General features: G+C 40.2%; 1 protein-coding gene across 1 annotated transcript; it reads left to right on the top strand.

Moving 5' to 3' along the window:
- Window positions 1-13160: 13160 nt before the first annotated feature.
- On the top strand, window positions 13161-95798 carry LOC126162531 (probable tRNA (guanine(26)-N(2))-dimethyltransferase). The gene is made up of 9 exons (XM_049919103.1): window positions 13161-13628; window positions 13703-13790; window positions 28578-28765; window positions 29078-29306; window positions 44883-45031; window positions 60749-60911; window positions 63929-64143; window positions 87278-87577; window positions 95568-95798. The coding sequence occupies exons 1-9, from the start codon at window positions 13402-13404 to the stop codon at window positions 95680-95682; spliced, it is 1674 nt and encodes a 557-aa protein (XP_049775060.1). The 5' UTR covers window positions 13161-13401; the 3' UTR covers window positions 95683-95798.
- Window positions 95799-144179: the final 48381 nt, after the last annotated feature.

The following is a 144179-nucleotide window of genomic DNA, read 5'->3' on the forward strand; positions in this document are numbered from 1 at the left end:
GATGACTTTGATATCATTTTAAGTAGAACAGAGACATGTATTTTGATAAAATAACATTGATAACATAGACTTAGGTTCTCAGTCCTGTGTTTATGAAGTCTCTGCAGTACTAATAAACGTCTCAGAAAACTTTTATTTACTATGAGAACACAATGACAGCATGAATTTGCTTAATAAATTTACAGGTTAAGTAATTAAAACTACAGACACACAAAACATAGTTTTGTAACCAATTATCGGTCCTAATTACCTGTATTGTATGCATAGCCACAGAAGTTAATAGCACTTACCTTAATTCTCCAGAAGATGCTGGTTTAGACACCACACTGGTCTGTCTTAGTATTCATAAAAGTGTAGAATAAAAACTGGAAAATGTCTTAATAAGGCAGTCTGACTACTAACAGCAAATGCTTTTTAATAATGATTATTACTCACTGTATCAGCTAAAAACGATTGGGTGATAGGTCATGATGACAACACTACCAATGACTTGATCTTCTGATAATACCTTCTAAATGTGAGTGGTCTTGCAATCCAATTACACCATTTTGTATGTGCACTGCCGCTGCCTCCTCTGACCATTTCTCCAGTGATGGAGAAAGGAGGGCGTGAGGACCTCTACGGGAAGCCAACAAATGAAATAGCATAACTGTGCCATGTGCGTGTTTACAACAGAATAAAGTCAACACTGCACCCCCACAGTATCCTTGTATATGCATGTCCGTTTTAGCATTGGCTTTGGCATTTACAAGGAACCCCTTAAGCACGAGATGACAAGTTCAGTCTTAGTAAGACTCACTTGAAAGTTTTGTGTTAACTATTAGAAGAGGAAAAATATTAGCTGCTAATGAGTCACCATGTGCGCCAGGTGGGCGACAGAAAATGAGTATGCGAGAGGTGCAGGAATCAACCTTCTATCGGATGTATGTATTATACTTCAGAAAATGGATATTGTCAATGCTCTCGAAATGTTTAAAATAAGCCATTAACTTGCATCATGAACACCAGATACAAATGGCATGTCACAGTGATCACACAAGTTCGCACCATCGAGATAGATGTGCAGGACGTTCAGCTAGGCAACCACTCTTAAAAAATGCATTTAGAATCATATTGCCGTAATGGGGTCATGAGAAGTGATGGAATGTAATTGCATGCAACCAAATTCAAAACAGTTTGTTGTGTAGCTTATCATGAAACCGGCTATCTTTTAAGGTGTAGCTGCAGATAGTGCCATAATATGTCTTATAGGCATGGAAAGTACAAACATCCAGAGGCTGAATTTGCCCATTGATTTCTGGTGATGCGAACTGCGCTGTCACACACTTTCCAGGAGGGAGAGTTTACTCTAAAGGAGTAGACCAGGAATCAAGTAAAAGCAAGTTATATTCACCAGCTATTGGCCAAGTCAGTGCTAATATCGTAGTTGCAGTTCTCTTACGCCCATTTTCCCACCCTTGCTTCTTGTGACGTAAATATTCCCATATTCTCCACACGAGAAACGATCAGAGGGGGAAGAGCACCTCAACTTCTTGCAGCACAATAAATGAGCTTCCAGCCAATTTACCATCCATATTAACAGTCGACATAATTGTAGATGAGTGCGTTAAGGCATTGATGAGCTGATCTTGATACAACACTCCTGGCACTTTCAGTTTCCAGGGTTCCTTTCATATGCATTTCCTCTTCAAATTCCTATTGGTTGGGGCTCAAAACATATTACTTACTAAACAGTGGGATACGTTTGTTTATATCATATACAAATTTTCGGGCCGTTTACACAGTTTGTTGTGCATCATCAAGCTGATGCTTTGTTTGATATTTCCTTATCTAACGTTTTTCAATTCTGTAGCTTTGTTTGAATTTATGCAACCATTCACTGCTTCCCTTTAAATCACCGTAATCTATGTCGCACGAAATTTAATATGTGTAACATAGTAGGGCACTATCATGCATATCCTGTAAATTGTATCAAGCTTCCTTGAAAAGCGCAAAGACCAGTTTTTGTAAGAAGTGAGCCTTGTGCTCTGTGCTCCCTTGGACCTTCAATATCTGTACTTTTTCTGATACACCACACAGTCATATTGTTGTGCACTAATTCGAAATCTGTTCGCAATTGTGTTTTACTATGTTGTGGATGATCTTCCATGTATGTCATTATGTTTGGTACCCACCTGTTGACAACGATTGTCCTTCAGTACCTTTCACTGGAGAAGGGATTTGTGGCTCCCTGTTTGAGAAGGATGATGAACTACATGGCTCGACACCTGTTTCAATATCACTTTCACTTGTAATGCATGTATCGGCATCTTTGTACTCCTCATGTACATTGTAAATACAGTTGAGTGCATATGACACCACGCATTCCACTGACACATCTTGCAGAAACGCTAATATTTCACCTGTCACTTCTTTCTCACTCTGTGAAATTACTTAGGTTCCTTGTTGATGAAATGTCAACGTCAGCAACTGTCGTACATACACTGCAGTGATTGCTTTGTTCATCGTTACAGTTGCTCTGCCTTATGTCTACACCATTAGCACTGTAACACTTTTTTGAGTTACTAATCGATTAAGCAGTTAGCTGCCTCCATAGCCTCATGCTGTGCTTACCATTGGATATCTCCAGTCCTGCCCCCTGTTGCCACTAGCATCAAATATTGTGGTTGCATGGTAGACAATATGTGAGACATTGCAGTAAACATCACTGACGTTTTGAGACTTTGCACTCAAGCCATTCCTTGTTAGTGTTGACATTTGGAATAATAATAATAGTTGTGTGTTGGAACTCTGTATAAAAGTTGGATGGTACACAAAATAGCAGCCACACTTGATTATGAAAGCAATAGGAGCGTGAGTACATTTGCAAATTTACATATCGAATATGGAAACACAGGGAGAAAATGGAAACAACATAAAAAAACGCAAAAAATGGAAAATGTCACAAATCGATAGAACCCGGTTCCAGCATGGTCATAAATATTTTCCGTATATGTATTTAGAGTATATCCAAAAATTTTTGTTATGTAAGCAGTAGATCAAAGTGTCTAGATATTTCTTCGATACTTTCCTAGAAAGCTACAAGGAAGAAACAACTATTAGAATCACAGAACCATCTCCCTCCAAATTTACAGTAGTCTTTGCTAAAGGTTGAGAGAGAGAGAGAAAGAGAGAGCTTTTAGACCCCTTGGGAATGAAATAAATGGATTTTGTTATTTGTACAAGGGGGAAGAAAGGTAGAGACATGACGCCATACACAAATAGCGATAAAAAGAAATCATTATACAGTTGAGGTGATTGATAGAGAGGGGCTGTAAGGACTAGATATAAAAGAGGGTATGAGTCCACATATGCTTTAGTGGTGGAAAGGCGTTACTATCTAGAAAGACATGGTGGCAAGAAAAAACTATCATACTTCCACTAGTTTTGTGTGTGCTTGAGCAAATGGTAATGTTATTTTATTCTAAATGCTGTAGTATGCTCCACCCCAATACGTGTGAGTTATGAGTCATATGAATTTGGAATCGTAAAAATATTGGATGCAGTGTAAAGTGAAATGATTCCAGAGATGAAAAAGAAACCGAAACACAGTGATTGCATATCATTGTTACTATAGATGAAATGAGAAGATTGCTGATAGATGATAAACTGAGCTCTATGCACAACATGGATACCATATATTTTACCTACATGACTTAGATTAGTATCTAATACTTTTGCTCATCTTTTGTCTAATTTTTAGAACTATTTCTCCTAATTTAACCATTTTTTTCAACTGTTCTCTCCAGCAGTATCAGTTATGAGGAATTAACTGCTGTTGATACCTACAAAATTCAATGTTTTGGAGGAGAGGAAGTGCAAGAGAAAGATGAGCAAATTTATAATCAGAACAGATATTACTTCATATCTCATACCCAGGTCCATTAAAGTAGGTAATGTCTCTCACACCCAGGGTCACTGACAGCACTAGCGGTCCTCCTGCGACCTCCTCTCTACATCCTCTGTTGACATTTCACCATCATATGTTGTTGTTGTGGTCTTCAGTCCTGAGACTGGTTTGATGCAGCTCTCCATGCTACTCTATCCTGTATAAGTTTCTTGATCTCCCAGTACCTACTGCAGCCTACATCCTTCTCAATCTGCTTAGTGTATTCATCTCTTGTTCTCCCTCTTCGATTTTTACCCTCCACACTGCCATCCAGTACTAAATTGGTGATCCCTTGATGCCTCAGAACATGTCCTACCAGCCGATCCCTTCTTCAAGTCAAGCTGTGCCACAAACTCCTTTTCTCCCCAATTCTGTTCAATACCTCCTTATTAGTTATGTGATCTACCCATCTAATCTTCAGCATTCTTCTGTAGCACCACATTTCGAAAGCTTCTATTCTCTTCTTGTCTAAGCTATTTATCGTCCATGTTTCACTTCCATACATGGCTACACTCCATACAAATACTTTCAGAAACGACTTCCTGACATTTAAATCTATACTCGATATTAACAAATTTCCCTTCTTCAGAAACGCTTTCCTTGCTATTGCCAGTTTACCTTTTATATCCTCTCTACTTCGACCATCATCAGTTATTTTGCTCCCCAAATAGCAAAACTCCTTTACTACTTTAAGTGTCTCATTTCCTAATCTAATTCCCTCATATGTTATTATTACTATTATTTAAGTAAGCAATAGCTCTCTTGTCTTGAAGTGGCTAGCGTGCCTTTAAAGAGCATTTCCTCCATTAGCATGTATTTGTGAAATGTCATGCATACAGGAAAAAATCACACCAACCCTAACCACGGTCTTTGGCTATCTGTGCACAAGAGCTCACACATAAAATGAGTGTAATTACAGCCACACTTAATGGATATAACGGAAAGTCTTACGATTTGGAATGCATTTTGCTTGTCATTGCTGTACCCATGCCCTGGGGGCTATCTGCATCACAGGACACATGCACAAAATTGTGTAATTGGATTGTAAGTCCAATCATGTATAGAAGGTATGAGCAGAAGATAATGTGACTGGAAATGTTGTCATCAAGACCTTTAGCCAATGGCCTTTTTTTGTTTCAGGAGTGAATAATCATCATTAATTGCTGTTGGTACTCATATTGTCATCTTAAGATGCCTCCCAACATTTTGTCCCATAGAGCTAGCATTACTAAAACAAACTAATGTGGGGCCTAAACCTGTACACTGTCTCTGGGTGGATGACTGTCTATTCATCATAAGCAAATCAGCATGTGATACAGTACCTTCTCAGAGAGTCTTTTTTTCGCCAGTGTTGATAGTGTTATGAATATCGAAAATTAGAGTAGCACTGTATCTGAGAATGCAAAAGAACAAGTATACATCTCTAGAGATTCTTTCAGAAATGACTTCCTGACACTTAAATCTATACTCGATGTTAACAAATTTCTCTTCTTCAGAAACGCTTTTCTTGCCATTGCCAGTCTACATTTTATATCCTCTCTACTTCAACCATCATCAGTTATTTTTCTCCCCAAATAGCAAAACTCCTTTACTACTTTAAGTGTCTCATATTCTAATCTTATTTCCTCAGCATCACCCGACTTAATTCGACTACATTCCATTATCCTCATTTTGCTTGATGTTCATCTTATATCCTCCTTTCAAGACACTATCCATTCCGTTCAACTGCTCTTCCAAGTCTTTGCTGTCACTTTCTGGTTATGACACCTAAAACCAGAATACACAAATATGACATTTTAGGTGGATTTGTACATCTTGTGGAAGGCTGTAACCATACCTCGATACTCTACTTAAAAAAGACAATCAGAACTTATATTGACTTATAAAACCATGCTTCGTATCCGTACATTTTCAACATGGAAGTTGATTACAACATCAATGATATTGACAGTCGTAATTGTGAACTAACTCTTCGTGGAATAGTATGTCGTTCTGCTGGGTAATTTCCTACTTGTAATCAAATTAGTACACCGTGCGTATACAGTACAAGAGTACTGTTTTAATGTAACATTTGCTAATGGCAGAAAGATGTGGCTGTCTATTCATCTAACTGTTTTGTCAACCGGTGTCAGATACATGCTACAGGAAAGCGACTGGATACACATTCCTTATTCGTGGTTAGTAAGGCTGCCAAATCCACAACCCTTCTCAGATGTTTTGTTAGTGTTAGTTAGTTCCATGTTTCATGAATCGTTTGCAAGATAAATCATAATGATATGCAAAAAAAAAAATCTAAGAGAATACTCTGATTCACACCGTCAAATGCCTTAGACAGGTCACAGAAAATAACAATCAGTGTTACTTTATTATTTATGCTTGTAAAATTTTATGAATAAATATGTAAATGGCATTCTCAATAGAGGAGTTCTTCTGAAATCCATCTGTCACTTGCTAGGATATCAATGATGCTCAGGTGAGATACTATTTTAGTACCCATCATCTTCTCAAAAAATTTGAAAAATGATGTCAGCAGTGAATCAGGTCAGTAGTTATTGACATTTTGCCTGTTACCTTTATTAAATAGGGGTTTGACAATGGCATATTTCAATCTCTCTGAAAAAATGCCCTGAGTGAGTGATACATTAAATATTTGAGATAAAGCTGGATTATTATTAGATTTAGCAGCTGTGATGTTTCCCTTGTACTGTTTATCCCTACACTTTTTGCTATATCCAAGAAATCATTATTAAATATAATTGCTACCTGTGACTGATCATTTATTGCCCTTCCATTCAGTTCAATAGTGATATTATGACTGTAGCTGGTTCTCCTGTTTCTCATTTCACTACATTCCATATGATCTTAAGCCTTCATCAAAATTATTGATTTCCAACATTATATGCATGTTCATTGAGTTTTAATAACTTTTCTTAGTGAGTTTAAGTAGTTTTTGTAACGTACAACCACTGCTGGATCTCACTTGTTCTTGTCAACAGGTAAATTTCCCTTTTTCTTTTCACAATATATTTTAATCCCTCTAGTGCCCCATAGGGTTTTGCATGGCTGTGTGGTAACCTTCCTGATTAGCTTTTCGGAAAGTTATTTTCAAATAATGACATGAATGTATCACGGAATAGAAAAAAATTTATGTTAGCATTTGATAAATTATGAATTTAATCGCAGGTCATCTCTTGTCAATCATTCCTAAATGCTGCAGTCATTAACTATTCTAAAAGAATTTTACTGAGGAGTATCTACTATCTAAGCCACTACATTATTTATTCCAACTGTGCATATGACCAGAGAGAGCGCTTCTTAATGGGCAAAAATTTATTTTCTTGTTTTGGACTTCACCAAAGAAAAACTTTCTCATTTAGGGGCTGCTGTCTTTATCCACTGACACTGGAAAGTTAATTAATGAGGTCAAATTGTAGCCACATCATTTTTCTCATTAAATGCCTTTAGAAAATCTAAAGTGAATACACCACAGACTATTAACTGCTTGTTGCTGCCTGAGAAATACCGTAGTAAGGAATATAGATCCCTCATAAAAAGTTCATAATTTCCTAGTGGGGATCTGTACGTGTTTACAATTTAAAGTGAGCTATTTTTAGTGTTAATTCACAAGCATACACTTCTATGAGGTGATCACTACAGAATTTACTTGTCACAATGTTTTTGAACTCGTTTTCTGTCTGAATGTGTGTAACAATGCCTCATTTCGCCATATTAGTTCTGCATGAGTATGGTGCTATAGTGTAATCTTTTATTTGTAACTAATCTAACTCTGTGCATTATGTGGTGCCCAGATAGGCATAAGACATCAATCTTTTTAGAGCTCTCTAAATTTTCTAAACAGGCAAGAAGCTCTTGTACCTTATTACTCAATCCTCTAATATTTTAATCATATGAAGAAACTTATTTTTCTGTGCATTATTAAGGTGATAATTATTGAACTATATGGAATAAAATCGCCATAACTTCTGAACAATTTGCAGAGGACACTCTAACTGCACAGTTGGCTACAGGGCATGATGGAAATCAGTATGCACTGTTTGTATTTGTTTTGCAATGAAGGCCACTTACATTTGTATGGGTTCATCGATAAGCAAAACTGGCGCACGTAGAAGACTCAGAATCCGCATTTCAAGATCGAGAAAACTCTTCACCTCCATTGGGTGACTGTGTGACATGCAATGTCCAGTCATGGAATAATTGGTGCGATACTGCTTGATGACATGGTGACTACCAAGAGCACGTGAGGGTTTTGGAAGATGACTTCATCCACATTGCCCAAAGTGACCCTGATTTCGACAAGATGTGGTTCATACCAGATGGAGCTCGACCCCATCGAAGTAGGACCGTTTTTGATCTCCTGGAGGAGCGCTTTGGAGACCGCGTTCTGGCTCTGTGGTACCCAGAGGCCTAAGGCATGATTCTCGATTGGGCTCCATTTTCTCCAGATCTGAACACATGTGATTCCTTTTTATGGGGCTATATAAAGACAAGGTGTTCAGCAATAACCCCAAAACCATTGATGAGCTGAAAGTAGCCAATGGGCGGGTTGTCGACAGTACCGATATTCCTATACTACAGTGGGTCATGCAGAATTTCGCTTTTTCTCTGTACCACATCATAGCCAATGATGGCAGGCATATTGAACGTGTCATAACCCGAATCCGAATATCTGTAGAGACGTTTACTTGTTGAAGAACGTATGTGCATGCTGTAGTTTGTAACTAATTTACGTTTTTTTTTTTCAGTTCGATAACTGTCATCCTGTGTCTTGCCTTGTCTGATGGTAGCCCCCAAGGTATCTGCTGCAAGAAGCTCAGCCAACCTATCTTTCCTATTCAAGTGTAGACCATATCTAGTATATCCCCATATCCCAGTCGCAGCAACAGATGCTGCACTTATGTGAGGTTTCATTTCAGTCAGTAGCAGCCTGCTCAACTCAGCATTCACATGGCTCTCAGAAGAGGTAACAGAGGGCTGGTCGTCGTGCCTTAGGACCTCAACAAAACTCATGCTTGTATGTGTAGCTGCTACTCCTGTCTCATCTAGGTCCCCACTAATGTTGTAATTCCAGTCCTTGTGTTAGGAATATGAAAAAATCTAGTGACAGTAATACTGATCACACAAAGGTGAATCCTGGGTGTCTTGCTGGTAATGATGTAAAACAAATTATGCCTTCCTGATAAGTAAAGGAGGCACTGTTTGTTGAGGTGACATAGACCATTACCTATTAAAACTTTGATATATATTATCAAAACTACTTATTTTTACAGGTGGTTTTAATGTTTTAACTTACATTTTCTGTTATGTATTTTATTATTGACTCATATTTAAAGCTTACACAATTGTACATATAATAAGGCATTAATGTTAACTCATTGTAACTGGTTCTTTATATGTGTTTTGTCTCTGAAGATGGCAACACAGTGAACAAAATCGCGATTTGCTATAAAATTTATATGAAACTTGAAAAAGTGATTTAGGTTTTACAATATGTGGACAGAGAAAAGTTCAACATTGTGTGTGAAGAAATATCTAAATAATTGATGAAGCAATTATCATTAATGTCCCTTTTTACAGTGGAAAAGTCAGCACTACTGAAGGAGAGAACTACAAGGCTAATTCACACTGGTGATCATGTCACATCACATCATGGCACTATCACACCTGGGTGTATTCTTATTGTGCATCATGTGTTATGTCACATCAACTTTCTTATCCCAGTGCTGAATGGTGACAGTGAGTATACAAGCTACAGTTTGTGTTACAAAGAGTCAGAGTCTCATTTCAGAAGTGAGGAACTAATAGTTACAAAGTAATTTAATGACTACAGCAAACTTTATAATGAATTTTCATGATGAATCTTGCGTGGCAGAGTACTGAGCAAAAATGTATATATATAAAAACATCAAACAATATTTATAAGGGAATAAGTAGAGCTGCTTACTTTATCCATTATAGTTTTGCTTGCATAACTAGTAATGTTTTAAACAACTGTATTTTTCTCCTTTTCACTTGAGATATTACTTAACGAAAATTGTTTCACCAATTTATGTTATTATGTGTTCTGTTATTGTAAAACCTAAATAAGGTTTCACTTTTGACTTTCATATATCTGACGCACTTGTGGAAGAACAGGCAATGGGGAAAAATCGAAATTATCATGAAACATTTGAAATTTGCCACAAAAACAAAGCACAATAATAAAATTAAGATTAATATAGTTAGTTACAAGTTCCATACATCATTTGAACGATTCTTTTATCGAAATGATGTGGAATGAGTTAGCTTACAGGGTATTTACACGTGATTAGTGTTAACATTAATGAACAAATAATTATTTTTAGTTCTTGCAACAGTTTTTTATGGCTACCAGTTCTTAAGTAGAAATTCATCAGTGAAATTGAAGGAGTTACCCAGAAGATAAAAATGTTTAATTAGATTTAAAACTTGCCCCTCCTGTCAGATATTTTATGTTATTAGGCAAATGATAAAAAAATTTTTGCTGGACATTGGACTCCTTTCTGAACCACTGACAGCTTTAACAATATGTAGTCAAGATCATTTTTCCCTATAGTGTTGCAGGTATGTACATCAATATTATTCTCAAATTATGGTAGAGTATTAATGACGAATTTCAATAGCGAACATATGTATTGTGATGGTACACTTAAAATATCTAACTTTTTGAAGATGTACCTACAAGATGTCCACTGGTAAAAGCCAAATATTACGCTTACTGTTCGCTTTTGTGCAATCGGTACTTTCTTTCTAAATCATGAGTCATCCCAGAAACTTATTCCTTATAATATTATTGGGTGAAAATGTGCAAAATATGTTGTTTCCAAATTAGCAGCTGTACAATGAGCAAAAGTAGCTGAACTTAATTGCCGAAAAGCTCAGTAATATGATTCTTCCAGTTAGAGTTTTCATCACAAAAATGAACACCAAAAATTTGAAACATTCCACTCTGTTTACTGTCTCCTGCTCATGTGTTCCATCAATTGCTGATATGACTCTGTTTGTTGTACAGAACTGCATGTAATGTGTTTTTTCAAAATTTAGGGAGAGTCAATATTCAGAAAGTCACTTCATAATTATTTGGAAAATATCATTTACCTACTCTTCTGCTGCTTTCTCTCTAATGGGATTTATTACAACACTAGTATCATCTGCAGAAAGTACCATGTTTGCTTTTTGAATATTAAATAGAAGGCCATTCACGTAAACAAGAAACAGGAGTGGCCCCAAAATTGAGCCCTGTGGGCCCTAGTCACCAAAATTTTATACTTTTTCCGACATTATCTTAATTTTTCAGCACAACTTTTTGCATTCTGTTTGTTAAGTATGATTCAAACCAGCTGTGTGTTAAGCCCATAATCCCATAAAACTTGAATATTTCTAAGAGTGTATCACAATCTACAGAATCGAAGGCCTGAGAGAGATCACAAAAAGTACCAACTGGCAATATACTATTATTTAAGGGTTATGATACTTGATGATGTATATAAATACCATTCTCATTCGAGCAACCATTTGGGAATCCAAGCTGTGATATGCTAAGTAAACTGATTCCACTTAAGTATGCGACTACTCTTGAGTATATTACTTTTTCGAATATTTTGGAAAAAGGTGTCAGTAAGGAAACTGGACCATAATTGTTTAATTTTGTCACCTTTCTTATGAAGTGTTTTAATCAAGTCTGTAAAAATTCTCTGTGCCAGTGATGCACTGTATATATCACTAAGGACATAACACAATAAGTCCGAAACATTTTTCATAATCCTTTTTGAAATTCCATCAATCCCATATGAGCTTTTGTTTTTTAGATTTTTGATAATTGTATTAATTTCAGTGGAGGATGTTGGAGCTACTTCTAGTTCCATAAAGATTTGTGGAAGGCATGCAATGAGCTCATTTATCTTTTACTTCAACACTTTTTATGTACTGATGAAGCAAGTTAATTTTACTTTCGTTGAAACTGTTACAAGTATTATCCTCTTGTGGCTCCCCCAGTTAGACGTGCAGTCTAATGCACTGCTTTCCAGGTGGGAAGGCGTGCCGATCCCTGACATGAATCCCCCCAGCAGATTAGTGTCGAGATCCTGTGTTCTGGACCAGTCCATGGATGGTTTTTAAGGCGGCTTTCCATCTGCCTCAGCAAATGTTAGCTAGTTACCCTTATTCCACCTCAGTTACACTACGTCGCTGCTGTGCAAACACTTTCTCCACGTATGCATATACCATAATTACTCTACCACACAACCATTGGGGTTACACTCATCTGGTGTGAGACATTCCTTAGGAGGGGGGGAGGGGTGGCCTCTGGGGGCTAAACCACACAATAATACTGGGTTCGTTGTGGGGCGGCGGTGGGGTGAGTGGTCTGCTTTAACCTGTTGTGGGGTTGTGTACTGGTGCGGGCTATGGTGGGTTCAAAGCCTCCCTGTCGTTTCCAGGTCCCCTGTTCCATACAATACAATACAATTATCTTCTTGTACTACTGTCAATTATTTCAGTAATCTCTGTCTGTAACCTGACTCTAATCTAAACAATGTTCTCTTTCATTCCAGTAATCACAGGGATTGTGTCTAGTGTGGTTGTCACCCCACCCCTCTGCACTTATGGCAATGTGCTATTTCCTTCATCCTCCTATTCAGATGCAGGCCATGATTAGTGTAACTTCATCTACCAGTCTCAGCAACTGATACTAGACAGGTATGATACTTTGTTTCAGACAAAAGCGATTTGCTCAGCTTTTTATTACACAGCTAACAGCCGTGTTAACTTTGGAAGATACAAAAGCACAAACTCTAGACAATAAATTGAAAGAGCGTGGCGAAAAAAGGTTAACTTCCGATGTTAACAGACATGGATACCGTCAGAACTTTCTTCCAGAGAAGCTTTGGTGTAATGTGGCAGCCTGTTGACGGCCTGTGTGAATGCTGCCAATTGAAATACATTGTAGAATGTTTAGACGTGACATGACACGATGGCCAGTGTAAACTGGCGTTAATTGTATTTGACGTTATTTCGTACTTAGAAAGAATCGAAACAAAGTGAATGAGGTAAACGAGAGATATGTAGCTCCTCATAAATGTTGTTTGATATATGTTTCTTGACATTTTCCTGGCCATAAGAACATTCTGTTATCTTTCGGGAGTGTGTCGGCTGGTAGCGATTGAACCATCTTTGAGGTAAGCCGGTGAAAGAAGTGAAACTACTTTGCGCATTACTGAAGACAATACACAAAAATCATTTTTCCGTACCTATAGATTGTATTCGTCTTGAAGAGAAAACACAAAAATCGTTTCATCGTTTTTGTAATTGTCTTCGTTTTGCGTTTTACATCTTTGGGTGTTGGTTGGTCGTGAACATCTTTGAATTTGTTTACAGTGGGATGGACATGTGGCATTGTTGTTGTTTTGATGTCAAGCATTTCGATCAGATAGACTTTTATGACACAAAGACTCCCGGTATTTATACAACTGCGTCGATTAGTAGCGTCAACCCTGAAGCGTAATACACTCGATGTGAGAACGATTATGGCTAGTACATGTGTAGAACCGAACACGGAAGCAAAAGAAAATATTGTAACTATAGAAGAAGGGCAGGCAAAAGTTATTATTGAGTCAACAAACAACGTATTTTATAATCCGGTTCAGCAGTTTAATAGGGATATAAGGTATCACATTGTAGTCTTTGTCGTGTAATGTGACAGTGTCGCCGTAAGTACTATTTTTAAATTTTTATTTTCAGTACTGCTGTTCTAACCTTACTTGCAAATGAAAGGGTGGAAAAGCAGGGTCCACAAGAAAGTCAGCCACAAGCGGGAATCAGATACGAGGTTGGTAATACCTACCTGATTTGAAGGTGTAAATATGTGCATTCATCCAGTTACAAATCATTCATTGTTATTTGAGAAATATTCGTGGATATAGACCATGTCGAGCAATAATTAATGTACGGAACGGGTAATAGAAATTGTTATCGTATGTTGTTTATTTCAATATGTTTTATTTTTGTCTTATATTCAGTTCATCATTAACTCATGTTATTGACGGATCATGAAATAACTGTTCAGTTGTCAGTCATTCTGTAGTCTTGTGAATTTTATTTTTTCTTCTGGCAATTAATGGCACTTTCGCAACTGTCAGTAGCCTACTTTCTGTGTGTGAAAAGTTCAAATGTTAATCCTTAATCATTGCAGTACATTCATAAAAATGGCGTTTGCTCAAGAGTAACGTTTTGGATTAAAGTTGCTTTCAGTAAGCAGAGATTTTGTCTTTTACACTAAATTACTTTAGATTCAGTTTTTGTTCCATAGACCCAAAAAATGAGATCATCCTCATGAGTGTGTTAACAAACCCATATCGAAGATTAATGCAGAAACTTTCCAGTACACAACAAAAACTTTCAGCCTTATGTTGATTAATAAATTTGTGACTGAGACTATTTTTGTAATGACTTACAACAATAAGACACAAATGATTGTTAGGATACAGATCAGGATATCTGTATGCTGACAACCATACCAGCATCATTTCTGTTGTGTATTGGAAAGTTTCTATACGTGTTATGTTCAGAAACAAAGGTGGGATGTGTTAGGGGGACTTAAATCATATAAATGATGTTGTGATAATTCAAGATAGAGTAGAAGCACATATTGTACAAGGCGGTTGACATTGTCATGTCTTTGGCTGTATTTTATTTTAATATCAAGGTCACGACTTCTTAAAGCAGGTACTAACGTATTCTTAACTTATATAAGAAATAAAAATCAGTTTAATAAAATGATAAAATATGAATATCTGTTGTGAGAATAATTATAATTCAATAATAGGCTCTAGTAAGAATTAAACATGCAGCATTAACAGGTTATTCGATTACATATAATATTTTAATGAACAGGAAAAGGCAAAGTTATTGGTCATGGCCTGTGAGCAGGCATAGACCTTGATGTGTTCATAAAGTGATCAAATAAATTATGAATAATGAGCCGTAGGTGTAAAACAAATCATAGGGTCAGAGATAGAAATATGCTCAGTGAAACACTTGGAAGGTCAATAGTGGAGCCTTCAGTTATTTCTGTAGCAGAATCTTACAAAAATGTGTCTCACAGAATCCAGAGAAATTATGGTCATATGCAAAGGTTGTTGCTGGCACCTAAGTTAGTGTGCAGACATTCATAGACAACACAGGACCTGGGATTCAGGGTAGCAAAGCAGAAGCTGAAGCACTTTATACCATTTCTAAATGTTTGTTTACAAAGGGAAATACCGGACTTCTGCCCCAGTTTCATTCGCATATTTCTGCAAAGGTGAGTGACATAGCTGTTAGTGTCAGTAGGGTTGAGAAACAGCTGAAAATGAATAAGTCTTAAAGGCCTAATGGAAATTCTTTCCATGTTCTGTATAGAATTTATGATTTAACTATAATACACCATACATGGACCAAACATGTATTTGTGCCCAGCATTTGGAAGAAAGCTCAGATCTCACTTGTCTACATGAATAATAGCAGAAGTGATGGACGAAACTAGCATCCAGTATCATTGACATCCATCTGTTGCGTAATCTTAGAACATGTTTTGAGCTCAAACATAATTCTTCTAGATAAGCTTAAGTATTGTGGTATGAATAGGACAGTGCACAAATGGTTTAATTCATACTTAACTGGAAGAATGCAGAAGGCTGAAATTAACAGTACAGATAGTCTACAAAAACCAGCAGAGTCCTCTAACTGGGGAGGTATCAAGAATGGTGTTCAGTCTTGGGTCCCTTATTGTTCTTAATGTATATTAACGACTTGCCCCTCTACAGTCATGAATATGCGAAGTTAGTTCTTTTTGCTGATGATACAAGTATAGTAATCACACCCAGGAAGCAAGAATCAGCTGAGAAAATTAAAAAAAAAGTCTTTCAGAAAATTATTAAGTGGTTCCCTGCAAATGGACTCTCACTAAATTTTGAGAAAACACAGTTTATACAATTCTGTACAGTAAATGGCATAACACCATTGATAAATACAGACTGTGAATGAAAGTCTGTTGCTAAGGTAGAATACTCCAAGTTTCTGGGTGTGTGCATTGATGAGAAATTGAATTGAAAGAAACACATTGATGATCTGCTGAAAATGTTAGGTTCAGCTACATATGCTATTAGGGTTATTGCAAATTTTGGTGATAAACACATCAGTAAATTAGCCTACTATGCCTATTTTCATTCACTGCTTTCATATGGCATTGTATTTTGGGACAATTCATCATTAAAGGAGAAAGTATTCATTGCACAAATGCACGTAATCAGAATAATAGCTGGAGCCCACCCAAGATCACCTTGCAGACATTTATTTAAGGAACTCAGGATATTCACAGTATATATATATATATATATATATATATATATATATATATATATATATATATTATTACGAAGATCATTTTTCCCTACATAGATTGGGATCTGTAAAATATTTTCACATATATATATATAAAGAGACTTACCAAACAAAAGCGCTGGCAGGTCGATAGACACACAAACATACACACAAAATTCTAGCTTTCGCAACCAACGGTTGCCTCGTCAGGAAAGAAGGAAGGAGAGGGAAAGACAAAAGGATTTGGGTTTTAAGGGAGAGGGTAAGGAGTCATTCCAATCCCGGGAGCGGAAAGACTTACCTTAGGGGGAAAAAAGGACAGGTATACACTCGCACACACACACATATCCATCCGCATATACACAGACACAAGCAGACATTTGTAAACGCAAAGAGTTTGGGCTAAAAGGTTACTGGTTCCCTATGAGAACTGAAGCAAATACACAAAATAAGATTTTTATTGAGGCAACACAAAAACCTTTGGTAAAAATTGCTAGTTTCCTAAAACATTTTGAAGTTAATTATATTTGTTAGAAAACCTGAAATCAGATTTAATTCACGATAAATGTAGATAATATATAGGGCTACTTCTCCTTAAGGAAAAAGTAGATGTAACACATTTATTACGAAGATCATTTTTCCCTACATAGATTGGGATCTGTAAAATATTTTCACATTCAGGGGAGAAAGTTTGTGATTGAAATTTTGTGAAAAGATCTCACCACAATCGAAAATGCCTTTGTTTTTATGACAGACACTCCATCTTGCTTGCCATATCCATGACATCTATCCCCTTTTCATCATAATACAAAATGAACTGCCCTTCTTTGGACTTTTTCAGTGCCCTTTGTCAAACCTATCTGGTAAGTATCCCATACTGCACAGCAGTACTCTAGCAGAAGATGGACAAGGTTAGTGTAGGCAGACTCCTTAGTAGTCCAATTGCATCTTCTAAGTGTTCTGCCAAAAAACACAGTCTTGTTTTGCTTTTCCTATCACATTATATATGTAATCATTCCAACGTAAGTTGTTCGTGATTGTAATTTTTAGTTTTTAGTTGAACTGGTAGCCTTGGTAGATTTTTGTGATTTGTTGTGGAACCAAAATGTAACAGATTTCGTTCAGTAGTCTTGTGGATGGCCGCACACTTTTCCATATTCCACTCTCTGCACCACAGAGATACTGTGACACCCATCATAGAATATTGCTCAGCTGTGTGAGATCTATGCAAAAATTGTTCTAACTTATTGAATGTATACATACAAGGATTACATGAATGGGGGACATGTTCGTTTGACTCATCCATCTATTCACAAACAATGATAGATGCAGAACCACACATTTATGAAATTTTCCTTCGGTAATGGCAGGATGTGACTACTGTTTTAAATAGGAAGCACTATTCTAATGGTCTGTGAAATTGTATGTATTTGGTTACCCGTCAGCTTTTGATTTTTTAGGTAATTGTGAGATGACAACTGAATGTTACAGGCACTTTTTTGTGTTCCTCAGAAATGTTTACATTTAGCAAAAAGTGAAAGGTGAGATTTCTTGTATCAGAAAATCACCTGTATGATGTAGATTTTGATGTAGTATATTCTTTTAAGGAAAGCAGAAAGATGACCCTGTTGGAAATTATTCCTTATAAAATTCTCTGATAAATAAATACTATGATCTCCTTATGAGCTTTAAATGAGTAACATAAATGTATTTTTTCAGTTTATTTCTTTTGGTACTCTAATATTAAATCTACTTTTTGGGGTAAGCAGCAAAATAGTTTTTTATGCTGGTATGTAATATTCCTTTTTAATTTTCTGTATTTGAGTACCACAGTATTTAAACATTGAAGCAAATGCTGATCAACTACAGACTTTAGTGTGTCCCTACACATAAATATTCCAAACATTTGGTTATGAGAAGTGGTGTAAACTCAGGGCAGCCAGATTTTTATGCATTAAATAATGCTATTCCTTGCTTTGTGTAGTTTTGAAATATCTACTTATAAATTGGACACCAAAAAAGTTTATTTGTGTGAGGTCAATATTACACACAACCTACATCATCACACAGTGTCCAGAACACATTAGCGGTAGCATCAATTTCATCATTCAGATACCCGAGTCTGTTGTAACACTCAAAATAACTTAACTACCACAATACCAAAGGAGAAAAACAGTCACTGTCCTCATGAGGCACAGTGCTACCTATGGATTAGTTACAAATTCTGGATAATGATCGATAAAATTACTGATCCAACAACTTTCATTGAGACATATCTCCAAACCCATTCAAAAAGTTATTTACTTCAATATTAACTACTGAGTACAATTTTTTTTCTGCAACATAGTACAAGGTGCACAACTTTGCTTCCGCCGTTTTTCCCCAACATTTGAGGCTTTAATGAGACAAATTGGTTTCACATGTATCATTCAAAGTATTTTCCATTGCTGGCCACTACTTTCTCCCATCTTTCGGGCAGTGTAAAAATCCCGCATTGAAAAAATTGTTCATCTTTTGAAGCGATCCATGAATCGATCCAATTTGTGACTTCTTCATGAGATCGGAAGTGTTGGTTAGCCAGGCCATGCACCATTGATCTAAACAGGGGATAGTCAGAGGGAGCAATGTCTGGAGAATGTGGTGGGTGGGGTAGGACTTCCCATTTTACGTTTCCAAGTACGTTTTGACCTCTTTTGCAATGTGGGGTCAAGTGTGGTCATGCAGCAAAATCACTTTATCGTGCCTCTCACTGTATTGTGGCTGTTTGTCTTTTAAAGCTCTGCTGAAATGCATTAATTGCATTCAATGACAAGCACCTGTGATTGTTTCACTTGGTTTTAACACGTCATAGTATACGACGCCGAGCTGGTCCCACCAAACACAGAGCATGATTTTGGAGCCATGAATATTCGGTTTGGCCTTCGACGTGGAAGCATGACCGGGATATGCCCATAATTTTTTGTGTTTAGGGTTATCGTAATGAACCCATTTTTCGTCCCCGATCACAATGCGATGCAGAAATCCCTTCCGTTTTTGCCTCTGAAGCAACTGTTCACAAACACACAAACACTGTTCAACGTCTCTTGGTTTCAGCTCACATGGGACCCAAGTTCCTTCTTTCTGAATCATGCCCATAGCCTTGAGATGTTTTGAAATGACTTGTGTCACTCCCACTAATCGTGCCACTTCTTCTTGAGTTTGATGCAAGTCTTCACTTAGCAATGTCTCCAATTCTGCATCTTCGAAAACATTCTCTCTTCTACCACTATGCCAGTCTATGACGTTAAAATCACAGTTCTTGAAGCGTTGAAACCACTTACGACATGTTCTTTCACTAATAGTGTCCTTGCCATACGTAATTGAGAGTATTCGATGAGACTCAGCCACTGTTTTCTCCATATTGAAACAAAACAGTAACACCTCCCACAAATGACGAGAATTAGGCTCGTAAACTGACATTTTCAATCAAGGACAACTTTATGATGCAGACAGAAATCGACTAATGTTTGAATGAGGTTATGTTGACAAAGGTCCAAGCTAACTGCCTGACGTCTGCAATCTGTTTCTTTCGACCGCTACTTACCGTTGTCGTTACCTATTGGCAAACGGCGGAAGAAAAGTTGTACACCTTGTGTTTCATTACACAAATCAAATGTTACTGTTGTAATGTTTTTGTCTCTTCTCTCCCAATCTTGGAGAAACTGAAAATGATATTAATCAGACTTCAACTACTGAAAACATCAAGATGTACCAATTTTACTCTAAAGGCAATGCTTTCCTGTTGCTAATTAGGTTACCATAGTCTTCTGATTAATACACTCAGTCAACTCCAGACCCAAAATTCTACTGCCCTAAAAAGAAAACCATTATGATCCTGAGAATGAAGTACCTGAAAGCAAAGGAACGGCATTATACAAGGGCTGTTCAATAAAGAATGATCATAATTTTTTTTATGGTCATAATTTCTTACGCTAAAATTTAATCGTATGATATTCTGTTAGCTTAAATGTGCAACAAACACAGCGTGGTAGTTTCATTGTTGGGACTCCTGGTTCCCACCTGTGAGAGGCAGGCAAGGTCACCCATGTTCAGTATTGCATACTGCTACAATGGAGGTAGCAGGCGAGGAACAATATGTGGCTTTGAAATTCTGCTTTTGTCTCAACAGATCTTCAGCTGAGGCCTATACAGTGTTACAGGAGGCTTATGGAGAGTCTGTTCTTCCCTACAGCACAGCTCGAAGGTGCTTTAAATTATTTAAAGAGGGGAGACAATCAATTTCAAAGGAAGGTGGACCCGGTGCTCCAGTTACTGCTCTTATGGAAGAAAACATGAACACTGCAGCTGTCATTGTGTGAGAGGATCGGCGAATTACCTTAAGATGACTTCCCACTTTCTGAAATACTGAACATTTCAATGGGTGCCACCCAAACGTTAGTGACAGAAAAATTACACATGACATTTGTTTCTGCACAATGAATTCCAAAACTGTTGATTCCCGAACAAAAGGTCATTCACATAATAGGTCTGCATGCTGTTAAAGTTGACGTTAGAGGAAGATCCTGAGTTTCTTTCAAATGTAATCACTGCTGATAAAACTTGGCTACATCATTTTGACTCTGAAAGCAGACAGCAAAGCTCAGGGTGAAAATCTCCTTCATCACCAACCCCCCAAAAAGCTAAACTGGTTTGTTCTGCTGGGAAAGTTATGGTCATCTCAAGTCCATATCAGGTGCAAAAGACCACATTTCCGTGAAGCAGGCTGGATGCTGCACCACGATAATGCGTGACCTCATATTGCCAATGTTGTTGCTGAATATCTTGCAAAAATCAACGTGAAGTGCATCCCTCACCCTCCCTGTGGTTTGGATTTAGCCCCATGTCACTTTTTTCTACTCCCTAACATGAAGAAACGCCTTCATGGGAGGCATTAGCAATCATCAGAAGCAGTGGTGAAAGCTGTGGAGATGATTTTGAAAGAACTCTCAAACAATGGTTTCCAGCATGTATTTGAAGACTGGCAGAAACTCTGGGACAAGTGTATTGCATACATGGGAGACTGCTTTGAGAAGGATCATCAAAATTATGAGGATGAGTAAAGGTTGTTGTTGTTGTTGTTGTGGTCTTCAATCCTGAGACTGGTTTGATGCAGCTCTCCATGCTACTCTATCCTGTGCAAGCTTCTTCATCTCCCAGTACCTACTGCAACCTACATCCTTCTGAATCTGCTTAGTGTATTGATCTCTTGGTCTCCCTCTACGATTTTTACCCTCCACGCTGCCCTCCAATGCTAAAATTGTGATCCCTCGACGCCTCAGAACATGTCCTACCAACCGATCCCTTCTTCTAGTCAAGTTGTGCCACAAACTTCTCTTCTCCCCAATCCTATTCAATACCTCCTCATTAGTTACGTGATCTACCCACCTTATCTTCAGCATTCTTCTGTAGCACCACATTTCGAAAGCTTCTATTCTCTTCTTGTCCAAACTAGTTATCGTCCATGTCTCACTTCCATACATGGCTACACTCCATACAAATACTTTCAGAAACGACTTCCTGACACCTAAATCTATATTCGATGTTAACAAATTTCTCTTCTTGAGAAACGCTTTCCTTGCCATTGCCAGTCTACATTTTATATCCTCTCTACTTCGACCATCATCGGTTATTTTACTCCCTAAATAGCAAAACTCCTTTACTACTTTAAGTGTCTCATTTCCTAATCTAATTCCCTCAGCATCACCTGACTTAATTTGACTACATTCCATTATCCTCGTTTTGCTTTTGTTGATGTTCATCTTATATCCTCCTTTCAAGACACTGTCCATTCCGTTCAACTGCTCTTCCAAGTCCTTTGCTGTCTCTGACAGAATTACAATGTCATCGGCAAACCTCAAAGTTTTTACTTCTTCTCCATGAATTTTAATACCTACTCCGAATTTTTCTTTTGTTTCCTTTACTGCTTGCTCAATATACAGATTGAATAACATCGGGGAGAGGCTACAACCCTGTCTCACTCCTTTCCCAACCACTGCTTCCCTTTCATGCCCCTCGACTCTTATAACTGCCATCTGGTTTCTGTACAAATTGTAAATAGCCTTTCGCTCCCTATATTTTACCCCTGCCACCTTCAGAATTTGAAAGAGAGTATTCCAGTCAATATTGTCAAAAGCTTTCTCTAAGTCTACAAATGCTAGAAACGTAGGTTTGCCTTTTCTTAATCTTTCTTCCAAGATAAGTCGTAAGGTCAGTATTGCCTCACGTGTTCCAACATTTCTACGGAATCCAAACTGATCTTCCCCGAGGTCGGCTTCTACCAGTTTTTCCATTCGTCTGTAAAGAATTCGCGTTAGTATTTTGCAGCTGTGACTTATTAAACTGATTGTTCGGTAATTTTCACATCTGTCAACACCTGCTTTCTTTGGGATTGGAATTATTATATTCTTCTTGAAGTCTGAGGGTATTTCGCCTGTCTCATACATCGTGCTCACCAGATGGTAGAGTTTTGTCATGACTGGCTCTCCCGAGGCCATCAGTAGTTCTAATGGAATGTTGTCTACTCCCGGGGCCTTGTTTTGACTCAGGTCTTTCAGTGCTCTGTCAAACTCTGCACGCAGTATCTTATCTCCCATTTCATCTTCATCTACATCCTCTTCCATTTCCATAATATTGTCCTCAAGTACATCGCCCTTGTATAAACCCTCTATATACTCCTTCCACCTTTCTGCTTTCCCTTCTTTGCTTAAAACTGGGTTGCCATCTGAGCTCTTGATATTCATACAAGTGGTTCTCTTCTCTCCAAAGGTCTCTTTAATTTTCCTGTAGGCAGTATCTATCTTACCCCTAGTGAGACAAGCCTCTACATCCTTACATTTGTCCTCTAGCCATCCCTGCTTAGCCATTTTGCACTTCCTGTCGATCTCATTTTTGAGACGTTTGTATTCCTTTTTGCCTACTTCATTTACTGCATTTTTATATTTTCTCCTTTCATCAATTAAATTCAATATTTCTTCTGTTACCCAAGGATTTCTACTAGCCCTCGTCTTTTTACCTACTTGATCCTCTGCTGCCTTCACTACTTCATCCCTCAGAGTTACCCATTCTTCTTCTACTGTATTTCTTTCCCCCATTCCTGTCAATTGTTCCCTAATGCTCTCCCTGAAACTCTCTACAACCTCTGGTTCTTTCAGTTTATCCAGGTCCCATCTCCTTAAATTCCCACCTTTTTGCAGTTTCTTCAGTTTCAATCTGCAGTTCATAACCAATAGATTGTGGTCAGAATCTACATCTGCCTCAGGAAATGTCTTACAATTTAAAACCTGGTTCCTAAATCTCTGTCTTACCATTATATAATCTATCTGAAACCTGTCAGTATCTCCAGGCTTCTTCCATGTATACAGCCTCCTTTCATGATTCTTGAACCAAGTGTTAGCTATGATCAAGTTATGCTCTGTGCAAAATTCTACAACGCGGCTTCCACTTTCATTCCTTCCCCCCAATCCATATTCACCTACTATGTTTCCTTCTCTCCCTTTTCCTACTGACGAATTCCAGTCACCCATGACTATTAAATTTTCATCTCCCTTCACTACCTGAATAATTTCTTTTATCTCGTCATACATTTCATCTATTTCTTCATCATCTGCAGAGCTAGTTGGCATATAAACTTGTACTACTGTAGTAGGCATGGGCTTTGTGTCTATCTTGGCAACAATAATGCGTTCACTATGCTGTTTGTAGTAGCTTACCCGCACTCCTATTTTTTTATTCATTATTAAACCTACTCCTGCATTACCCCTATTTGATTTTGTATTTATAACCCTGTAATCACCTGACCAAAAGTCTTGTTCCTCCTGCCACCGGACTTCACTAATTCCCACTATATCTAACTTTAACCTATCCATCTCCCTTTTTAAATTTTCTAACCTACCTGCCCGATTAAGGGATCTGACATTCCACGCTCCGATCCGTAGAACGCCAGTTTTCTTTCTCCTGATAACGACGTCCTCCTGAGTAGTCCCCGCCCGGAGATCCGAATGGGGGACTATTTTACCTCCGGAATATTTTACCCAAGAGGACGCCATCATCATTTAATCATACAGTAGAGCTGCATGTCCTCGGGAAAAATTACGGCTGTAGTTTCCCCTTGCTTTCAGCCGTTCGCAGTACCAGCACAGCAAGGCCGTTTTGGTTAATGTTACAAGGCCAGATCAGTCAATCATCCAGACTGTTGCCCCTGCAAGGTATGTTGTAAAAAAAAAAAAGATCATAATTTATTTAACACCCTTGTACCTTGTCGTGCCAGAAAACCTGAGAGATCACACTTTGTAATAGTGCTTGATTGTAGGCTACGGCCATTCATAGTCTTCCTACCAGTCTGCTTTGATGGCTTGGGCTTCCATTATCATGTATAATATGTACTTTAGCATTATTCATCATTTCTCCATTCAGATAAGCTCTGATTAACTTCTACAACATCACAATAAAATTTTCATATTAATTCACAGTATATAAAAATATCACAATCCACAAAATTTAAAAAGTAATATTTTCCTAATTATTCAGCCTTGCATCATCTGAATGTTAAGTTGTGTGATACCTTTTTTGCATGATGCATTATTTTCTTCTTGGCTTGTCACATGTTGTTGTTGTTGTTGTGGTCTTCAGTCCAGAGACTGGTTTGATGCAGCTCTCCATGCTACTCTATCCTGTGCAAGCTTCTTCATCTCCCAGTACCTACTGCAACCTACATCCTTCTGAATCTGCTTAGTGTATTCATCTCTTGGTCTCCCTCTACGATTTCTACCCTCCACGCTGCCCTCCAATACTAAATTGGTGATCCCTTGATGCCTCAGAACATGTCCTACCAACCGATCCCTTCTTCTGGTCAAGTTGTGCCACAAACTTCTCTTCTCCCCAATCCTATTCAATACCGCCTCATTAGTTATGTGATCTACCCATCTAATCTTCAGCATTCTTCTGTAGCACCACATTTCAAAAGCTTCTATTCTCTTCTTGTCCAAACTATTTACCGTCCATGTTTCACTTCCATACATGGCTACACTCCATACATATACTTTCAGAAATGACTTCCTGACACTTAAATCTATACTCGATGTTAACAAATTTCTCTTCTTCAGAAACGCTTTCCTTGCCATTGCCAGTCTACATTTTATATCCTCTCTACTTCGACCATCATCAGTTATTTTTCTCCCCAAATAGCAAAACTCCTTTACTACTTTAAGTGTCTCATTTCCTAATCTAATACCCTCAACATCACCCGACCTAATTCAACTACATTCCATTATCCTCGTTTTGCTTTTGTTGATGTTCATCATATATCCTCCCTTCAAGACACTGTCCATTCCATTCAACTGCTCTTCCAAGTCCTTTGCTGTCTCTGACAGAATTACAATGTCATTGGCGAACCTCAAAGTTTTTGAAACTTCCTGGCAGATTAAAACTGTGTGCCCGACCGAGACTCGAACTCGGGACCTTTGCCTTTCGCGGGCAAGTGCTCTACCAACTGAGCTACCGAAGCACGACTCACGCCCGGTACTCACAGCTTTACTTCTGCCAGTACCTCGTCTCCTCAAAGTTTTTATTTCTTCTCCATGGATTTTAATACCTACTCCGAATTTTTCTTTTGTTTCCTTGACTGCTTGCTCAATATACAGATTGAATAACATCGGATAGAGGGTACAACCCTGTCTCACTTCCTTCCCAACCACTGCTTCCCTTTCATGTCCCTCGACTCTTATAATTGCCATCTGCTTTCTGTACAAATTGTAAATAGCCTTTCGCTCCCTATATTTTACCCCTGCCACCTTTAGAATTTGAAAGAGAGTATTCCAGTCAATATTGTCAAAAGCTTTCTCTAAGTCTACAAATGCTAGAAACGTAGGTTTGCCTTTCCTTAATCTTTCTTCCAAGATAAGTCGTAAGGTCAGTATTGCCTCACGTGTTCCAGTATTTCTACGGAATCAAAACTGATCTTCCCCGAGGTCGGCTTCTACTAGTTTTTCCATTCATCTGTAAAGAATTCGTGTTAGTATTTTACAGCTGTGGCTTATTAAACTGATTGTTTGGTAATTTTCACATCTGTCAACACCTGCTTTCTTTGGGATTGGAATTATTATATTCTTCTTGAAGTCTGAGGGTATTTCGCCTGTCTCATACATCTTGCTCACCAGATGGTAGCGTTTTGTCAGGACTGGCTCTCCCAAGGCCGTCAGTAGTTCCAATGGAATGTTGTCTACTCCGGGGGCCTTGTTTCGACTCAGGTCTTTCAGTGCTCTGTCAAACTCTTCACGCAGTATCGTATCTCCCATTTCATCTTCATCTACATCCTTTTCCATTTCCATAATATTGTCCTCAAGTACATCGCCCTTGTATAGACCCTCTATATACTCCTTCCACCTTTCTGCTTTCCCTTCTTTGCTTAGAACTGGGTTTCCATCAAAGCTCTTGATATTCATGCAAGTCGTTCTCCTTTCTCCAAAGGTCTCTTTAATTTTCCTGTATGCAGTATCTATCTTACCCCTAGTGAGATAAGCCTCTACATCCTTACATTTGTCCTCTAGTCATCCCTTATGCTCTCCCTGAAACTCTGTACAACCTCTGGTTCTTTCAGTTTATCCAGGTCCCATCTCCTTAAATTCCCACCTTTTTGCAGTTTCTTCAGTTTTAATCTACAGGTCATAACCAATAGATTGTGGCCAGAGTCCACATCTGCCCCTGGAAATGTCATACAATTTAAAACCTGGTTCCTAAATCTCTGTCTTACCATTATATAATCTGTCTGATACCTTTTAATATCTCCAGGGTTCTTCCATGTACGCAACCTTCTATCATGATTCTTAAACCAAGTGTTAGCTATGATTAAGTTGTGCTCTGTGCAAAATTCTACCAGGTGGCTTCCTCTTTCATTTCTTAGCCCCAATCCATATTCACGTACTACGTTTCCTTCTCTCCCTTTTCCTACACTCGAATTCCAGTCACCCATGACTATTAAATTTTCGTCTCCCTTCAGTATCTGAATAATTTTTCTTTTATTTCATCATACATTTCTTCAATTTCTTCATCATCTGCAGAGCTAGTTGGCATATAAACTTGTACTACTGTAGTAGGTGTGGGCTTCGTGTCTATCTTGGCCACAATAATGCGTTCACTATGCTGTTTGTAGTAGCTTACCCGCATTCCTACTTTCCTATTCATTATTAAAGCTACTCCTGCATTACCCCTATTTGACTTTGTGTTTATAACCCTGTAGTCATCTGACCAGAAGTCTTGTTCCTCCTGCCACCGAACTTCACTAATTCCCACTATATCTAACTTAAACCTATCCATTTCCCTTTTTAAATTTTCTAACCTACCTGCCCGATTAAGGGATCTGCCATTCCTGTCACATATGTCACTTTAAAGACGTATCGCAACTCTTTGAATGACGTGGGTGGGTCTAGAGGGTCAAGTAATTTAAATGAAAGTACTACAGATATGACACATCGTACTATAGATAAGCAAAACACTAGATGAGTATGTATTCATGATGAACAAAATATAGAGAACATAGTGAAGGCATGCAATATTAGAGAGTTCTGGAACATTTGTAAAAGGGAAGGAGGTCTGTGGGAGTAGTCATTGATCAAAGTGGGATCATCAGAAAACTGCTTCATTTATGGTTCTGTGTCACCTTTTCCATTAGAAAGATTCTGAAGTTGAATGACAAAGTGAAATTTCCAATTTTCTTTGAGTGTAAAGGAACTTAGGATCTTGACTGATGCAGTTTGTTTGGTATTAGATATGGAACTGAGATAGTAGAGACAACTAAGGTACATCTGGGTGAAGATCATCTGAGAAAGTTTCCTGATGCTGTGTTTTTGCTGGCTTTAAAGATTCTAAACATTCATATTTGAGGGAAGCAGGACATGTGGCTAAGCAAGTCGAAAAGATTCACCAGATTGAGTTAGCAGCACAAGCATGGGTGGTATCTGGAAAACAGGAGTCAGACAGGGATATTTGCAATGTTGATGTATCCAAGGAGAAAGTTAGTTGATGTTTTAAGACAGTTGCTGCAGTCTTTGTATAGCTTGACAGATAATAGCATCCATCTGTATATGGGATTCAGACACTGAGAACATAAAAAACAATGAGCAAATTACATTTTGTGTTTGCATTATTTTATAGATATATTTGAATGATACATAGGTTTATAATCTTATGATGCAAGAGTTAATAACTGTTTTACTGGTTTCAGAATGGTATAAGAGTCTTGGAAGCACTTTCTGCAACTGGTCTGCGAAGCATTCGCTATGCTAAAGAAGTTCCAGGGGTAAAAGAGGTCGTGGCCAATGATATTAGTGAGAAAGCTGTCAAAAGCATTCGGACAAATGTAGCTCATAATGGAGTAGAGGAACTGGTGACTACAACACAGTCTGATGCAGGGTAAGGATAATTTTCTTTTCTATTTTTCTTCCTTACTCCTCTGAGGACTATATTACAAGAGTGATGGGTAGTCCTGTGAATTAAAATTTGCTATTCATTTTGCTGCAGTTATTTTCTGAACTTCAACAAAGCATAATTTGTTTACTGTCATTTTATGTATTTGTTGTTTTTCTTTTATTATAATATATAGTAAATATAATATTAGTACTTAATACATCATTTATTTCAGTGCAAGTTTTTTTGACACTTTGCAATAATTATTATTAAGAGTTAGGGCCAACAGTAATATTTTCAGTCTTCCTCTTTTTTCAGCATGCTGATGTACCAACACAAGCATCCAAAAGACAGATTTGATGCTATTGACCTTGATCCATATGGGTGCCCCTCTCAGTTCTTAGATTCAGCTGTACAGTCAGTAGCTGATGGTGGCCTTCTGCTTGTCACTAGCACTGACATGGCTGTTCTTGCCGGAAACACACCAGAGACTTGTTATGTGAAATATGGTGCTGTATCTCTCAGGATACGAGCATGTCATGAAATGGTTAGTGTCAATAGCACATAAAAATGTTGCATGTATTTTTATCTTGTGTATCAGTTTCATCGTGTTTCTTATTTAGTAATGTTTCTGTGTGTATTTTTAAAGAACTCTGTTTCTTTTTCAGTATCACTTTTTAATTTTTTTTAGTGATTCATGTTAAATTGTTGTGAGAGTAAACTCTGAAGTTCAGGTAGCCGTGTCACAATACTTACTTGTTCAGTCTCATTGTTAATACCAGGATACTCCTGACAATAACTTGTACTGCAATGCATTCAAATTGAGAATAGTGGAGACTGTACTGCAATGCATTCAACTTGAGAATAATGGAGACTTGCTTATTTCCTGGCCTGTACTGGTTGTTGTTTCTGATGTTTAGTGTCTCATGCATTTTGTTTTAGAGGGACTGTTGATTATCCTTTAATGTATATGGTATGCAGGGAGCTATTTAACACAAGGACTCATACACATTATAAATATGCTAATATTTCTGAGCTTTTCGATGATGCACACAACTGTCAGAAGGTCTGATATTGTACAACAACTGGCTTTTTAACAATGAGAGATTCTGTACTTTACATCACTGGCTCAAGGAATTATTGTGGTGGTATCTGGTTTGCTGCCAATCAAAGCATCTTAACCTGTATGCATACCTTGTTTGTTTTTTACTTTTGTAAAGGCCTTCATGCCTTCCTAAGTGGAAGTCATTTGGACCACTGTAGGAACAGATTTATTATAATGACTGATCTTACCTATGAAGAGTTGCAGTTCTTGTAAGTTTTTTGGGGCTAGTAGGTAGTGTACTGCTTTTACGCACTCAAATGTGTGCTTAAGTAATCCTTTGTTCTGGAAGTCGATACTTAGTATGTAGTGTAGGTACTGATGCTCCAGTTGAAGAACCAACTTGCACTATAGCTGCTAATGTCAAGTTTTTTGAATAGCAGTCTTAAAGGACACAAATGGTGCCTGTATCCTCAAACTAGTTGGCACATTGAGAATACCACGAGTTAATTTCTCCAGATACCTTTGTATTGTTACCACAAACATCAAACTTTAAATCTGTACATGTCAGATACTATATTTCCGTCTAATATTATCAATTATATATATATATAGACACACACACAAAAGTGCTGGCAGGTCGATAGACACACAAACATACACACATACATTTTAGATATATTTTTCCCACGTGGAATGTTTCCCTCTCTCTCTCTCTCTCTCTCTCTCTCTCTCTCTCTATATATATATATATATATATATATATATATATATATATATATATATATATATATATATATATATATTAGAGGGAAACATTCCACGTGGGAAAAATATATTTAAAAAGAAAGATGATGAGACTTACCAAACAAAAGCGCTGGCAGGTCGATAGACACACAAACAAACACAAACATACACACAAAATCTAGCTTTCGCAACCAACGGTTGCCTCGTCAGGAAAGAGGGAAGGAGAAGGAAAGACAAAAGGATATGGGTTTTAAGGGAGAGGGTAAGGAGTCATTCCAATCCCGGGAGCGGAAAGACTTACCTTAGGGGGAAAAAAGGACAGGTATACACTCGCACACACACACATATCCATCCACACATACAAGACACAAGCAGACATTTGTAAAGGCAAAGAGTATATGTATATATATATATAAAGATGATGAGACTTACCAAACAAAAGCGCTGGCAGGTCGATAGACACACAAACACACACAAACATACACACAAAATTCTAGCTTTCGCAACCAACGGTTGCCTCGTCAGGAAAGAGGGAAGGAGAAGGAAAGACAAAAGGATATGGGTTTTAAGGGAGAGGGTAAGGAGTCATTCCAATCCCGGGAGCGGAAAGACTTACCTTAGGGGGGAAAAAGGACAGGTATACACTCGCACACACACACACATATCCATCCGCATATACACAGACACAAGCAGACATTTGTAAAGGCAAAGAGTTTGGGCAGAGATGTCAGTCGAGGCGGAAGTATAGAGGCAAAGATGATGTTGAAAGACAGGTGAGGTATGAGCGGCGGCAAATTGAAATTAGAAATTAGCGGAGGTTGAGGCCTGGCGGATAGCGAGAAGAGAGGATATGCTGAAGGGCAAGTTCCCATCTCTGGAGTTCTGACAGGTTGGTGTTAGTGGGAAGTAGCCAGATAACCCGGACGGTGTAACACTGTGCCAAGATGTGCTGGCCGTGCACCAAGGCATGTTTAGCCACAGGGTGATCCTCATTACCAACAAACACTGTCTGCCTGTGTCCATTCATGCGAATGGACAGTTTGTTGCTGGTCATTCCCACATAGAACGCTTCACAGTGTAGGCAGGTCAGTTGGTAAATCACGTGGGTGCTTTCACACGTGGCTCTGCCTTTGATCGTGTACACCTTCCGGGTTACAGGACTGGAATAGGTGGTGGTGGGAGGGTGCATGGGACAGGTTTTACACCGGGGGCGGTTACAGTGGTAGGAGCCAGAGGGTAGGGAAGGTGGTTTGGGTATTTCATAGGGATGAGCTAGAGGTTACGAAGGTTAGGTGGATGGTGGAAAGACACTCTTGGTGGAGTGGGGAGGATTTCATGAAGGATGGATCTCATTTCAGGGCAGGATTTGAGGAAGTCGTATCCCTGCTGGAGAGCCACATTCAGAATCTGATCCAGTCCCGGAAAGTATCCTGTCACAAGTGGGGCAGTTTTGGGGTTCTTCTGTGGAAGGTTCCGGGTTTGAGGAGATGAGGAAGTGGCTCTGGTTATTTGCTTTTGTACCAGGTCGGGAGGGTAGTTACGGGATGCAAAAGCGGTTTTCAGGTTGTTGGTGTAATGGTTCAAGGATTCCGGACTGGAGCAGATTCGTTTGCCACGAAGACCTAGGCTGTAGGGAAGGGACCGTTTGATGTGGAATGGGTGGCAGCTGTCATAATGGAGGTACTGTTGCTTGTTGGTGGGTTTGATGTGGACGGATGTGTGAAGCTGGCCATTGGACAGGTGGAGGTCAACGTCAAGGAAAGTGGCATGGTATTTAGAGTAGGACCAGGTGAATCTGATGGAACCAAAGGAGTTGAGGTTGGAGAGGAAATTCCGGAGTTCTTCTTCACTGTGAGTCCAGATCATGAAAATGTCATCAATAAATCTGTACCAAACTTTGGGTTGGCAGGCCTGGGTAACCAAGAAGGCTTCCTCTAAGCGACCCATGAATAGGTTGGCGTACGAGGGGGCCATCCTGGTACCCATGGCTGTTCCCTTTAATTGTTGGTATGTCTGGTTTTCAAAAGTGAAGAAGTTGTGGGTCAGGATGAAGCTGGCTAAGGTAATGAGGAAAGAGGTTTTAGGTAGGGCGGCAGGTGATCGGCGTGAAAGGAAGTGCTCCATCGCAGCGAGGCCCTGGACATGCGGAATATTTGTGTATAAGGAAGTGGCATCAATGGTTACAAGGATGGTTTCCGGGGGTAACAGACTGGGTAGGGATTCCAGGCGTTCGAGAAAGTGGTTGGTGTCTTTGATGAAGGATGGGAGACTGCATGTAATGGGTTGAAGGTGTTGATCTACGTAGGCAGAGATGCGTTCTGTGGGGGCTTGGTAACCAGCTACAATGGGACGGCCGGGATGATTGGGTTTGTGAATTTTGGGAAGAAGGTAGAAGGTAGGGGTGCGGGGTGTTGGTGGGGTCAGGAGGTTGATGGAGTCAGGTGAAAGGTTTTGTAGGGGGCCTAAGGTTCTGAGGATTCCTTGAAGCTCCGCCTGGACATCAGGAATGGGATTACCTTGGCAAACTCTGTAAGTAGTGTTGTCTGAAAGCTGACGCAGTCCCTCAGCCACATACTCCCGACGATCAAGTACCACAGTCGTGGAACCCTTGTCCGCCGGAAGAATGACGATGGATTGGTCAGCCTTCAGATCACGGATGGCCTGGGCTTCAGCAGTGGTGATGTTGGGAGTAGGTTTAAGGTTTTTTAAGAAGGATTGAGAGGCAAGGCTGGAAGTCAGAAATTCCTGGAAGGTTAGGAGAGGGTGATTTTGAGGAAGAGGAGGTGGGTCCCGCTGTGACGAAGGACGGAACTGTTCCAGGCATGGTTCAATTTGGATAGTGTCTTGGGGAGTTGGATCTTAGGAGTAGGATTAGGATCATTTTTCCTCGTGGCAAAGTGATATTTCCAGCAGAGAGTACGGGTGTAGGACAGTAAATCTTTGACGAGGGCTGTTTGGTTAAATCTGGGAGTGGGGCTGAAGGTGAGGCCTTTGGATAGGACAGAGGTTTCGGATTGGGAGAGAGGTTTGGAGGAAAGGTTAACTACTGAATTGGGGTGTTGTGGTTCCAGATTGTGTTGATTAGAATTTTGAGGTTTTGGAGGGAGTGGAGCTGGAAGTGGGAGATTGAGTAGATGGGAGAGACTGGGTTTGTGTGCAATGAGAGGAGGTTGAGGTTTGCTGGAAAGGTTGTGAAGGGTGAGTGAGTTGCCTTTCCGGAGGTGGGAAACCAGGAGATTGGATAGTTTTTTAAGGTGGAGGGTGGCATGCTGTTCTAATTTGCGGTTGGCCTGTAGGAGGATGCTCTGAACAACCGGTGTGGATGTGGGAGAGGAAAGATTGAGGACTTTTATTAAGGATAGGAGTTGATGGGTGTGTTGATTGGCTGAGTGGATGTGTAGGTGAAGGATTAGGTGGGTGAGGGCAATGGATTGTTCGGTTTGGAACTGGTATAGGGACTGATGGAAAGACGGGTTGCAGCCAGAGATGGGAACTTTAAGTGTGAGGCCTTTGGGGGTGATGCCAAATGTCAGACAAGCCTGAGAAAATAAAATATCGGAGTGTAATCTGGCTAGGGCAAAGGCATGTTTGCGGAGGAAATGTAAATAAAACTTAATGGGGTCGTTGTGGAGGTGTTGTGAGGGTGACATGGTACTGGAAGGTGGAAAGTGGAACACGAGGCTGAAATGAAAATGAAAATAAATATAAAAATATATGGGGAGAGATAAAGGTAAAACTAGAAAGCAAATGGAGGTCTGGTGTGAAAAAAGCGAAAAAGGGTTGGTTAGAGCTGGGCTATGTTGATCCTGTGGTGAACTTGTGTAGGTAGATAATGATGTGCATCCCTATGAAATCCCCAAACCACCTTCCCTACCTTCTGGCTCCTACCCCTGTAACCGCCCCCGGTGTAAAACCTGTCCCATGCACCCTCCCACCACCACCTATTCCAGTCGTGTAACACGGAAGGTGTACACGATCAAAGGCAGAGCCACGTGTGAAAGCACCCACGTGATTTACCAACTGACCTGCCTACACTGTGAAGCGTTCTATGTGGGAATGACCAGCAACAAACTGTCCATTCGCATGAATGGACACAGGCAGACAGTGTTTGTTGGTAATGAGGATCACCCTGTGGCTAAACATGCCTTGGTGCACGGCCAGCACATCTTGGCACAGTGTTACACCGTCCGGGTTATCTGGATACTTCCCACTAACACCAACCTGTCAGAACTCCGGAGATGGGAACTTGCCCTTCAGCATATCCTCTCTTCTCGCTATCCGCCAGGCCTCAACCTCCGCTAATTTCTAATTTCAATTTGCCGCCGCTCATACCTCACCTGTCTTTCAACATCATCTTTGCCTCTATACTTCCGCCTCGACTGACATCTCTGCCCAAACTCTTTGCCTTTACAAATGTCTGCTTGTGTCTGTGTATATGCGGATGGATATGTGTGTGTGTGTGCGAGTGTATACCTGTCCTTTTTTCCCCCTAAGGTAAGTCTTTCCGCTCCCGGGATTGGAATGACTCCTTACCCTCTCCCTTAAAACCCATATCCTTTTGTCTTTCCTTCTCCTTCCCTCTTTCCTGACGAGGCAACCGTTGGTTGCGAAAGCTAGAATTTTGTGTGTATGTTTGTGTGTGTTTGTGTGTCTATCGACCTGCCAGCGCTTTTGTTTGGTAAGTCTCATCATCTTTCTTTTTAAATATATTTTTCCCACTGGAATGTTTCCCTCTATTATATATATATATATATACTTAAAAACAAAGATGATGTGACTTACCAAATGAAAGTGCTGGCAGGTCGACAGACACACAAACGAACACAAACATACACACAAAATTCAAGCTTTCGCAACAAACTGTTGCCTCATCAGGAAAGAGGGAAGGAGAGGGAAAGACGAAAGGATGTGGGTTTTAAGGGAGAGGGTAAGGAGTCATTCCAGTCCCGGGAGCGGAAAGACTTACCTTAGGGGGAAAAAAGGACGGGTATACACTCGCACACACAGACATATCAATCCACACATATACAGACACAAGCAGACATATTTAAAGACAAAGAGTTTGGGCAGAGATGTCAGTCGAGGCAGAAGTGCAGAGGCAAAGATGTTGTTGAATGACAGGTGAGGTATGAGTGGCGGCAACTTGAAATTAGCGGAGATTGAGGCCTGGTGGATAACGGGAAGAGAGGATATATTGAAGAGCAAGTTCCCATCTCCGGAGTTCGGATAGGTTGGTGTTAGTAGGAAGTATCCAGATAACCCGGACGGTGTAACACTGCGCCAAGATGTGCTGGTCGTGCACCAAGGCATGTTTAGCCACAGGGTGATCCTCATTACCAACAAACACTGTCTGCCTGTGTCCATTCATGCGAATGGACAGTTTGTTGCTGGTCATTCCCACATAGAATGCATCACAGTGTAGGCAGGTCAGTTGGTAGATTACGTGGGTGCTTTCACACGTGGCTCTGCCTTTGATCGTGTACACCTTCCGGGTTACAGGACTGGAGTAGGTGGTGGTGGGAGGGTGCATGGGACAGGTTTTACACCGGGGGCGGTTACAAGGGTAGGAGCCAGAGGGTAGGGAAGGTGGTTTGGGGATTTCATAGGGATGAACTAAGAGGTTACGCAACAGTTTGTTGCGAATGCTTGAATTTTGTGTGTATGTTTGTGTTCGTTTGTGTGTCTGTCGATCTGCCAGCACTTTCATTTGGTAAGTCACATCATCTTTGTTTTTAAGTATATTTTTCCTTCGTGGAATGTTTCCTTCTATTATAACCATATATATATATATATATATATAGTTATAATAGAAGGAAACATTCCACGAAGGAAAAATATATTTAAAAACAAAGATGATGTGACTTACCAAATGAAAGTGCTGGCAGGTCGACAGACACACAAACAAACACAAACATACACACAAAATCCAAGCTTTCGCAACCAACGGTTGCCTCGTCAGGAAAGAGGGAAGGAGAAGGAAAGACAAAAGGATATGGGTTTTAAGGGAGAGGGTAAGGAGTCATTCCAATCCCGGGAGCGGAAAGACTTACCTTAGGGGGAAAAAAGGACAGGTATACACTCGCACACACACACATATCCATCCACACATACACAGACACAAGCAGACATTTGTAAAGGCAAAGAGTTTGGACAGAGATGTCAGTCGGGACGGAAGTACAGAGACAAAGATGATGTTGAAAGACAGGTGAGGTATGAGCGGCGGCAGATTGAAATTAGAAATTAGCGGAGATTGAGGCCTGGCGGATAGCGAGAAGAGAGGATATGCTGAAGGGCAAGTTCCCATCTCCGGAGTTCTGACAGGTTGGTGTTAGTGGGAAGTATCCAGATAACCCGGACGGTGTAACACTGTGCCAAGATGTGCTGGCCGTGCACCAAGGCATGTTTAGCCACAGGGTGATCCTCATTACCAACAAACACTGTCTGCCTGTGTCCATTCATGCGAATGGACAGTTTGTTGCTGGTCATTCCCACATAGAATGCATCACAGTGTAGGCAGGTCAGTTGGTAGATCACGTGGGTGCTTTCACACGTGGCTCTGCCTTTGATTGTGTACACCTTCCGGCTTACAGGACTGGAGTAGGTGGTGGTGGGAGGGTGCATGGGACAGGTTTTACACCGGGGGCGGTTACAAGGGTAGGAGCCAGAGGGTAGGGAAGGCGGTTTGGGGATTTCATAGGGATGAACCAAGAGGTTACGAAGGTTAGGTGGACGGCGGAAAGACACTCTTGGTGGAGTGGGGAGGATTTCATGAAGGATGGATCTCATTTCAGGGCAGGATTTGAGGAAGTTGTATCCCTGCTGGAGAGCCACATTCAGAATCTGATCCAGTCCCGGAAAGTATCCTGTCACAAGTGGGGCACTTTTGTGGTTCTTCTGTGGGAGGTTCTGGGTTTGAGAGGATGAGGAAGTGGCTCTGGTTATTTGCTTCTGTACCAGGTCGGGAGGGTAGTTGCGGGATGCGAAAGCTGTTGTCAGGTTGTTGGTGTAATGCGTCAGGGATTCCGGACTGGAGCAGATTCGTTTGCCACGAAGACCTAGGCTGTAGGGAAGGGACCGTTTGATGTGGAATGGGTGGCAGCTGTCGTAATGGAGGTACTGTTGCTTGTTGGTGGGTTTGATGTGGACGGACGTGTGAAGCTGCCCATTGGACAGGTGAAGGTCAACATCAAGGAAAGTGGCATGGGATTTGGAGTAGGACCAGGTGAATCTGATGGAACCAAAGGAGTTGAGGTTGGAGAGGAAATTCTGGAGTTCTTCTTCACTGTGAGTCCAGATCATGAAGATGTCATCAATAAATCTGTACCAAACTTTGGGTTGGCAGGCCTGGGTAACCAAGAAGGCTTCCTCTAAGCGACCCATGAATAGGTTGGCGTACGAGGGGGCCATCCTGGTACCCATGGCTGTTCCCTTTAATTGTTGGTATGTCTGGTTTTCAAAAGTGAAGAAGTTGTGGGTCAGGATGAAGCTGGCTAAGGTAATGAGGAAAGAGGTTTTAGGTAGGGTGGCAGGTGATCGGCGTGAAAGGAAGTGCTCCATCGCAGCGAGGCCCTGGACGTGCGGGATATTTGTGTATAAGGAAGTGGCATCAATGGTTACAAGGATGGTTTCTGGGGGTAACGGACTGGGTAAGGATTCCAGGGGTTCGAGAAAGTGGTTGGTGTCTTTGATGAAGGATGGGAGACTGCATGTAATGGGTTGAAGGTGTTGATCCACGTAGGCAGAGATACGTTCTGTGGGGGCTTGGTAACCAGCTACAATGGGGCGGCCGGGATGATTGGGTTTGTGAATTTTAGGGAGAAGGTAGAAGGTAGGGGTGCGGGGTGTCGGTGGGGTCAGGAGGTTGATGGAGTCAGGTGAAAGGTTTTGTAGGGGGCCTAAGGTTCTGAGGATTCCTTGAACCCTTCTTTCCATCAGTCCCTATACCAGTTCCAAACTGAACAATCCATTGCCCTCACCCACCTAATCCTTCACCTACACATCAACTCAGCCAATGAACACACCCGTCAACTCCTATCCTTAATAAAAGTCCTCAATCTTTCCTCTCCCACGTCCACACCGGCTATTCAGAGCATCCTCCTACAGGCCAACCGCCAATTAGAACAGCATGCCACCCTTCACCTCAAAAAACTATCCAATCTCCTGGTTTCCCACCTCCGGAAAGGCAACTCACTCACCCTTCACAACCTTTCCAGCAAACCTCAACCACCTCTCATTGCACACAAACCCAGTCTCTCCCATCTACTCAATCTCCCACTTCCAGCTCCACTCCCTCCAAAACCTCAAAATTCCGATCAACACAATCTGGCATCACAACACCCTAATTCAGTAGTTAACCTTTCCTCCAAACCTCTCTCCCAATCCGAAACCTCTGTCCTATCCAAAGGCCTCACCTTCAGCCCCACTCCCAGATTCAACCAAACAGCCCTCGTCAAAGATTTACTGTCCTACACTCGTACTCTCTGCTGGAAGTATCACTTTGCCACGAAGAAAAATGATCCTAATCCGACTCCCCGAGACACTATCCAAATTGAACCCTGCCTGGAACAGTTCCGTCCTCCGTCACAGCGGGACCCACCTCCTCTTCCTCAAAATCACCCTCTCCAAACCTTCCAGGAATTTCTGACTTCCAGCCTTGCCTCTCAATCCTTCTTAAAAAACCTTAATCCTACTCCCAACATCACCACTGCTGAAGCCCAGGCTATCCGTGATCTGAAGGCTGACCGGTCCATCGTCATTCTTCCGGCGGACAAGGGTTCCACGACCGTGGTACTTGATCGTCGGGAGTACGTGGCTGAGGGACTGCGTCAGCTTTCAGACAACACCACATACAAAGTTTGCCAAGGTAATCCCATTCCTGATGTCCAGGCAGAGCTTCAAGGAATCCTCAGAACCTTAGGCCCCCTACAAAACCTTTCACCTGACTCCATCAACCTCCTGACCCCACCGACACCCCGCACCCCTACCTTCTACCTTCTCCCTAAAATTCACAAACCCAATCATCCCGGCCGCCCCATTGTAGCTGGTTACCAAGCCCCCACAGAACGTATCTCTGCCTACGTGGATCAACACCTTCAACCCATTACATGCAGTCTCCCATCCTTCATCAAAGACACCAACCACTTTCTCGAACGCCTGGAATCCTTACCCAGTCCGTTACCCCCAGAAACCATCCTTGTAACCATTGATGCCACTTCCTTATACACAAATATCCCGCACGTCCAGGGCCTCGCTGCGATGGAGCACTTCCTTTCACGCCGATCACCTGCCACCCTACCTAAAACCTCTTTCCTCATTACCTTAGCCAGCTTCATCCTGACCCACAACTTCTTCACTTTTGAAAACCAGACATACCAACAATTAAAGGGAACAGCCATGGGTACCAGGATGGCCCCCTCGTACGCCAACCTATTCATGGGTCGCTTAGAGGAAGCCTTCTTGGTTACCCAGGCCTGCCAACCCAAAGTTTGGTACAGATTTATTGATGACATCTTCATGATCTGGACTCACAGTGAAGAAGAACTCCAGAATTTCCTCTCCAACCTCAACTCCTTTGGTTCCATCAGATTCACCTGGTCCTACTCCAAATCCCATGCCACTTTCCTTGATGTTGACCTTCACCTGTCCAATGGGCAGCTTCACACGTCCGTCCACATCAAACCCACCAACAAGCAACAGTACCTCCATTACGACAGCTGCCACCCATTCCACATCAAACGGTCCCTTCCCTACAGCCTAGGTCTTCGTGGCAAACGAATCTGCTCCAGTCCGGAATCCCTGAGGCATTACACCAACAACCTGACAACAGCTTTTGCATCCCGCAACTACCCTCCCGACCTGGTACAGAAGCAAATAACCAGAGCCACTTCCTCATCCTCTCAAACCCAGAACCTCCCACAGAAGAACCACAAAAGTGCCCCACTTGTGACAGGATACTTTCCGGGACTGGATCAGATTCTGAATGTGGCTCTCCAGCAGGGATACAACTTCCTCAAATCCTGCCCTGAAATGAGATCCATCCTTTATGAAATCCTCCCCACTCCACCAAGAGTGTCTTTCCGCCGTCCACCTAACCTTCGTAACCTCTTGGTTCATCCCTATGAAATCCCCAAACCGCCTTCCCTACCCTCTGGCTCCTACCCTTGTAACCGCCCCCGGTGTAAAACCTGTCCCATGCACCCTCCCACCACCACCTACTCCAGTCCTGTAAGCCGGAAGGTGTACACAATCAAAGGCAGAGCCACGTGTGAAAGCACCCACGTGATCTACCAACTGACCTGCCTACACTGTGATGCATTCTATGTGGGAATGACCAGCAACAAACTGTCCATTCGCATGAATGGACACAGGCAGACAGTGTTTGTTGGTAATGAGGATCACCCTGTGGCTAAACATGCCTTGGTGCACGGCCAGCACATCTTGGCACAGTGTTACACCGTCCGGGTTATCTGGATACTTCCCACTAACACCAACCTGTCAGAACTCCGGAGATGGGAACTTGCCCTTCAGCATATCCTCTCTTCTCGCTATCCGCCAGGCCTCAATCTCCGCTAATTTCTAATTTCAATCTGCCGCCGCTCATACCTCACCTGTCTTTCAACATCATCTTTGCCTCTGTACTTCCGTCCCGACTGACATCTCTGTCCAAACTCTTTGCCTTTACAAATGTCTGCTTGTGTCTGTGTATGTGTGGATGGATATGTGTGTGTGTGCGAGTGTATACCTGTCCTTTTTTCCCCCTAAGGTAAGTCTTTCCGCTCCCGGGATTGGAATGACTCCTTACCCTCTCCCTTAAAACCCATATCCTTTTGTCTTTCCTTCTCCTTCCCTCTTTCCTGACGAGGCAACCGTTGGTTGCGAAAGCTTGGATTTTGTGTGTATGTTTGTGTTTGTTTGTGTGTCTGTCGACACACAAAATTCAAGCTTTCGCAACAAACTGTTGCCTCATCAGGAAAGAGGGAAGGAGAGGGAAAGACGAAAGGATGTGGGTTTTAAGGGAGAGGGTAAGGAGTCATTCCAGTCCCGGGAGCGGAAAGACTTACCTTAGGGGGAAAAAAGGACGGGTACACACTCGCACACACACACATATCCATCCACACATATACAGACACAAGCAGACATATTTAATATGTTTAATATATTGATCTTTAAATATGTCTGCTTGTGTCTGTATATGTGTGGATGGATATGTGTGTGTGTGTGTGTGCGAGGGTGTACCCGTCCTTTTTTCCCCCTAAGGTAAGTCTTTCCGCTCCCGGGACTGGAATGACTCCTTACCCTCTCCCTTAAAACCCACATCCTTTCGTCTTTCCCTCTCCTTCCCTCTTTCCTGATGAGGCAACAGTTTGTTGCGAAAGCTTGAATTTTGTGTGTATGTTTGTGTTCATTTGTGTGTCTGTCGACCTGCCAGCACTTTCATTTGGTAAGTCACATCATCTTTGTCTTTAGATATATTTTTCCTTCGTGGAATGTTTCCTTCTATTATAACTATATATATATATATATATATATATATATATATAGGGAAACATTCCACTCTCTGTAAATGTGATAACACTCCAGACAAGGCATCTGCAACTGATTTTGACATTGTGTATACTCAGTACCAAGACTAAGTTATCTGTGCACCGTTCAATCTTTCGACCAACTTTGTTGTATGGGAGCAAAAGCTGGGTAGATTCAGGTTATCTTATCAACAAGGTTGAGGTTACGGAAATGAAAGTAGCTAGGATGATTGCAGGTACTAGTAGACGGGAACAATGGCAGGAGGGTGTCCACAATGAGGAAATCAAAGAAAAACTGGGAATGAACTCTATAGATGTAGCAGTCAGGGCGAACAGGCTTAGATGGTGGGGTCATGTTACACGCATGGGAGAAGCAAGGTTACCCTGACTCATGGATTCAGCAGTAGAGGGTAGGAGGAGTCGGGGCAGACCGAGGAGAAGGTACCTGGACTCGATTAAGAATGATTTTGAAGTAATAGGTTTAACATCAGAAGAGGCACCAATGTTAGCACTGAATAGGGGATCGTGGAGGAACTGTATAAGGGGGGGCTATGCTCCAGACTGAACGCTGAAAGGCATAATCAGTCTTAAATGATGATGATGATCATGTATACTGAGTAGCACTTTTTTACAACATATAAAATGGCTAAATACTGACTTACGGAGAACTGATTGAGTTTGAGTGACTGCAAACTACACACTCTTTGTTGTTGGTGACTACTGATTCTGGACAACTAATACCACCTTATTTTGCAGTGGCTGCATGTTTACTGTGAAAGACAATGACCGATGAAGAAAATTTTGATTTTCATAAATTTGTGAAATTTTTGTCAGGTGCTCATTGCACCACAGAGGCTACTTTATGAGACAGCCTGGGCAATGTGAGGATTTCGCTGAGACTTAAGTCCAAAACTCTTAATGCCATAATGCACTTGCGACCAGGTGCCATGTACACTAATGCATCATGTATGAATGATTCCATGAAAGCCATGCAGTTGAAGTTACACTGTCAAATGAAGCCTGCAAGGACCAAATAGGAATGACCTTTTTTTTGTAACATTAACTGAATCTTGGTAAGATGGCTGATAGTTGAGTTTGATGACTAATGTACATACTCAAAAACTGTAGATGTATGCAAATAATTTTTTAAATTAATATTTCAGCCTGAGGTCTCACAAATGGTATCACTGCCAGTTTCAAATTATTGCCAAGTCATGATTAGACAATCTCAATAAAAATAAAGAAGAAAGGGGTATTTCCTATCCCCTGTCCTCATTTATTGTTTAAACAGTCATCTGATAGTGATGTGAGTATAAACCAAAACTGGTAATAGTACAATGTATGTGACAAGGTTGAAAGACATAATCTTAATAAAAACAGTAATGTCTTACGGTGAGCAGCACTACTTACCTAGCAATACAGCATACAGTGACAGAGGTAGAATTCCAAACTCTCCTTCAGTTTGTTGAAATTCACTAATGGAGGAACAGGTGGAACTGATGCCACCTTTTACTGCTTCAGGGAATTCAAAAGGAGCTCATACTGCTTTTACTATTGCAGCATCAACTTTTGTTAACTCACATAAAAAACTTTGGATCCATAATGAAGTAGTTGAAAATGTACTAGTGTTGAAGCCTTGTTGCCATTTAAGTATCCCATGAGGTACTTCATTACTGAATTTGTTATGTGACTGATAGAAGAGAGCTGTGCTCAAAGAACAAGTTCACTTAATGCAAGATTGTCAAGAGTGAACAAATGTACCAAATATTTCAAAAGTCAATGAATAACATAAACAGTGAACTTCTGTGCAGCTCATTTTATTCTGCTTCGGAGATAGAGGCTTTGCCCATTGAAGTTGCCAGTAGTGGTTCCCCTGCTGTATGTTGCAAAATAGCCAAATGTCTTGCCCCATTTCCTCGATACCATCTGGTGAGAGCTTGGATGATTCCCTTTTCCTACGCCTTTGATTCAGGATACTAAAGCTACAATGTTATTGGTGCTATAATGATAGAAACGACATTGTGTTTCAACAAGGCCTCACCAGACCAGTTTATGTATATAATGAGCATAATGGCTATTTAATATATTGTGGGACACACACTAATTTACTTTCACATCTGACACACTCTTTTAGTTATTAAATAATGGAAACTCCAGGTAGGAATATCAACAATGTACGAAAAGATAGATTGCTACTTACCATAAAGAAGACATGTCAAGTTGCAGACATGCACGATTAAAAGACATTCACATTTATCAAGTATGACATACTAAATTATGCTTGGTAATGGAAAGTCCTGGTGGAACGTAGTTAATTTATGAGTAACATTCATCAACACCCCCCCCCCCCCCCCCCCACACACACACACACAGAGAGAGAGAAGTGTGAAAGTGTGACTGAATAGAGTGCAGGGTGAGTGGGCTTATGTCAGGTGGAGTGGGCGAGGGAAGAAGGCAGCCTGGAGGGACAAGCAGATGCATAGGATAGAAATGAGGGAGGTAAACACAGCAGGTGCATCAGATAAGAATGCAAGATAATGAGTTTTTTTATCTCTTCAGTGAAGTATGCACTGTTTTGAAACTTTGTTATTGATGAAAACTGTGTACTCTTTCATGACTTGCACCTGGAACCTTGCCTTTCATGGGCAGTGCATTTCCCATATGAGTTACTCAGGCACATGAGGATTTTATGCATAAGCTTTGAATATTATGCGGTGGAAATTTGTAGTGGTGCTTAAATAAGTATGTGTAAACATTCTGTTTTTACTTTCCTTTAGTAGTATGATTAAAGAAGAAAAATTATTTTTTATAGGCACTGAGGATACTACTGCAGTGTATTGAAGCCCACGCAAATCGTTATGGACGATACATTGTTCCTCTGCTCTCACTTAGTGTTGATTTCTATATCAGAGTATTTGTCAGGGTATTCACTGGTCCTGTTCACTGCAAACGAACAACAAGGTAAGTGTTAGTTATAGTGTTTACTGAAGCTGAAATGATAAATTTTATGTTCTGTTTCTCCAAACACGGTAAAACTGTGATTTCCATGTGTGTAATGTATGTCTCCCCCCCCCCCCCCCCCCCCCCCCAGGGCTTGCGTGCCTCAATGATACAGATAGCCGTACTGTAGGTGCAACCACAACGGAGGGGTATCTGTTGAGAGGCCAGACAAATGTGTGGTTCCTGAAAAGGGGCAGCAGCCTTTTCAGTAGTTGCAGGGGCAACAGTCTGGATGATTGACTGATCTGGCCTTGTAACACTAACCAAAATGGCCTTGTTGTTCTGGTACTGCGAACGGCTGAAAGCAAGGGGAAACTACAGCCGTAATTTTTCCTGAGGGCACGCAGCTTTACTGTATGATTAAGTGATGATGGTGTCCTCTTGAGTAAAATATTCCGGAGGTAAAATAGTCCCCCATTCGGATCTCCGGACAGGGACTACTCAAGAGGACGTTGTTATCAGGAGAAAGAAAACTGGTGTTCTACGGATCGGAGTGTGGAATGTCAGATCCCTTAATCGGGCAGGTAGGTTAGAAAATTTAAAAAGGGAAATGGATAGGTTAAAGTTAGATATAGTGGGAATTAGTGAAGTTCGGTGGCAGGAGGAACAAGACTTCTGGTCAGGTGAATACAGGGTTATAAATACAAAATCAAATAGGTGTAGTGCAGGAGTAGGTTTAATAATGAATAAAAAAATAGGTGTACGGGTAAGCTACTACAAACAGCATAGTGAACGCATTATTGTGGCCAAGATAGACACGAAGCTCACACCTACTACAGTAGTACAAGTTTATATGCCAACTAGCTCTGCAGTAGACGAAGAAATTGATGAAATAAAAGAAATTATTCAGGTAGTGAAGGGAGACGAAAATTTAATAGTCATGGGTGACTGGAATTCGTCAGTAGGAAAAGGGAGAGAAGGAAACATAGTAGGTGAATATGGATTGGGGGGTAAGAAACGAAAGAGGAATCCGCCTGATAGAATTTTGCGCAGAGCATAACTTAATCATAGCTAATACTTGGTTTAAGAATCATCAAAGAAGGTTGTATACAGAACCCTGGAGATACTAAAAGGTATCAGATAGATTATATAATGGTAAGACAGAGATTTAGGAACCAGGTTTTAAATTGTAAGACATTTCCAGGGGCAGATGTGGACTCTGACCACAATCTATTGGTTAAGAACTGTAGATTTAAACTGAAGAAACTGCAAAAAGGTGGGAATTTAAGGAGATGGGACCTGGATGAACTGAAAGAACCAGAGATTGTACAGAGTTTCAGGGAGAGCATAAGGGAACAGTTGACAGGAATGGGGGAAAGAAATACAGTAGAAGAAGAATGGGTAGCTTTGAGGGATGAAATAGTGAAGGCAGCAGAGGATAAAAGAGGTAAAAAGACGAGGGCTAGTAGAAACCCTTGGGTAACAGAAGAAATATTGAATTTAATTGATGAAAGGAGAAAATATAAAAATGCACTAAATGAAGCAGGCAAAAAGGAATACAAATGTCTCAGAAATGATATCGACAGGAAGTGCAAAATGGCTAAGCAGGGATGGCTAGAGGACAAATGTAATGATGTAGAGGCTTATCTCACTAAGGGTAAGATAGATACTGCCTACAGGAAAATTAAAGAGACCTTTGGAGAAACGAGAACGACTTGCATGAATATCAACAGCTTTGATGGAAACCCAGTTCAAAGCAAAGAAGGGAAAGCAGAAAGGTGGAAGGAGTATATAGAGGGCCTATACAAGGGTGATGTACTTGAGGACAATATTATGGAAATGGAAGAGGATATAGATGAAGATGAAATGGGAGATATGATATTGTGTGAAGAGTTTGACAGAGCACTGAAAGACCTGAGTCGAAACAAGGCCCCCCGGAGTAGACAACATTCCATTAGAACTACTGACAACCTTGGGGGAACCAGTCCTGACAAAACTCTACCATCTGGTGAGCAAGATGTATGAGACAGGCGAAATACCCTCAGACTTCAAGAAGAATATAATAATCCCAATCCCAAAGAAAGCAGGTGTTGACAAATGTGAAAATTACTGAACAATCAGTTTAATAAGCCACAGCTGTAAAATACTAACGCGAATTCTTTACAGACGAATGGAAAAACTTATAGAAACCGACCTCGGGGAAGATCAGTTTGGATTCCGTAGACATGTTGGAACATGTGAGGCAATACTGACCCTATGACTTATCTTAGAAGAAAGATTAAGGAAAGGCAAACCTACGTTTCTAGCATTTGTAGACTTAGTGAAAGCTTTTGACAATATTGACTGCAATACTCTCTTTCAAATTCTGAAGGTGGCAGGGATAAAATACAGAGAGCGAAAGGCTATTTACAATTTGTACAGAAAGCAGATGCCAGTTATAAGAGTCAAGGGACATGAAAGGGAAGTAGTCGTTGGGAAGGGAGTGAGACAGGCTTGTAGCCTATCCCCGATGTTATTCAATCTGTATATTGAGCAAGCAATAAAGGAAACAAAAGAAAAGTTCGGAGGAGGTGTTAAAATCCATGGGGAAGAAATAAAAACTTTGAGGTTCGCCGATGACATTGTAATTCTGTCAGAGACTGCAAAGGACTTGGAAGAGCAGTTGAACGGAATCGATAGTGTCTTGAAAGGAGGGTATAAGATGAACATCAACAAAAGCAAAACGAGGATAATGAAATGTAGTCGAATTAAGTCGGGTGATGCTGAGGGAATTAGATTAGGAAATGACACACTTAAAGCAGTAAAGGAGTTTTGCTATTTGGGGAGCAAAATAACTGATGATGGTCGAAGTAGAGAGGATATAAAATGTAGACTGGCAATGGCAAGGAAAGCGTTTCTTAAGAAGAGAAATTTGTTAACATCGAGTATTGATTTAAGTGTCTGGAAGTCGTTTCTCAAAGTATTTGTATGGAGTGTAGCCATGTATGGAAGTGAAATGTGGACGATAAATAGCTTAGACAAGAAGAGAAAAGAAGCTTTTGAAATGTGGTGCTACAGAAGAATGCTGAATATTAGATGGGTTGATCACACAACTAATGAGGCGGTATTGAATAGAATTGGGGAGAAGAGGAGTTTGTGGCACAGCTTGACTAGAAGAAGGGATCGGTTGGTAGGACATGTTGTGAGACATCGAGGGATCACCAATTTAGTATTGGAGGACAGCGTGGAGGGTAAAAATCGTAGAGGGAGACCAAGAGATGAATACACTAAGCAGATTCAGAAGGATGTAGGTTGTAGTAGGTACTGGGAGATGAAGAAGCTTGCACAGGATAGAGTAGCATGGAGAGCTGCATCAAACCAGTCTCAGGACTGAAGACCACAACAACAACAACAACAACAATGTATGTCTGTGTGGCTTAATAAAATACCTTGAAATAGTGACACATTTCTTTCTTTGTTTAACTAGCAAAGTATTCTGAGTGCCCTGTAATATGTGTCTTGAATTTACAGTAAATGTATGAAAATAAAATCTCGAAACAATCTTTCACATCTGTTTTTTTAGATAGTAAAAATTTTGATAGCCATTTTTCCCTGCTTATTAAATATTATGAATTTAATTTCGGTTTTCCTGAAACTCTGGAATGTTTGCAAACCATTCTTCAAGCTGAAGCTTGCTGAACCTTGTTTATTTTTGGTTGTTCCTTTTCTTCCCTTTAAATACCACTGCATTCTTTCTCCCAATTGTAGTTAATGGGTGTATGAAACCACATGCATTTTAACAATACATACAACCATTTTACTTATCTAAATTAATGCACTTAATATACATGACATGAGGTCTATCAGTTTCATTCTGTAGATTCCCTCACAGAACTCTGTAAGGTACTTTTGTGTTTAAATAAACTAATTTGCAGAAAATACAGAAAATGTATTCATTCATAAAAAAATACGATACTGAAGCTAATAAGGAAATTTAATGCAGTAGTGAAAGCATATGGCATATATTCTAGCATATCTCCCCTGCCCCCTCCTCACACTGTACTTATGAAGCACATCATACCAGACGAAAGTCTGTTTCATGGATATTGTTTCTTTGGGTAATATATGATAGCTGATGAGATATGTACAGTGGTTTGTGGGTATTCTCTAGATTCAATAAATAATGTAAGGAGTAAAATTAATGTCTAATGCTATAGTTAGTTGAGGCATTAAGCATTCAACAAAAACACACACACACACACACACACACACACACTCACTCACTCACTATCACACACACACACACACACACACACACACACACACAATTTCAGTCTTGTCACTGGCATATCCTACCCTACTGGAGGAAGAACTACTTGTGAAAGCAGTCATGTCATATACCAACTGTGCTGTAACTTCTGCACAGCCTTTCTGTGAGCATGGTCTCCAGCAAACCGTTCACCTGAAATGAACGGACTGCGCCAAATAGTGGCCTTGACTAGCTAATGGCAGAACATGTTGCCGAGTATAGCATGCTGCTCTGTAATGGGTGCTTCACAACCTGTGCTGTACTGGTTCAAAATATCCTTGAATTCCACAGTCTCCCTGGCCTCTGTCTATTTCAAGAGCCAGCCTTACACCCAGATCCATCCCTATTCTTGTGCCCTTGTTCTCAGTGCTTCCTTGAAGAAAGTTCATGAAATTTCTGTATGCAGTATCCTGCTACTAGTGCATGTGAGTCTGAGTGTGCCAAGAGTAATGTCACTGTGCATGTGTACTTAAATCAACCGGCAAGTTTATCAGCACGAGCTGCCCACTAGAGGCTACCTGTAGGAAGTGTGCATACAGCACAGTTGCCACTCCACCATCTACTGGCAACTGGCACCTGTATGTACGCAGAGCAGTGCTTACTCACTCTGACAATGTTCTTTTACTTTATACTGCTCACATCAGTTGCACCTTCTGTACGATTCTTTTGTCTTGTTTTGTGTGGAGTCATGAGAGGCTTATTTCTGTTATTTTTCTGAGGTTTATGAATAAAGATTTTGGCGTGTGAGACTCAAATATGTACAAAGTCGTTAATTTCTTTCATGGATTCCACATAAGGTGTACCAATTACTGTGTCAGCGTGCCACTTTACAAGAACTGGCAGCTCTTATTTTGATCACATGTGCAGTTTAGTGTCCAGCTACCATCGAATGTATGTCATAATGGTGCGAGTTGAATTCTACTGATGCTGCAAGAAACCAAACCAGTCGTACTGGCCCTGCGCAGCCGAACTTCACACCTGTAACCATAAGTGTCAGTTAGTTACTGATGGCCATAATGACTCTTATGCAGACTTTATGGTGCACAGGGCAATTATATGTTTAATGCCAGACAAGGAGGTGTGCCAGAAGTCTTTACTCTCTGTAACCCCCCCCCCTCCAGTGCACCAATATGTTGACAGTTCTGAGCGACCAGTTACTTTCACCTCAAAATCTGTCACTCAGCCCAGCAGTATTACTGTCAGGGGAAAAAAGAGGCTCCTACTGTCGTTTATGCTCTCCAGAAATTTCATGCTTTTTGTATGGCTCCAAGTTTTTCCTTATTACTGACCATAAACTGTTGGTTTCACCCTCACACTTCCATTGACATTGGCTGAGGTCACAATTTGTATGCTTTTGAGGTTTTTATTGAAGGGTTGCCTTGCATTGTAGTTTCTGACAATGGACCCCAGTTTGTTTCTCATACCTTCCGATTGTTTTTTTTTCCCAACCATGACATTGATACTGTTATAGCTCCGCCATTCCACCCACTATCAAATGATGAGGCAGAACATCTAGTTTGTATATTCAAGTCCCAAATGAAAAAGTTTATTGTGGATTCTTCGCCAGACGATGCCCTTCTCCATTTTCTGAGCACCTATATAGCTTCATGCCTATAGGGGAGTGGAGTTTGACTGAGTTACTTCAAGGCCAGCAACCATGCATGTTCTTCCATCATCAGCAGCCTGCACTGCATCTGTCACAGTTGGGTTCGTCCAGACGCTTTGTGCCAGGATCCCCGGTGAGCGCAAGGGTTTAGTCACAGGCCCAAGTGGATGCCAGCTGTTGTTGTCTGCCACCAGAGACACCACCTTTGTGATGTCTATACGGCCAACGGGCTGGTGGCATGTCACTTTGATCAGTTACAGCCCTGCTTGCCACTAGAAGCTACTGGTTTATGGGTGTGACCCCCAATGCTGCAGCCCGTCTCACCACTCTCCACCTCAAGCCCATTATTGCCTGCTGTGGAGGCATCCCCGCACCATTGGCAGTGCCCTGGTGTTCCATCTGCTGGGCACAGGTCCATCCTCAGCCTCGGTACCATTGCTGTAGCCTGCTGTTTTGGCCTGGCCGCCTTCTCTGGTCCCCTCACCATAATCGCTTCAGCCATTGTCGCCATTGGGTCCATTCACGCTCCTCCACACATGGCCCTGTCTGCTGATGCCAACGCAGAAATGGTGATGGCACCCACCTCCTGATGCTTTTGTCAGGTTCAGCACAGGCCTACCACCCTTGGGCGTGCCCACATCTCTGCGTGTTCTGACCCTATGCTGCTGTACCCACCCAGAATATTGTCCTACCCCCAGTGTTGGCACTGGCTGCTGCCACTCGGGATCTGATGGATGTATCTCTCATTGGGCTGCTGGCGTCTTTCCATCACCTGGGCACCCTCTTTGCATGAGGGATTGGTGTGCTGTATCATGTTATTAGTGCATTTAAGTGTGAGTGCACTAAGTGTAGTGTCATGGAGCATATTTACTGAAATCAACCGCCAATGTATTAGCATTACGCAGCCACTAGAGGCCATCTGTGCTGTGGGAAGCTAGCACACAGCACGGTCTCCGCCATGCCATCTACTGGTGACTCACTCCTATATAAGCGCAGAGTAGTGATGACTCACTCTGACTATGTTCTTTTAGTTTGTACTACACATATCAGATGTCCTATATGGCGCTTGTGTTGCACATTCCATATGATTCTTTTCTCTTTTTATGTGTGGAGTCATGAGAGGCTTATTTCTGTTATTGTTGAGATGTTTATGAGTAAAGCTATATTTGTGTTACTTGGATTGGTTTCATGTTTTACTTGGTTACTAGAGTATGAACTGGTTATCAGGAACTGCTCTATATATTTTACACCATACTGTTCTTTTGTTAGCCCTCACTTTTTCCATATTTATCAATCAAACACCTGACGACAGTTGCCGTTCACACAAAAAATATACTCCACCATCCCCTTCACCAAGATGACATATAGAACAAAACTATAGAGCATTTTTGCTACCCAGCTCTAACCTTATAATGTCACAACAGTGGCTCTACTGTACGAAAAATAGTGCACTTCTTATGGTCCGTGATGTAACTACACAAATAATAGATAGTAAAACATAAAATTTCACAGCTGGAATTGTCACAATTAATAAAATATTCGAGGCTATTATGCCGTAGCCAAAGGGATCTCACTTTAAAACGCAATGTTTCTTCTGCTGAGGACATTTTCAGTAGGGATTGTAGTTTTATTGAATGTCCAATTCACACCCTGGCCCACTACTGACTGTCAGTAGCAAGCCAGTGTGTGGGTCAGACATTCAACAAAGTTACAATCCCCCTTGAAAATGTCCTCCATAGATGGGGACGAAATGTCAGGCTTTAAAATGAAATCCCTTTGACCACGGCATAATAGCGCAGTATATTTTATTAATTGTGAAGTAATAGATATTCATATACGTGCAGTAAATGCCCAAAATGGCAGTAATTCACAGACAGACTCAAAAGAGAAGTAAAGGAAAAGTAACGTAAGTCAGTGGTGAAGTTCACATGTTAATTAAGTTGCATGAATACCCTGAGAGTATGAGCGATGACAGCAGACTTCTCTAAATGGTATTACATATGCTGGTTGGGAGTAGTCCCAGAATGGATTTTAGCATAATGCAGAATAGTCACAGTCTCATGACATTTCACATAGGCCTACATGTTACTCATATGCTAATCTGCCACTGACTCTTGCAGAGATGGGGCATGGCAGTAGCTAAATGCTGACTCCACCACATGATGTTATGCAATTTCATGCAGGTCACAGGAATTTTACTAGTGTGAGTGACAGGGAGCTGTTAATGTGTTAATAGTGGTGCACATACTGATGATTTTGGGTGGGTTTGGCCTTATAAAGACCCTATGTATGAATACTTCATTATTTTTGAAACTGCATAATGGTATGAAAAACTGATAGGTTATATTTTGCTAATTTCGATGACCTTTATTTTGTGATAGTGATTTGGCTTGCAAAATCTGTGGGTTATTAATAAAATGTAAAAGTTCATGAACTCTTTTTTTATGCATGCACTAGAATAACACATTTATGAGTACAGCCACCACATTGGAATTTATGAGGTATTGTAAAATTTCTTAATTAACTGCTTAATTACTTACTGGGGGGGTGACATTCAGTTCATAAAAATTAGGGCAAGGAAAGTAGTGGTAAAAGCTGGCATCTAACTAGTGCAGTGGGTAAATTTTCAATGAAAAATCAAGGTATTTCCAAACTTTAACATTAATTATCTGATAAGTTAATTGGTTTCAGGAAAATCAAAACATGTTACTCTGAAGTCTGGGTGCCAGTCTTTGTAATGAATAGTGTCAGTATGTCCAAAATAACATATTAACTCACTCACAATCTGCTGTTACATACTCAAGTGATAAATGTAGCTCTTAATATTTTCTTAATTAACCTGGTTACCTGTAAAAGTAGATACATTAATGGTATCAACACATTGAAAAGAATAGTCTGAATAATAAATCTTATTGATAAGAAGTCTGATTAACATTTTGCCAGAACCTGTCACTTATTACATATGCAATACGTAGATACTTGAGTGAAAAGTGAAGAATGAATGAAGAAAAAATGTTAATTATTCGTAGGAATACAATCATAGTAGGTGGAGTAGTTCCAGCATGCTATGTTGTATCCTCCCACTCTAGCCCTCTATTTCTGTCACTATATACTCCTCTCTGCAGCATCCTCTTCCTGTGTCTCAATTTTAATGGGTGCTTCACAGCTGGTGACAGTTAGGCCCTTCCTCCCCCATCATCGGTTGCTGTGAATTATGTAAATGGGAATTTGATCTCATAGTCCTCTACACCTCAGTCTCATCTAATCACTGCTCCACACCAAACTCCACTCCTGTATATGACTGTAACTTCACTCACATCGGCCTCTGCACAGTATCAGGGTGAACACGCCGCAAAACGACAAAGAAATCTGGGAAAACCCAGAAATTTCTTTGTATGGGAAGAAATCAGAAAAAAACATGGGATTTTTTTAAAATTGTTTTTTTTTTCTTTTTTTTCCCTTAATTTGACTGGTAAGAAATGATACATTAAGACAGAATTTTCCTGTACCTTGGTATTGCAGAATAATACTGCAGCAATAAAGCATGAATGAGCAAATAACAAGAAAATGCACAGTTTACAACAACAAAACACAGTGCCCATGGAAGTGTCTGCTGACAGTCAAATGTGCAAAAGGCTCTAGGATGAAGACTATGCGACACTTGAGCTGTATAAGCAGTAGCAGCAAGCAACAACATGCTACCTGGAAAAATTTTTGTGTTGTGTCCAAGCTGCGAGATTCACGTGTGTGCAGAGCAGTCTGAGTTTTAGTGTGGGAGGCCAGGGGGGGGGGATCTCCATATGGCCTGTGTTTATGTTTCAGGATTTTGCTGTTTTCATTTACAAAATGGATTTCTGTGGCTGAGAGGTATCAAGTGAATTAAAATAGATTCACATAATTACTGAAGACCAAAATATGTTATTAGTTACATCTTGAAGAAGAATGAAATTATTTTTGTCAGTTTGCTAAAGGAATTTGGCTTTTATTGATCTTTTCAACAGAGGCAGTCAGTTTATTTGAAACAATGTGGTTCATTTCACACTATTGGCTAGATTCAACTGTTCACTGAATTTCAAGTGCACATTTTCATCTTCTGGCATGTTTGGCCTTACACAATAATAAAGAACCAAACACTAGATAATACAGTACATGTTACTCTAAGAAAATTGGCATCCGAGAAACACACTGAAAAGCTTAATACCAAATAGGGTCCTGCTTCAGTGTGAATCTGGACACGAATGTGCTCTTCCAGCCTAATTGTGCATTTCAGTACGGTTTCCAAAATTCTGATGTCCTTGGATTATTCTCTGATGATCTGTTTCTTCTTCTCTTAGTGCTATATAATTATGAACAAAAGTAAATGTTCACCTGCAGATGACTAAGCAGGCAGATGTGGTCAATAGCTTTGTATAAAATGTTTTGTTTCAAATTTATTGAAAGCTTTAGCTGAATTTTACAGATCTGTCTTCTGTGAAACAATGTTTTTTGATCACAAGGCATGTCTCCTCTTGGCTTGATGCTGTTTCTTAATTTCTGTTGTTTATGCCTTAAATTTACAGAATGCCATTCTTTGGTAAAATATAGACTTACAGCTTACCATGTTTTATTATTATAACTCCCCAGAAGCCTTTACATTTACTCCTGGAGTCTAATAAAAACTGCCAGCTGTACAGTTTTTTTTTGGTACCCTGATAGTCATGTTAATTTCTTATACTGTTTGAAAAAATAATCAAAAGCATTTTGTCCTTAGTTGTGATGTATACAAAGAACTGTTTTTCTTTCATTTTTGCAAGAAATTCCTTTGTACTGGCTATTTGCAGTGCTATGTGGATGTAAACGTATTTGGAAATGCTACATAACAGTATTGCAGAGTAGAATAAAAAAAACTATGTTAAAGGCACCACATATCAGAATATTAGGGTACTTTGTGTTGTAGAGTCTGCTGTTGAAATAAATATTATGCAGTTTGAAAAAGTAGTCTAAAGCTTATTGTCCTTAATTCTCATGTATACAAACAACTGCTTTTTTATTAATTTTTTTGCAAGAAATCTTTATTCTTTCTTACTAGCATTTTGTAGCTTTGTGTGGGTGTGAACCTCATTGGAAATACTGCATATTAATATTTCTGAGTATGAATTAAAAAAAAAAATCTGTTTTAACCCGCGAAAACTTGCATCTTTAAAAGTTACACAATTGCTTGCGCATGGACCGTTTTGCTCACGCTCAACAAGCAGTCTAAAATGTACCTAAAATGTGTAAATTAGTATGTTTTTTATATCTAAAAACAAAGATGATGTGACTTACCAAACGAAAGCGCTGGCAGGTCGAAAGACACACAAACAAACAGAAACACACACACAAAATTCAAGCTTTCGCTTTTTGTGTAGTAGGTGAAGGATTAGGTGGGTGAGGGCAATGGATTGTTCACTTTGGAATTGGTATAGGGACTGATGGAAAGAAGGGTTGCAGCCAGAGATGGGAACTTTAAGTGTGAGGCCTTTGGGGGTAATGCCAAATGTCAGACAAGACTGAGAAAATAAAATATGGGAGCGTAACCTGGCTAGGGCGAAGGCATGTTTGTGGAGGGAATGTAAATAAAACTTAACGGGGTCATTGTGGGGGTGTTGTGAGGGTGACATGGTATTAGAAGGTGGAAAGTGTAACATGAGGCTGAAATGAAAATGAAATAAAATTATATGGGGAGAGATAAAGGTGAACTAGAAAGCAACTGGAGATCTGGTTTTTCACACTGACTGCCCCAAACATGTTTCAAATATCTGACCTTATCAGATGTTTCTTTACCAGGTTTTGATACTGTCACTATGATATTTGGGACTTCAAAAATAGATTCTTAAATTCTCAGTCCAAACTCCCCATTAGTTTATTTTAAAACTATAAAAAGGTGGATGGTTTGTTTGTGTGTGTGTGTGTGTGTGTGTGTGTGTGTGTGTGTGTGTGTGTGTGAGAGAGAGAGAGAGAGGGGAAATTCTCAGTCCAAACTCCCCATTAGTTTATTTTAAAACTATAAAAAGGTGGATGGTTTGTGTGTGTGTGTGTGTGTGTGTGTGTGTGTGTGTGTGTGTGTGTGTGAGAGAGGGGTGGGGGACACTTTGACTCTCATATATTGAAAATACTCTTGACACCACATTGTATTCTGCATATTTTTCAAAAATGGTATTTCAGAAACCAGCTTTATATTAAAAATGGAAGTATGTAGCTCGAAAGCTGCTTTAATTTATGTTTTTAGAAAAGTTTTCATTTCTCAAAATTAATTAATGGTGGTTGGGTACTTTACAAAATTTCAAATGATCACAAAATTTGATCATACGATTTTCAAGAACGTTACTTACATATCAACTTTTGTATAAGAAACATTTTTATATATAATTGTTTTGAAGATACTCCCTCCTAATCCACTATGACAAAATACCTTCTGGTGTGTGTTTTACTCCTTAAAAGCGAAATTGGATGCAAACAGAAAAATACATTTTGCATTAATTTGCTCCCTCTGTACACCAGCCAAGTGTTATCAAGATCATTTATTGACACTTGAGAATGTTCTCTTGTAAGTGATATTCCAGTTCCTGTGGCCTAGCATGTCCTCATTTATATGTGCAATTGCTGCTCTGATGTGAGCTCACATTACCTGCAGGTACTGAATCAAGCTTTGGTAGACAGTATCTTTCACAAAGCCCCAAAGAGAAAAAATTAATGGTATTATGTGTCTATAAGTCCATTTTTGTTTAAGATGGTTGAGGGGCTTAAGCTGTTAAGTATAAAATGTAAAATTGAAAACACATCCAGCCATCTATATTTTGATTGTGCTTGCTTTCAGTTGATGGATGAAGGAATCATGCTGTTGAAACTAGAAGTCTACAGATACCAGTTACTTAATGCTGGCCACTATTTCAACCGCACATGAGGTGGGATTCTCCTACATGTTGGTCAGGGGACCTGAAGATGGCATAATGAAACACCGAAACTGGCCGCATAAATAAAAATTACATTCAGAATATAGATGGATGAAGGTGCTTTCAGTTTAATCTTATGTTTTTATTTTTTATTTTTAATGGGATTATGTGTAGAGGCCTTGGGAGCAAGGAAAGGGATTCTCTTCTACCTATCTAGTAACTTGGAAATGTGTCGTCCACAACCCTCCTGATGATCAAGGCCTGGTAAGAAGGGGCACCAACCTGCTGGAGCATGATGTCAGTTTGCAATTCTTCGATCTGTGGAAATGTAAACTGTTGCACCATGTCCAGATAACAGTTGAGGTTATTGAGGTCTCTGCAAAGAAAAATGGTCCCACCACACAGCCGTGAAGCAGACAACACCACACATTTACTTCTCGACTGCCATATACAATTTCTGTTCTAAAGTGAGGTCTCATAGCCCCAGATCCTCACATTGTATCAGTTTATCTTCCTGAATACATGAAAGCAAGCTTCATCCATGGATATCACCTTCTTCAGATAGTCTGGGTCATCGTTGACATAACACGGAATCAAACTGCAAATGATTTGTGCTTTGGCCTATCATCAGATTGAAGCACATACAGTATCTGAATCTTGTAGGCTTGAAGCTTAAGTCTCTTATGTAGCACCCTGTGCATCATGGTTGGTGGTAACTGCAGCTATCGAGACACTTGAAGGATTGATGTGATTGATCTCAAGATAAGTGTCTGTTCCAGATCTGCGTAACTCATGATTGGCTGCCTGGAACTTGTTCTATTTATGGCACTTGCAGATTACATGAACCTTATGCATCATTGTCTGACAGGTGGATGTGAGGTCATCATGTGTTTCTGTAAAGTGTCCAGAAGTTCCACTAGATCTGGTTGTCAGATTTGGTTTCTATCTATTCCACACGCTGTTTCATTTGCTAGGAAACAGCAGTTTCACCAGTAAATAACCTAATAGGGAGACAAAGAGAGAGAGAGAGAGATCAAAGTTCTAAAGGTCATTTTGAAATTCCCTGTATTAGGTGCACACTACATTTGTTCCTTGCCCTGCAAGATCTTGCTATGTGACCTGTTGTATGCATGCTTGGAGACTGTCACACACAAAGGGTGTTTCACATTTCCTATTGTATGCATGAAGGGTCTATAGAGGGACTTAGTGGATAAAGTTTCGATAAGGAATGCATGTCTGGAAATATACCATTTGGATGTAAAGAAAGTTTGAAGAGCAGGTCACTTTCAAATTACCCGCTTCATGATACACATACAGTGGAGAGAATGAGCTCTAACCTGTGTACTCTACATAAGACTGTGGTATGGGCAATGTTTTGGGTACTTGTCAGCTTGTCTTCTATGTGACAAAGCATGTCCCCTTCAAAGTCAAGAGTGTGGCACATCCATGGAGCACTACAGTCAACCTTCCTAGTTGTGAAAGTACCAGTTTCTAACAGCCATTGTTGTTGGCTGGTGAAAATGGGTTTTGAAGTCACAATTACAGTAGGTTCTTACAACTAAGTTCTCTGCCCAGTTTGTGTGTGTGTACCATGAGGTGGGAGATTTGTGAGTGTTCCACTCTTCAAACTTATTTCATGTCCAAATGGTACATTTCAGAACAAGGGTCCCTTATCAAAACATTATCTACTAGGTCCCCTCTACATAGATTGTCCATAAAGTAATAAGATGGGCCGCTGGGTAGCACTCCAGTCACCAGCAGCATGCTCTGTAGCAGGGTTTTTCATGGTAGGCACTCCAAGCCAAGCAATGCAATGGGCGACAGTTGTGCCCAAGCTCTGACACATTGAGTAGTGCATGGTGCAAAAGCTGTTACTGATATTTTGTCATGGCAGAAGTTCCTCATGACAGTGGGCAAAGGTTCCACTGTGACAATGGTCCAGCCTACACCAACTGCATTGTGACTACCTACCAGGCCCAGATAGGTGTTGCAACCTTGGCATGAGACCACCAGACTTTTTTCTGTTCCAAAGCTCAAGAGAAGCCTTTTCGCCGATGTTACCATCATGCAATGGGTTACCACAGAGTCTCAGAAAGAGGTTACAGCAAATGACTTCCAGGGAGCCTTTGCAGCTTAAGGATCGCATTGGTGCCCAAGGGGAGGTGTGTCTTTTTTTTTTTATATGTGTGTGTTGTGTGTGTAATGTCTCCCTCAGATGATGATTATGTTTGGTTTGTGGGGCGCTCAACTACGTGGTTATCAGCGCCCGTACAATTACCCAATCTTTACTCAGTCCAATTTCGCCACTTTCCTGGATGATGATGAAATGATGAGGACAACACAAACACCCAGTCATCTCGAGGCAGGTGAAAATCCCTGACCCCGCCGGGAATCGAACCCGGGACCCCGTGCTCGGGAAGCGAGAACGCTACCGCGAGACCACGAGCGGCGGACAATGTCTCCCTCAGACAGACAGTTCACCATCAATAGCATCACAGGATTTGAACCGTCTTACCCCTAGATCGAGCACCACCACACAAACATACATTAGTGACCTGGTCATGGATGCGGATGCCCCCAGGAGAGTATTTTGAAGAATTTTAACAATATGTACTGATTGAATCAATAAATTATTTTTGCCAGACCCAGTTTCATTCCTTTGTGGACAAACCTCATACAGTATGTAGAAGCTTGTAATAGGAATTCTGAAACACTCAGTATATATAGATTTGCAGCTTGCAACACCTCGTGATATATGTGACAGAATATATTAGAATTGTAACAATATCAGTTAGCATTCCCACATTCAGTGAATTGATGGACAGCGATGTAAATGATTTCCATTAAAGCTGTATTATGCTGTAATTAATTGTACTCTAAGAGATATGTTTAAAAACTTACTTCGTTTATGTTCAATTTTTCAAATGTTTCAGCAAGCTGGCAATGGTATTCACTTGCGTAGGATGTGAGTCAGTCACTCTGCAGCCCTTGGGTCTTGTTCATCAACATCCAGACAAGCCACACATTGACAAGTTCTCTCTTCCAAGTGCACCTTCTGTTGGTGTAACATGTGAACACTGTGGCCATAAACATCGTGTACGTTGAGCTAACTACTTTCTTTCCTTTTAAAAGTAGCTCCTTAGACTGTACATAATAAAGTAACATTTTGAGACTAGTAGTTATATTTGTTACCAACTTAGTTGTAGTGGTTTTAAGTGAGTTATGTTAATGCAAATACTCTGTACCATTTATGGTCATAAAGGTGATATGCATTTTCATGTTTTGTTGTACACTGACTAATCCATTAGATTTTGGGTCTGCTGGTGAGAAACCTTCATTTCTTCAATAATATTTGAACTGTATATCTTTAGATTAATGTACCAGTTGAAGAAATGGATTTTGTGTGACTGTATGCCCCAAATCTAATGTCACATAAAGGAGCTATCTGTACTACTGTGGGTCTTTTGCAACTTTATCCATTGTATTGCCAGAAAAGATATCTGTAAAGGGATGTCTTGTGGATTGATTTATGAAAATTTTACATTAATTTACACTTGAATAGTACCACCATCAAGTATTGTCAGTGTGCAGAAATAATTGATGAGCAGTAGACTTTTTAATGAAAGAGAGAAATTTTTAAAATATGTCTGTAGAAGTACAGAGGACACATTGAACAGTAAAGTGGCACATTGAAAAGAATGTGATTGTTAGTTCTCTAAAGGATTTTATAAACACAACTAGTAATCAAACTTGCAAAGCTTGCACAGGCAAAAGACTTGCTCTCCCAGCAGGGTGCCCAAATTGGAAAGGGTAGTGATCTCAGTATGAGTGGATACTGGGGACATAGAAGAGACATGATGTGGGAAGAGGGAGGTGTAGCAGAATATGAAGTTACAAGGATCATGAGGAACATTGTAGGTATGATCTGGGAAATTGAGTGCCACCTGTGATGCAGCAGGATGAAGCAGCTGGGTAGGGCACCACCATGATAATTGCAAAGAGAATAATAGAGTTGGAAGGTGAAGGGTGTAGAGTGAGAGAAAGGGTTATATGAATGACATGGGTGATTTAAGATGATGCTGTAAAATTGAAAGATTATGGGAATATGAGTGAGGCGTAAATGGAAAACATGATTAGGGGTGATTTTAATCATAGAGGAGGCCATGGGAATGAAGAATATGTTGTAAGGTCACTATCCAATTGGACAATCTACAATACTGATATTTCTGGGAAAATGTGTGTGTGTGTGTGTGTGTGTGTGTGTGTGTGTGTGTGTGTGGCCTGGCTACAATTTGGTTTTGGTCATTCATCATAGTGATTTTTGGTTTTTGGTCATATGTAAAATACAGTGCAGTGATTTCAGTGACATGGGTGGCTGCTGTCGCAGGTGGTCCTACTTCTGGCATGATCAATGAATGCTGAGCTGTATGCAGCTGATGGAGATTCATTAGAAGATAGAGCCAAAGCACATCGTGCTTGATGGCATCCTAGGTGAGATAAGAAATACTTGTGACAGAGCTGAAATATTAGGTGGTTGTGCAGTAGGTCGTGCACCTGGGATATTTTTAAAGTATGGGGAGAAACATATCTATCACCAGCAGCATCCTGTGCCTATCTACAGCTTATTGCCTTCAGTATATGAGGAGTAGTTGTCTTCATCAATTTGTTGTTTGTGTTCCAATATCACATTATTATTCTTATTTTACTGTTTACAAGAGTTAATATCATATATCACTTTATCATCCTCTTTCCAGATTCAGTGGTTGTGTATTTTCTCTATTATTAACTTTCAACATTACTTATTGATTATTTCCTCCCTTTTATCAAATGTGAAATTCTTTCATTGTATCTATTTAACTTTTATTTAGCAGTCTGTTGTCCTTCCATCTGACATCAGGTAGTATCACATACAGTGATTGTATCAGTATCTGCTACAACTATAGTTCTGATTGTTGTGTAGTAAAATATCCTACACTAACTATTGTGACATTTAGCTGGTTGCAGCTCCCTTCTTTGTTTCCTTCTGTTCTAGTAAACGTAATTGTTTGTGCTGCATTTCAGGTGAATGTATTGATTCGCTCTTGTGTGAAAACTTTATAGTCCCATCTTTGTTTGGAACACAACAATTTCATACGATCTTTATGCTATTTCCCAAGTTTTCATTCTATTTGCTGATAAAATTCTATACAGATACTGCAAATTTTAAACAAGCAAGATGGTTCATTAATATTTTTGTGTGTGTTTTTTAGGCCAGACCTTTTCTGCAGCCAAGTTAACAGCTGAATTTCATTCTCTCTTTATCAAAGCGTGTGCTAGTGCATTGTGTCTGATGGCATCTGTGGATGGTACTTAACTTAGCTTCCTTTCTCCCAAAAAAAAAAAAAAAATGCTTTATCCTCATATAGATGCAAATGAAAGGCATGTTTTCATTTACAACTAGAAAAGATGTCAGAGGGGGGGGGGGGGGATTTTTTTGTGTGTCGGGGGGGGGGGGGGGGGCAATTGACGGAAGAGTTACAAAACAATTCATTTATGCTTGTGACACATTCGGCAGATTTGATCAGAGAAGGTAGTGAGGCCACCACGTATCTTGAAACAGCATGGTAGAGAATATGAGTGATGAGCCAATGTGCAGTTTGATATTCTTCATATATGTAGAACTTTGAAACCACCTGCTATATAGAACAAAATCTTCCACATTCACCAGAGCATCATAGACATTTGACCTACATTGCAGTCATTATCATTGTAGACATATCAATGCTATATCCACATCCACTGAGAATTCTAGTCTTGATTTTCTAAGAAAAGAAAAGTACTAACCTCCTCCTTATTACTTTAATTTCATTTTTTATCACTAGGAAACATTTTTAGAAAAAAAATCCATGAAATTAATGCACAAATACAAGGTTTTTAACAAACAAACCTTTTATTCTGAAAATGATTTAAATTTATGGCAACATCAATTGAAGTGCAATAATATGACACAAATCATTGATAAACCATTTGAAAACTGTACTAGGCAACTAATATTAAACCCGTGCTTCACTCTACTGTTTTCATTGGATAATGTCTTTAGTCATCACTTATTGTTTGTCATTGTATACCAACAGATTGGGGGTCCTGTTTGGAGTGCCAACATACATGACATGGACTTCGTATCAAAGCTAGAGACCATTGTACAAGAACGTGAATTTGGTACCAAAAAGCGAATGCAGGGTATGTTGGCTCTAGTGAGTGAAGAATTACCGGATGTTCCATTGTATTATACAGTAGACAAATTGTGTTCTACTATTCGCTCAGAAACAATGTCTCTTCTTCATTTCAGGTTTGTGTTAGCAGCATTAATCTGTAAGACTTGTGCTCGTATAAAATCTAGTTTAATCTGTTATGACTAAAATTATATTATGGGTTCTAACTGCCTGAAAATCTACTAACAATAAACGAGTATTAACAACAGGAAAAAAGGAGGTGCCCTAAACAAACTGAAGGTTATCTTAATAGATTGTTACAATTTACATACAGAACTGTGCCATAGGCGCCTGACTTAGCAGTATGGTATGATGTTATTTGAGTTGGTTTCTTAATATTGTACATACAAATCAGTAAAAGTTTTAAGCCCTAGAATTGGAAGATAATGAATGCTGAGAAATGTGAAAAAATATGCTGTTGAAACTGGAGATACTCTTAAAGTTCATCCAGTTTGTGCCACCAAAATTATGTGGCACATCACAATATCATTTAGTGATCACAGTTACTGCCACATCTTCCTGTAAAGAGTGGGGATCATACACCTTAATGTAGTTGCGGCCCATTAGTCAGTTATACTACAACTATTTAATGTTTTGTGAGGCTACATGTTACTCACAAGGGAACCTCCCCATCGCACCCCCCTCAGATTTAGTTATAAATTGGCACAGTGGATAGGCCTTGAAAAACTGAACACAGATCAATCGAGAAAACAGGAAGAAGTTGTGTGGAACTATGAAAAAAATAGCATAATATACAAACTGAGTAGTCCATGTGCAAGATAGGCAACATCAAGGATGAAGTGAGCTCAGGAGCGTTGTGGTCCTGTAGTTAGCGTGAGCATCTGCGGTTCAAGAGGTCCTTGGTTCAAGTCTACCCTCGAGAGTGAAGAGTTTATTTTTTTTATTTTCAGACAATTGTTATCTGTCCGTCCGTACGATGCGAGGTAACTGTGCTTTAGTATGGGGACGCTACACCTAAACAAACATCGAAACACATGACGTCAGTCGACAACAGCGCACGGAAGAGGAGTATTCCTGCTAATGAGGCTCCCTGGCTGGCAATTGACTGTTCGCTACTTTGGACGGGAGTGCATTAAATACGTGAGATGTATTCCGTGGGCAATATGAATCCAGGAAATATAGCTCGCGACTTCAATGACAAGGTCAATGAATATTTTCCGAACTGTAAGTTTGCGGTGCGGTCGCAAAACATAGACACTAAACTTATTACAGTGGACAGAGACGTCAATGAACGAACAGACAGATAATAACTTCGCGAAAATCAAGGAAGAAAAATTTTCACATGAGGGAAGATTTGAACCAAGGACCTCTCGTTCCACAGTTGCTCATGCTGACCACGGCGCTCCTAAGCTCACGTTATCCTTGATGTTGCTTATCTTGCACGTGGACTACTCAGTTTGTATATTTTGCTTTTTTTTTTCATAGTTCCGCACAACTTCTTCCTGTTTTCTCGAATGATCTGTGTTCAGTTTTTCAAGGCCTATCCACTGTGCCAACTTATAACTAAATCTGAGGGGGGTGCGATGGGGAGGTTCCCTTGTCAGTACCATGCATCTAGATTCTTTATAGTTTCACTGAGATGAAAATGTGTTTTGATTAAGCAAGAGGTACATATCTTTATTATGAAACAGTTAAAACAGTCACACGGTTCCTGTTGCAGCTTCACTATCTAATGGCTTCCAGGGACAACAAAAATGTGATCATCAGTATTTTGTATAATTATTGACTATATTTAACCATTTAATATGCTGTCATAATTCACTCATTAGGAGGTATATAACTCCATAATTACAGTATTAAAGTTGGAAAATGTATATGTCTTGGGGCTGTGTTATACAAGGCATGCAAGTTACCAACTATATTCATCCAGTATTTGAGAATGAGTGTACTTAGTGACTTTTATGCATAATTTAAAACCTATTTGAGTTTTCACTGTTATTGCAGTAAAACTTCAGCATCAGGAATATCTTTTTAATTTATTACTTTTTTTTTTACTACAAACTCTATTCGCCACACACTTTCTAGACAGAAGCCACACACCATTGAATGTACCTGCAACATTATATCATTGTACAACACATGTTTCAGGAAATATTAAGTCATAAAAATTGAGATGCATCAGAAACTCCACTTCAGAAGCTCCACTAACCAGAATGTTTCCACGTGTATATATGGAACAAATGCTTTGATGTCACCTGTCACTATATGAAATAAGGTCATTAGCTCCACCGTACTTAGTGAAACTATAGGAATTACTTATTACTATATTTACCTGAGTATAAGACAACCTTGTATGGTTAAATGATGATGGCATCCTTTTGGGTAAAATATTCTGGAATTAAAATAGTCCCCCATTCAGATCTTCAGGCAGGGACTACTCAGGAGAGCATCATTATCAGGAGAAAGAAAACTGGCGTCCTACGTGTCGGAGCATGGAATGTCAGATCCCTTAATTGGGCAGGTAGATTAGAAAATTTAAAAATGGAAATGGATAGGTGAAAATAGATATAATGGGAATTAGTGAAGTTTGGTGGCAGGAGGAGCAAGACTTCTGGTCAGGTGAATACAGGGTTATAAATACAAAATCAAATAGGGGTAATGCAGGAGTAGGTTTAGTACAGAATAAAAAAAAATAGGAGTGTGGGTAAGCTAATATGAACATCATAGTGAACCCATTATTGTAGCAAAGATAGACACGAAGCCCATGCCTACCACAGTAGTACAAGTTTATATGCCAACTAGCTCCGCAGATGACAGATAGATTGATGAAATGTATGATTAGATAAAAGAAATTATTCAGATAGTGAAGGGAGACAAAAATTTAATAGTCATTGGCAACTGGAATTTGATAGTAGGAAAAGGAAGAGAAGGAAAAGTAGTAGGTGAATATGGAATGGGGGTAAGGAATGAAAGAGGAATCTGGATGGTAGAATTTTGCGCAGAGTTTAACTTAATCATAGCTAACACTTGGTTCAAGAATCATGAAAGAAGGTTGTTTACATGGAAGAGGCTTGGAGATACTGGAAGGTTTCAGTTAGATTATATAATGGTAAGACAGAGGTTTAGGAACCACGTTTTAAATTGTAAGACATTTCCAGGGGCAGATGTGGACCCTGACCACAAACTATTGATAATGAACTGTAATTAAAACTGAAGAAACTGCAAAAAGGTGGGAATTTAAGGAGATTGGTCCTGGATAAACTCAAAGAATCAGAGGTTGTAGAGAGTTTCAGGGAGAGCATTAGGGAACATTTGATAAGAAAGGAGGAAAGAAATACAGTAGAAGAAGAATAGGTAGCTTTGAGAGATGAAATAGTGAAGGCAGCAGATGATCAAGTAGGTAAGACAGGGCTGTAGCCTATCCCCTGTGTTATTCAATCTGTATATTGAGCAAGCAATAAAGGAAACAAAAGAAAAATTCGGAGTAGGAATTAAAATCCATGGTGAAGAAATAAAAACTTTGAGGTTCGCTGATGACATTGTAATTCTGTCAGAGACAGCAAAGGACCTGGAAGAGCAGTTGAATGGAATGGACAGTGTCTTGAAATGAGGATGTAAGATGAACATCAACAAAAGCAAAACGAGCATAATGGAATGTAGTCGAATTAAATTGGGTGATGCTGTGGGAATTAGATTAGGAAATGAGATGCTTAAAGTAGTAAATGAGTTTTGCTATTTGGGGAGCAAAATAACTGATGATGGTCGAAGTAGAGAGGATATAAAATGTAGACTGGCAATGGCAAGGAAAGCGTTTCTGGAGAAGAGAAATTTGTTAACATCGAGTATAGATTTAAGTGTTAGGAAGTCGTTTCTGAAAGTATTTGTATGGAGTGCAGCCATGTATGGAAGTGAAACATGGACGATAAATAGTTTAGACAAGAAGAGAATAGAAGCTTGTGAAACGTGGTGCTATAGAAGAATTCTGAAAATTAGATGGGTAGGTCACATAACTAAGGAGAAGGTACTGAATAGAATTGGGGAGAAGAGAAATTTGTGTGACAACTTGACTAGAAGAAGGGATCAGTTGGTAGGACATGTTCTGAGGCATCAAGGGATCACCAATTTCGTATTGGAGGACAGCTTGGAGGGTAAAAATCGTAGTGGGAGACCAAGAGATGAATACACTAAGCTTATTTAGAAGGATGTAGGTTACAATAGGTACTGACAAGGAAACCTCCCCATCGCACCCCCCTCAGATTTAGTTGTAAGTTTGCACAGTGGATAGGCCTTGAAAAACTGAACATAGATCAATCGAGAAAACAGGAAGAAGTTGTGTGGAACTTCGAAAAAAATAAGCAAAATATACAAACTGAGTAGTCCATGCGCAAGATAGGCTACACCAAGGACAAAGTGAGTTCAGGAGTGCCGTGGTCCCGTGGTTAGCGTGAGCAGCTGCGAAACGAGAGGTCCTTGGTTCAAGTCTTCTATTGAATGAAAAGTTTACTTTTTTTATTTTCGCAAAGTTATGATCTGTCCATTCGTTCATTGACGTCTCTGTTCACTGTAACAAGTTTATTGTCTATGTTTTGCGACCGCACCGCAAAACTGTGTGATTAGTAGACGAAATTATGTGCCTCTCCAATGGGAACCGTAAGCATTTGATCGCACGGTCATAGGTCAACCGATTCCTCCACAGGAAACCACATCTGATGTATTCAATCCGACACTTGTGACGGCATGTGCGTCACATGACAGGAATATATTGTCGACCCACCTAACTTGTGCACTTGGGTAAAAAGATTCTTCTACCTTGCCCGATTTTGGTTTTCTTGTTGATGTGATAATCACTCCCAAAAAGTGATGAAAACATAAGAGTTTGTGACATAAACTGCAACAAATGAATGCAACAGTTTTACTGTCACACAGTTTTCCCTCTGCTCTGTCAAAACATGTTTTTAACGTTTTCAAATTTTTCCGTGTATAGACCGTCAAATCTTGCATATGTCCAAACAAATCAGAACATGTACTGAAATTTTGGAGAGCGAAGTTGATTATATGTGAGTGCCTGAACTTTGATAATTGTCTGAAAATAAAAAATTAAACTTTTCACTCGAGGGAAGACTTGAACCAAGGACCTCTCATTTTCCAGCTGCTCACGGTAACCACAGGACCACGGCAATCCTGAACTCACATTATCCATGATGTTGCCTATCTTGCACATGGACAACTCAGTTTGTATATTTTGCTTATTTTTTCCATAGCTCCACACAACTACTTCCTGTTTTCTCGATTGATTTGTGTTCAGTTTTTCAAGGCCTATCCACTTTGCCAACTTATAACTAAATCTGTAAATCTGAGGGGGGGGGGGGGGTGCGATGGGGAGGTTCCCTTGTGACAGATGAAGAAGCTTGCACAGGATAGAGTAGCATGGAGAGCTGCATCGAACCAGTTTCTGGACTGAAGACAACAACAACTGAAATAAATGATTTGCATTGATTTGCAGACTTTTCTTTTCTACATTTTTCAATTACTAACCCTGTCATTCGTGGTATAACTATTTTTAATCACGTCCCTATTAGCAGAACTGTGGAATTTATATCTTCATTCCACAACTACTTGGCTGCTTCTTCAGAATATGTTGTGATTTCTGAGGTTGTGGTTACGGTGGGATCTGAAAACACCCAAGTAAATATCAGATTTCGTTTCTATACTGACACAAGAATTTTACAATGTCTCTTGCTCCCAAACATATCATTTGCCTGCTACTCTCTCATTGGCTATGTAGAACCAGCATTTGACACATCCCCTTTGTTCCAGCCGTGTCCCAAGGAGTGACAAAATCACAACATGAAACACACAAGTATGCCACTGGACCTTATAGTCTCCTGCAAAAATGAATATAATTGTTTAGTATTTGTCCAATTTTAAAATCAGTTCAGTTCTGACTGCAAATAGATTCAGGCAGACAGCAACAGATGTAAAATATCACAAGAAAGTCTACTAATAGAGTTTCAAGAACTGGCTTTAAATGATGACTCTAGGAATATACTACAACCCTCTACCCCCATCGTCCACAAATGGATGCGAAGACAAGATTAGAATAATTATAGGCCTGCACAGAGGCATTCAAACAGTCGCCCAATACATGAATGAAACAGGAAGAAATCCTAGTAACTCGTACTGTGGGATGTATCCTTTGCCCTGCACTTCAAGGTGGTTTGCAGAGTATGGATGTTGATGTATAGACTTCCATGGTTGGCAACATGATGTAATTTGCTGCCCACACACTACTCCATTCCCTGCACTCGTCTAGTTTTCAACCAAGCTGGTTTCACTATTTCCCCTCCATCCCAATTGTAGTGTTGTGCCTGAGCAACTGTGAAACACAGACCGAAAAATCTTCTAGTGTGCAAGTCATATGTAATGTCAGTAACTAATACATACTGTAATTACTCGAATCTAAACCGCACCTTTTTCCGGTTTTTGTAATCCAAAAAACCACCTGCGGCTTAGAATCGAGTGCAAAGTAAGCAGAAGTTCTGAAAAATGTTGGTAGGTGCCACCACAACTAACTTCTGCCGTCGAAAATATGTAGCGCTGCACAGGCATGATTTGCAGGCACAAGGATAAATACTGGCGCCAAAACCTCTGTGTCAGTAAATAAATTAAAAGAAAAGGTAGAAGAATGTAAACATTATGCCATGTATTCTTTCGTGTTTGCTGATATCTCATTTAAATCCTGTCTGCCTAATAAACTATGAAACTAGAGTGAGACAACAGCAAACGCGGAAGAATATACATATGTCATGTTTATACTCATATTATTCTAATGCCAAATAGTGATACAGTCAGAAATGAAGCACGGCAACTGAATGGATTTTTAAATCTAAGATGACTAATTTCTCTGCAGAATGTAATGTACTAAAGAGGCATCTACAAAGATTTTAAACGGAGAAAAATTTTCGCTTAACTCTCGTTCAGAACATCTTCTATCACACATAGTTTACTATTTGGTTGTTGTTGATCATCATCAAAGAAAGCGTCAGTGTAAGTAACAACAAATAGCAGTGTCTTGTCATTTCAAATTCTGAAGGTGGCAGGGGTAAAGGGTAAAATACAGGGAGCGAAAGGCTATTTACAATTTGTACAGAAAGCAGATGGCAGTTAGAAGAGTCGAGGGGTATGAAAGAGAAGCAGTGGTTGGGAAGGGAGTGAGACAGGCTTGTAGCCTATCCCCGATGTTATTCAATCTGTATATTGAGCAAGCAATAAAGGAAACAAAAGAAAAGTTCGGAGGAGGTATTAAAATCCATGGAGAAGAAATAAAAACTTTGAGGTTCGCCAATGACATTGTAATTCTGTCAGAGACAGCAAAGGACTTGGAAGAGCAGTTAAACGGAATGGACAGTGTCTTGAAAGGAGGGTATAAGATGAACATCAACAAAAGCAAAACGAGGATAACAGAATGTAGTCGAATTAAATCAGGTGATGCTGAGGGAATTAGATTAGGAAATGAGACACTTAGAGTAATAAAGGAGTTTTGCTATTTGGGGAGCAAAATAACTGTTGATGGTCGAAGTAGAGAGGATATAAAATGTAGACTGGCAATGGCAAGGAAAGTTTTTCTGAAGAAGAAAAATTTGTTAACATCGAGTATAGATTTAAGTGTTAGGAAGTCGTTTCTGAAAGTATTTGTATGGATTGTAGCCATGTATGGAAGTGAAACATGGACGATAAATAGTTTAGACAAGAAGAGAATAGAAGCTTTCGAAATGTGGTGCTACAGAAGAATGCTGAAGATTAGATGGGTAGACCACATAACTAATGAGGAAGTATTGAATAGAATTGGGGAGAAGAGGAGCTTGTGGCACGACTTGACTAGAAGAAGGGATCGGTTGGTAGGACATGTTGTGAGACATCGAGGGATCACCAATTTAGTATTGGAGGGCAGCTTGGAGGGTAAAAATCGTAGAGGGATACCAAGAGATGAATACACTAATCAGATTCAGAAGGATGTAGGCTGCAGTAGGTACTGGGAGATTAAGACGCTTGCATAGGATAGAGTAGAATGGAGAGCTGCATCAAACTAGTCTCAGGACTGAAGACCACAAAAACAACAAGAGTCATTGTTTCACTTATGAGACAATTCTTCTCCTTTTTTTTTTAATTGTAAGCCTTGGTAGCGTGCACAAAAGCAAGCCATGCCGCGAGCGATGACGGGTCGTAGACGCTCATTATCAGAATTGGACAAACAGTGCATGACCCAGTACGATAATGCATTTTGAGCGTAGAGTGACATCAACACCTAAAACAAAGAGAACGTCACTTATCAGATCAAAGGAAAACAAGCAATCGATTCAAACCAGATGAAGCATGTGAAAAGGGAAGGGTACCCGTATAAATACAGACAGAGCGCCTGACACATAGCAATGGCTACTTGGTAGAGCTTACCGGTAAGTGTCTAGCTTACGACTCGATCCAAACTACTATAGCTGTATCTTCATCCATTCGACCTAAATTGTGTCTCTTTGTTTCGATTCGGAGGTGCGGTCTAAAACTTTTATCTCCCCTTGAATTTCGAGTCTCAAATTTCAGGTGCGGCTTAGATTCAGGAAAAATTTTTTCCCTTCATTTCGAGTATCATTTTTCAGGTGCGGCTTAGATTCAAGTAAATACCGTAAATAAAGGATGACACTCATGACTCAGTCCAGTTCTCCCCTCCCGCCATATACTGACAACTGTTAGTACCATCTTCATGACAGGTCGTGCGACGGTAATTTATTCTCACGAAAACAATTACAGTTTAATATAATTTATTTTGTTTGGTAGACATTTCATTGTGACTTAATTTTCATTCTTGTTTCATTTGAATGTCTCCACCATATTCTAAACCTGATATAAAGATGGTAACATTTTTACCCGATATTCTTATATGTGGACGGTGACCGACTTTCTCATTTGCAATCCACTTAGTAAATCATTACTGTCTGTCATAATTAAATGAAATGTTGATCTCCGTTCAGAATCGAGTAATGTTTTTTGAGAGACAAAATTTCCACTTTTGAATGTTACCCTTACTCAAAAAGCAGTATTAATGCTTGTACACAATATCCATACATGTAGGAGAAGTTTTATTGCAAATCTGTTTGTAAGTACTGTTTCCTCCAGTGTTTGACAGAACACAGAGATTCATTTCAGAGCATTGCATATTTATTTGACGTTTCGAAGTAAACGATATCTCACTTAGCATCTGAAGTTTGTGGAGCACTGGTGGAAATCCTGAAGGACTATATCAGATTAACTAAATGAAAAACATCATTAACAATGCATATTATGGAATTTTTATTCATTTGATATGGTTTTGTATAAATCATCAAAAATTACCTCCTCAACAGGTTCGTCAGCTTTGGGGTTGCTTATGAATGTGACAAGGGAATTAACACCACTTGTTGATGCCCCAGACACAGCCACTCCCACTGATGACTTTAAACTCTCCAAAGTCCAGTTCTTGTAGTATTCACAACACTTTTTTTGTTCACCACTTGCTATTTTCCCATCAATACTGGACAACAAACTACCTTATTTTCTTTTCAATGCAGTTGCTGCTAGTAACAGATATAGCATTTTCTACAGAGCATCCACTTTTGTGCTGCTTGCTTTGCACATTCCACACACAGTTGTCAGCCTGTTACATTGATAATAACTCAGTGATCTGCTGCCTTGTACAACCCCTCTTCTTATGGAAAAACTCAATACAGCAAGCAAAAAGACAACAAGAAATAACTCAGTTCACCAGATGACGCAACGTGAAATATACACCTGTGCTGACATCATGAAGCGATGGCATGTGGTATCCGGGCTGAACATTGTTTCCTTTGATCTTTACCAACACTACTGGGGAAATCTGTTTCCATGTTTCAAAATGTTCTCAAACAATGTGCACTTCAGTAGCCAGATACATATGTTTTAAAAACTTTGCAAACTCAGTGTGTATGGGGCATGAGTGTTTACATTTATTTCTGTTTCCATATGGCTCACTGGTGAAATTAAATCTTAACTTCTTTCCTCATGTATTGCCCACTGAGAAGTAGTATTTGTTTTGACAGAGGTATATCACATTGTGTAGCTGAAACCAATTCCTACTATGACACAATTAAAAGTTTCTATTCAGTCACTCAGAATAATTCTATTAGACCCCTACTCTCACCCCCCCCCCTCCCCCTCCCCCTATTATTAACACATGCACTGTCTTCTTGCTGTAGGTCTGACGTACCTGCAGATACCGTAAATCAAATTCAATGAAAATTACATGCAGTCTGCAAAATAATTTCTCAAAAATAATGTTCTCCTTATCCAGCTTGTCTGAGTTTATGGTATTTTTGTGTTAAGTTATATAGTGAACTGTAAGTGGACATTGTGTTTGTATCATGCACAATGAAAACTGACACAAAAAAGATGTTGGAGGCTTTATACCAGACTGAATTACTGTCTTCATTACTTGAAGTGTGGGAAGAGGAAAGAGACAGCGCAAACACTATCTTTGATTTGCCCAAGAAACTTGGAGATGCCACTGCCACTGAAATTCTGAAAAATGAAGAACCAATGCAAATGCCTTCCAAGGATGCTACTGATTTCGAACCAATTTATGAACCTTTTACTTATGATGTAGCTAATGACTATGATTTTTTCAGTCATGTCAAGAACTTACTTGAGCATAACAATCATGTCAAGAAATTAATTGAGCATAAGTGTCAAACACAGGAACTTTGTATCTCATTATCAGAGATGCTTTGAACAACAAGGAAGAAAACATGACAAACCCGAGGTAATAGTGGAGTACATTTGGTCTACTTTTCGAGAGGCAAGGACTAATTCCATAGCTGTGCGTGATACTGATATAAGGTGATGGGCATTCACAATAGCTGGAGTGCTTGGACTGATGAGTTCCGAAACTGGGTCTACCTGAGTTAGGAAATGTAAGGCAGTTCTCAAGACTGTGAGCCAGAAAGTTATGCAGTTTGTAACATACAAGCATAATTGAATGCAGGAAGAGGTAGAGTATTCTGTGATTGCATTTGGTATTGAATTCATGGGCACTACCATTCCTAATTATTCAGTAGCTGAAATTCTAAATACCAACCAATCTCTATTTAAATGTGACAATCAAAGAGTCCACACACCATGTAGCATAGGCGAATGAGACACAATTGTTGGGCTGCAATCAGCGTCTAGAGTATCACATTTGTATTCAATTTATCCAGTTATTTCTGTGGAAGGTAGACTTCTTTGCCCGCTACTCATTGTCTTCCATGGCATCTGAACATATAAATAACAACTTCAAAATCAGACAATGTGACAAGCATATCCTTGAACAGTGGTGAGATATCTGTATGTCTCCCAGCATTGGATCAAAATATTGTCTGGTTCTGGATTCATTTTCAAGTTGGTAGCCCTGCGCCTGCTATATGGACGTTTGAGTCACAGCTCCCGTACAGATAAATAATTTAAGTAGTTATAAACTGTTTCTAACACTTTAAACTAATTTATTACGTTAATTATAGTGCTATTCAAGCTTACCATTAAAAGTTTTTGTCTTACTCGCGTATTTTCATAGTAATCACGTAAAGGTTCATTTTGTTTACATATCGCGGCCAAGCCGTACTTTTGAGCTTTCAAATTAAACTTCATACCGCAATTTTAAGTGCATTTACTGATAGTTTAGTGTGCTAAATACACTCCTGGAAATGGAAAAAAGAACACATTGACACCGGTGTGTCAGACCCACCATACTTGCTCCGGACACTGCGAGAGGGCTGTACAAGCAATGATCACACGCACGGCACAGCGGACACACCAGGAACCGCGGTGTTGGCCGTCGAATGGCGCTAGCTGCGCAGCATTTGTGCACCGCCGCCGTCAGTGTCAGCTAGTTTGCCGTGGCATACGGAGCTCCATCGCAGTCTTTAACACTGGTAGCATGCCGCGACAGCGTGGACGTGAACCGTATGTGCAGTTGACGGACTTTGAGCAAGGGCGTATAGTGGGCATGCGGGAGGCCGGGTGGACGTACCGCCGAATTGCTCAACACGTGGGGCGTGAGGTCTCCACAGTACATCGATGTTGTCGCCAGTGGTCGGCGGAAGGTGCATGTGCCTGTCGACCTGGGACCGGACCGCAGCAATGCACGGATGCACGCCAAGACCGTAGGATCCTACGCAGTGCCGTAGGGGACCGCACCGCCACTTCCCAGCAAATTAGGGACACTGTTGCTCCTGGGGTATCGGCGAGGACCATTCGCAACCGTCTCCATGAAGCTGGGCTACGGTCCCGCACACCGTTAGGCCGTCTTCCGCTCACGCCCCAACATCCTGCAGCCCGCCTCCAGTGGTGTCGCGACAGGCGTGAATGGAGGGACGAATGGAGACGTGTCGTCTTCAGCGATGAGAATCGCTTCTGCCTTCGTGCCAATGATGGTCGTATGCGTGTTTGGCGCCGTGCAGGTGAGCGCCACAATCAGGACTGCATACAACCGAGGCACACAGGGCCAACACCCGGCATCATGGTGTGGGGAGCGATCTCCTACACTGGCCGTACACCACTGGTGATCGTCGAGGGGACACTGAATAGTGCACGGTACATCCAAACCGTCATCGAACCCATCGTTCTACCATTCCTAGACCGGCAAGGGAACTTGCTGTTCCAACAGGACAATGCACGTCCGCATGCATCCCGTGCCACCCAACGTGCTCTAGAAGGTGTAAGTCAACTACCCCGGCCAGCAAGATCTCCGGATCTGTCCCTCATTGAGCATGTTTGGGACTGAAGCATCGTCTCACGCAGTCTGCACGTACAGCACGAATGCTGGTCCAACTGAGGCGCCAGGTGGAAATGGCATGGCAAGCCGTTCCACAGGACTACATCCAGCATATCTACGATTGTCTCCATGGGAGAATAGCAGCCTGCATTGCTGCGAAAGGTGGATATACACTGTACTAGTGCCGACATTGTGCATGCTCTGTTGCCTGTGTCTATGTGCCTGTGGTTCTGTCAGTGTGATCATGTGATGTATCTGACCCCAGGAATGTGTCAATAAAGTTTCCCCTTCCTGGGACAATGAATTCACGGTGTTCTTATTTCAATTTCCAGGAGTGTACGTTTGCTGCCCCTTTATATCTGTAGAGTATCGTCATCTCTTAAGTAATTTCCAGTAATAAACTTCTGAACCATTGTTTACATTGTCACGAGTAGGTCTAATTTTTCGTACACGTATTTTCATTGTTTTCCAGTAACTTAATCGTCTTTCTGTCACTAAAATCGATTTGTACCATGAGTGTAAAGTGCCTGATGTGCCGTAGAATCGTTAGCTCCGGGGTCTGGTGTGATGGATGTAGTAACATTTTTCATTGGGGCGATTGTAGTGGCGTGGGAATTGGGAAAATGAGCAAGACTCATCAGTGGTTTTGTAGGCTATGCAGTAGAGATAGAAAGATTGTGGAACGGGAGGGGAAATTGTTGCCCTTCAGGCTGAGTTAGATGAGGCTAGGCGAGAACTGGGCAGGCTAAGGGGGGAGAAGGGTAAACAGGGGTGGGAAGTGGCAACAGGCATAAGGAACAGGCCAAGAAATTCTTCTGACAGCTTTGTTATTAATGTACAAAATAGGTTTGACCTGTTGCCTCAGTCGGAAACTGATGAGCCTCTCACAGAAGTAGATGTAGACAGGGCTCAACAAGCTTTCAGCAGCAAATTGAATAAGAAGGTAGGGAAGTCTGCAAAGAGAAAGAAAGTCTTGTTGCTAGGTAGTTTGCATGCTAGGGGTGTGGGCCAACTTCTGCAGGATGAATTAGGGTCAGAATACCAGGTCACAAGTTTTTTCAAACCTAGTGCTGGACTGGGGCAGATTACAGAGGATTTAGGTTCACTATGTAGAGGCTTTACTAAGGAAGATACCATGGTTATTGTGGGTGGGCTGGGCAACAGTATTGACAGAGATCCAGGGTACAGCATAGAGTGTGACCTGGCAAAGATTGCATCAGCATCGAGTCATACCAGTGTTGGGTTTGTGTCGGTTCTGGAGCGCCACGACCGGCCTCATTTGAGCTCTTCTGTCAGGAGAGTTAATTTGGAGTTGGAACGGCTATTTGGATCTGGTGCAGGTTCACACATTGGTGTGGTTCCTGTTGATTCACTCTGTAGGTGGGACTATACTAGACATGGCCTACACCTCAACAAGAAAGGGAAGGGTAAACTGGCTGGGCTGATAGCAGGAAATTTAAAGGGGGGAGGAACTACATCTCATGGTGGAAACTTTTTTTAGTGTAAGATCAGTGTCCAGTGAGAAACTCAGCCAAATAAGTACTAAAGATGTTAAAAAAGTTCAAGATACTCACAAAAGTAAAGTGAAAAATAATGTTAGTATATTTCATCAAAATACTGGGGGATTGAAGAATAAAATTGATGAGCTTCTGCTTTGTTTAGAAGATATAGAAACTGAGAATGTAATAGATGTACCATGCCTGTCTGAGCATCACATTGTCACTGATATGCAAAAGGTTAGCATCAATGGGTACAAATTAGCTGCACATGTAAGTAGAGATAATATGAGAGGAGGAGTTGCCATATATGTCAAAAGCTTCCACAGTGTAAAAAATTTAGAAACCAAAAAATTTTGTGTAGAGCAACATAAGGAAGCATGTGCCACTGAACTAAAACTAAATGATGGCACTTTCATAATTGTAACAGTGTATAGGTCCCCCTCAGGGAATTTCCAGCTATTTCTAGAAAACTTGGATGTTTCATTGTGCTATCTCTCAGACAGGGGGAAGCAAATTATCATTTTTGGAGATTTCAACTGTATTTCCACCAACCTCTCCCTCTGAAATCAGAAAAATAATAAACTCACTGAAAAGTAAAAGCTCTTACGGAATTGATGGCATTTCCAGCGAGATACTTAAAGGGTTCGGTCTTAGGTCCTTTACTGTTCTTGATATACATTAATGACTTACCATTCCACATTCATGATGATGCAAAGTTATTTCTTTTTGCTGGTGATACAAGTATAGTAATGACATCCAAAAACCAAGAACTGAGTGATGTAATTGTCACAAAATTATTAAGTGGTTCTCAACAAACAGACTCTCTTTAAATTTTGATAAAACACAGTATATACAGTTCCGTACAGTAAATGGCACAACTCCAGTAATAAATATAGACTTTGAACAGAAGTCTGTAGCTAAGGTAGAATTTTCAAAATTTTTAAGTGTGTCCATTGATGAGAGGTTAAACTGGAAGCAACACATTGATGGTCTGCTGAAACGTCTGAGCTCAGCTATGTATGCTATTAGGGTTATTTCAAATTTTGGTGATAAGAATCTCAGTAAATTAGCTTACTATGCCTACTTTCATTCACTGCTTTCGTATGGCTTCATATTCTGCGGTAATTCATCATTGAGTAGAAAAGTATTCATTGCTCAAAAATGTGTAATCAGAATAATTGCTGGAGCTCACCCACGGTCATCCTGCAGACATCTATTTAAAGATCTAGGGATCCTCACAGTAACCTCACAGTATTTATATTCACTTCTGAAATTTGTTGTTAATAATCCAACCCAGTTCAAAAGTAATAGCAGTGTCCATAGCTATAACACCAGGAGGAGAAAGGATGATCTTCACTATGCAGGGTTAAATCTGACTTTGGCACAGAAAGGGGTAAATTATGCTGCCACAAACGTCTTTGGTCACCTACCAAACAGCATCAAAAGCCTGACAGATAGTCAACCAACATTTAAAAATAAATTAAAAGAATTTCTAGATGACAACTCCTTCTACTCATTGGCTGAATTTTTAGATATAAATTAAGGGAGGGGAAAAAAAACTAACTTAAACATTAGTGTCATGCAATATTTTGTGTAATGTAATATCTTGTACAGACATCTTTTATTAACCTGACACGTTCCACATCATTACGAAGTGTCATATTCATGATCTGTGGAACAAGCATCAATCTAATCTAATTTAATCTAATCTAACCATCAACGGGACATGTTCCTAATTCCACATAAACACGTACAGGTAACAATCACTCTACCAGACACAACACCCCTTGTTCAGATTTTGGATGTGTATTTCTTACCAAGGAAAATAGTTTGTGGAACATATTTATGAGTGAGTTTTACTCAATAACAGTGATATTGAATTGCACAGTCATAACGCTTTCATCAGACACCATGCACTTATACATAATCAGTTCTGTACCCCCATATTCAACAACATTGTCGAGCTTGCTTGGAAGAAAGCTACGTATCCAGTTGATGTGATGCTTTTGACAGTGTTATACAGGACGCAGAAGATTCAAGATACTCAGCACCCAACTGCATCATTTATCAAATGTGCATATTGTTGGTTACATCCGCAGCTAAATGGAAGATAAAAATACATAAATACTACATAATTATAACAGTAATAATAAAATATGTTATTTGAAGAGGCTCATAGAGCAGGCATATGGCCGATAGGCACTATAAGTATCAAATGCACTTGATATTTCCATCATTATTAATTTTATCTCAATATTGGTGAGACACTTCACAAATGTACCTTGGAAGTACAGAGTTCATACATCCATTTTCCCCAGACTCCATCCACGAATGGAATGGGAGGAAACTCTGTTACATAGTACAATGAAAATCACCCTCTGCTATGCTCTTTATGATGCATAATATGAATGTAGATGCCAACATGAGTCTGTTCTTTTTCCTTAGGCCAGTATTACACTATTAAGTTTCTTTGTCCAATATCTTTGTCAAATATCTTTGTCAAAGAAATTTGACGGTGTAATAGGGAACTTTGTCAAATGTCATCAAATATTTGATCAAATCTAGGGCCTCACTGTAGATTTGATCATAGAAGTCGCTTGTCTTCTGTTCACTGCAATGTGACATGTTAGCACATGGAGCGCTAGCATCGTTGCAGCGTTCTGTCATCTGTAGTGTTTTTAAAAACATAGCCGGTAAGTAAATTGGTGTGTCCTGACAAAACTAATAGAGATGTATGAAACTGATGAGGTGCTTTACAACGTGAGGCACCCTGAATACAAAAATAGATTAAGAAGATTGGAGACCTGACCTAACCTAACCTAACCTAACCTAACCTAACCTAACTCTCTCCTGTAGCAAGGAATCTTGAGTGTTACAGTGAGCCTGTCTTCTTAAGTGAGTATTGTGCTTTGTGATATGAGGATACACTTCACAGAACACACACAGAAATGTATGCTCATCCATCTTAAGTAATTGATGTATGACTTGATGTCCTCCACTATAAGCTCACGTAACAAGTTTTGTTGAATGCTTTCATTGTATCGTCCTAAAACCCACGGCTTCACCCAGGTATGTTTCCTTCTCCCCCCTCTTCTCTTCCGCAAGTGCACACAGTGCAATTGTGGTACATGCAACTGCTGCGGGTAATAACAAGTTGTTGTTGTCAGTCATCTTGAACTTTGATGAAAAATATGATGACAGCGTAATACCTCTTTTTAGAACCACGTCATAGATCTTATATTTGACGAACATTTGATCACATCTTTTATCAAATCTTTGACAAAGAAATTTGATAGTGTAATACCGATCTTAATGAGGACTAGGACATCCCCAGTCTCAGCTCTCCTGAGCTTCATTTGTCTTCCTGGTATGGAGTCCAAGACTTCGGTTTGTTGGCTTAAGGCAATGTGTGTAATGCTCACAAAACTACTCTTTAAGTCATCACAACCATTTCAATGTAGGTTTTCAACAGATTTCTACACCAAGACCCACAAATAGACTTAATAATAGGTACCTAAGCTAACGGAAGATATAAATAAATAAATAAACTGTACTCTTAATTCATCGCAACCCTTTCAGTCTAGGTTTTCAAAGTGTTAAGTCGACTCATTCTTCCTCTTTTGAAGAACTTGCTTTCATTTTCTCCATTGGTATTTTTCTTAAGTTACCTTACTCATAAACTATCCGCATTCTTTGTTACTTCTTCGTATTTAATATAACCCTTCTTTCCCCTTAAACAGGAAGTTATAATATAAATACAAGCAGAATGTTCCTATTACCAAAAGACTATTTCAGTCAAGGAATTGTAAATATAATAGGTAAAGTTGTGGCAAAATTGTAATAATTTAGGAATAAGGAACACAACTCACTGAATAGTGAAAGTGTTCAGTGCTGACAGGAAAAAAGCTTTGCTGGGGCTCTTGGACAAATCAGTCAATGAGATAGAAGCTTGCTGCCCCCTCCCCCCCCCCCCCCCCCCACACACACACACAAGTGTAACTACATTGTGCTGGCAGAACACACAATGCTGGTATCTTCAGGGCTGCAATTCAGCTAGTAGGCTTGCTTGAGGGGTTATATCAGGTGGAGTGGATGGGTGATGGGTGGAGGAAACAGGCAATGGGAAGGAGGGTTGGGGAAGGGAAGCTGATGGCTTGGAGGGAGGTGCCAGATCTGTGGGACAGGATTGCGAGAGAAGTATGGGATAGGAATACTACACTTGGGCTCCGGAGCTAGTTAGTTCATGCAGTGCATGATGACAATGACATGGAGAAGTGGATTGGGAGGGAATGCAGGACAGAGGAAGGGGAGGCTGTTTGGTAGCGAGGGAATGCAGGACCGAGGAAGGGGAGGATGTTTGGTAGATGCTGTGGATGCAGTGAGTTAGGGGAATTGAGGTGAGGAGGAGTATGGGAATGCAGGATGTGTTGCAAGAGTAACTTCCATTTACATAGTTCAGAAAAACTGGTGGGGGGGGGGGGAGGAGGAACGGGGGAAGGTCCAGATGGCAGGGGTTTTAAAGCAGCTTTAAACTTGAATATGTGGTTCTCTGCAATATTCCACCACTGTCTGGTCAACTCTGCGCTTGGCCACAGTTTGGGGGTGGTCATTCGTTCTGGTAGACACTGGTTGATGGTCATGCCCACATAAAACACTGTGCTGATGTTGCACCAGGGCTAGTATATTATATGGGTGCTTTCTCTGGTGGATTAGGATATGCCTGTGACATGGTATGTTAAGATGTGCTATATGGGTGAATTGGGCAGGCTTTGCTCATGGGTCTTCCACAGTCATACAACATCTGTTGCAATGGGTCGGGAGTGGGAGTGGCATAGGGATGGACCAAGTCATTGTGCAGGTTGGGTGGATGTAGGAATACCACTTTAGGAGGGGTGGGAAGGATTGTGGGTTGGTCGTTTCCCATTTTTGCGCATGATGATAAATAGTCTATGGCCTGGTGAAGGGCATAGTTCATTTGCTCCAATCTGGTATGATATTGGGTGATGATGCAGGTGCTCCTTTACAAGTGGTTCTTACAAGGAACCACTTGAGTGTGAGATCATAAAAGGCCAATTATTTTACAGCATTCGGTGCTCCCCGTATTGTCAACTATGGAACAACAATATTGATTGCTAAAAGCTACTGGGGGGGTGGGACTGGACGTTTCCAATGGTAAGTTTAGTGTGCGGCAATGGTTGTAGTTGAACAGTTTACTCAATGAGTAACTCACAACAGTGCTGCAGTGATAGTATTGTTGATACAAAGCAGAGTAATGACAACGACAAAGAAACCAAACATTGCATTATATCTACAACAGCAGTTGCCAAAGTTGACATTTCATCAGAAAGGAACCCAAGGAATTCTGCAGAGTGAGAAAGAAGTGGCAGATGAAATATCAGTGTTTTTGCAAGATGATTAAGTGGAATGTGCGGTGTATTATACGCTTGAACTTGCGGTCAATCTTCATGAGAAGTACAATGATGATGATACATGCTTTACAAGTGAAAGTGATATTGCAACAGGGGTCAAGCCATACAGTTCATCATCCTTATCGGACAGGGAGCCACAAATCCTATTTGTAGTGAAATGCAGTAAAGAACAGTTGTCCAAGGAGTGGGTGCTACTTATAATTACATACGTGGAAGATGATCCACAGCATAGTAAAAAAAAAAAATAATAATAATAATAAAAAAAGTATGAACAGATTTCAAACAAGTCAGCAGCAATATGACCATTTAGTGCACAGGAAAAAGTATGGATGTTAAAAGGAGGACAAGGCACACTTGTTACAAAAACGGGTATTTGTGTGTTTCTGGGATGCTCGATACAATTTGCGGGATTTAAGATAATGAAATTTGAAACACGGCGTCAACTTGATGATGCATAGAAACAATGGAATTGGCCAGAAAATTTGTAGAGGAGATATACAAGCTTATCCCAGTGTTTGATTAGGAATTTGTTTTCAACCCCAGTCAGTCAAAATTTGAAGAAGAAATGCATATAAAAGGAACCCTGGAAATTAGAGGTACCAAGAGAGTTGTATCAAGATCACCTAACATCAATGCCTTAACGCATTCACGTACAACTGTGCCAACTGTTAATCTGTAAGATATTTGTACAGGAAGTTGTTTAGTGTACTGTAAGAAGGTGGAGATGCTCTACCCCCTACAAGTCTTTCTGGTGTGTGTGATCTTCTAAGGGCGGTAGGGAATATCTATGTCACAGCAAGCAACAGTGGGAAAATGGGCATAACAGAACTATAACTATGGCATGAGCACTGCTTTTGGCCAGTAGCTGATTAAAATAACTTGCTTTTGGGAGATTTTTAGTCTGCATATAAAAATCATACTCCCTTAGAGCAAACTATCACTCGTAAAGTGTATGATGTTACAATTTATACTACCTGGAATCACTGTATAAATTCAGCCTGTGGATGTTTTTCCACATGTAAAACACACTATCTGCAGCTTTGCCTTAAAGGAAAGCCAGTTTCACGAAAAGCTCCACAACGGACTGTTCTGCATTCGGTTGCAAGCCATGACATTCCACCAGTTCTCATCAACCATTACACCAATATGATTCTGTATGCATTCTTTAATTGTGAATACCTAACTGAATGTCCTGCACAGTTTGTAACTCTCAAGGAGTTTGCCTTCGATCTTGATGGTGCGAACCTTTGTGATCACTGTGGCACGCCTTTTTCATTCGGTGTCCATGGTGCAAGCTAATGGTTTGTTTTGAACATTTCTTGAACCTTGGCGATGTCCATTTTGTGAAGTGTAATAGTTACATGTCAAAGAAGGTTGATCTCTGCATGCCACACACACTAATTTTCTGTTGTCCTCCTGATGCACGTGGACAATCAATAGCAGATAGTATTTGTCCTGGCATTATTTTTAACACAGCATTTTCAAATGAGTCGTGTTAAAGATTGAACTTGTGACTTCGCACTCAAGGGGTTCCTTGTTAGAGTTGATGAGAAGATTAGGGGTGTGTGAAGATATGGTGGGAGAAATGTGTTTGTGAAATTTTCAGAAAACCCTGCTTAGAAATCGTTATCCTGGTGGAAGCTTTTCTGAATTATGTGGATAGGAGTTATCCTTGTGACACATCCTTCATTCCTGTGATCTTCCCACACTTATTCTCCAGAAACACTCAGCACCCACGTCCCCTACCCAAGAGCCTCCCCTTCCTCTGTCCTGCACTTCCTCCCAATCCACTTCCCCATGTCATCACCATCATGCTCCTGTGCCCATGTATAGCATTCTTGTCCCATACACTTGCTTGCCTCTTCCTCTCATAGTTCTACCCCACACAGCTGCTGTTAAAGGAGTCACCTGAAAGCTACTGAAGGTGTCATTCTGTTTTCTTTGCCTGTCAACGACCCAGTTATAGAACTGTGTGAATTGTGTGCAGTACGCAACCATCTTTGATTACTTGCCAGATTTTCATTACGCGCTTTGTTAACCTTGATGACTCCATCAGTATGTACTAGGAGCATACATCTCTCCTCATCTCCTGCTAGAAGACTCTAGTTGGAGACCTGATATACTACATATTGATGCATCCTTCAGCTAAGATGTTATATCTGCTATTGAAAGTGAGGTAACAGTTGAATCAGGCTTAGCCATTAAAAATGTGTATGAGTATTGATTGATAACCTCTGTAGTCAAATTTAGTGTGCTCACTGAGATGCTATGTCACCATGGGAAATGTTAACAGATTGTATTATATAAGTGGGGTATATAAATTTAATATTAGAAAAAAAGAAATCTTTTGTTAGTAAGATGATACTTGGTACAAACCATAAAATACAAGAATAGTTATTGCACTGTGTGAGGAAGGTCAGTGGTCAATATTCTCTCCTCCCTCCTCCACCCTTCCTCCCTCCCCATCACCTGCCCCTCCCATTTCTGAGTGGAAGGCAGTGTGAAGCATGGCACCTGCTTTCATTGTTCCGTACATCTTCTTCTGAAATGGACAAAAAAATTTGTGTACTCTGTATGTATGACTGGCAGATAAATCTCTACATAGGAATGTAGACTTTAGAATTCCTTTAGCTCTTCAGAGCAAAAAGTTTAAGAAACAACAGGCACCCTGGAGAAAGACAACAAACTGAAAGCTTGTGCACTTCATCTTAAAGGCAAGTGATAGTTTGTTTTCTTGATCATTGTTTATATGTTCATAACTGGAAATACTTCGCTATCAATTACAGATATTTCAGGGAAACAGAGAATCTTGTTGTGAGGTTACCTTAAGAAAAGTACGGTCCACAGATTTCCCATGTTGCTAATAACTCTGCACATGTTGATGATTAAGTTTTATTAGCTGTTGCTTTGCAAAAATCTTAAGTGTTTTTTACAATTACCACCACCAGCTACAGGGAAAGTTCTATTAAGAAAATCCATATAGTTATAATCTATTAGTCTTCTGCCCACATCTCGTGGTCGTGCGGTAGCGTTCTCGCTTGCCACGCCCGGGTTCCCGGGTTTGATTCCCGGCGGGGTCAGGGATTTTCTCTGCCTCGTGATGGCTGGGTGTTGTGTGCTGTCCTTAGGTTAGTTAGGTTTAAGTAGTTCTAAGTTCTAGGGGACTTATGACCACAGCAGTTGAATCCCATAGTGCTCAGAGCCATTTTATTAATCTTCCTTTTTCTTTTTCTCATAAATTCATACCTTCTGCCATTCGATGAATCATCTTTGTAGTTCCATTATTTATACATTGGGAGGTAATCAGGAATATATCTTCAATTTAGTCTCTCAATTATTTTATTTGTTTTCGTTGTGGTCAGTTATGTTGTATCATTGCAACTGAAATAAATGCTGTTAATTTAATAATGAAGCATGAAACATTTTAACAGCACTTTCTGATTCTGTGATGCTTAAATCAAAATTAGTTTTTAAACTGTTTGATAAAAATTTTAATTTTCTGTTCCAGGTCTGCATTGCTAAATGCAGGATATCGAGTATCTTTGTCCCATGCTCACAAAAACTCTGTGAAGACTGATGCTCCAGTTTCATTTCTGTGGGATGTAATGCGGGCTTGGGAGCAGATACATCCAGTTCGTAGGGATCGACTACCGTCTCATGCAGCAGCTATACTTTCCCGTACACCTGCAGCAACAATCTCATTTAATCTGCATGAGAAGGCTAATCCAGAATCTCGCCAGATGGGTCTTGTACGCTTCCAGGAAAACCCACAGCGATACTGGGGCCCAGGCACTCGTGCCAAAGCAAGGTAATTGCTGTCTCTGTTGTTTAAATGCTAAAAAGACTGGAACAGCATGATTCTTGCTACATAATTTTTGTTACTGTGAGATATCTGCCACAGCTGGGACAAATATGATTGCGGAAGACCAAAGCCTTACATGGTAGCCTATGAGTAGGAATTCGTGCTGTTTTTCTGATTGGAGATGTAATGTTAGGTTATGTGTAAGTGGAAACACAGGTTTTGAATGCAGGGGAGTAAGTCAGACTGGAAATAAGTGGATAGTTCAGAATAAGAAAAACTTTTGGGGAAATGCGAATAGCCTTCATAAATGTGAAACTTGAATGTCTTCCAGCGTATGAAATGTTGAAACAACATACGAGAATGCAGCTGGGTGACGTCTTCAACAACTGGTTCTCGAAGATGTCTCCCAGGTACATTCCTGCAAGTTGTTCAGACAGGCTCTTGATCTCTGTCTTATAGCAAACACAACTCTGAATTGTGCTCTGGAGAAGGATATGCCAAGTAAGTGTATTAACATAAGAAAAGACCCACCTTGGTTAAATATTGAAATTTAAGAAATGCTAAAGAAGGAGAGATGATTGCAATCTCAGTTCAAAAAAGAACAAAGCATACGACAACTTCCATTGTCATAGCTTAGCAAAAGATATTCCAGAGAAGCTGAGAAAATTCTCGCTCTACATAAAATCGCTAAGCAGGTCAAAGACACTTATCCAGTCACTTATTTACCAGCCTGGTGAGTCAGTATAAGATAACAAAAGAAAAAATTTTGCATTTAAGAAATCATTCTCACTGGAGGATTTTGCAAACATATCATAGTCTGACCATCGCACAGACTCCCATATGGAGGACATAGTAATAGGCTCTCTGGCATAGAGAAGCAACTGAAAGAGTTGAAAACAAACAAATTGTCAGGTCTGGATGGAACCCAAGTTCTTCTTTACAGAGAGTGCTGCATGGTATTGGCTCCTTACATGGCTTGCATTTCTCATGAATCTGTCACCCAACACAAAGTTCCAAGCAATTGGAAAGAAGTGCAAGTGACACCTGTATACAAGAAGGGTAAAAGACTGGACCTGCAAAATTACAGACCAGTATCCTTAGTATTGGTTTACTGCAAAGCTCTGAAACATACTCTGAGTGCCTACACAATAAATTTCCTTAAGAGAGAAAAGCTTCTGCCCACAAATCATCATACATTTAAAAAGCACCAGTCATGAAAAACTCAGCCTGCCCTTTCCTCGCACGATATCCTGCAGTAGGCAGATTCCATAATCGTGAATTTCCAGAAAGAGTTTTACACAGTGACCAACTGCAAACTCTGAACGAAGGTCTGAACATACGGATTAGGTTCCTAGGCATGTGAATGGCTCGAAGGCTTCTTATATAAAAGAACCCAGTACCTTGTCTTCAACTGTGAATGTTCATCAGAGACAAGGTTAAAGTCAGGAGTGCTGCAGGGAATTGTGATAAGACTGCTGTAATTTTCTATATACATAAATGATCTGACAGATAGGATCAGCAGCAATCTGCAGCTGTTTGCCTATGATGCTGTGGTATACGGGAAGGTTGACTGTAAGAGGACACAAGAGGACTGGTACAAAATTGCTGGTTGTTGTGATGGATAAAAGCTTGCTACAAATGAAGAAAAATGTAAATTAATGCAGGTGAGCAAGAAAAACAATCCCGTAATGTTCTAGCAATGCATTGGTAATGTGCTGATTGACACAGTCAAGTCAATGGAATGTCGAGATGCCATGTTGCAAAGTATTTTGAAATGGAATGAGCATGTTAGGGCAGTAATAGGGAAGGTGATGGTTGACTTTGATTTACTGGGAGAATTCTAGGAAAGTATAGCTTGTCTATGAAGGTGTTACCTGTAGGTTCGCGCTACATGCAAGTATTACACAGATGCTTCAGGAACTCTAATGGGAATTCCTGGAAGGAAGACAATTGTCTTTTCATGAAACGCTATTGAGAATATGTAGAGAACAAGCATTTGAAGCTGACTGCAGAAAAATTCTACTGCTGCCAAGAACCACAAAGATGCGGAAGAGAAATTAGTGCTTGTATGAAGGCCTGTAGACAATCTTTTCTCCCTTGCTCTAGTTGTGAATTGAGCAGGAAAGGAAACAGCTAATAGGGGTACAAGGTAACCTCTGCCATGCATTACATGGTAGCTTGCTGAGTATTTATGTAGATGTAATTGAACAATAGTAAGGATTCTGATCAATGCAAGCACAAAAATTGTGCAGTCCATTTCACTTCATTAAGTGTTTCGGTAAACATTTACATGGACATACTGGAGCAAGATTGATGCTACTGTTTCATACTGCATCTACAGATTACCTCTTTCAGTAAGATGGAACAACCTCACATTGGGATGTGGAGATTTGCACACCTTAAATCACTATTTTCCAAATTGTGGGTTGGTAGTATTGTACTGGAGAATATTATGTTCTGCCCATAGTTGCCTAGGTATCTAACACCTGTGGATTTCTTTTTAAGAAGTTATATGAAATCCTTTGTCAAAAACAATTTCATAACCCAAAATGCAGTGCTGGACTGCCAAAAGTAATGTATTACTGGACATCATCTAAGAACACCAGTGTACAGTACAGGGTGTGAGATGCAAGGTAAACTATGGGTAACCAGTGACTGGCCTTCGATTGTTTATTATACATTCTCTGCTCCTATTAGAGAAATGAAAATGTATAGTACTGTATAAAACAACATTTTAGAGAACAAATAAAAAAACTTTATTGCCTACATGTTGTAGTGTAATTTTGAGACTTCATGTTAAGTTCAGGACAGTACATACTGTAGTGCAATACCATGTGTGTTTTATATTACAGTATTTCAGTGTTTTATTCACTTGAAACAAGACCTAATGTCTCTGTCTTTGATTTTTTTCCCTTCAAAATTATGCTATGTTGTAGGATTTGCTGCTTTCAACTAATCTTATAAACGCATCAATAGCGGCAACTGCTGCGTAACATGTAGATGGAGGTGTTGAGTTTTTTGCATCAGCCCCTTCTTCTTCAGCATATTCAGTATCTGGTGGTTGAAGCTCTTGTGGTGCTATCACACTTTCTACTATCAGTTCGTCTGATATTTTTTTCAACTACAAGTGCTTAGCTGTCAGTGTCTATCCAGTCCAAAACCTCATCTCATCTCATATTTCATTTTGAGCGACGCCTGACAGTTCAACAGTAGCTTAATCTTTGATAGGATAGTGGAGTCTATTTCTTCTTTGTAGGCGTACGTCCTGAGTTTTTGCTAAGCCTTCCAAAGAGCAAAGAGTAGCATGGTGAATATATTCGCTTAGATCAATTTAGGTGCTGGAGGGTGTACTACAACTATTGCCTGTTTGGGAAAACCAAGTCTTTTTTTATTATTATTTTCTCCCACAGAAAGTATGAAATTATGGAAAATCCAATCTTTAAACAATTTGGAGATCATCCATAGATTGGGATAAGCTCCACAAATTACAGGAAAATTTGAAACACCTTTAAAAGCTCTTGGCTTTTTGCACTTGCCAATAACATAAAGAGTCAGCATGTGGTCTCCTGAAGCCTTTGAACACAATAGAACTGTAACCAATCCTTGGTTTTTATTTATTTATTAAAAAAAAAAGACCTTCGGTGCACATTTCATCTTCACCTGCCCGTTCCAAAGTATGTCTATTTCATCAGCTTTGTAGATTTGACTAGCAGTTAAGTTACAGTATTGAACCAAATTTGTATTCTTTAGCTGCATTTTGATCTGCCGGTCATAAACCCTCCCCTCCACCTACATCAAGCTACCGAATTCCATGGTGAGTTTTGAATTGATATATTCAACCATAAGAAAATACACATTCAGTTTCTGATAACCTCAAATTATCATTTAACTGTTTACTTGTTTCCATAATCATAGTCCCAGTTACAGGTATTCTTCAGACTTTTTGGCACAGAACCATGTGTACAAAATTTTATTCAGATGATCTAGTCTTGACTTTTTCAAAGTTTTCTGTGATTCAGTGTCTTTTACTATAACTTTTGAAGCTTACTTTTATTTATTTTTTTAAATATTATAGATTATTGAAGAACCAACTTCATATTCTTCCATAATCTTATTTCGATTCTCATCTTTCTCAGTCTGATTACTGATGGCAAGAATTTGTTGTAGTGTAAGTGTAACATGTTTACATTTTACTTCAACTTTGTTTTAAGAGATGCTATGTTGAGAATACATTCCCACAACATTACACAGAACTACTGTAATTTACTATATGGGACAGTACTATTCATGACTACACTTTAAAGCACTACTCTTCTAATTGCTATAGACAATTCGTACATGGCAGAAGCTGTCTGACAGGTGAGTGAAACAATTGTTGGCACTACACAACTTGAAATTGTTGACCACTGCCGAGCACAACTGAATTCTGCTGAGTGCATCCGCAATATGTAAGAAGCGATACGAAATTATTGAATGTGCCAGATTGTCAGAAGCCAGGTTAATGGGCTACCACTGTAAGTAAAGAAGAGTTTGAATTTTCTTTTACAGTCTCTGCAATTATTATGGACGTATTGCTGTGCTTTAAATAGTAATCACAGTATTCATTTGGAATTGCCTTGTACTGTCATGAAATGATTTCATTAAATGAGAAATGTAATAAATTGCAAATGAACTTCATAGGAACTTGAAACTCCATCATTTAGTTTACTGTTTCAGGAATAATCACAGAGATGTTTTGTTTTCGTACATGACATTAGTGTCTGAAACTTGGGTGCATAGTGGGTAGGTACAAAATTATTGACATTATTGCAAGCCATAATATAAGTAGATATAACAAATAAAGTCATGAAAACAGATAGATAGATACACAAACAGACGGATGGATTCTGACTAACACCAATGTTGAAAGGAAGAGGAGGATGGTGGATTAGGATATGTAGGTTAAGTTTGGAAGATTGGTGGGATAAAAGGATATGTTGTAGAGAATGTTCCTGTCTCAAAAGTTCAAGAGAATATGCTGGTTGATAGGATCCAAATGACCCATATGTTATTGTCGCCATTCTGGTCTCTTGAGTCATGCTGTAGAGCATGATCAACAAGTGACTGCATTATGCCCCCAAGAGGTGTCAATTCATTTGTGCCAATTCACCTGTTATGCCAATGTGGTTTTGGTTATCCCCATGTAGATAACCATGCAATGAACACACATGAACTGATAAATGACTTCGGTATTTCCTGTTGAGTATGTTATACTAGTGATGCAGTTGGTGTAGGTGGTAGTTGCAGTTGCAGGAACTTTGGACTAAGAATGGTGATGTAGTTATGTCATAAGATGTGAAGTTTAGAGGGGTGATGGAAGGGAACTTTAGGTTGAATAGGGAGAATGTCGAGGAAGGATATCATTTTAGGGTTCAGCTTGAGTATGTCTTCTTTGAGTCATCTACTGAGGCATTCATGGCATAGATGATATTGAATCTTCTATGTTATTTGACAGTAGGAAATTTTTGCTAAGATTAAACCAAGTTAAAAAAAAGTTAGCACCGTATTTCTAATGTTCCTAATTTAAAATAAAATTTCTTCAGGAAAGGGAGAAATGTTTCCAAGGTCATTTTGATTACTAAAATTTTTCTTTAGGTTTTTTTTTTATTTTTATTTTTTATTTATGAATTTGGCCAGCTATGCTCCGCATACAACTTAAGACTTATGGTGTTTCTTTTTCTTCCTTTCTTCCCAGTACTACTTCATTTTCTCTCCAACTGCTCATCTCTGATATCTGTCCACACTCTCTTGCGTCGAGGTTTTGGCTCATCTTCTTCATAATTTGTGTTTTCTATCAGTAGCCTGAAGTGATTCCTGTCATGTATTATTTCTTCTGTAACACCTATTTTGTTGGCATCTTTCTTTACTGTTTCTATCCATCCTACAGTTTTTTTCAGCTTACTAACGTAATTAAAAATTTTCTTTGTAATCCGTGTTTCTTCCATTCTTTTTAAATGTCCATAAAATTTTAGCCGCCGCTTCCCCATTGTATCTGTGATCTTCTCTGTATTTTTGTATAAATCTTCATCTCTCCTTTTAATCCATCTAGTTTCATTGTTTTTCTCAGGACCTAGAATTTTTCTTAGTATTTTTCTCTCTCTTTTTTCTAGTTCTCTTAATTCACCTTTCTTATTCAATGTTAGGCACTCCGATCCATATGTTGCTTGTGTCATAATAACTAATTATAATGACTAATTTTCGCTTGTATGGATGCTGATTTTGTATTTTAGTAGTTTCGTGTTAATTTATATGCAAATTCGAACTTTTTTATTCTTTCTTTATTTGTTGTGTTATCCAGTCCATTGGCTTGGATCCACTCCCCCAGGTATTTGAATTTATCAACTCTTTTAATTTTTCCATACTTTGTTTTCATAAACATTTCTGTATTATGTTTGTGTTCTATATACTTGGTTTTTTCATAGGATATTTTTAGCCCAGTCTTTTCAGCAAACTCATATAACAGATCAAGCATAACTGTTGCATCTGTTCAGTTTTCAGTTATCAATGCCTTATCATCCGCAAAGGCTAAACTTTTCATTTCCAATTTGTTCTTTCCTTGGCTCATGCTTGTACCCTTTGTGCCTCTGTTTTTTAATGTGCTTTCCCAAGTTTTTACTATTTTATCTAAAACCAAGTTAAAGAGAATTGGGGACAGGAATTTATCAACTCTTTTAATTTTTCCATACTTTGTTTTCATAAACATTTCTGTATTATGTTTGTGTTCTATATACTTGGTTTTTTCATAGGATATTTTTAGCCCAGTCTTTTCAGCAAACTCATATAACAGATCAAGCATAACTGTTGCATCTGTTCAGTTTTCAGTTATCAATGCCTTATCATCCGCAAAGGCTAAACTTTTCATTTCCAATTTGTTCTTTCCTTGGCTCATGCTTGTACCCTTTGTGCCTCTGTTTTTTAATGTGCTTTCCCAAGTTTTTACTATTTTATCTAAAACCAAGTTAAAGAGAATTGGGGACAGTCTATCTCCTAGTCGAACTCCTGTTTTGATTTTGAATGGTTCAGAAATTTCTCCTTGAAACTTCAATTCTTGATGTTGCGTCTGTGAGCATTTGTTCAACAAGTCTTCTGCTGTTTTCGTCTATCCCTGATTCATACAATATCTGGGTAGCATTTGTCTGTCAACTGAGTCGTAGGCCTTCTTGAAGTCTATGAAAGTAACTACTGTATTTTTATTTCGTGTACCTCTCACTCTCAAAATTGTTTTTAAATTAAGAATCTGTTCTGCACATGATCTACCTTTTCTAAATCCTGCTTGATAATCTCTTATATAAGGTCCTGCTTGTTCCTCTATTCTATTTAAAAATGCTTTCGACGGTATTTTGTATGTTACTGGTAACAAGAATATACCCCTGTAGTTGTTGGTGTCTGTTTTATCCCCGTTTTAAGATGGATCAATGCTTGTTTCCAGTCACTGGGTATGATTTCTTTTGTCCAAATGTTCGTGAATTTTCTGCCATGTGGATAAGCCCCCTAGTTTCCTCATTTCTGCTACTGTCGCATCCTCTCCTGGTGCTTTGTTATTTTTCAATGCTCCGATAAGCTTTTCTATTTCTTCTACTGTAGGTGGTTCTGATGGTGGATTTTCATGTTGCGGTTTTTGAAATTGTAATTTGTCATTAGGCTCTTCACAATTTACTAGATTTTCAAAGTATTCAGCTAAAATTTGGCAGGTCTCTCCATTGCTTAAAACCATTTTTCCAGTTTTATCTTTAAAATGTTAGTGGCGGCCTCACTTATAATTCTAAGCTAAATGCTTGAATTTTTATCATGGAAAGGTTCAACTATCTTTCCCCAAACTAAACTTTATCCTAAGACATGATGGTAAATTTCTTTAGTTATATAAAGACAAAATAACAGAATCATTTCAGGATTTTAATAGGGCTAAATAGTTGCCTTACTTCATTATTGCTATGTAAACAATTTTGTAATTTTTCAGCTTACCCTCTGAAGAGTTACCAAAACGGAAGAAAAATCAAGGGAAGAGAAATCGATCAGTGTCTACTAGTCCATCAGGCAAACACTTCAGAGACGATGCTTCAGTGCCTGTGTAAGAAAAGATGGAAGGGTAGTTTTAAAAACAATGTACTGCATCTGTTTTGCCAGATGTAACTACTGTATCTCACAAGATAGCATGTGCCTGGAAATAAAGAGTGCCTTTCTCTGTCTATTTTCAGTAGTTCATAATTTTCTCCATAAATTTCAGTACGAAAACTACAGTGCAAGAATTGGTGCAACAAAAAGATAAAATATATGGTGGATTCAAACTATATATTATACTTATACTATATATTACATTTATAGAAACAGGCATAACAATCCAATAATTAACAGATGTATCACACTCTTTTCAGTGTAATCACTTGCTGTTGGAATAGTTGCCTGAATGTCCCACAATTTTTTGGTTATTTAACAATAGAAATGCAAGACAAAGCTTCTTGTTATGGAAGGAGTCCGCACATAGTGTACAGAATGCTGATCATAAAATTTGTAAACAAAAAATTAAATAATTAACAAAACCCATAAAATGTGAGAGCATATATGAATAAATAACACATTACAGAGGAAAGTTATCAACTATTGTCAGCAACATCAGCACAGAATAGGAGAAGTATGCCACAAAGAAACCTTTAAACTTGGTTTTAAATACAAGTAGTTTATCACCCTTTTTTTTCAATTCTGCTGGCAACCTATGGAAAATTAAATTTGTTGAATAGTGCATACCTCTATGTACAATGTTGTAGGAAGTATTATCCAAATGCTTATCATTTTTCTGTGTAATATTAACTGAATGATTACTGCAGTTTCTTCTGAATGATTCGCTATTGTCAACAACAAATCCCATAATGGAATACATGTACAGACATGACAGAGTTATAGTTTGAAAAAACACATGCGAGCAAGTAACAGTTTGGGTAAGTGGTTGTTCAGTTGACTGATGTTCTGATAATCAATACTCTGCTGTATTGAGAAAAGCCTTGTGGTTTCCCCCACTTTACATGGCCTTAGTCAAAATCAAACCTTTTCCCTGTTGGTTGACCCTGGAGGACAACCTTCTGTTTTCTGCTTTCCATACATGAGGTAAACCACTATTGAGCTCTCTCCCTAATCCCATAATGTCCCAAATTGTACAAAAGTGTTGTATAGTCCAAACATTAAAATGGTTTTGTTAAAGCAAAATTCAACTGTCCTCAACTTATCAGTAGCCCTGCTAGTGCGCTACACTCAAAAGATGAAATTGCATGTTGTATCAATACTCCTTTCCAGAAGCCAAACTGTGATTCGCAGTGGCAGATCATGCGTGCTGATATGTGCGATTACTCTCCTACATTACCTTCTCAAAAACTTTTGAAAAAATTGGTAGCAAAGAAATAGATCAGTAATTGTATAAATTATCTCTTTCACTCTTTTTAGAATATAGTTTCTGTAGCAAGTATTTCATTTTGTCAGGATATTGAAGTCACCTGAAAGACACACTGCACAGGTGACTGAGTGCAGAACTAATTTATGTTGCACTGGTGATTCTTAATAATTGATATACTTTCTTCTCTACTTGTTTCCTATAGCTGCATGTGATGCAGTTGTCAGGATCACCAGGTTTCAAGAATTTATCAGATTTACCAATACCAAAAAAGTTGGATTTAACTTGCCAAATGTTGACAAGATGTGATTTATTAAACATTTTGCACAACTCTGATGGACCACCAACAGCTTTATTCTCAAACAGATGAGGTGTAATATGCTGAGCACCCACATTGTTCCCTGATACCTCATGAACTTAGGTACTGCTAAAATTTTGAATAAAAGACTCTCAGTGTGAGGAGTCACCATCATTCTACCATCAGCCTTGTCAAAGACGGTGGAGGAGTGGACAGTCTCTCACGGCACTCTTTTACCCTTGTCGTGGGAAACTGTCCTAAAAGGCTGAATAGTCAGCAATTATCAAGGGCATGAGGATGCAGTAGACAATGAAAACCACTTCGTTAGAGACACACAACATGTATCCACAGAACATGTGGCCTGAACTTGAAAATGTGTCATTGGCAAACGATTTTGTATTAGTCCCCCATTCAGATCTCTGGGAGGGAACTGCCAAGGGTGAGATAAACTTGAGTATGTAAAGGAAAAAGCAAAGGCTCAGTCTAGATATAGTGGGGGTCAGCTAAAGTGAAATGGAAAGAAAATAAGGATTTTTGCTCAGATGAATGTAGGGTAATTTGAACAGCAGCTGGAAATGGTCTAACAGGAGTAGGTCTTGTTACAAGTGGGAAAGTAGGACAGAGAATGAATTACTGTGAACATTTCAGTGGTAGTGTAGTTCTCATCAGAATTGTTAGCAACAATACCAACAACAACAGTTCAGGCATACATGCCGACATCACGACCATAAGATGAAGAGATAGACAATGGGTAAATCAGTATGTAAAAGGAAATGATAATCTGTTAGTCATGGGGGATTCAACATGTGGTAAGGGAAGGAGTAGAAGAAAGACTGACCAGAGAAAGTGGTCTTGGCAATGATACCCATAGCCGGTGGCTAGAGGGGGATCATGCTTTCCCTTCCACGTAGCTCTCAGCAAAAGGAAAAAAAAAATATAAACTGATTTAAAAGTTGATATTATGCAGGTTTTCAGTTGTTTTTTGCCAAAAAGGTGCTGGTGAGCAAGGACATGTGGCAGGGCACTTTGTCATGATGCAACAGCCAGTTCCCTTGATCCCAAAGTTCGGGCCGTCGTCGCCGCACGGTTTCATGGAGCCGTCGCAAAATGTCGCATCAGTACACAGAATTTGCTGTTTGTCTGGGTGGGACTAATTCTTTGTGCACAAGTCCCTTGGTATCAAAGAAAAATGATGATCATGCTCTTCACTTTGTTCTTTACCTGCCTCGCTTGTTTTAGTCTCGGAGAGCCTGGGCTCTTCCACGGGGATGATTATTATTTGTCTCTGGGTCATATCCGTAAATGTAGCTCTCATCGCCGGTCATAACCCATGACAAGAAGGTTGGATCATCAGATCCAGTCTGACAAAGGTCCATGCTCACTTCAACATGCTGTGCCTTCTGATTGGCAGTCAAGATCCTTGGTACAAATTTTGCAGCGACACAATGCATGCCCAATTCATCAGTCAACATTCGTTGACCTTTCTCATAACCAATACCCACTTCATGCGCAAGGTCTTGAATGTTTTGACCTCAATCTGCATGAACCAGTTGTTGAAGTTTGGCAACAATGTCTGCCCTGAATTGAGCATGCCACTCAAACACATGCGTACAGCTCATGCTCTGTCCCCCAAACACTTGATGAATCATTGCAAGGGCTTCCGTAGTACTTTTCCCAAGATTCACACAGAATTTGATACACACACTCTGTTCTGTTTGTGAATCCATCGTAAAATTGCCACACACCAAACACAGAGTATTACGGAAATCACTGTGGACACGCAACACCTCCTCCCAGCTGAATGCCAATTCGCACACCGACTCATCAGATATGCAGCTCTCACCAAGATCTACTACTCCTACTTTCCAGATGGTAGCACCAGTCCCGAAAATTTTGGCTTCCAACTCGTACTTCTTAAATTCAGGTAGATGAGTCTGCATGATTCAGATGTGGTAATCATGAACTCAAATGTGTCAGCTGTCTGGGCCAGAGTGTCAATTACGTGTAAATTTAGACTGGCATTCAAAGATCTGTTAAGAAAGGTAGACTGGCTGCCTGTGAGCAGAATACAATGTACAAGTTTTTCCTGGGCTATGATTCCAGTAACATAAATACATGTTTACATCACCCACTGAACTAGAACTCATTTGCACACTGGAAGATGTAGATATTGTATGGCCACAAGTAAATTTGTAATGCTTGTTTCTATGTAGTGAGCAGAAATTGCCTTTCTCCATGCAATTTTTTAAAAGTATGGCCGTGCTTGAGACAAAGGAAACAGTGGTTACACAACTTCAATATTTGAGATGCTCCTCTACTCCCAGTAAGGTTTGGCACAGAACATGAAATACAGTTCTGGTGTCCTCTTATTATTGCATCTAGACCTATTTTGTTTAGACTGTGTATCAAGAGCTGAAGCCAAGGGTAGCCCATTTGAATATACATGTACTTTTCTTCTGAGCTATAATTGCTCTGTGTATTTCTTGCTCTAGAAACTCCATTAACTTTAAAATGTCTCCTTCAGAGAAGTTTCAGAACTAAGATTCCTCCCCTAATGATTTTAATACCTGTATTCTTTGCTTACATTCTATGAATGTTAAATTAAGGTTTTCTAGGGACACTGACTGGATCAACACAATCGCTTACAAATAATCTAAGTGTACTTGAATGATTGTATTACTAACTCAGTACTGGTGCGAAAGATTTTCTTTGTATTGTTGTAAGTGGATGTGGTTATGGTAGTACCACTGACGAGCATTGTAGGTCCATTTCTATGAGCGACTTTGTGATCAAAATCGATTACCTGAAGTATGAGTGCCTTTATGCCTGCATGTAAATCAGCAGCCAACTATGTTGTGAGAGTGCCTGTGACGTCAGTGATGTAGAGATTGTGACAAGTGTGGAGTTCTAAATTTATGATTTTGCTGCACACTGTACAGGCACAAAAACAGGAGACTATGGCAACATTTGCTAATATTAGAAGTTGATATATTCTGGCCGATGTGACAGCTATTACAGAAGTGGACTTGGTGTTTTTGTGTTTGCCTTGTCTTCAAGGCGCATTGAAAAGATTGCATGAGATCCTGGTATTTTGCTGGCTAGCGTTCTCCTACAAGAGATGGAGTATCTTAAAAGCAAAAAGGTATTTATGGCTTACAAAGGAAAAGTGTATATTATGCTTAAATGAGAACGCAAATAGAAGAATATGGTTTACTGAAAATTTATTCAACAGGTCCCCGCAGTTGATACTCAGGCTTGGTGTCGACTTGTAGACCACAGGAACATTGCAAAACTATTGGCGTCCAGGCTCCATTGTAAGTAATCCTTTATTTGATACCTTATTTTCGTCCACAGCCAGAGCTCCTCTGAGAGGTCATGTCTTGAAAGAACACTTATGTTTGTAACATGCTTTTAAAAAGGTCATTCAGTCTTGCATAATTTATTGTTGAACATGTATGACTTTGTTTCTTGATAACTCTGCAATAGTATTCTCTTTTATCAATCCAAAGGTTTTATCACATTCCATGTAAGTGTGTCTTCTCATTGGAAATACTATTTTGACATAATTGAACCTCTTAATGGTACAAATGACACAGTGAATTATAAGAAAGCTGCATAGTTTTGGCGTGGCCTGAGTGTGACTCACATAATATTACAAGAACACTTTCTTTTGGATCAAGGACTTCACTCAATAGTTGTATAAAAGACTAACAACTTCATTTTCTCCTTTATTCCCTACATCTTCAGTGTCAGTATCACTATAAAATATTGCTTCACCATTGGATATTTGATGAATGTTGACACTGTAAAATGACCAATTGACACTTGTAATAAATGTCATTAGGGCTGATATTTGGCAAGAATAGGCTTTTTTGATAGCTCACACATATTGCGTCATTTTTCCCTATCTTTGTACTTTATTGTCTTAATTTTCACTTTCTTGAATAAAAAGGAACAGTCCTTAGCCTGTGAACCCAGTCTTGCATACCAAGTAATTTTATTTTTCAGAATTGATGATGATGATGAGGTCCCATACTCTGAGGAGCGTAGGGGACAATGCGGGAGACCAGCACCGCTGCACTAGGCAAGGTCCTAGCAGAGGTGGTTTGCCATTGCCTTCCTCCAATCATAATTGGGATGGATGATGATGATGATGATGATGATGATGATGATGATGATGACACAACAACACCCAGTCATCTTGAGGCAGGGAAAAATCCCTGACCCCACTGGGACTTGAACCCGGGACCACGTGCACGGAAGCAAGAACCCTACCGCAAGACCGCGAGCTGCAGACTTTTTCAGAATTATATAATGTAATTGGATAGATAAAAAAGCCTGTTCACCAAGCAGCAGCAGAAGGAAACACTACAAAGGTATTGAAAATTGCAAAGCTTTTGGAGCCAGTGACTCCTTCTGGCAGAATTGTTGAAGGTGAAGGAAAAGGACTGGCAAGGTATTACGAAATAGGGAGAATTTGGTAAAATAGTCAAGAACCTCAGGTCAGGAGAGACTTACACACAGAATGAGAAGGTGAGTACTGGGAACAATTCGATCCATAATTTCAAATATGAAGTAGTTGATGACATCAAGCTAATCTCTGGGAATTCATCTGATACAGGTGTGAAGATTGTGACACTCTTTGAGTGGTATGATAAACCCTAAATGAAACATTCTTTTGAATATGTAAATATAGAACTTCAAGGTCACTCAACAGTGTGTGGCGACCACATATGGGTGTGAATGGTGCGTCACTCCTCAACATACTAGTACCATACACAGCATGATCAGCTTCTAGTGAGGGGTTAGGCAGACAGCTAACTCTGAAAAGTTTACACTGTTACCATGGTACTATCTAACCAATACCTACAATTTTTGATATCTTTTCTGGTGTAAATACTTCCAAAAGGCAGAGCTGCTTGAGTAACTATCTACACAATTGCAACAAGCAATAGAGAAACAAAAACTGGGAGCTTGGATAGCATAAACGATAAGAATCCTAATACATTTTGATCTCTTTGTCATATCTTAAGAAAGATGAGCTTCTCGTATCATTAAAGGGAAATGGAAAATGTAAAAGTACCAGATATTTCTAGATACATCCTGTACATAACAGAACATGATTTGGAAGTCACAGGAATTGAAAAATGCATCTAAATCAATACAACTTAGTATGACATTATTGTATGCACAATATCAAGAGAGGAGAGGGGATTGGCTATAGTCACAAAAAATGGAATGAAATCCCGAGTTATAGACATGAGTGCTGCAATGAACAGCTCTTTCAGTGCTGTACTTTAGTAATAGATATGAAAACATGCAAAATTGTGGTTCTGACAGCCTACAGGCATCTGACATGAAATGCTTTAAACTTTATTAATCAGTTAGGCAAGATATTAATAAGACATAGTAAAAAGAACTGGTAAGTGATTATATGTGAAGATTTCAGTCTTGATTTCATATTGCATAGTTCATTGAGGGCATCTAGAATCACTGATGCCCAACATTGTTTTGATACCGACAGTAATACTCCCAACAAGAATAGAAGAACCCACTGTGATTCAATAGCTGTGTCAGAAAGTTACTGCAAGAGCAAGGAGAGCTTTGCTGCAAATTTCAACATGGCCAGAGCCTCACAGACAAACAGAAATTGGACAAAGACGAAATCAGCTAACGGGAGTCATGTGTGTAGTGTTCAGTGAATTTGAAAATAAAATTTTGTCAAAAATGTAAATTGTAAGAAGTTTTGGTCATACGTTAAATCAGTAGAGTAAAGGCATCTATCGAGATGCTCTGTGACCGTAATGGTATCAAAACGGTGGATAACACATCCAGATAGAAGACCGAAATTCTAAATGTCTTTTTACAAAACTGTTTCACTGAGAAAGATCGCACACTGTATTTCCTTCTCTAAATCATTGCACGAATGTTAAAGTGCCAGATATCAAGATAAGTGACCGTAGGATAGAAAAGCAACTGAAATCACTCGACAGAGGAAGGGCTGCTGTGTCTGATGGGACACCTTCACGATTCTACACAAAGTATGTAAAAGAACATGTTCCTCTTCTAGCTGCAGTGTACTGTAGGTTGCTGGAAGAGCAAAATATTCCTAACGATTGGGAAAAATAGTGCACATAAATCCCATTTTCAAGAAGGGTCGTGGAGCAATTGCACAAAGCTATGGGCCTATATCTCTGGTGTCGGTGTGTTGTAGAATTTTGAAACAAATTGCATATTATGGCATTGCTGGAGGCCAAAAATTCCTCTTTAGGAATCAACATTGGTTCTCATAAAAATGATTTTGTGAAACTTAGCTTGTTCTATTCATCTACAAGACCCCGACAGCAGTAGATATCGGCACCCATGTTGATACTGTATTCCTTGACTTCTTGAAGGCATTCGATATGGTCTTGAACTGCCACCTAATGAACAGAATATGAGTATATGGAATATCAGATAGCTTTCTGACTGGACTGAAGAGTTTCTAGCAAACAGAACACAGCATGTCATTCCCAATGGAGAGAAATAATCTGATGTAAAAATAACATTCAGCATACCCAAAGGCAGTGTTATTAGATGATTACTTTTCACAACATATGTAAATGACCTAGTGGATAACATCGGAAATTCCATGAAGCTCTTCACGGATGAATGATGCTGTTGTATGCAGCAAATTAATAAATGTGTGACATAAAGTCACATAGGAGGTTAGCGACTAATCCTGTAAATATATATAGGTCTGTAGTTAAGCTGGCTAGGTTGTATAAAAAGTCATACAACAGATGAAGAATCACTTTACTGATACCTAAGTATGCATGATGCATTTCAGAGTTATTTCTATCTTCAGAAATATAACAAATGAATTAGTATATAAAAATACAATACAAATAATTTTTAGATAGTAGTAATCAACCAATGTTAAACAGAAGTGCAAGCACAATCCATTCCTAACCACCTAAGTGCAAATGTGGCACAAGAGCAACAGCGTTACCAGGTGTATGTAACATGAGATGACAGAGTACTAAGCAAGTTCCCATGAAACCGGGGCTGGAAGTTGAAATTGCCACTGGATGGCAGCAGGGTAAATGTAGTGGCCCTGTGTCGTATATACTGTGATAATAAACATCATAGAATGACAAAACAAAAGGTGTTACATCAGTGCACATGGAACTAATACAATGTAATGAACTGTTTCAGTAACATAATAAACGAAACACAAAAAAGTTCCCTAAAGATCATTTTATCCAAGTATGTGGCACTGTGCATCCAAAGACGTAGCTAGATCATTCACCACTAATCGTAAGAATGGTATAATTTATTGTGAAAAGATATCAAGCCAACATTAACAATTTGCTGTGATAATACCAGTATACAAAGAAGAACAAAACTATTGTGATAAAACTGACATCTGCAAACACAGTAAACGAATGAATGCATGACTAGCAAGATATTAAAATGACAAAATGTCAGTAGTAAAGATCTAAACACTGTTATTGATTTAAAATATAAAAGCAAGAAATAAACAGCAAATTAAAAAAATAAGTAATATGTGGCCAATGGAGGTGGGGAGAGGAAGAAGGGGAGGGGGGGGGGGGGAGTTAGATCCATGGAAATGAGGCTGGTTATTGAAAATAAGGAGAGTTGGTGGCTTGCTGGAAGTGAGCTGCTGAGAGAAGTTGGGAGCAGTGAAAGAGGGGGGGAGAAAAGGAGGGACCATGTTAAGATAGCAATGTTATGAAGTTAATATGTTACATACTCAGAGAAGCTCTGCCCCACAAGGGGTAAAAATTGTCTTTCGTACACACACATATTTATAGGTATTTAACAGAAATACATGTCTTGAAATGACCTGTAGAAAGAGGCAAATGAAGTATATCAAAGTTAGTAAAAAGGAACCACAAAAGCCGGCCGGTGTGGCCGTGCGGTTCTAGGTGCTTCAGTCAGGAACTGCGTGACCGCTACGGTCGCAGGTTCGAAACCTGCCTCGGGCATGGATGTGTGTGACGTCCTTAGATTAGTTAGGTGTAAGTAGTTCTAAGTTTCAGGGGACAGATGACCTCAGATGTTGAGTCCCATAGTGCTCAGAGCCATTTGAACCATAAAAGCTACAGATGTATGCAAGAGAATTGAGTGACGAAAGGGGGAGAAAGGTGGGGGGTGGGGTGGAATGGAGGGTGAGGGAAGAGAAGAATGGGATATTGCTTCACCTAAATTATGCTGTACATACATATAAGGGGTTATAAGGGGTTTCTTTTGCAAGTCTTTTTACTATGTCCTCAGGAGCATTAGATACCCAATAATGTCCTTCTGGTTACGTACTGCAGTAAAACTTCAGATTACTGCAATAAAATGGTTGTGCATCATATGGTGCAAACATTTTCACCCCCCACGAACCACGGACCTTGCCGTTGGTGGGGAGGCTTGCGTGCCTCAACGACACAGATAGCCGTACCATAGGTGCAACAACAACGGAGGGGTATATGTTGAGAGGCCAGACAAACATGTGGTTGCTGCAGAGGGGCAGCAGCCTTTTCAGTAGTTGCAGGGGCAACAGTCTGGATGATTGACTGACCTGGCCTTGTAACACTAACCAAAACGGCCTTGCTGTGCTGGTACTGTAAACGGCTGAAAGCAAGGGGAAACTACAGCCGTAATTTTTCCCGAGGGCATGCAGCTTTACTGTATGATTAAATGATGATGGCGTCCTCTTGGGTAAAATATTCTGGAGGTAAAATAGTCCCCCATTCGGATTTCCAGGCGGGGACTACTCAGGAGGACGACGTTATCAGGAGAAAGAAAACTGGCATTCTACGGATCGGAGTGTGGAATGTCGCATCCCTTAATGGGGCAGATGGGTTAGAAAATTTAGAAAGGGAAGTGGATAGGTTACAGTTAGATATAGTGGGAATTCGTGAAGTTTGGTGGCAGGAGGAACAAGACTTTTGGTCAGGTGAATACAGGGTTATAAGTACAAAATCAAATAGGGGTAATGCAGGAGTAGGTTTAATAATGAATAAAAAAAATAGGAGTGTCGGTAAGCTACTACAAACTGCATAGTGAATGCATTATTGTGGCCAAGATAGACATGAAGCCCACACATATTCCAGTAGTACAAGTTTATATGCCAACTTACTCTGCAGTAGATAAAGAAATTGATGAAATGTATGATGAGTTAAAAGAAATTATTCAGGTAGTGAAGGGAGACGAAAATTTAATAGTCATGGTTGACTGGAATTCGACAGTAGGAAAAGGAAGAGAAGGAAACATAGTAGCTGAATATGGATTGGGGCTAAGAAATGAAAGAGGAAGCAGCCTGGTAGAATTTTCCACAGAGCATAACTTAATCATAGCTAACACTTAGTTCACGAATCATGAAGAAGTTTGTATACATGGAAGAAGCCTGGAGATACTAGAAAGTTTCAGATAGATTATACACTCCTGGAAATTGAAATAAGAACACCGTGAATTCATTGCCCCAGGAAGGGGAAACTTTATTGACACATTCCTGGGGTCAGATACATCACATGATCACACTGACAGAACCACAGGCACATAGACACAGGCAACAGAGCATGCACAATGTCGGCACTAGTACAGTGTATATCCACCTTTCGCAGCAATGCAGGCTGCTATTCTCCCATGGAGACGATCGTAGAGATGCTGGATGTAGTCCTGTGGAACGGCTTGCCACGCCATTTCCACCTGGCGCCTCAGTTGGACCAGCGTTCGTGCTGGACGTGCAGACCGCGTGAGACGACGCTTCATCCAGTCCCAAACATGCTCAATGGGGGACAGATCCGGAGATCTTGCTGGCCAGGGTAGTTGACTTACACCTTCTAGAGCACGTTGGGTGGCACGGGATACATGTGGACGTGCATTGTCCTGTTGGAACAGCAAGTTCCCTTGCCGGTCTAGGAATGGTAGAACGATGGGTTCGATGATGGTTTGGATGTACCGTGCACTATTCAGTGTCCCCTCGACGATCACCAGTGGTGTACGGCCAGTGTAGGAGATCGCTCCCCACACCATGATGCCGGGTGTTGGCCCTGTGTGCCTCGGTCGTATGCAGTCCTGATTGTGGCGCTCACCTGCACGGCACCAAACACGCATACGACCATCATTGGCACCAAGGCAGAAGTGACTCTCATCGCTGAAGATGACACGTCTCCATTCGTCCCTCCATTCACGCCTGTCGCGAAACCACTGGAGGCGGGCTGCACGATGTTGGGGCGTGAGCGGAAGACGGCCTAACGGTGTGCGGGACCGTAGCCCAGCTTCATGGAGACGGTTGCGAATGGTCCTTGCCGATACCCCAGGAGCAACAGTGTCCCTAATTTGCTGGGAAGTGGCGGTGCGGTCCCCTACGGCACTGCGTAGGATCCTACGGTCTTGTATAATGGTAAGACAGAGATTTAGGAACCAGGTTTTAAATTGTAAGACATTTCCAGGGGCAGATGTGGACTCTGACCACAATCTATTGGTTAATAACTGTAGATTTAAACTGAAGAAACTGCAAAAAGTTGGGAATTTAAGGAGATGGGACCTGGATAAACTGAAAGAACCAGAGGTTGTATAGAGTTTCAGGGAGAGCATAAGGGAAAAATTGACAGGAATGGGGGAAAGAAATACAGTAGAAGAAAATGGGTAGCTTTGAGAAATGAAATAGTGAAGGCAGCAGAGGATCAAGTAGATAAAAAGACAAAGACTAGTAGAAATCCTCGGGTAACAGAAGAGATACTGACTTTAATTGATGAATGGAGAAAATACAAAAATGCAGTAAGTGAAGTAGGCAAAAAGGAATACAAACGCCTCAAAAATGAGATTGACAGGAAGTGCAAAATGGCTAAGCAGGGATGGCTAGAGGACAAATGTAAAGATGTAGAGGCTAATCTCATGAGGGGTAAGATAGATACTGTGCACAGGAAAGTTAAAGAGACCTTTGGAGAAAAGAGAACCATTAGCATGAATATCAAGAGCTCAGATGGAAACCCAGTTCTAAGCAAAGAAGGGAAAGCAGAAAGATGGAAGGAGTATATAGAGGGTCTATACAGGGGCAGTGTTCTTGAGGACAATATTATGGAAATGGAAGAGGATGTAGATGAAGATGAAATGGGATATATGTTACTGTGTGAAGAGTTTGACAGAGCACTGAAAGACTTAAGTCGAAACAAGGCCCCGGGAGTAGACAACATTCCATTATAACTACTGACAGCCTTGGGAGATCCAGTCCTGACAAAACTCTACCATCTGGTGAGCAAAATGTATGAGACAGGTGAAATACCCTCAGACTTCAAGAAGAATATAATAATTCCAATCCCAAAGAAAGCAGGTGTTGACAGATGTGAAAATTACCAAACAATCAGTTTAATAAGCCACAGCTGTAAAATACTAACACGAATTCTTTACAGACGAATGGAAAAACTAGTAGAAGCCGACCTCGGGGAAGATCAGTTTGGATTCCGTAGAAATATTGGAACACGTGAGGCAATACTGACCTTACGACTTATCTTAGAAGAAAGATTAAGGAAAGGCAAACCTACGTTTCTAGCATTTCTAGACTTAGAGAAAGCTTTTGACAATATTGACTGGAATACTCTCTTTCAAATTCTAAAGGTGGCAGGGGTAAAATATAGGGGGCGAAAGGCTATTTACAATTTGTACAGAAAGCAGATGGCAGTTATAAGAGTCGAGGGACATGAAAGGGAAGCAGTGGTTGGGAAGTAAGTGAGACAGGGTTGTAGCCTCTATCCGATCTTATTCAATCTGTATATTGAGCAAGCAGTCAAGGAAACAAAAGAAAAATTCAGAGTAGGTATTAAAATCCATGGAGAAGAAATAAAAACTTTGAGGTTCGCCAATGACATTGTAATTCTGTCAGAGACAGCAAAGGACTTGGAAGAGCAGTTGAACGGAATGGATAGCGTCTTGAAAGGAGGACATCAACAGAAGCAAAACGAGGATAATAATGGAATGTAGTCGAATTAAGTCGTGTGATGCTGAGGGAATTAGATTAGGAAATGAGACACTTAAAGTAGTAAAGGAATTTTGCTATTTGGGGAGCAAAATAACTGATGTTGGTCGAAGTAAAGAGGATATAAAATGTAGACTGGCAATGGCAAGGAAAGCGTTACTGAAGAAGAGAATGTGTTAACATCTGGTATTGATTTAAGTGTCAGGAAGTCGTTTCTGAAAGTATTTGTGTGGAGTGTAACCATGTATGGAAGTGAAACATGGATGACAAATAGTTTAGGCAAGAAGAGAATAGAAGCTTTTGAAATGTGGTGCTACAGAAGAATGCTGAAGATTAGATGGGTAGATCACATAACTAATGAGGAGGTATTGAATAGAATTGGGGAGAAGAGGAGTTTGTGGCACAACTTGACGAGAAGAAGGGATCGGTTCGTAGGACATGTTCTGAGGCATCAAGGGATCACCAACTTAGTACTGGAGGGCAGTGTGGAGAGTAAAAATCGTAGAGAGACCAAGAGATGATTATACTAAGCAGATTCAGAAGGATGTAGGTTGCAGTAGGTACTGGGAGATGAAGAAGCTTGCACAGGATAGAGTAGCATGGAGAGCTGCACCAAACCATTCTCAGGACTGAAGACCACAACAACAACATAAGGGGTTTCTTTTGCAAGTTTTTTCACTATGTCCTCAGGTGCATTAGATACCCAATAATGTCCTTCTGGTTACATACTGCAGTAAACCTTCAGATTACTGCAATAAAATGGTTGTACATCATATGGTGCAAACATTTTCATCTCATATGTAGGTGGTTTGCTGGGTATGTACTGAATTCATCCGCAATGGCACCTGAAAGGGTAAAGCATTTCATCTGCTGTGATGAATTCACCCAGGTTGTAAGAACTTCAGCAGTTAGCAACAAAGCATCCAATATTGTACGAATTGCAGCCAATTTACCAGTTTCTTTCCTGTCATTCCTTGTTTCCATATCACCAAACTGCATAAAGTATAGAAGAAACATAAATCTTTTGTAACTCATTGCAGCCCTAAGTAGTTGCATTCCTCCACCCAGAGTTCCAGTACATTAGCATGATGGCCTTTTCTTTTTCCAGTCAAACAAATAATCTCAAACACAGCCAATTTTTTGTGTCTTGATGTCACTTTATTTTCTCTATTGTGCAAGAACTGATTTGTTTCCACTGTCAGTTTACGTATATATTTGTATAGTTTATGACTCCATTTTCAGAAAAGCGTAACTTCATCAGTTTTATCCATATTTCTCTTTGGATCTGGCAGAATTTGCACAGTATTTTTTCTCTTGATATTTGATGTTTTAGCACATTTGGTTTTATCGGAGCTTTTCCAATAAAGAACTCTCACACATCTGCTATCTCTTCAAGATCATAACATCCTCACTTTCATGTTCAGATTCACTGCCATAGTTGTCATTTTCAATGTTTTAGTCACTCCAATTCACTTACCTTTCCTCTAGCTGTGAAGGGTCTGGATAGACTTCATCATCACTTTCTTTGAGTAGTTTGTGAAATTTCTCATTTGATACACTCTTCAAACTGAAACAAAACATCAAAAGAAATGAAATGGGCAAATAAATTCAAATGCCAGTATGATCAAATTAGCATTTAATATGCATCAGTACAGAACAGTGAATAAGCATAGAGTTTTCATTATACTTGCCTCTACTTATTGACTGCTGGAACAAAACTTGAAACTGTCATGTGAGTAAGCATGTATTGTACTTTTTACATCATTCGACACTTTGTTGCTTACAATTCAGAAAAAAACAGAAAATTAACTGAATGAACTGAAGCTGCTTTAACATTGTTGAAAAAGCATCAACAATGAAACACTTGGCAGGGGTGACACAATAGCTCACGTTTAAGGCTCCAATAAGGCATAAAAGCTGCTGTTGTACTTTTTACAATAGCATGCCTGCTTGAAGGTCAAGTTTTCTGTGTGTCCAGAAACCAATGCGCACATCAGCCTTCTTAAAGGCATTAGCTATCTGTTCGCAAAGTGGTCCTGAATAAGTCAGAGATGTGTAATATGGCAATTTATCAGTGGATGTTAAGGATGGCTTTGGTTTAGTGAATGTCTAATGCTGAAGACTTTTTATGTCAGAACTAGTGTAGCCATTCTTATACCTTTATGTGTAACAAACCCGATCTCTCGCTTGATGTTTTCGAGACATAACTGAAGCTTGGGCAATCTGTGAAATGTAGAAGAAAAGAAGTTATGCAAATAGGATGGAAGGAATCTGCATTAATTATTACATCAGTAATGGATGGTTTTCTGAAGATTTCTTAAAGGAAGCCTGTAGGCTGGCTAGTAATATTAAGATCCACGTAGTTCAGGTTTTTATTCAATTCCATTTCAGCTATGAAGTGTGTCTTTCAGTGTAACTGGTTAAAGGATGTGGCTATATCTGAATTGTCCACTTGTGTACCTTTAATGATAACTTATTTGTATTGTAGTTTTGTATACTGATTTATTAGTTATATTTCCATTTCAGATTTCTGAAGACACAAATAATTTTGAAAACATCATGCAGACTTTGTGATCTTCACCTGCTGTATGACTTTTTATTTGACATAGCCATTTTAATTTCAGATCTACACATATACAGAGAAGTTGGAACTAGAAAATTTTAGCGAAATGCAGGAAGATCTGCAGAGGATCAATACTTAATGCAGGGATTGGCAGTTGACACTTAGCATAAACAAATGTAATATAATGTGCAAAAATAGGCAGAAAGACTATTTATTATTGCTTGGTTGCAGAACAGTCAGTATGAGCAATCACATCCATAAAATATCTAGGAGTATGTGTACATAGAGATTTAAAGTGGAACAGCTACATACAACTAATCGCAGGTAAGGCAGATGCCATACTGAGATGCACTGTGAGAATCTTAAGGAAATGTAGTCCATTCACAAAGTTGGTTGCTTGAAAAACACTCGTTTGACTAATACTTGTATACTGCTTGTCAGTACGTCATCTATGCCAGATGGGATTACAGAGGAAGTAGAAAATATCCAAAGAAGAGTGGGATGCTTCATTACAGATATATTTCGTAAGAATGAAATGTAACAGAGCTGGTCAGGCAACTTCAGCAGCAGAAGCTTTAAGAGAAGCATTCTGAATCATGAACTGGTCTACTGTTCAGTGTGTTGCTTCCTCCTACATATGTCTTGTGAAAAGACCATGGAAACTTACCAGCAATTGGTATTCCCATGAAACTTTCGCAACTGGGACCTGAAAAGAGGGAAATGGCAGCAGTACACAAAGTACCTTCCACCACACATTACATCTACATCTACATCCATACTCCGCAAGCCACCTGACGGTGTGTGGCGGAGGGTACCTTGAGTACCTCTATCGGTTCTCCCTTCTATTCCAGTCTCGTATTGTTTGTGGAAAGGAGGATTGTCGGTATGCCTCTGTGTGGGCTCTAATCTCTCTGATTTTATCCTCATGGTCTCTTCGTGAGATATACGTAGGAGGGAGCAATATACTGCTTGACTCTTCGGTGAAGGTATGTTCTTGAAACTTTGACAAAAGCCCGTACCGAGCTACTGAGCGTCTCTCCTCCAGAGTCTTCCACTGGAGTTTATCTATCATCTCCGTAACGCTTTCGTGATTACTAAATGATCCTGTAACGAAGCGCGCTGCTCTCCGTTGGATCTTCTCTATATCTTCTATCAACCCTATCTGGTACGGATCCCACACTGCTGAGCAGTATTCAAGCAGTGGGCGAACAAGCGTACTGTAACCTACTTCCTTTGTTTTTGGATTACATTTCCTTAGGATTCTTCCAATGAATCTCAGTGTGGCATCTGCTTTACCGACGATCAACATTATATGATCATTCCATTTTAAATCACTCCTAATGCGTACTCCCAGATAATTTGTGGTATTAACTGCTTCCAGTTGCTGACCTGCTATTTTGTAGCTAAATGATAAAGGATCTATCTTTCTGTGTATTCTCAGCACATTACACTTGTGTACATTGAGATTCAATTGCCATTCCCTGCACCATGCGTCAATTCGCTGCAGATCCTCCTGCATTTCAGTACAATTTTCCATTGTTACAACCTCTTGATACACCACAGTATCATCTGCAAAAAGCCTCAGTGAACTTCCGATGTCATCCACCAGGTCATTTATGTACACTCCTGGACATGGAAAAAAGAACACATTGACACCGGTGTGTCAGACCCACCATACTTGCTCCGGACACTGCGAGACGGCTGTACAAGCAATGATCACACGCACGGCACAGCAGACACACCAGGAACCGCGGTGTTGGCCGTCGAATGGCGCTAGCTGCGCAGCATTTGTGCACCGCCACCGTCAGTGTCAGCCAGTTTGCCGTGGCATACGGAGCTCCATCGCAGTCTTTAACACTGGTAGCATGCCGCGACAGCGTGGACGTGAACCGTATGTGCAGTTGACGGACTTTGAGCGAGGGCGTATAGTGGGCATGCGGGAGGCCGGGTGGACGTACCGTGGGGCGTGGGGCGTGAGGTCTCCACAGTACATCGATGTTGTCGCCAGTGGTCGGCGGAAGGTGCACGTGCCCGTCGACCTGGGACCGGATCGCAGCGACGCTCGGATCCACGCCAAGACCGTAGGATCCTACGCAGTGCCGTAGGGGACCGCACCGCCACTTCCCAGCAAATTAGGGACACTGTTGCTCCTGGGGTATCGGCGAGGACCATTCGCAACCGTCTCCATGAAGCTGGGCTACGGTCCCGCACACCGTTAGGCCGTCTTCCGCTCACGCCCCAACATCGTGCAGCCCGCCTCCAGTGGTGTCGCGACAGGCGTGAATGGAGGGACGAATGGTGACGTGTCGTCTTCAGCGATGAGAGTCGCTTCTGCCTTGGTGCCAATGATGGTCGTATGCGTGTTTGGCGCCGAGCAGGTGAGCGCCACAGTCAGGACTGCATACGACCGAGGCACACAGGGCCAACACCCGGCATCATGGTGTGGGGAGCGATCTCCTACACTGGCCGTACACCACTGGTGATCGTCGAGGGGACACTGAATAGTGCACGGTACATCCAAACCATCACCAACCCATCGTTCTACCATTCCTAGACCGGCAAGGGAACTTGCTGTTCCAACAGGACAATGCACGTCCGCATGTATCCCGTGCCACCCAACGTGCTCTAGAAGGTGTAAGTCAACTACCCTGGCCAGCAAGATCTCCGGATCTGTCCCCCATTGAGCATGTTTGGGACTGGATGAAGCTTCGTCTCACGCGGTCTGCACGTCCAGCACGAACGCTGGTCCAACTGAGGCGCCAGGTGGAAATGGCATGGCAAGCCGCTCCACAGGACTACATCCAGCATCTCTACGATCGTCTCCATGGGAGAATAGCAGCCTGCATTGCTGCGAAAGGTGGATATACACTGTACTAGTGCCGACATTGTGCATGCTCTGTTGCCTGTGTCTATGTGCCTGTGGTTCTGTCAGTGTGATCATGTGATGTATCTGACCCCAGGAATGTGTCAATAAAGTTTCCCCTTCCTGGGACAATGAATTCACGGTGTTCTTATTTCAATTTCCAGGAGTGTATATTGTGAATAGCAACGGTCCTATGACACTCCCCTGCGGCACACCTGAAATCACTCTTACTTCGGAAGACTTCTCTCCATTGAGAATGACATGCTGCGTCCTGTTATCTAGGAACTCCTCAATCCAATCACACAATTGGTCTGATAGTCCATATGCACTTACTTTGTTCATTAAACGACTGTGGGGAACTGTATCGAACGCCTTGCGGAAGTCAAGAAACACGGCATCTACCTGTGAACCCGTGTCTATGGCCCTCTGAGTCTCGTGGACGAATAGCGCGAGCTGGGTTTCACATGACCGTCTTTTTCGAAACCCATGCTGATTCCTACAGAGTAGATTTCTAGTCTCCAGAAAAGTCATTATACTCGAACACAATATGTGTTCCAAAATTCTACAACTGATCGACGTTAGAGATATAGGTCTATAGTTCTGCACATCTGTTCGACGTCCCTTCTTGAAAACGGGGATGACCTGTGCCCTTTTCCAATCCTTTGGAACGCTATGCTCTTCTAGAGACCTACGGTACACCGCTGCAAGAAGGGGGGCAAGTTCCTTCGCGTACTCTGTGTAAAATTGAACTGGTATCCCATCAGGTCCAGAGGCCTTTCCTCTTTTGAGCGATTTTAATTGTTTCTCTATCCCTCTGTCGTCTATTTCGATATCTACCATTTTGTCATCTGTGCGACAATCTAGAGAAGGAACTACAGTGCAATCTTCCTCTGTGAAACAACTTTGGAAAAAGACATTTAGTATTTCGGCCTTTAGTCTGTCATCCTCTGTTTCAGTACCATTTTGGTCACAGAGTGTCTGGACATTTTGTTTTGATCCACCTACCGCTTTGACACAAGACTAAAATTTCTTAGGATTTTCTGCCAAGTCAGTACATAGAACTTTACTTTCGAATTCATTGAACGCCTCTCGCATAGCCCTCCTCACACTACATTTCGCTTCGCGTAATTTTTGTTTGTCTGCAAGGCTTTGGCTATGTTTATGTTTGCTGTGAAGTTCCCTTTGCTTCTGCAGCAGTTTTCTAACTCGGTTGTTGTACCATGGTGGCTCTTTTCCATCTCTCATGATCTTGCTTGGCACATACTCATCTAATGCATAATGTACGACGGTTTTGAACTTTGTCCACTGATCCTCAACACTATCTGTACTTGAGACAAAACTTTTGTGTTGAGCCAACAGGTACTCTGAAATCTGCTTTTTGCCACTTTTTCTAAACAGAAAAATCTTCCTACCCTTTTTAATATTCCTATTTACGGCTGAAATCATCAATGCTGTAACCACTTTATGATCACTGATTCCCTGTTCTGCATTAACTTTTTCAAATAGTTCGGGTCTGTTTGTCACCAGAAGGTCTAATATGTTATTGCCACGAGTTGGTTCTCTGTTTAACTGCTCAAGGTAGTTTTCAGATAAAGCACTTAAAAAAATTTCACTGGATTCTTTGTCCCTGCCACCCGTTATGAACATCTGAGTCTCCCAGCCTATAACCGGCAAATTAAAATCTCCACCCAGAACTATAACATGGTGGGGAAATCTACTCGAAATATTTTCCAAATTATCCTTCAGGTGCTCAGCCAGGGGGCCTATAGAGACATCCAATTACCATGTCTGACCCTGCTTTAACCGTGACCTTCACCCAAATCATTTCACATTTCGGATCTCCGTCAATTTCCTTCGATACTATTGCACTTCTTATCGCTATAAACATGCCTCCCCCTTCACTGTCCAGCCTGTCTGTGTGGTATACATTCCAATCTGAGTTTAGGATTTCATTACTGTTTACGTCTGGTTTCAGCCAACTTTCTGTCCCTAGTACTATATGGGCGTTGTGACCGTTTATTAATGAGAGCAGTTCTGGGACCTTTCTGTAGACGCTCCTGCAGTTTACTATTAGCACATTAATATTGTTATTCCCTGTTGCATTTTGCCTACTCCTACCTTGACTATAGGGTGATTTGCAGAGAATAGATGTAAATGTAGCGCAGTGTTCGCTAATTTAGTTCCAGTCCAGCTGTTTTTCACTAAACAGGAATGATCTCATGATACCTAGTTTACCTGATCATGATGCTCTTATGGCAGGAATAAAACATTCCCATCACCAGGTTCCACAAAGATGGGAAAAGTTCATATAATAAACATGCAGTTTGCAATAAATGGCCGAGGGCTACTGTACAATCTCACAGTTGTATTTCTTAGGTGATGCAGAAACTTAGGTAAAGTTTCACTGACTCCATTTTCCTCATAATTTTTTCACATGCATATTATGTGACCCAGAACACAGTGCAGAGAGGTGGAAGCATACTGTTGAACACATTGCAGAAGATGGAAGCATACTGTTGAACTTTGTTCTGACTGAGAGAGACCAATGTAAATCACATACTGTCACAGGGTTGCACACATCACATTATTTTGGTATGTAGGAGCATAGTACACTTGCTGGAAGTGAATGGCGAATATGATTCCTGTTAATGTGGATACTTTTGTGCCGATGAAGTGGTTTTGGCAAAGGGGTTATTAGTTACAAATTTGGACATTCTGGACAGGAATGAACTGCACATGACAAGTATGGTGTAGGAGTAGCGCCTTTGAATGGTAATCAAAATGTCTTGGGACGCTGGCTATATTTCGAAAAAAAAAAAAAAAAAAAAATACCAGTAGTGGTGTCCAAAGACTTCCATCAGAAGTCAACTTCGTTCTGCCAATGGCCTTGTCAAAGAGGGTGGAGGTGTGGACAGAGGTTCAGGGCACTCAGTTGCCCTAGTAGTAGGAAAGTATCCAAAAAAACAGATGAATCAGCAATGATCGGTGGCATGAGGATGCAGAAGGTAATGGAAACAATATGTATCCACAGGACGTGTGGCCTGTAATTGAAAAATAAAGTGATGATGATCTCTTCATAGGCAGAAGATTCTGGATTAGTACCCCATTCTGATTTCTGGGAGGCAACTGCCAAGGGGGAGGTGACTGTGAGAAAAAGAAGGAATAGCTAACAAAAAGGTAACATTCTATGCGTCTGATTGTAGAATGTCAGATGTTTGAATGTGATAGGAAAGCTAGAAAATCTAAAAAGAGAAATGCAAAGGCGCAATTTAGACGTAGTGGGGTCAGTGAAGTGTAATAGAAAGAAGATAAAGATCTCTGGTCAGCTGAATATCAACAGTGGCAGGAAGTAGTTGAATGGGAGTTGGATTCGTCATGAATACTCACACAGGGCAAGAGTGAGTTACTGTGAAGAGTTCAGTAACAGGGTTGTTCTCATCAGTTTTGACAGAAAACTAATACCGACAACAATAGTTCATGTATGCATGTTGATGTCAAAAGCAGAAGATGAAGACACAGAGAAAGTATATGAGGATATTGGATGGGTAATTTAGTATGCAATGGGATATGAAAATGTGTTATGATGGAATATAGTTGTAGGGGAAGGGGCAGAAGAAAGTGTTAGAGGAAAATATGGGCTTGGTAGGAGGAATGAGAGATTAGGAAGACCAATTGAGTGCTGCAATAAATTTCAGCTAGAAATTACGAGTACTCCATTCAAGAATCACTCTCAAAAACCACAAGAGGAGGAAATATAAGTGGAAAATGCCCGGAGTCACAGGAAGATTTCAGATGGATTACATCATGGTCAGACAGAGCTCCAGAAATCAGGTATTGGATTGTAAGGTGAACCTAGGAGCAGATATAGACACAGATCGCAATGTAGTAATGATGAAGAGTAGACTGAAATGTAAGAGAATTGTTGGGAAGAAGGAATGTGAAAGGAAGTAGGGTACAGAAGTACTGAGGATTGAGTATCACATTAGGCATCTCATCTGAAGAGGAGTGGACATCTCTAAAGAGAGCTAGCAGAGATATTGGACAAACAAGTGCAGGTCCAAAAAAATGTAACTGCGAAGAAAATTTGGTTAACAGAAAAAATGCTTAATCTGATCAATGAAAGAAGGAAGTACAAAAATATATGCAGGAATACACGAATATAAACTGCTTATGAATGAAATAAAAAGGAAGTGCAGAGATGCCGAGGTGAAAAGGCACCAGGAAAAATGAAGAAATAGTAAAAGAAATGATAGTCAGGAGATCTGACCCAGCATATAGAAAAGCCAAAACAATTTTTGATGAAATAAAAGCAAGAGCAGCAACATTAAGAGTGTAATGGGAATTCCACTGATAAACGCAAAGAAAGGGAATAGGTTGAAGAGTATACTGAAAGACTCTATGAGGGAAGGAGTTATCTGTTGACATGATAGAAGAAACTGGTGTCGATATGGAGGTGATAGAAAACTCATTATTAGAGTCAGAATTTAAAGGAGATTTGAAAGGCTTGAGATCAAATAAGGCAGAAGGGATAAATAACATTCCATCAGAATTTCTAAAATAATTTGGGGAAGTGACAACCAAACGACTATTCGTGTTGGTGTGTGGAATCGGAGAGACTGTATATACACTGTCAGACATTAGCAAAAGTATTGTCCACTCAATTCTAAAGATAGCAAAGGCAAATCAACTTGACAGCTCATGTATTATTCTTGTCAGCAACCAAGTTGCTGACAAGAATAATACACAAAAGAAGGGAAATGAAAGTTGAGGGTCTGTTTGGCTTAAGGAAAGCTAAAGGCGCCAGAGAGGTAGTCTAGATATTGCACTTAATAATGGAAACAGGACTGAAGAAAAATCAATACACATTCATAGGATTTGTGGGCCAGGAAAACGTGTTCAACAACGCAAAATGGCTAAACTTCGAATAAAAATAGGAGTAGGTTATAGGGAAAAACAATAAATATACCATATATACAACATGTACAAGAATCAAGAGGGAACAATAAGACTAAGACCAAGAACGAAGTGCCCGGATTTAAAACAGTTTAAGACAGTGATGCAGCCATTTGCCAATTTATACGAGGTCCGTCTAAAAAGTATCCGACCTTTCATTTTCCCGTGCAAAATAGAGACGATAGCGCGGCGCCACTGTACACAGTAAAAGAAGAGAACTTTATGCGCATGCATGAGTTTTGTCCCCGCCTTCCAGCGCGACCGTCGCTGCCTGTCAGTCGTTAAGTGAGGTGCTACGGATGTTCGTCGGATTCTCGATTCTCTCAAGATGACTGAATGCGTTGAGCAAAGATACTGCATCAAATTTTGTCAAAAGCTTGATGATTCCCAAAGCGAGACAATTCATAAGATTCAACCGGTGTTTGGAGAAGATGTGATGGGTGTAACACAAATTAAGGAGCGCGTCAATCGATTCAAAAATGGCCGCACATCAGCGAAGAGTGACCAGTGTGCTGGCAGGCCCCAAGCTGCTTGAAGTGAAGCTGTTGTTGAGAGGCTGCAATATTTGGTGAGGGCAGATCGTCGTTTGACCGTGTGGGAGAATGCTCAAGAGGTTGGAGTGAGTAAAGATTTTGCACATGCAATTTTTCGTGATTTGAACATGCACCGAGTGGCTGCGAAATTCGTGCCCAAGTTGTTGTTGCTGGAACAAAAAGACCTCTGTTTTGGCGTTGCACAGAACCTTATTGACACCATCAATACTTATCCAGGATTTCTGAACACCATGAAAACTGGAGATGAGTCACGGGTGTATGGGTACGGCCCAGAAACAAAAGGACAGTCATCGCAATGGAAGCATCATGAATCTCCAAGGCTGAAGAAAGTGCGGCACATTCATCCCACTTGATCCAAAATTTCTTGGCTTAACATGGAATTAAAGACGTTCGCCAACATCCCTACTCTTCAGACATGGTTCCTTCCGTTTTTTGATTGTTTCCAAAATTGAAGACGCCACTGAAAGGATCCCATTTTGAGAGTAGAGAAGAGAGAATATGGAACACGACGACAGAGCTGAACACGATTCCAAAAGAAGACTTCCAGAGGTGTTTCCAGCAGTGGAAGGATTGGTGGGCTGAGGGTGTGAAAGCGCAAGGGGCCTACTTCGAAGGGGATTAGGGTCACAACCCCGTCAGGTATTCGAAATATTTTTTCTGGCCAAAGGTCAGATACTTTTTAGACAGCCTTGTATGTTGAAGTAACGACAGAAATAAAAGAAAGGTTTAAGTGTGTTGATTAAAGTCAGGGTGAACATATATCAGTGATTCACTGATGACATTGCTACCCTCAGTGAAAATGAAGAATAATTACAAGATCTGTTGAATGGAATGAGAAATAGCAGAAATGAGAAACAGCAGAAATGAGAACATTGAGAAACCTGGAGATCCCGAAATAGACGAAGTTATGGAGTTATGCTACCTTTGCAACAAAGAAGCGCATGATGGATGAAGCAAGGACGACATAAAAGTAGACTAGCACAGGCACAGAGGTCGTTCCTGGTCACGGCTTTATTACGCTAATTCCCTTCTAAATTCGTGTTCAGTTAAAGGCGTGCGTACTCCAGTCGCGCATGAATGTGAAACGTCAACTATTCTTCCGAATGCGTGATTAAGACAATGCTCAGACCATAGCCATGAAGTCTGCGCACTTGTTTCACACAGCTTGCGTTTCGTATATTAGTCACGTTTGTTTTTCACTGTGTGTATTTGAGGTTACGTTTTTAGCGTGTGCTGTCAGTTGATGTGGAAAATCTGAAGGATAGGTGCTATTGTCGACAATTTTGAAATTGTAAAAGATGATGAAGACAATGGTAATTGTCAATGTAAAATTCGATGCGTTTTGGTGTTGTGAAGGTGATTACGACGCTAAGTCTGGTTATTTTATTGAAAAGTTGCGGATTCAACCCAATCAAACAAATTGGACTGCGACGAGATGTTATTCGCAGCAGGTTCATTATGCTTTTAGAGAAGCATATTATTGTCGTCTTTCGGAACGAAGTAAGAACAAAGACGTCAAGAAAGGCGCGATTAGAAACTTCAATTGTAAAGCAAATATGGGAATCAGATTTTTATAAGGAACTAAGAGTGCATTAAAAAGATCATCATTAATGAGACGGGGATTGAATGTCCTAATAGAGATTTACTATAATAATTCCCATCCAGTCAATGTCACATAAGCATTGAACCTGCTGCTTTGTTCAAAAGGCGCTACAAAGCATTTTGAAGGAGGCATAATAGCCGCAGCAGCCATATCTTGTCAGGAAATGGCTGTCATTCAGGAATATGACAAAATGTAATGCACAGAAAATCAACTTGACCGTCAAGTTATGTATCTATATGAACAATGGTGTGATCGAACAAAAGGGACGGGAAACATCGGTGATGTCACACACGTTTTAAAGCAAAGGAAGACTGAGTTATCTATCATAAAAAGAGAGTCTATGGCTGGTTTGGCTGATGAAAAGGTGTTCCTTGATGCAAGTGGATCTTGTGATCGAACAAATGTCTGTGTTACATTCATATTTGCTGCAACGAAAACTGGTGCTTCGTCTGTTGTTGCCATTTTGCACACAAGTCAGTCTCAACAAAATTACATACATGCCTTTAATGTGCAAAAGATTATTTAGAGGAGACTTGTCACGAGGTTTTTCACCCAAAAATAGTTATAACAGATGACTGCAGCGCGAGAAGAAATGCTTTACGAACCATACTTTGAGACAGTAGATAACTTCTCTGCGTATTGTATGATAATCAGACTCTTTGGTGTTGATCACGACGTTATTAAAGGCGATCGACAGCCATTGTGAGGAAACTCCGAACTGGGATGTATCCCAGTACAGTGCAAGCAGCCAAAGTCAGTATGCCTGATTTATTAAATGAGGAGAAAGTGAAGAAAAATAAAAAGCTGGAAAAATACCTAACACATTTGTGGGGATGGCGTAAATAGTAGTGTGCAGCATGTCGCACCAATATCGTAAAACAGGGGAGTAACACAAATAATTACTGTGAATCCTCAATACGAATTTTTAAAGATGCATCGCAGCACTGTGAAGTTTTTAATACATGTTAGTGAACTTTATCGTGATGGCCTCTGAAGCATAACCCAAGAAAAGGTTGTTTCAGTTTTCTAGTGGGAGAGCACGAAAGATACTGTACACATGAATGACAGTACTTGCTCCACTAAAGAAAAGACTTACCTGTACATTGTCGATTGTGAAATGGCAATGTGTGATTGTCCAGATGGAGGTGCGAGACGATTCTGTAAACGTTTCTGTGGAGTAGAAAAAAATGTAACTATATTTACCACATCACTTCATTTAAATGATTGCGATCGCCAACAGTTTGCAAAATACGCTCTGGCTGACCAATTTTCAGCATCTTTCTTCGAAAATATTATGGGTTAATCAAGTGCAAATAATGAAAGCAGCTAAACTGACTCCTATGTACAAAGTGAAGTACCAGAAACATTTCAACTTCCAATAAATCGAGAAGAAAGCGGTATAACTATCAATAATGAAAACTGTGACAATGATTTTCTAACCACACACATCAAAAAAGTTTTGCATCACCCCAATTCCCAGAACTCCTGAAGGTAGACGTTGACTGTGGAGATAATATCACAAACACAGTCCCTTTGACTGTTCAGAGATGCCACCTAACCTGCCCAAAGATGTAAACAAACATGCTTGAGCAGTGTGTATTAGATGGAGGGGTTGCGACAGATGATCAGTTCCAGTCATTCCACCAGGAAGGAGGTACATGGCTTGTGTTGTCTGTAGTTCAACCATGCCTCGATGGTCAATACCGCGGTTCGATCGCATCCACAATTTTACTTTGTGCCAGGAAGGGCTCTCAACAAGGGAAGTGCCTAGGCATCTTGGAGTGAACCAAAGCAATGTTCTTTGGGCATGGAGGATATGCAGAAAAATAGGAGCTGTCGATGACACGCCTCGCTCAGGCCGTCCGAGGGCTACTACTGCAGTGGGTGACTGCTACCTACGAATTACGGCTCAGAGGAACCTTGACAGCAACGCCACTATATTGAATAATGTTTTTCATGCAGCGACACAGGACGTTGTGTTACAACTCCAACTGTGCACAGTAGGCTGCATGATGCAGAACTTCACTCCCGACGTCCATGGTGAGGTCCATCTTTGCAACCACGACACCATGCAGTGCAGTACAGATGGGTCCAACCACATGCCAAATGGACTGCTCACGATTGGTATCACACATTCTTCACCGGTAAGTGTCGCATGTGACTTCAACCAGACAACTGTTGGAGACGCGTTTGGCGGCAACCTGGTCAGGTTGAATGCCTTAGACACACTGTCCAGCAAGTGCATCAAGGTGGAGGTTCCCTGCTGCTTTGGGACTGTATTATGTGGGGCCGACGTATGCCGCTGGTGGTCATGAAGGGGGTTTAATGGCTGTACGATATGTGAATGCCATCGTCTGACCGATAATGCAACCATATTGGCGAGGCATTTGTCTTCATGGACAATTCGTGGCCCCATTGTGCATGTCTTGTGAATGACTTCCTTCAGGATAACGACATAACTCGACTAGACTCACCAGCATGTTCCCCAGACATGAACCCTATCGAATATGCCTGGGATAGATTGAAAAGGGTTGTTTATGGACAACATGACCCACCAACCAGTCTGAGGGATCTACGCTGAATCGCTGTTGAGGAGTGGGACAATCTGGACCAACAGTGCCTTGGTGAACTTGTGGATAGAAGCCACGACGAATACAGGCATGCATCAATGCAAGAGGATATACTGGGTATTAGAGGTACTGGTGTGTACAGAAATCTGGACCACCACCTCTGAAGGTCTCGCTGTATGGTGGTACAACATGCAATGTGTGGTTTTTATGAACATTAAAAAGGGTGGAAATGATGTTTATGTTGATCTCTTTTCCAATTTTCTGTACAGCTTCCAGAACTCTGGAAACCGAGGTGATGTGAAACTTTTTTTGATGTGTGCATTAAATAACAGATATCATGGAAAGGAATTCAAATGCTGAACATATAAAAATTTTCATCAAGTTTGGTTCTGATTTGGAAAAGCTACAGCCTCTGTCAAGTATTATATCAGTTATTGTCGGAAAGAAAAACTGACAAAGATCTCGAAAAATTAATGTACACATTACATGTATCATTCACTGTAAGGAGAGCGGCAAGATTCATGATTGGTACATTTAGCCATCGCGAGAGCGTTACAAATCTCATAGAAAGTTTGAACTGGGACACACTTGCAGATAGATAGCGCGCTAAAAGCATGGAGCTGCTCACTAAATTCCGAAATCCGATCTTCACCGAGGATGTAGAGCATATATTATTACTAACAACTTTCAGATCGCGCAATGATCACCATTCAAAGATAAGGGAAGTTAGAGCTCGTACTGAGGCATTCAGACAGCCATTTTTCCTTCGCGTGATCCACAAGTGGAACAGAGAGGGAGAAATATGACTTTGGCGCGAATTGTGCCATCCATCATATACCGCTTGGTGGCTAGTGGAGTATACATGTAGATGTAGAATGGGGTTTTCGATGCAGCAACAGAAGGACACAGTCAGGACAACAAGCCAAGTCTGATCCGATAAACTGGAAATGTATTAACAAAAGTGCATCACGTAGCCTGTTCATGATAATGACCCTCCTAAAAAAAACTAATTTTATACACTGAAGCGGCAAAGAAACTGGTATAGGCATGCATATTCAAATACGGAGCTATGTAAACAGGCGGAACCCGTTGATGTGGTCGGTAACGCCTCTATGAGACAACAAGAGTCGTTATTAGATCGGTTACTGCTGCTACAACGCAGGTTATCATGATTTAAGTGAGTTTGAACATGGTGTTACAGTCGGTGCATGAGAGATGGGACAGAGCATCTCCGAGGTAGTGATGAAGTGGGGAGTTTCCCGTTTGACTGTTTCACAAGTGACAGTCGTTTATCATGACAAAAGTGCAACCCTTCTGCAAATTGCTGCAGATTTCAGCGCTGGGCCATCAAAAAGTGTCTGTGCAAACAATTCAAAGAAACATCATCGATATGGTCTTTTGGAGCTGAAGGTCCACTTGTGTACCCTTGATGACTGCGTGACATAAAGCTTTGTGTGTCCCTGGGCCCATCAACACTAACATTGGACTACTGATGTCTGGAGACATGTTGCCTTGTCGGACGAGTCTCTTTTCAAAATGTATTGAACGGGTGGACGTGTACAGGTATGGAGACAACCTCATGAATTCATGGTCCCTGCATGTCGGTGGGGAACTGTTCAAGCTAGTGGAAGCTCTGCAGTGGTGTGGGGTATGCGCAGTTGGAGTGATATGGGACCCCTAATACATCTAGATACGATTCTGACAGGTGACAGATACATAAGCATTCCTGTCTGATCACCTGCATCCATCCATGTCCATTATGTATTCTGACGAACTTGCCACACCCTACACGTCCATAACTCCTGCAGAATGGCCCCAGGAACACTCTTCTGAGTTTAAACACTTCCACTGGCCACCAAATTTCCCAGATATTAACATTAATGAGCATATCTAGAATTCCTTGCAACGTGCTGTTCAGAGGGGACCTCCAACCCCTTGCGTATTTATTGACAGCCCTGTTGGATTCATGGTGTCAGTTCCCTCCAGCACTACTTCAGACATAAGTCAAGTCCATGCCATGTCGTGTTGCAAAACGTCTGCATGCTCGTAGGGCCTCTACATATTAGACAGTTGTACAGTTTGTTTGGCTCTTCGGTATACAAGCGCATTGTTATACTATTATACATACCTAGTTATGTTAATTGCCTTACATGTTGTATACACCGTTGAATAGTTTTATTTTTATCCTATGCAATAAAAAAGACTTAAAGATTTCGTATTTTACTGCTCATTCATCACACACAAAATGTGGTCCAAAACAAACACAGATTTGCAGTGCTGAATGGTAATAATAAACCTGTGCACGCATGGAGGACATGAGCCTTGAATTGAACACGAGTTTGGAAAGGGAATTAGTGTGAAAAACCTGAGCGTATTTCAAGATGTGCTGCCTCATACTGTACACGGAAAAGGAAATATGCTTCCTAGCCAAAGGAAGTCTATTAGTGTCAAAAAGAGGCCTTAATTTGAGGGAGAAATTTCTGAGAATGTTTGTGTGGAGCACAGCATTGTATGATAGTGAATAGTGGACTACGGGAAAACCAGAGTAGAAGAGAATCGAAGCGTTTGAGATGTGCTTTAGAAGAATGATAAAAATTGAGTAAACTGATAAGGTAAGGAATGAGAGGGTTCTTTGCAGTATTAGCAAAGGAAGGACTGTATGGAAAAAAAAACCGACGAGGGACAGGATGAGAGGATGTGTGTTAAGACATTAGGGAATAACTTCCATGGTAGTAGAGGAAGCTGTATATTTATTTAACCTGATCAGATTAGGGCCATCAGGCCCTCTCTTACATCAGACCAGTGTTTCACACACGCAGCATTTCACACATCAGAGTTACATCATGACAATACTTTAAATAAGAAAATTAGATTACTCTAGTCACAATATGAATAAAAAGTTATGACTAAGACCTAATAAAGTAAGTACTGGCAGTCTAGCATAAAAACTGTAGAGGGAGAGAGATATTGGAATACATCTAAAAATTTTTGAGGAAGGATGTAAGTGCTATTGTGAGAAGATGATGATGGCATAGGACAGTAAGTGGTTGGCTACTTAAAACCAATCAGAAGACTGATGGCTTGGAAAAAATACTGGCATTACCACATCTATTAAAGAAGGATATGAAATTACAGTGAATGGCTGAATACCATACCACATCTGAGAAATTAAAGGAGGCACTAACAACTCGCTCTGTATCAATATTTCCCAACGATGAAGAGGCACTGAGAACCATAAAGGCCTAGAGAACAGTGTCATTGATGTTGAAATTCTAGCATTTATACATGGTCCTGGCACCTGTTGATCTTATGGTGAATCAACTGTAGGACCATGTTGTTTATAACATTAAAAAAAATCTGTCTTATCGATTTCTCTAATATTCACTTCAATACATTCACAAAGCATAATTTACACTTTTTGCTTTGAGCTCATATGACTCTTGGTGCCTCGATGTATGATGTCCTGTAATTTGAGCAAAAAGGCGATAGAATGGGGAATGCGTCGTAAGTCAGGAAGTAAAAGAGCACCCAGTAACTTAAACATCAAGACAGGTATTGCTAAATAATTACTCAACCATGGGAGAGGAAATGTTAAGTTCAATATACAGTGTCACGTATTTTGGGTGTTACCTACATGGCAGGAAATTCAAAGTCATGACTGACCAAGCAGCATTAAAATGGTGATTAAGGTTGAAAGATCCTTCGAGCAGATTGACTTAATGGGCACTGAAATTAAGTGATTTCGACCCTTAAGGTAATTAAGAAGTTGGGCAGGAAGCATGGCAGTTCAAATGGATCAGCAGAAAGGTTAGTGTCACACAAACGCTTGGTTGAAGCGTTGTAGAATGGTAAAGGGCACAAACTACTGGCAAGGACTGTGAAATATTCTAAATGTAGCTGCAGTTTGCTGTGCACAATGGATTGCAATGTAGGACACTGGAGCTTCAGCCTTGCATCATAGTGCTTGAAGCAATAAGAGGAGAAGTAATAAAGTAATCTCTCAACCTTGTGTTGTCAGGGGGACAATAAAGAAAAACGTATTGTGGGTTAACATTCTGATGCAGAAACAGGCTGTGAGGAACAGCGTGCCTTGTGCTTAACATGCTGATTTAAGCCACCAGAAAGCGTTGCTTCATAGCATGCAGCCAAGCCATTTGAAATGATAGGTGGATGTTTTGGGTGCATTTTGCCCAACACTGGTGGTAAACGCTATCTGTTAAATATCATAGAGAATTTTTCATGTTACATCCTGATTGTTCCCATTCGAAATCAGCAAACGAATATGGTAGTATCAGCAATTGTGAATAACTGGTTACTGAAGTTTGACATAGCCAGAACTATAATAACAGGTAAGAGCACCAGCTTGATGTCACAACTACTGAAATAACTATGTCACCTATTGCATATCGAGAAACTAAGAACTAGTTCCTTGCACCCACAAGCTAACGGGCTAACGGAAGGACTGTATGTATTCACTGAACCAGTCTGTATTATGTAAATAGCCAACACAATGACTTGGATGTTTACCTGCCCTATGTTCTGGCTGCTTGTAATTCGAAGGTGCATGGTAGGGTTGGGTTCTTGCTATGTAAGGTAATGTACAGAATGATCATGCCATCACCTTTTTCAGTTATTAAACTTTAGCGAAGAAGTGGGAATTGGTACGAAATATTGCAAAAAATTTAAGAGTTGTATGAAAGCCAGTGAAAAAATGCGAATATTAAGGCAACTGAACAGCAAGAGAACATGCAACAGCATACTGTTAACTTGCTGGATTATAGATTTAGCTAATGAGCCACTCTGCACCGAAAGGTAAAAAGGAAGAAGTTTGTTATACAGTACCAAGAGCCATACCAAATCATAGAAACGACCTTAAACATTAAGTTACAATTATTGACACAAACAACTGTTGTCCTAGTGAAGCACACGAGAGGTTTTAAACTCTCTCCAGATGCCTTAACAAGAGTGTTAGTGTTAGTGTTACTACTTGCGAAGGAGGTCACAAGGAATAAGAAGGGAAAGAAGTAATCGAAAGCTCATGTGCAGGCTGTATGCGAGGTACCTTACGCACTCAGGTTGTGCCAGTATGTGGAGAGGCTGACGAAATAATGATGAAACTTGATGGTATGTCATGTTCATACATAGTATGTACATGTTCCGTTAGGACTGCTTGTGTGGAATTCCATACTGCAGCGCTATCTTACGGCGAGTTGCGCTGAAGTTTCAACAACAGCCGTGTAGAAGGTCATCGCTGCAACAGGCGTCCTCGTCACGAATATAACAGTACTTTTCTGACAGACGTCGGAAAATGGCGGTGGAGCAGCAAGGCAACAACAAGTTTAGTGTGAAGTTAGGCAGATCAGCTCATGACACGTTTGATATGATGGAAAGTACTTGTGGCAGTGTTTGTATAAGTCGCTCAAATATTTTTCGGTGGTATGCCCTATTTCATGGCAGCGGAGAGGCCAGTAAGGAAGCCCCACGAGCATCAAATCCATGAACAAATCGTACAAACGAAAATGTGCAAAAATTCGCCGAAATCATTGCATTATATAGATGTCTTTCACTAGAAAACATCAAGCAGCTGTCAGGAATACCGAAAGCTATTGTGCCCAGAATTCTGGCGATGAAAAACATGGCATAGTCTAGCAATGCAAAGACTGTTTACAGGCAGTGCAAAGTTATACTGGTTTCACAAAGTCGATGTAACTGGCGACGAGACATGGTGTTTCCAATACGAGCCTCTTAGAAAGTGGCAGAGCGCAGCGTGGTTGAGCCCATAGAAACAAAGACCAAAGAAAGTGGATTTCCAGAAGAGTTATGTGAAGACAACGCTAACAGTTTTCTCCTATTTATGCAGTTAGCGGGTTATGCAGTTGTATAGGTCCAAAACAAACATTCGGTTGCAAAATCCGCTATTCGGTGCTATGTTAGGAATGACAGAAAGGTGGAATTTAATTATTGCGAATATAAACAGAATACATTTTATTTCAAAGAGAAGTATAAATATTCTACAAAATTGTTACATAAAAATACGAAGGTGGTATTATTTTACCAGGAAAAAGCTACTTAACATCAAAAAGAGAACAGATATAAATGCCCAACATTAGGTTAAAAATAGAAGGCCATCGCGTTTTTGACGTCACAAGATATTGTAGAAAATAAAATGAGCTCCAAATTGCATCTTAGCACAACATTGACAAAATTTTAGAAAATAATATAATTGGCAGAAAGTTGCATCTTAGTTGAAACAGTGACAAAAGATTCTAGAAAATGAAATGAGCTGAAAATTGTTTTTAAGTGACATCGAGCTCAACACTGCCCATCAACTCAAAATCGCTTCCGGAATCTTGAGATGGTTGCAGCGGCAAGAGCGACTCCTAGAGTGCCTTCCTGCTCGTGTAACACCTCTGTGTAGAATTTAAATTTGGCGTTGGTCGCTCAGTCTTCACCAAAGAGGAGCTCCAAAAGCTTTTTGGCGTCTTCGAGTTTGGCTTCTGAAGGTTTTACACCAGCTTTGATCGGTGTTGGGCCGTTTTCTTTGCTGAAATTTTTTCCCCCCTCTTCAGGATGCCCTTCCCGTCTCCAGCTTCAAAGTTGGAGAAGGGCTCTCCACGAACTAAAGAAATAGTCTTGTTTTTGCTTTCCGTGAATACGATTTTTTTGGCTTTCTGAACCTGGAAATGCCAGTTAGCTGTAACTTTAACTAATTCTTCCACGTATACCATAACAATTAGTGTCAGCACAGTATTCATTGCATAACATTGCTTTAATAATACTTTTCCGCCTCTTCCTTTTCTGGGAGGGACCATCTCTCTCGGTCTCGTTCCGATCATTCGCAATTACAACGATGGGTTGTACTTCTCGCAGAATTCCTTCTGTTTCAATTGCTCCCACTTCGTTTGTACCATGTTCTGCACTTAAACCGTCCACAAAATGACTTACTGTTGAAAAAACATCCTGCTGATCGGCTGAACTGTGCTTATTGGCGTATATTTCGACAACGCATCGGCAACGAGAGCTTCATCTTTGCGTACGCGTTCGCTACAGCGCAGCCAACCTAACTTCGAATAAGTAAAATATCCCTTCGAATTGTAACAAACTGGAAGGCAGCTCTGAATGTCTAGATTGGTAAGTCTGATGTCAGTTGGCGTTGTGTCCCACTGCTGCTTAGTCCACAAAGAGTGGATTCATGTCCATGCGTGAGAGGTCTTCTGGCATGCCAGCTCTGCTCGTGGAGCTTATTTTACATTGTTTGTGTTGACACCTGCACGACTATAGCCGTCTGGAACTATCACTGTGGACATGTAGCATTGTGCTGAGTGTTACCATTTGCTGTCATTAGCAGATATGGGTCCTGCACACCTGTTACGTTTCTTCTGCTGCCACTTCCGCGACGATCCTCAATTGACACTGTCGCTAGAACAGTATCGTGACTTTACCTGACAAAACAAAATCAGTTTTGATTCCTGCTATGTCCAGTACTGCCAATAAAGCAATATGCAACATTTGTTCTGACCACTGTACATGAGAAAATGGCAGAATTCAACGGAAGATGTATTTATCGCTAATATAGATACAGGGTGACTATAATTAAAGATAAACTTTCAAACCTCTGTAGAAATACCACCATTGGTCAGAATGAGGCCTAGTTGCAACGGAATATTATCGGGGAAGGGGGAAACGTAGGGCAGAAGAAAAGTAAATAGTTCCAAAATGTATCAATAGATGGTGATATAAGCATTATAATTTAATAGTGGTCGACTACAAATGACAAATGAATCGTACAGCAATGCCTAAGGTGTACGTTTGACATCAAACAAACTGAACTGCTCAGTGTGCATGGATGTACAGGTGTGATACGGTTAGTTACGTAAGCCCGTCCACCATGGCAAGATCATATCACATCGGATGGGGAAAATCGGTTTTTAATTTCCTGAGGCCAAAAACCGCATTAAAAGCATCAATCAAAATCAAATGGGATTATTAATGTCCGTGTTACTGGCGCAGAACATATTCAATATGCTGTCCACCGTTTTGTGCAACCAGTTGAAATCGAGACACAGCATGTTCCACAACTGTTCGAAGTGTTCTCGGGGTTGCATTCAGAATGTGTTGCACAATGCATGCCTTCAATGCAGCTAAGTTTGCAATCGGAACACTGAATACATCTTTCAGGTAGCCCTACAGCCAAAAGTCACACGGATTAAAATCAGGTGATAGGGACGGCCAGGCTTTAGGGAAATGGCAGCTGATAATTTTAGCATTTCCAAAATGGCACTTCAGCAGCTGCTTAACTGGATTTTCAATGTGCGGAGGTGCGTCATCTTCTATAAAAATGACCCCATCCATACATCCAAGCTGTTGGAGAGCTCGAATGACGTGGTTGCGCAATAGACACTCACAGCGCTTACCAGTGACGGTACAAGTAACAGGACCGGAAGCACCTGTCTCTTCAATTCAATTCGTTTCTTCCCTCTACCACGTTGCACTTCAAAAGCACCCGTCTTTTCGAATCTCCGAATCACTTTCTCCAGACTCACGGCAGTCATCGGACCAACGCCTTTTTTCAAACCCTTCAGCGTCCAGAACTTCTGCAGAGCGACGTGTGCACAGTCATCATTCTTGTAATACGGCTTTACTAGCAGAGTACGATCCTGCATTGAGACAGTCATAGCGAACGTCGCAGACGCGAAATGAGGAAAAGCCGTATACCCGGCGTGTTTATGCCAACTTCAATGGGTCGCGCATATGACAGGTGTCTTCATTTACGTATTCTGTCACATACAGCGCCATCTGTTGATCAATTTTCACACAATTTTTTTTTTCTTCTGCCATACGTTTTCTCCCTTCTCTGATAATATTCCGTTGCAATTTGACGTCATTCTGACCAGTGGTGCTATTTCTACAGCGTTTTCAAAATTTAACTTTAATTATAATCACTCGGTATACAACAAAACAAAAAAACATGGAATTAAGATATATGTTCCTGTGGATTTCCAAGTATTTTACTCATATAATCTGGGAATACAGGGTGAGTCACCTAACATTACCGCTGGATATATTTCGTAAACCACATCAAATACTGACGAATCGATTCCACAGACCGAACGTGAGGAGAGGGGCTAGCGTAATTGGTTAATGTTGTTGTTGTTGTTGTTGTTATGGTGGTGGTGGTCTTCAGTCCTGAGACTGGTTTGATGCAGCCCTCCATGCTACTCTATCCTGTGCAAGCTTCTTCATCTCCCATTGGTTAATACAAACCATAAAAAAATGAACGGAAGTACGTTTTTTAACACAAACCTACGTTTTTTTAAAATGGAACCCCGTTAGTTTTGTTAGCACATCTGAACATATAAACAAATACGTAATCAGTGCCGTTTGTTGCGTTGTAAAATGTTAATTACATCTGGAGATATTGTAACCTAAAGTTGACGCTTGAGTACCACTCCTCCGCTGTTCGATCGTGTGTATCGGATAACACCGAATTACGTAGGGATCCAAAGGGAACGGTGATGGACCTTAGGTACAGAAGGAAATGGAACAGCACATTACGTCCACATGGTTCAAATGGCTCTGAGCACTACGGGACTTAACTTCTCGGGTCATCAGTCCCCTAGAACTAAGAACTACTTAAACCTAAGTAACCTAATGACGTCACACACATCCATGCCCGAGGCAGGATTCGAACCTGCGACCGTAGCGGTCGCGCGGTCCAGACTGTAGCGCCTAGAACCGCTCGGCCACTCCGGCCGGCTTACGTCCACATGCTAACACCTTTTTATTGGTCTTTTTCACTGACGCACATGTACATTAACATGAGGGGTGAGGTACACGTACACACGTGGTTTCCGTTTTCAATTACGGAGTGGAATAGAGTGTGTCCCGACATGTCAGGCCAATAGATGTTCAATGTGGTGGCCATCATTTGCTGCACACAATTGCAATCTCTGGCGTAATGAATGTCGTACACGCCGCAGTACATCTGGTGTAATGTCGCCGCAGGCTGCCACAATACGTTGTTTCATATCCTCTGGGGTTGTAGGCACATCACGGTACACATTCTCCTTTGACGTACCCCACAGAAAGAAGTCCAGAGGTGTAAGATCAGGAGAACGGGCTGGCCAATTTATGCGTCCTCCACGTCCTATGAAACGCCCGTGGCCCGTGTTTGTTACAACACGCAACTGAACGTCGGATGTTTCAAGCGTCAACTTTAGGTTACAATATCTCCGGATGTAATTAACATTTTACAATGCAACAAACGGCACTGATTACGTATTTGTTTATATGTTCAGATGTGCTAGCAAAACTAACTTGGTTCCATTTAAAAAAAACGTAGGTTTGTGTTAAAAAACATACTTCCGTGCATTTTTGTATGGTTTGTATTAAACAGTTACACTAGCCCCTCTCCTCACGTTCGGTCTGCGGAATCGGTTCGTCAGTATTTGATGTGGTTTACGAAACATATCCAGCGGTAACGTTAGGTGACTCACCCTGTATATGCTGGGTTGCAACCAGGAGCATTATCCCCATCTACATCTAAATCTAGACTCTGCAAACCACAGTGAGGTGCTTGGAAGAGTGTTCGTCCCATTGTATCTGTTATCAGGGTTTCTTCCTGCTCCTTTCACTTATGGGGCATGGGAAGAATGATCGTTTGAATGCCTCTGAGCATGCAGTAATTATTCTAATTTTGTCCTCACGATCCCAATGTAAACGATATGTAGTATATTCCTAGAGTGATAATTTAAAGCCTGTTCTGCAAACTTTGTTAATAGACTTCCGCAGAATAGTTTTCGTGTATCTCCAAGAGTCTGCCAATTCAGTTCCTTCATTATCTCTCCCAAATATCAAACAAACCTATGATCATTCGTGCTGCCCTTCTCTGTGTGTGTTCAATATCTCCTGTTAGTCCTAGTTGGTGTAGGTTTCACACACTTGAGCACTATACTAGAACTGGTCGTACAAGTTATTTTTAAGCAATCTGCTTTGTAGACTGATTGCACTTCCCTAGTATTCTACTGATAAAACCAAAGTCTACCACCTATTTTGCCCGCAAATGAGCCTATATATTCATTCCATTTCATATCCTTACAAATTGTTACACCCGGGTATTTGCATGAGTTGGCCGTTTCCAACTGTCACTCACTGATATTACAGTCATTTTTTTATCATTTTATGCAGTGCACAAATTTACATTTTTGAACATTTAAAGCAACTTGCCAATCTTTGCACCACTTTGCAATCTATCAAGATCTGACTGAATATTATGCAGCTTCTTACAGACAATACTTCATCATAGATAGCTGCACCATATGCAAAAAGTGTGAAATTATTTTTAATATTGTCTGCCAGGTCATTGATGTACAGCATGAACAGCATGGGTCCCAACACAATTCCCTAGGGCGCATCTGAAGTTATTTCTACATCCGATGATCACTCACCATCCAAGGTAACATTCTACATCCTCCATATCAGAAAGTCCTCAAGTCACAAATTTCGCTTCATAGCCCATGTGATCATACTTTTGACAATAATTGTGGGTGTGGTACTAAGTCAAATGCTTTCCGGAAATCAAGAAATAGTGCACCTACCAGGCTGCCTTGATCCAAGGCTTTCAGAATGTCATGCGAGAAAAGTGCGAGTTGGGTTTCGCATGATCGATGCTTTCGGAATCCATGCTGGTTGGCGCTGAGGAGGTCATGCTGTTCAAGATATGTCATTATGTTTTGCACAGAATACATTCTAAGATTCTACAGCAAAATCATTGTCAAGGGTATTGGATAGTAGTTTTGTGGGTCATTCTACTATCCTTCGTGTAGACGAGTGTGGTCTGTGCTTTCTTCCAAGAACTGGGTATGATCTACAACAGATTGTAACTAGAAGAGCGTCTAACCCAGTCGCAAATTCACTGTAGAATCTGATAGGGATTACATTGACCTTAGAGCTTTGTTCAGTTTTAAAGATTCAGCTGTTTCTCAACACCACTGACAATAATAATACTTATTTCATTCATTTTTCAGTGGTACCAGGATTAACTCAAGGCAATTCTCCTGGGTTTTCCTTTGTAAAGGAACATTTGAAAATGGTGTTACACATTTCAGATTTTGCTTTGCTACCCTCAAATTCAGTTCCTATCTCATTGCTGGAGACTAGACATTAAATTTGGTGCCACAAACAGCCTTTACATACCACCAGAATTTCTTTGGGTTTTGTGAAATATCATTTGACAGTATTCTGTCATAGAAGGCATCACACATTGCGTTCTTGATAGCTACAGGCGTTTCATTAGAATCTCCCTATCTATAGCAAAACGCTTTCTTTTACATGTATTATGCAGTAATATCTGTTTCTTTAGACGTTTCTTTTCAGTGACTGTACACCATGGTGGTTCCCTCCCATTAGGAGCTGTTCTACTGGGTACATATCTATCCAGTGCATTGGCAACTGTTCCTTTAAACTTGAGCCTTAGTTCCTGTACATACTCCTGTCCTATGCTGAAAGTTTCAAATTTCTCATTGATATATGATGTTACTGATTTCCTGTCCAGTTTACTGAACATATATATCTTTCCGTTTGTTTTATTTGTCCCTTGTACTTTGGTAATCATTGTTGCCACCACCGTGTCATGGTCACTGATACCAGTTTCGATGTGGACATATATATTCGTTGCCATTAGATCCAATATATTTTCATCATGAGTGGAGTGTCAAGAGTAGTATCAGTATCAGTATCTGTTCCAGGTAGTTTTCAGATAAATTTCTTGTCAAATGTGACAAATACACCACCTTCCATTTCCCTTTGGCTATCCTTTCGATATGCACTCAGATTTTCCCATAAAGTTGCAGCCTAGCTTGTCACAGAACCTGTGAAGTCTCTGGTTCAGTCCTTCAAAAAATGTTAAAATGTGTGTGAAATCTTACGGGACTTAACTGCTAAGGTCATCAGTCCCTAAGCTTACACACTACTTAACGTAAATTACCCTAAGGACAAACACACACACACCCATGCCCAAGGGAGGTCAGTCCTTCCACTCGACTCAGAACTGAAGGGCCACCATCAGTTCTGGTGTCAATGCTACAAATTGTGAGCTTCGTTGCGACTCCATGTGTAAGGATGGTCTTCTAACCTTCTCTACCAGTCCCCAGAATGACCCAAGTATGAGCTCTGAGCCCAGACGACAGGCATCATTTGTTCCTACGTTCGCCACAATTTGCAGTTGGTTGCACCCTGTTCACTCGATGGCTGCTGGAATAGCCTCTTCAAGATGTCGATGAGGCCCTCAGTGATACACACTGAGTGCACCTGGTGTCCTTTCCTGTCCCTTGCTGCCATTTCCCTGAGGGGTATCATCATTTGCTACACATTTGAACTGCTGACAATTAATTGAATCCTACCCTTTTGCGTTTGCCTTCCCTTCAGACAAAACAGATGAAATGAGCCCCAGTGGCTTAGTTTCAGTTTCAGTGAAAGACAGCACCTCGAACTTGTTGGTTAGAGGGTCGGTACAAAATCCTGAGTCGTCCCTGGTACCCAGGAATACTTTAGAGGACGCCTAGATCTACCATTGACATGCCACTCGCAGTCAAGTGGACAAGTAATGACAGATCCTGTACTTACTGCAGAGGAGACAGGATCCACAGGAGAGGACAGTACCTGAGGTATCTCTGGTACAGGAATCACTGGTACACTTCTCTCGGGAGCCCTTCCAGCATTATGCAACGTAAGCAGTAAACGTTCGGATGATGTTCTGTGACTGTGCGAACCTATTTATCCATCAGGTTGAAATTTGACAGCAGAGAACTGGTTTACTACTAATAATATTAGTTTGACAAAACAGTAGGGAATGAAAAATGTCCATTTGTTGATAAAATGTACAATACAAGCGCGACATATCACTGGAATCTGGTACTAATGAAGGAAGGGCTGTCCACAGTTCACTTTTTAACTCTAACAAAGGCTTTACTATAGTTTCCTATCTTCCTAAATAACGGAGGCGTGTGATGCTGACATTGGAGATAAAAGCTGTCAATTGTAACATTTTATAGCAGCACTAAGGTGGTATCACAATTACGGATAAGTTGCTCACTTTGTACATTGTTGTAAGAAATGTATGCCATTGGACGATGGTTGTATTTTTTGCAATGATCAATATGAGCTGTATCAAAGCACAACTATTTCTTGTCCCAACAACGAGAATTATATCAGAAGAAAGGATTCTTAAATATCTCAAGAATTAGTCCCACCTGACTTCGCTCGAAGAAGCTTGGACATCTCAGGAATTCACATTGATCTTCAGCTGAGGCTTCAGTGTAATGGACCAACATAAAAAGAAGAAGCAGAAAACGAAATTAAAAATGCAGAAAAGGAACTAGGATGAAAAGGTGTAATATAGTAAAGAAAATTCTGACAAAAGACTGCAGCTAAACGTGTCGAAAGCTAATATTTCGTGCACATCAAAACTTTTTGCCCTGACTGTGGTAAAATTCCTCATATGTTACCTCAGTCCAAAAGTGACGATGATACAAATGAATGAGTAATATTACCATTGTTGTTGTGCTATTACGTCATTTTTGTCTTTCTTTGAAGATTTTTCCATTTACAGTGTGTCTTGTCAATGAAATGCAGTTAATAATCACATGAACAAGCGATGTGATCGATGTGATACACTGCGCCCAATCTAGCTGCGGAAAAACCATGCCTGACAGAAGGTTATAGGAGAGATATCGATAGTTAAGAACTAATTTCACTACTGATATTTTTCAAAACTTTTGAGTAGGTCATGTATTGTAGAATAGTATCCGAACTGAGCAATAATATCACCAGCAAATAACTGTTTGGATTTCAGAAGAGTTGTTCAACTGACAATGCCATTTTGCACATTCACTCACTAAATTTTACAAGCACTAAGTAACAAAATAACACCAGTTGGCATTTTCTGTGCCTATCTAAGGCATTTGACTATGTGAGTCACAGTATTCTCCTGGATAAAATGAGGTTTATGGAACTGATGGTATAGCTAACCAGTGGACAATGTCATATCTGACGAAAAGGATGAAGAAAGTTATACTTAATAATTCAAACAATATAAGCAGGGGAGGTTCTTTTGACTGGGGAGAATCACTTACAGGCTCCCATAAGAGGGTGTTCGCTCCGATAGCTGAATGGTCAGCGTGACGGACCGTCCTAAGGGGCCCAGGTTCGATTCCCGGCTGGGTCGGGGATTTTCTCCGCTCAGGGACGGGTGTTGTGTTGTCTTCATCATCATTTCATCCCCATCCGGCGTGCAGGTCGCCCAATGTGGCGTCGAATTTAATAAGACCTGCACCAAGGCGGCCGGACCTGCCCCGTAAGGGGCCTCCCGGCCAATGACGCCAAACGCTCATTTCCATAAGAGGGTCAGTCTTAGACCCATTACCGTTTCTCATATACACTGATAATCCAAAAAGTTATGACCACTGCCTCTCGCGACGTTGGATGCCGCCTTGTGGCACGTGACGCGGTATCAGAAGCACTGTTTCCTGTCTGACCGTGCCAACACAGTAATAAATTTGCAGTGGACCCGCAAACTTGGACAGAATGAAGTCATTTACTTTACTATCTTGTTCATTTGTAAGTGGCAATATAGCGCTACCCTTATCCAATAAAGTGTCTTAGTTGTCATGTTGTAAATATCTGGGTATACTTTTCAGCTAATTACGAGTCGTTTGGTACCGAGACAGAGACATTTGGTTCTTGCCATTCGCCATTTCCTATTTTGAGGAAGTTTTAAGCAAACTATACACTGATGGGCCAAAACGTTATGAACACTGCCCACCCTGATATGGGATGCCTGTGGCCACGTGGCGCAGAAACAAAAGTATTTAAGCGGCGCAATCACGGACAGGGGAACACACTAGCCAAGATAAGGGCTGCAAAACGGGAAATCCTTTGAGATAAGCCACGTTGACAAGGATAAGATTCTTACTACGAAGAGCCTGTGAACCAATATCTCTAAAACGGCGAATCTGGTCGAATGTTCAAGTGCTAATGTCTTGATCTTCTATGGAAGAGGTAGAAGGACAGTGAAACTGCAGCTAGGAGCTAAATGATCGGACGTTCACGATTCTTCACAGAACGTAAAGTAGGATAGATGGCGATCTGTGGCATCTCTGTTGAAAGAGCACACGCGTTTCGAGCACAATGTTCAGCGAACATAGTTGAACATTGACCTCTGCAGGAGACCATCCCTACGTGTACACATGTTGACCCAACGACATCGTCAATTACGACTGCAGTGGGCATGGGACCACCGGGATTCGACCGTCGATCGATGGAAACGTGTTTGCTCTTCGTGTGAATCACAGTTTTGCTACACTATGTCCATGGTCGTCTCCACACTCACGTATTGTTGAGTGGTTTTCTGTGAGTGGCCTCACTCTCCCTTTCTAATAGACGCAGCGTATTCAGTTCTGTGTGTCTTGAGGTACTTTGCCAGTGATAAGCAGACACATTGTGAGGAAATAATGTCTAGAGAGGAAATTTCAAAATTTCAGGTGTCAATATTGATGACAATTTAAACTGGAAAAAACAAATTTTAGAGATCAACCACATTTACACTTCAGGTTGTTGCAAACCGTGGCAAGTTCGCTCATTTTCATTCAGTAATGTCCTGTCGAATAATGTTCAGGGATAACTCAACTTTAAGAAAGAAAATGTTGATTGCTCGAAAACATACTGTATAAATAATATCGATGGTAGGCAATGAAAACTTCATAACTCCATTTTGTGAAATTCTACAGGAGAGCCCAAATGCAATTTTTGAGAACATGTCTCTCTGGAGTACAGGGGTTTATTTGTTATTTAAAATTGAATATAAACAGTCACAAACGCAATAAACTTTCTTCTTCTTTTTTTAAAAAAGGTTACCGGTTTTGGTCTGTGTTAGACCATCTTCAGACCCACATTAAAATATTTACATACAATTGTATTAGAGGGATGTATTAATATACAAACTACATCTTACAAAAACAAATAATAAAAGAAGAAAATATATCCATGATAGCAGATGGTGGCTCTGAAATCGGCCCTGTGAAACGAGCACATCTTCACCCCCCCACGCCTTCCAGTGATAAATAATGTGTCGGTGAAGCAGGACTTTCACTGGTATTGTGATCTAAGCACAATACACAGTCACTTGCATGTATATCTATATGTCAACCTACACGCCAGTTCATGTGTGACTTCCAGCCACTGCTACAGCTCTCAGATCCTCTCCTGCTGGATGACACCTATCAATATGACCACGCCGTCTCTGTGAGAACCTTTAGCATTGCCTACCCGCCATCTTTGCTGCCATACATTGTACGAGTTTACAATAAATGCCCACAAATGGCTATCGATGTTCTCACAACAGATTATGATTTTATATCTCCTTTATACATATTTTTATCACAAACTGACGTAATTCCGTGTACAGCAAATACTTTACATAATATTAGGCACCTATTTCTTCATCTGTTGTCAGCTTCCGTGTGACTATTTTATATACACTTTATTGTAAAAGCGATTTGATATTTATGTCTGACTGGCTATCACTCATGTAATCGGTGTGTAGTGGGTGGAGTATCATGTATTTAAGCAACAACAGCATCACTCCCCATAACAGTTAGCGTTTGTGGAGGTGTAGCACCTGCTTTACCCACAACCATCATCTACTCTCATGGGTATGATTTCTTCTTTTATTATTTGTTTTTGCAAGATGTATTTTGTATATTACTGTGTCCCTGCAATTCTATTGTATGTAAATATTTGTGTGGGTCTGAAGATGGTCTAAAGCAGATCGAAACCATAAACTAATAAAAAGAAAAAAAACTTATAAAGAACTTATCAAAAAGAAGAAAAACTTATAAAAAGAAAAGTTTATAGCGGTTGTGACTGTTTACATTTATTTTTAAATAATAAATAAACTGCTGTACTGCAGAGAGACATGTTCTCAAAAATTACTGATTCATTATCACGTCAGGTATTTGGAGATTTTAAGAAATTTAGAGGAAATAGGTTTAAAATAACGAAACTTAATATAAAAATCCTTTTCAACAAACAATGCTTAGTTAATCACGTTATTCCTAAATATGCTAGTGTCATTATCAAATCAAATTCTCATGTTATTCCAATTATTCAATAGGAGAGCAGCATTCTGTGGATGAAGTCTGAAATTAGGAATGCTTTTAAGCAAAAAGACGAGCATAATTATGAAAAGTATATTTGATTTTAAGTAAGCAAGTATCTCCTTTGATCTTTTCTATACTGATCAGTATTACTGAGAGAAAATTAATTTCTTATGGGAAACAATTGTGAATAAGCATCAGAATAAAATAGATACTCTTATCAGCCAACAATATAAAACTGCATGGGTTTCCTTCATTAATAAACATACATTCTATCCAACGTTTTCAATCTCACTAACATTCGTTTTACTCCTGCAGAAACAGCACTATCAAACAGGGGGATAAAATATAATGACACCTACACTAAATGATGTAAACATTAAGTGCCTAATAGCTGATTTTAAAGTTGCAACAGAACATTCCCATTTGAGTAAATCAGAAGATTGCAAAATTGCCTTACAAACTAAAGACATAATAACAAAAGAAAAAGTAAAAGAGATAACGAACCCCAAATAGTTAAATATATTAATGACAAGCTTATAATTATTAAAGCAATTGTAACCAAGGCAGATAAAGGTAACTCGTTGGTTGTTGTAAATGTAAGTGATTATATTTCAAAGACTTTAACATTTTTCAGTGAAAATGGTGTTACCAAAATTAACAAAGGTCCCACTCAGAAATTTCAAAACACGATTAAAAAACTAATTGATGATAATAATTTCTTTTACCAATAGAAAATCCTGCATTGAAGACAATGAATTCTCAATTACCTAAATTACGATCCCAGTTTAAGCTACATAAGCCTAACATGCCGATTTGTCTACTGGTTAACAATAAGAACTGTCCATTGTACAATTTACACAAAAATTAAATCATATTTTAAAGATTTTATATTTTTGAGGAGAATTTTACTGCAAAGAACAGCTATGAACTAGCACAGTCAATCTATGATGTTGAATTTCCTGACAATGCAAGATTTACCTCATTAGACATTACAAACCTGTGCACTAACATACCAGTCACTGAAAAATAGTCATTAGCAAAAAAAAAAAATTACTTCAAAATATGATTATGAGTACAGGAGAAATATCAGAGTTCATTGAGTTACTTGAAAATTCTGTGACTTTCAATTGTTTCTCATTTAATGGCAAATCTATTTCCAGAAAGATGGATTAGCTATGGGAAAATCACTGACAGGTATCATACCTGAAAGCCTTGTTAATCATGTAGAACTACAAATTTTCAAAAACAATCCATAGATCACAAAAAATTATACTTTAAGAGATATGCTGATGACACTTTGTTGTTGTATAAAGGTTCCAGAGACAAGATGAACTCACTAACATTTTAAGTAACGTTCATCCTAACTTTGTTTTTACAATAGAACACGAAAACAACAATTGCATTAAGATTTTAGATCTGACCACTTCAAACTGCAGCAGTAGGCAGTGTTTTGCCATTTAGAGGAAGCTAACTGCTAGTGATGTAATCATTCATGTTAACTATGTCATCCTTCTAAATACAATAAAGCATTTTTCAAATCTATGATTCACAGAATATTTAAATTGCCTCTGGAACCAGATGCAATCCAAAAATAACTAAACATTTTAAAGTAAATTCCCAGAACCAGCTATTTTAATCCAAATGAAGTTGATTATTTCTT

This window comes from Schistocerca cancellata, chromosome 2, assembly GCF_023864275.1.
Source record: "Schistocerca cancellata isolate TAMUIC-IGC-003103 chromosome 2, iqSchCanc2.1, whole genome shotgun sequence".
Taxonomy (NCBI): Eukaryota; Metazoa; Arthropoda; class Insecta; order Orthoptera; family Acrididae; genus Schistocerca; species Schistocerca cancellata.

Bases quoted from the DNA above. Each gene is read 5' to 3' on its own strand.
- LOC126162531 (XM_049919103.1), top strand. From the start codon at position 13,402: ATGACACAAAGACTCCCGGTATTTATACAACTGCGTCGATTAGTAGCG. The intron at 13,791-28,577 runs GTTGGTAATACC...TACTGGTTTCAG, and splicing joins AAGCGGGAATCAGATACGAG to AATGGTATAAGAGTCTTGGA. The intron at 45,032-60,748 runs GTAAGTGTTAGT...CAAATGTTTCAG, and splicing joins CACTGCAAACGAACAACAAG to CAAGCTGGCAATGGTATTCA.